At 39.6% G+C, this 144,179-nt stretch overlaps 5 protein-coding genes across 5 annotated transcripts; 1 reads left to right on the top strand and 4 right to left on the bottom strand.

Annotated features, from left to right (window-relative positions):
* Positions 1-40,589: 40,589 nt before the first annotated feature.
* Positions 40,590-46,833, bottom strand: socs9 (suppressor of cytokine signaling 9; the record flags this gene model as incomplete). The annotated part of the gene is made up of 2 exons (XM_083886735.1): positions 46,730-46,833; positions 40,590-42,452 (listed from the first exon to the last, which is right to left on the bottom strand). The coding sequence occupies exon 2, from the start codon at positions 42,321-42,323 to the stop codon at positions 40,590-40,592; it is 1,734 nt and encodes a 577-aa protein (XP_083742861.1). The 5' UTR covers positions 42,324-42,452; positions 46,730-46,833.
* A 4,141-nt stretch (positions 46,834-50,974) lies between these two features.
* Positions 50,975-73,362, bottom strand: samd4b (sterile alpha motif domain containing 4B). The gene is made up of 13 exons (XM_083886734.1): positions 73,080-73,362; positions 69,141-69,718; positions 66,929-67,399; positions 64,990-65,232; positions 64,779-64,888; positions 63,547-63,633; positions 61,246-61,513; positions 60,911-60,996; positions 59,238-59,353; positions 57,556-57,760; positions 55,545-55,671; positions 54,613-54,696; positions 50,975-53,351 (listed from the first exon to the last, which is right to left on the bottom strand). Exons 2-13 carry the CDS (start codon positions 69,334-69,336, stop codon positions 53,323-53,325), a joined length of 2,022 nt encoding a protein of 673 aa, XP_083742860.1. The 5' UTR covers positions 69,337-69,718; positions 73,080-73,362; the 3' UTR covers positions 50,975-53,322.
* Positions 73,363-74,571: 1,209 nt separating this feature from the next.
* On the bottom strand, positions 74,572-82,327 carry paf1 (PAF1 homolog, Paf1/RNA polymerase II complex component). The gene is made up of 14 exons (XM_083886736.1): positions 82,073-82,327; positions 81,433-81,465; positions 80,561-80,653; positions 80,337-80,458; positions 80,169-80,235; positions 79,510-79,611; positions 79,156-79,261; positions 78,929-78,997; positions 77,415-77,518; positions 77,196-77,312; positions 76,968-77,096; positions 76,484-76,589; positions 75,434-75,518; positions 74,572-75,342 (listed from the first exon to the last, which is right to left on the bottom strand). The coding sequence occupies exons 1-14, from the start codon at positions 82,117-82,119 to the stop codon at positions 74,798-74,800; spliced, it is 1,725 nt and encodes a 574-aa protein (XP_083742862.1). The 5' UTR covers positions 82,120-82,327; the 3' UTR covers positions 74,572-74,797.
* A 5,308-nt stretch (positions 82,328-87,635) lies between these two features.
* taok1a (TAO kinase 1a) lies at positions 87,636-112,696 on the bottom strand. The gene is made up of 20 exons (XM_083886733.1): positions 112,485-112,696; positions 103,702-103,952; positions 102,352-102,423; positions 102,131-102,232; positions 101,409-101,454; positions 100,664-100,760; positions 100,451-100,564; positions 99,761-99,852; positions 99,535-99,628; positions 98,960-99,041; positions 98,704-98,871; positions 98,417-98,617; positions 98,203-98,334; positions 97,870-98,106; positions 97,644-97,772; positions 97,360-97,563; positions 95,761-96,000; positions 94,526-94,738; positions 93,237-93,419; positions 87,636-91,143 (listed from the first exon to the last, which is right to left on the bottom strand). Exons 2-20 carry the CDS (start codon positions 103,831-103,833, stop codon positions 90,535-90,537), a joined length of 3,147 nt encoding a protein of 1,048 aa, XP_083742859.1. The 5' UTR covers positions 103,834-103,952; positions 112,485-112,696; the 3' UTR covers positions 87,636-90,534.
* Positions 112,697-116,543: 3,847 nt separating this feature from the next.
* Positions 116,544-132,241, top strand: tsr1 (TSR1 ribosome maturation factor). The gene is made up of 15 exons (XM_083885977.1): positions 116,544-116,677; positions 117,849-117,952; positions 118,034-118,262; positions 119,281-119,415; positions 121,148-121,602; positions 122,682-122,826; positions 122,974-123,155; positions 125,129-125,352; positions 126,256-126,415; positions 127,671-127,781; positions 127,931-128,063; positions 128,865-128,981; positions 129,086-129,229; positions 130,520-130,594; positions 132,039-132,241. Exons 1-15 carry the CDS (start codon positions 116,560-116,562, stop codon positions 132,218-132,220), a joined length of 2,514 nt encoding a protein of 837 aa, XP_083742103.1. The 5' UTR covers positions 116,544-116,559; the 3' UTR covers positions 132,221-132,241.
* The last annotated feature ends 11,938 nt before the right edge of the window (positions 132,242-144,179 follow it).

Raw genomic sequence — 144,179 nt, 5'->3', positions numbered from 1 at the left:
AGATAGATAGATAGATAGATAGATAGATAGATAGATAGATCATAAGCTAACTAGCAAGATAGATAGATATGTTGATAGATAGCTCGTGAGCTAGCATGATAGATAGATAGATAGATAGATAGATAGATAGATAGATAGATAGATAGATAGATAGATAGATAGATAGATAGATAGATAGATAGATAAGTTGTTAGATAGCCCGTAAGCTAGCATGATAGATAGATAGATAGATAGATAGATAGATAGATAGATAGATAGATAGATAGATAGATAGATAGATAGATAGATAGATAGATAGATAGATAGATAGATAGATAGATAAGTTGTTAGATAGCTCGTAAGCTAGCATGATAGATAGATAGATAGATAGATAGATAGATAGATAGATAGATAGATAGATAGATAGATAGATAGATAGATAGATAGATAGATAGATAGATAGATAGATAGATAGATAGATAGATAGATAGATAGATAGATAGATAGACTCCAGCATCAGAACACAATCATCACAGGAGGTGAGTTGTGATTATCTATCAGTCCGATGACTCTTGTGAGGATTTCTTTCATTGTTTCTCTCCGTCTGTCTCCATCAACCCATTTACTCCACTCCTTTTTTTTTTACATTCCTCCTCTTTGTTTCTACGCTGATAAGTAATTCTCTCCATTTCATTTAATCTCATCAACTGTTAATTTCTAAGTGATAATGGACGGTGGGTGAACATCCAACCGTTATTTCTGTAATGAATGAAGACATTTATCACGTTTTTTCCCTGTGATTTCTGATGCCGTTATTACCCCAAAGTATAATTTAGCTTTTCTAATGCACAAAAAATTAGCATAAAAACAGGCTGATGGGGAAAAAAACACCACCTCGAGGCACATGTGCACCTGCTCTGATTTCCATCTGCTTCATGAAGGAGTGAAATCGGCAAAGCACAGGTTTTCTGAGACACTTTGTTGTCGAGCCAAAAAAAAAAGGCAAACAGAAAAGCAGCATTATTATAGTCTTTAGCGTCATGATGGAGATGTCGCCTCTTCAGCGCCACAATGAAAAGCTAACCTTGTCTGTGTAAATTACAGGCCTCTGCAGCCGCGTTAGCAACCTGTTGATGTTGTTTTTATTGGTTTGTCACAAACAAAGGAGTCTGTCTCGCTTCCGAACAGCAGACATGGATTTTCAGTCGCCGCAGCGACAGACTGTGAGCTGTTAGGAAACCGTTTGCCTTCATCATCCTCAGCTCAGACACACCAACAAACAGGTGAACAACAATCTGTCTTTTTTGTCTCTGAACAGATACGGGTGCGCGGTCCAGGGCCGGAAACAAGCCTTCACGGGGGCCCGAGGTATAATTGGATTTTGGGGCCAAATAACAAACAATAATAATAAAAAAGCAGTAAATTACACGACGCTTCAGGGTGAACTCGCACAATCGTATTTGGCTTGTTCTTACTCTTAAATTGGCTTTAATCATAGTCGGCCCAAGGCAAAAGCAAAGTACTGGTGCTTTTCCATCGTACAGTTCTAGCACGACGCGGCTCGGCTGATTTCCTTTTATTTTTCGTAATCGTATATAAATAGAAAGAGAAACGTTTAAATAATACAAACAAACCCATTCGACTTTATTCTACTAAAACTAGCGCTGGGCGCGTTAATGGCGGTTAACGGTGTTAGCGGCGTCAACGCTAACGCACATTGACGCGTTTCCACGACGACTGACCGCTACAAGACGAGCGTGACGTCATATTTACGTGCCGCGGCCCCAGAGTCCAGGCACGCGTTAAAGGCGGTTAACGGTGTTAGCGGCGTCAACGCTAACGCACATTAACGCATGACGCATTTTCATGACGACTGACTGGAAAAATATGCGCGTCATGTTTACGTGCCTCGACACTGGAGTCCAGGCACGCGTTAACACGTTAACGACGGTTAGCGGTGTTAACGGGGTCAACGCTAACACACATTACCGCATGATGCATTTCCATGGCGCCTGCCTGGAAAAAGACGTCATGTTTACGTGCCGCGGCACCAGAGTCCAGACACGCGTTAATGGGTGTTAGTGGCGTCAACGCTAACGCACATTGACGCATGATGCGCTTCCACGACGACTGACTGCCAAAAGACGAGCGTGACGTCATGTTTACGTGCCGCGGCACCGGAGTCCAGGCATGCGTTAACACGTTAATGGCGGTTAACGGTGTTAGCGGCGTCAGCGATAACCCACATTGTCGCATGACCCGTTTCCACGACGACTGACCGCAAAAAGACGAGCGTGACGTCATGTTTATGTGCCGCGACCCTGGAGTCCAGGTATGCATTAACGACGGTAAGCGGTGTTAGCGGCATCAATGCTAACGCACATTAACGCATGACGCGTTTCCATGACGACTGACCGCAAAAAGACGAGCGTGACGTCATGTTTACGTAGCGCGGCACCGGAGTCCAGGCACACGATAACGCGTTAATGGCGGTTAACAGTGTTAGCGGCATCAGCGATAACGCACATTGACGCATGGCGCGTTTCACTGACGACTGACCGGAAAAAGACGAGCGTGACGTCACGTTTATGTGGCGCAACAACGGAGTCAAGGTACCTGTTAACGACGGTTAGCAGTGTTAACGGCGTCAACGCTAATGCACATTACCGCATGACGCGTTTCCATGACGACTGACTGCGAAAAGACGAGCGTGACGTCATGTTTACGTGCCGCGACACCGGAGTCCAGGCACACGCTAACGCGTTGATGGCGGTTAACGGTGTTAGCGCCGTCAACGCTACTGCACATTGACGCATGACGCATTTCCATGACGACTGACCGGAAAAAGACGAGCGTGACGTCGCGTTTATGTGCCGCAGCACCGGAGTCCAAGCACCGTTTACCAATTAGCTCCGTTAGCTCCATTAGCTCCATTAGGTCTGTTAGCTCCGTTAGCTGCATTAGTTCCTTTTAGCGCCATTAGCGCGCCTACAGCGGAACTGGAGCGGTCTGTTTATTAAAGGAAAAGAGCAAGCGCTAACAAATAACCAGCGTACCTGTGTACTGCGTATGTGTGTCTCTGTTTTTAAAGTTTAGCGTTAGCTTTAGAGACTCATTTTAACAATCCAGAGTCACGTAAACATGACGTCACGCGTGTCGTCATGGAAACGCGTTAACGTGCCCAGCACTTACTAAAACTAAATCAAAATTAACTCCGCACCTTCTCTGTGACGCCAACCTCCTCCTCGTCTCAAATATGGATTTATGATAATAATCTGTCGTGGAGGAGCAAAATCACAATTATGCACAAACGTGCACATTATCATTAAATGTCAAAAAGGCTAATTTCATGTTATTTGGGTGTAAAGAAATGTGACAGTGACCAAATTAAACGTCACATTAATAATGAGGAAATAATGAAAAGTCTCATCAACGTGAGTTATGGATGTTTTGATCGATGACAAACTGAGAGAGAGGTTTTGTTTTGTCTGCGTCTCCTCAATTTATATTATAATATAGTATAATATATATATTTAACACACTGTACTCGCTGCATAATCTTATGGGAAAGTACTTTTCCATCTGAGTGCATCCATCAATAATCAGAGGGTTCATTTTCATGGATCATGATCTGCAGATTAACTGTGGTGCCTGTAGAGATATACATATATATATATATATACATATATATATACATATTATATATAATCACATGTACTTCCTGTTACAAAGAAAAGGTGAAATAAGGACACGCAGAGTCAATAATGAAGTCAAACACACAAGTTAATGAAGTGAAACGAAGCCACAGATTCTTTGAACGTGGGCGAGGACAGAAACTCACAGATTGGTGCCAAATAACTAGCGGCGATTCTCAATACTATGAAACAAAAGGTCAGTTTAACTTCACTAAATAAAGTGGATTTGTAAGACTTTAAAGGGCGAGAGAGCTTGTGTTTGTGGGAGAAAAAGAAAATAGCAACGTGCATGTCGAGTAAAAGTTATCCTATCCTATCCTAAGACTGACTTTAAATAACGATATCTAGGACATATAACGATATCTAGGATATATAACGATATCTAGGACATATAACGATATCTAGGACATATAACGATATCTAGAACATATAACGATATCTAGGACATATAACGATATCTAGGACATATAACGATATCTAGGACATATAACGATATCTAGGAGATATAACGATATCTAGGAGATATAACGATATCTAGGATATATAACGATATCTAGGACATATAACGATATCTAGGAGATATAACGATATCTAGGACATATAACGATATCTAGGACATATAACGATATCTAGGAAATATAACGATATCTAGGACATATAACGATATCTAGGATATATAACGATATCTAGGACATATAACGATATCTAGGAAATATAACGATATCTAGGACATATAACGATATCTAGGATATATAACGATATCTAGGATATAAAACGATATCTAGAACATATAACGATATCTAGAACATATAACGATATCTAGGATATATAACGATATCTAGGACATATAACGATATCTAGGACATATAACGATATCTAGGAGATATAACGATATCTAGGACATATAACGATATCTAGGACATATAACGATATCTAGGATATATAACGATATCTAGGACATATAACGATATCTAGGAGATATAACGATATCTAGGATATATAACGATATCTAGGACATAACGATATCTAGGACATATAACGATATCTAGGACATATAACGATATCTAGGAGATATAACGATATCTAGGACATATAACGATATCTAGGATATATAACGATATCTAGGACATATAACGATATCTAGGATATATAACTATATCTAGGACATATAACGATATCTAGGACCTATAACGATATCTAGGATATATAACGATAACGATATCTAGGATATATAACGATATCTAGGATATATAACGATATCTAGGATATATAACGATATCTAGGACATATGAACAAGTGAAGAAGAAGAAGAAACCAATGAGGAACCAATGAGCACAGACATGAGACGACCGATTGAAAAAGACGAAGAAGAAAAGTTTCAGAAGTGAATTCTAATGCTCAAAAAAAACGTTGACGTCATATTTTAGCGTTGGCTCAGCTGAACGTCGTCAGAGCAGGAACTAAAAAAAAACAGCAGGTTCAGTCACTGATGGAAAAAAGCTCCATGTGAGAGTTTCTAAAGAGTAGAAAATGAAATCTCTTCAGCAGAGCAGCAGTGCAGTCAGCCTCAGCTTCCACAAGGTGAAATTACTGAGTCACAACTAACCAAACTGAATATACAGACACTAATACGGGTTATCAAGTGCCAGCATCAACTTCTCACTTGGTATTAGGTGCAATTATGCTCCGTGTGGGTGTGTGTTTAGTATTAATAGCCTCTGAATAAATAAGTAATCTGCTCGGCTCAATGCTGCAGCATCAGCAGCAGCATCAGCATCAGCATCAGCATCAGCAGCAGCACAAGCAACATTACTGGATACAGACCAATAAGTGTAAACTGTACAACTGTATTTACTATGTCATCAAATTTTAGATGACATAGTGACACAGTATAGTATGATGTTTTTGTCAAATTTTGGCATTTAAATTTTTTCACCCAAAAAAAACAAATTTTGGACGACATAGTATAGTATGACGTTTTTGTCAAATTTTGGACCGAATGTTTTTTTTTGAAAAAAATTGTCAAATTTGGGACGGCATAGTATTGTACATCCTCACACATTTAAGAAGATATCCTCAAAATGTCCTCACATTTGACAAGATGTCTTCAAAATGTCGACACATTTGACAAGATATCCTCAGAATGTCCACAGATTTGACAATATGTTCTCAGAATGTCCTCAGACTTGACAAGATGTCCTCACATTTGACAAGATGTTCTCAGAATGTCCACAGATTTGACAAGATCTTCTCAGAATGTCCTCAGACTTGACACAAATGTCCTCAAAATGTCCTCACATTTGACAAGATGTCTTCAAAATGTTGACACATTTGACAAGGTATCCTCAGAAAGTCCACAGATTTGACAATATGTTCTCAGAATGTCCTCAGACTTGACACAAATGTCCTCAAAATGTCCTCAGATTTGACAAGATGTCCTCAAAATGTCCACACATTAGAAAATATGTCCTCAAAATGTCCTCAGATTTGACAAAATGTCCTCAAATTGTCCTCACTTTTGTCAATATGTCCTCAGAATGTCCTCACATTTGACAAGATGTCCTCAAAATGTCCTCACATTTTACAAGATATCCTCAAAATGTCCTCAGACTTGACAAAAATGTCCTCAAAATGTCCACACATTAGAAAATATGTCCTCAAAATGTCCTCAGATTTAACAAAATATCCTCAAATTGTCCTCACTTTTGTCAAGATGTCTTCAGAATGTCCTCAGATTTGACAAAAATGTCCTCAAATTGTCCTCACTTTTGACAAAATGTCCTCACTTTTGACAAAATGTCCTCACTTTTGACCAAATGTCCTCACTTTTGTCAAGATGTCCTTAGAATGTCGTCACATTTGACAAGATGTCCTAAAAATGTCCTCACTTTGACAAGATATCCTCAAAATGTCCTCAGACTTGACAAAAATGTCCTCAGAATGTTCACACATTAGAAAATATGTCCTCAAAATGTCCTCAGATTTGACAAGATGTCTTCAGATTGTCCTCACATTTGACAAAAATGTCCTCAAGATGTCCCCACTTTGAGAAACATGTCCTCACTTGTATATGAGTGTGATTTTGCAGTATATTTCTCAGTATAAATACGGTTTTCTTGTACAGCTTTATTTTTCTGGTCGTATATAAACTCATATTTTCATCTTGTGTTTGACTGTTTTATGAACTCTTTCTCTGAGATTAAACACAAACTGACTCTTGAGGAGTTCGTGCTCCGGCCTCGGCGTCTCGTTGACGTCTCGTTGGCGTCTCGTTGACGTCTTGTTGACGTCTTTTTGGCGTCTCTTTTTCCCGTTACATAAGCCCAGACCTGGTCCTGTGCTGTATGTTAAACTAAATAAACAGAGTGAAGTGTTTTTCTCTGCGTCTCCTCTGAGCTGCAGCATGTCAATGATTCCTCACGACTTCCTGCCACATCAGCTGAACTCGGCCTCGTCCTCTTTGTAGATCTCATGATTCTCCTCGTTTTGAAGAGGATGGAGATCAAAGGGAGCTGGAGTTAACTCCGCCTCCTTCTTCTCTCTCATCTCTGGTTTCATCAGATCAGCATCACATTCTTCACAGTTCACCAGTGAAGCAGCGTCAGGGTCACAAATCCATTCCGGCAGAGAAGAAAACCTGGAGCAGATCGTCTCCAACGTTTGTTTATCAAACCTGATCACATTTATCTGATTCAGTGAGACAGAGACAGACGTCTTCATCAGGTGATCGTGACGCTTCAAACACATGGATTTGTTTTGGTTTGGTTTTTACTCTGAGAACTGATTCTGTGGCGACTTCACTTTGGTCTCACAGAGTAAACAGTAGAGGACGTTCACTTTGTCAAAGTGCTTATGTCCTCACATTTGTCAAAATGTCCTTGCTTTGTCAAGATGTCCTTACATTTGACAACATGTCCTCATAATGTCCTCACATTTGACAAGATGTCCTCATAATGTCCTCACATTTGACAAGATGTCCTCATAATGTCCTTACATTTGACAACATGTCCTCAGAATGTCCTCATATTTGAAAATGTGTCCTCACACGAAAAGATGTCTTCAGAATGTCCTCACATTTGTCAAAATGTCCTTGCTTTGACAAAATGTCCTCACATTTGACAAGATGTCTTCAGAATGTCCTCATATTTGACAAGATGTCCTCACATTTGACAAGATGTCCTCATAATGTCCTCACATTTGACAAGATGTCCTCATAATGTCCTCACATTTGACAAGATGTCTTCAGAATGTCCTCACATTTGACAAGATGTCCTCAGAATGTCCACACATTTGACAAGATGTCCTCAGAATGTCCACACATTTGACAAGATGTCCTCACATTTGACAATATGTCCTCATAATGTCCTCACATTTGACAATATGTCCTCAGAATGTCCTTACGTTTGACAAGATGTCCTCACATTTGACAAGATGTCTTCAAAATGTCCTCACTATGACAAAAATGTCCTCACTTTTACAAACATGTCCTCTTTTGACAAGGTGTCCTCACTTAAAATGTCCTCACTTTAACTAAATGTCCTCTCCTGAGCCTCGTTTCCACAGTTTCCGGGACAGTTTGTTTTGGTTCAGTACGTTTTTTAATTTTCTTTCCATTTCTAAATGTTAAGTTCAAAGTGTTGACGGACAAAAACGATGTCAACGTCTCATGTCTCAGTCGAGACAAACGTCACGATGACGTCGCCTCCTGATTTCCGAGGGTTTGGACGCTTTAAAGAAAGCGAAACACTGAGGAAACGCTCGGTAACGATCTAATCGTCTGGTGATGAAAGGAGAATAAAGCGTCATTATACGTCCGTATTAGCTAAACAAGGCCAAAGATGGAGAAATCACATGTTCCACGTCGGCCTAATTACACACCGAGTCGTTCTTGTGGCGACTGCAGCTGTAATTTATTTATAACTGTGGAAAAAATATGCAGATGAACGTTCGTTAAAGGCCTTTGTTGTGAAACAACGTCGTCTGTAGAGGCTTCGGATTCTAAGGAGCAGATGCTTTTAAAATAATAACGACGTTTCCTCAACAACAAAATTACAGACGTCAGAAAGAAGTAAAAACACAGACAGATGTTAGTGTTCAGCAGGAGAGCGCACACACACACACACACACACACACACACACACGTTTATTCTGCACAAAAACAGCAAACTGTACAACATTTGCATGTTTGTTGACGTGTAAACATGACGTGTAATAACACTTCATTACCAATAAAACAGAACGACTGCTCAGCTCTGACCGACTCGCTCTCACTAAACACTCGTGTTACGACCTTGTTGTTTTAAAAAGAGTATAAAGATAAAAGAATACTGAAATATTACTATGCTCAAGTAAAAGTACCACTGTTTTCAGAACATTTGACTCAAGTACAAGTTAATGTACTGGTCTAAAATGTGTACTCGAGTTGAAGTAAAATTGCAGTTTGTTTGAAAAGTGCAGTCAATATATGTAAAAAAGTCACCTGTCCTCTTAATTCATTCACCTGTCCTCATCATCATTCACCTGTCCTCATCATTCATTCACCTGTCCTCATCATTCATTCACTTGTCCTCTTAATTCATTCACCTGTCCTCATCATTCACCTGTCCTCATTCATTCACCTGTCCTCATTGTTCACCTGTCCTCATCATTCACATGTCCTCATCATTCACCTGTCCTCACCATCCTTCATGATCATTGTTCACTTGTCCTCATCATTGTTCACCTGTCCTCATCATTCACATGTCCTCATCATTCACATGTCGTCTTCATTCACATGTCCTCATCATTCACATGTCGTCATCATTCACACGTCCTCATCGTTCACATGTCCTCATCATTCGCCTGTCCTCATCGTTCACCTGTCCTCATCGTTCACCTGTCCTCATCGTTCACCTGTCCTCATCGTTCGCCTGTCCTCATCATTCACCTGTCGTCATTATTCACCTGTCACATCGTTCACATATAGTCATCATACACATGTCCTCATCATTCACCGGTCCTCATCGTTCACATGTCGTCATCGTTCACATGTTGTCATCATTCACAAGTCATCATTCACCTGTCATCATCATTCACATGTCGTCATCATTCACATGTCCTCATCATTCACATGTCGTCATTATTCACCTGTCACATCGTTCACATGTCGTCATCGTTCACATGTCGTCATCATTCACAAGTCATCATTCACCTGTCGTCATCATTCACATGTCCTCATCATTCACATGTCCTCATCATTCACCTGTCGTCATTATTCACCTGTCACATCGTTCACATATAGTCATCATACACATGTCCTCATCATTCACCGGTCCTCATCGTTCACATGTCGTCATCGTTCACATGTCGTCATCATTCACAAGTCATCATTCACCTGTCGTCATCCTTCACATGTCGTCATCATTCACATGTCGTCATCATTCACATGTCCTCATCATTCACATGTCCTCATCATTCACATGTCCACATCATTCACATGTCGTCATCATTCACACGTCGTCATCATTCACATGTCCTCATTCACCTGTCCTCATTCACCCGTCGTCATCGTTCACATGTCCTAAATATTTTGGCCTAAAAACACACAAAAAAAAGGTAATTTCCATATAATAATATATTTTTTGTGTTGCATTAAAAATCTACTACACTCTTAAGTCATTTGAGGACAAAAATGTCCCATTAAAACCATGTATTTTTATTTTAAATCTCACAACATGACAAATATAATCAAGTATTCTGTGCATCGTTTGTAATGTTTACCACAACAATCCATCACTTAAAGGCCTGTGAAATGTTTGTCATTTCATTTTTGGACAGTTTCTGAACGTAGACATTTTTTGGACGTGGACATTTTTGTCCTCGATGAACTCAAACAAGTCCACTACATTTGTCTGCTTCTCGCTGCACTATCTGTTTTATTTCTTTAGCTTCATCTCTGTGTATTTTATTGTGCCAAATAATATGAAATCAAATCAGTGACCTTCTAATTGTGATTCATCCTCGAGTCCAAGAGAACATTCGTGCCAAATTTGAAGGATTTTCCCCGAGGAGATGGAATATTCCTCAGGAAATGTGAGGTCACAGCGAGGGTTAGATTTTATTAAAAATTAAAACAAATACTCTTTCAATTGTTTAGTAGTCGAGTTTTTTATATTGTCCAAAAAATGTTATATTTCTTACAATAAGTTCTGCTTTGTATCGTTGTTTTGTTTTGTTTGACTTTTTTACTTTTGTAGCCAAATAAAATTCAGTGACCTCGACATTCAGATCATTAAGAATTCACCCCGAGTCCAAATTAATGTGATAAAACTTTTAAAATATCAGTTTATACAGCGCGTTGAGTTGGGTTAGGTCATTTGTTCGGTGTTGATCGTTCACCGTTCTTTTTTCAATTCAATTGTACGTTTATCTGTAAGTTTGTCCCATAGCAACTTCCTGTCTTCAGTTTCTGACAGATCATCACATTTATTATGATCAACCAATTCCCAAATTGGGTCAGAATTTACCCACTGATGACGTCACAAAAGATTAGAGCATTTTCAATGAATCCCGCCCTTTTATAATGGGCAAAACTTTAAAACTGGAACTCATAACTCTGTCAAAACTCATCGGATTGGAACAGAATTTGGTACGTGTATGCAGGAACAAACACTCTGCCAAGATACCAAATTCCATCTGGATCTGATCTACATTACGGATTTTGCCGTCATTTACTGTAAATGCAACATGGTTCATCATGGTCCCATTTAACAAGTTCAGCAACATCTTACCCTGCGTGAGTGTAATTACGCAACAGTTTGTGCTATCGGAAACATTCCAAATGTTTTTGAAAGCTGAGAAATTGCACGTCAAAGTCAAGGTGCGGTTATTTTGGTAATTTCACTCGCGCTGTTGCAGGAAGCCGGAGAATCAGCGTCTTCGTCACCAGAGCGAAGTGGGCCGGTCAACCCCTGTAGTACTATTTTGTGTTGCATGTTCAGTAAACGGATACAAATAGATACAAAATGTTACAAATTATTTAGCAGTTATTTGTCGAAATAGCTGCTAGTTTTGTGCAAAAAAAAGCTAAGTACCAAAACCACCAACATTCAGCTACAATACAATTTGCGTACAGTGCAAAAAGGTCACAGTTACGGTACCACCAACATTTGGGTAGAACAGTCACAATTGGCTCTTACAAAATTAGAGGTAACAATATGAATATAACGTTCAATATGAACAATGGCTCATAGTGCAAAATATTCTGGAACATACATAGGCCACCTACAATTACAGCTGTACAAGTATTTGCCAAAAAGGGACGCAAATTGTTGCAAAGTGCCAGAAATAGGCAAAGCTAGGGTTTTATTGGCTTTTCAATAATACATTCATTATTTATGGGTTAATGGGCCGCGGGCCGGTCCAAATTGCTTAAAGGGCCGGTTCTGGGCCCCAGGCCTTAAGTTGAACAGCCTTGTTTTATACTGTTCCCATTTCAAATTTAGCACGCAAAATCTGCTCAACGACAACTTTGTTTTTCTTCATTTTAAAATGTGTTTATACACTATTTTAACATGCAGCGAGTTGTAAATAACTGCCAGATATTGAAAGATATTCTGGAAAAATGGGCGAAAATCACTTAGTTACAGGACATTTTCTGGCCCTTTCATGGTTAAAAAAAACAAAGAGAAAGTCCAGACGAACATTTTGAGGCTCAGATGTTTAAACAGATCAATAAGTTCTTCTGAATCGTGAGCTCTCTGACTGCAGACGACATCAGTCCAGGAGAACATTTGCACAAACGCAGAGCAGCAAAGACACAGCAGAGCTCTAACGTGAGAGCATACGATGCCACAATGCATCGTAGTGGGTTTTTATAATATTTATAGTTTCGGAAAAGCAAAATTCTCCAGCACACAGTGTTTAATATGAGCTGATGCATGAAAAGTGTTTCGCAGCACAAAGTAATGATTCGACTCCTGCGGGAGAGTCGACACCCTCGGCTCAGTTAAATTCACACTCTGTGGTTTTTTTATGCATACAAACACATTTAAAGTGTTGCAGTGAACCGTGACAGTGACAGTGTGTTAGCGTTAGCGTTAGCGTTCGTACGGGAACGGCAGATTTCTATGTGCAAAAAAAACGCGGAATCTACAAAATTTACATTAAAGTGTGAAAGAAATTCAGCAGCAAGGTGTGATAAAGCTTCAGTTTCCACTGTTTCCACCTTTAACCCCGCCCCCTTTTTGGTGTGTTTTCACACATTATGGAAACTTGAAAACCAAAGCAACCAATAAAAGTTATTCTATTTTGTTTTTATCTGTGTTTACTCTGAGCTTTGACACAGCTCAATCTTTCCAAATGTCATTTGTCTGAAGTTAAATAAGAATTAATTTCCTCTTTCACACTGATTATTTTTATTTGAATCATCCTCTGGTTCATCTTGCAAAAATTATGTTTTTTTTTGTAATTAAAGGCTAACAAACCACAACATTTACCGTTACCCTTAACAAGCCACGATCTTTCACCGCCCCTTTCCACATTTATCTCAGTCAGGGTCTAAATTGTTCTGAACTATGATGTCGATCATGGACTGGCGAACTGTCCAGATCGTACCCCACCTATCGCCCAATGTCAGCTGAGATAGGCACAGCACCCCCCGCGGCCCTCTGGTGGAGGATAAAGCGGTAGATAATGGATGGATGGATGGCGATCATGGACCACAACCAATATCAGTGATGGTTTCCATTAATTTTCCATGAAAAACAATGAGTTATTGTAGCTGCAACTCCAATCTTATCCTTTTAGACAGTGTAAAATCTCTGGAAATCCTCTATTACTAAGGGGGGGAAAGCAAAGTTCTTTGTGCAGTCAAACGTCTGGTTGTGGTTGGACATCCAGACCCTGGGTCGTCTTTCAGTCTGTGCATAGTGCAAAACCCTTTTGAATTCACCTGCACACTACTGCAGTATTGGACCCTAACCCAGTGGATAAAGTAGGAGCATCATCCCCTTTTTTTCCCAAAGTCCTCAACCAAGAATCAAAGCAGTTTGCCTTCAGGGGTCGCCACAGCGCATCAACCTCCTCCATCTTACCCTGTTCTCTGTATCCTCCTCCTCTCTCCTCTTTCACTACATCCATAAATCTTCTATTCTCGTTGGTCTTCCTCTAAACCTCCAACCCCCAGCCTCCTTCTACCAATATATTCACTATCCCTCTATCCTCCGCCTCTCTGACCTTATCTCCAAAACATCTAGCATGTGCTGTTTCCTCTGATTAACTCGTTCCTGATCCGATCCATCTCCGTCACCTCCCAAAGAGAACATCAACATCTTCATCTCTGCTTCCTCCAGCTCTGCTTCCTGACTTTTCCCTAACCTCGAGCACTGATTTTCAAAAAGTCCTCAATAAGCAAATTACCAAAATATCACACGTGGAAGAAAACGGTGGAGTTTGTGCCTGGAAAGGTTGAATTTAAAGGTCACATAGAGTGGTCCTGTTGCACATATATGTTAGTTATGAAGGTCTACTTACATATATTAACTTGTTTTTATGCTCAAAAACCTCCTAGTTGCTGTAAACGAGCCGATAGAAATCTGTCTTTTCTGACGCTGTTCCTCAGCCGCGATATTTCAGACATAAATCTCTCACCCAGAAGACAGAGTGTGTTGTGATTGGCCAGTACCCGGAAGTGACATATTCAGCACACCCGCTCTCAGAAGCACAGCTCCCCCCTCTGGAACGGCGGATGCACTGCGACTCGTTATCAAAACGTTGTTTTAACAGTGTTTAAAAATAGCTTCTTCACGACTCCCCGCCTCAGTCCCTTTGACGACCTTTGACCCAGAGTCAGACCCAGAGTCAGAAGACACTGTCGCTCGTGAAACACCTCCACAACGGACGTTATTCTTCTTCTGCGGGTTCAACGTACGCAACCGGACGTGCCCGGACAAGTGCCCGGAGCAGGACGATCTGCTGTTCAGGAGAACCACTGTTTACGTAACCGGGACCGGGTTTTTTCAGAGATCTCGCTGAGCCTGAGATTTACAATAAAACACAGCGTTCTCAGCAGTGACTGAACTGTTTGTTTAGAACCTTCAGGGCTTCATAAACAAGGTAATGACGCAGATACACACTAAAAAAAAAACAGCGTTAATTGGAACTTCAGGTCTAGGTCCGCTTTAACGCATGCTAGGTTTTGTTGCCCTCTTCATCAGTCTGTGAACGTCTTCAGCTCAATGTCCCAATCAACAGCGCCCCTGCTGGAGGACATGGAGCAGCTGCTGAGCTGAGAGAGTAACTCACAGTAAGAGAATGAAGGTGTCGTGGGGGGGGGGGGTTGTGTTTCAGTGACCCTGGGATACATGACTCTGAACAGACGTTGTGTCTTTATCCTGTGGTGTGAGCTGTCAGTGATGTGTGGGACCAGAGTTTATCCAGGTCCACATCTGTGCAGCGACCGCTGCAGCGCGGGCCGACGCCGATCACGACGGCTTTTCATTCACTCACTCACTCACACCAGCAGCAGGACCCGGGGTCTTATCAGGCTCAGCAGACGCTGCAGCTCGACCCTCTTCCCTTTGGTAATTGTCGAGCGTCTCCTCAGCAGGTGTGAGGAGCTGATGGAGTCACGGGGAGAAGGAGAAAAAAAAAAAAAGACCTGACGCCAAACGTTTATTTTACCGTTTGGTTTCACGGCGAGAGGAGAGAGAATATCTGACTGAACACATGCTGCTCTGCTGACACGGGGAATTAGAGAGTGTTTTCTGTAAATGACCGAGTCCTTCACTGGCTTACTGTACAACTGGGTTATAGAAAAGTGACATATATGTGTATGTATATATACATATATATATATACATACACATATATATATATATGTATATATAAATATATATATACATACATATATACATGCATATACATATATATATATACATACATATATACATACATACATATACACATATATACATACATGTATACATACATATATATACATATACATATACTCATATACATATACGGATATTTATACAGAAATATACGGTATACATATATGGTATACATACAAACATATACATATATACATATTCATATATATATACACATACACATATATACATACACGTACATATATACATACATACATATATATATACACGTACATATATACATACATATATATATACACATACATATATATACATATATGCACATACATGTTTATATGTATATCCTTTATATACATATAAATACCTATAAATACATATATACCTATATATACATATGTATACATACATATACCTATATATACCTATATGTATACATATACATGCATATATATACATACACATATATATACATATATACACACATATACCTATATATACATATATGTATACATATATACACACATATATATACACATATACATACATATATATACATATACATATATATATATACACATATATTTTATGTATATAAACATATATATGTGTATATATATATATATATCATTTATATATTGTGATATTTGGATGGTACTTTTTGCATTTTTTAGAGTTTGTACAATATCTGTTTATATATAACTGTGTGAACATTCAGTTCAACTATTGAATTGAACTGAATGATCGACACCCCTGAAAGAAATCTACATAAATTAAAATAGAATGACATTAAAACTACTTGAATAAAACATGCATTTGTTTCAACATTAATAATTATTAAACGTCAACGTTTCAAATATTGCATTTCTGTTAAATAATGTATACAATCTACTGTAAAGGAAACAAACAAGCAAATAAAAGGACACAATGGTCCATAATGATGGATGTGTGTGTGTGTGTGTGTGAATGTGAGTAATAATAATAACTAATTATTCAACCAGCTACAGTGAAAGTGTGTTTAAACACAGCTCAAGTGCTAATTTATCAATGTGTACATTAGCACTTGTGTTGTGTTCTCACAGAGGATTTCATCTGAGTGCAGCGTTAATGGATATAAATACATCTACAGTGATACAAATACAACAGGAAGTGTGTACTCTGGATCAGATCCTGATAAAACTTGGTATGATGGTAGAGTGTGTGATCCTGCACACATGTACCAAATTATGTTAAAATCTGATGAGTTTTGTCAGAGATACGTTTGGTTGTTTTTACAGTTTTGCCCACAGGATGAACTAGAAGTTGATATATTTGAAGTTTTTAATACACTCTTTACTAAATACTACTAACTAACATGCTTGAAAACATGGATGTTGAGATAGACATGGTGTATCTCAAAAATCGAGATCTCGACTTTCCAAAAAAAAAATGAAAAAAAAAATGTCATCATATATATATATATATATATATATATATATATTTTTTTTTTTTTCACACGTCACTTGCTTGCTGTAGCTGCACATAACACGGGTGAATTCAAGGTGTTTTCCGAGCATAGGAATTTACATACACGCCGCGCCATGCGTTATATTTCTTCGATTATAGCGTTTTTATGATCTTGAGAAGCCAAAATCAAAATCATGAATAAAATTCAATTAATCGTCCAGCCCTAGTTTAGACCCCCCCCCCCTCAAATTTTGCCTTTGAGGCTTTCAGGGGGTCTGGAGTGTTAGGGAGGGGGTGAGCAGAGGAGCAGTTCTTTGTTGTAAATTTCAGCCTCTCCTCTAGATGGCACTATAAACTACTTACTTCACCTTTAAGCAGCAGTGAGGCGCCGTTAAATAGTTTATTCGTCCTCACGCAGACCAGCGTCTGCTCTGAGAGTTGGGATTTATCTTCATCACCAAAGGTCGTCGCCGTGTGAACGCGCTGCAGGCGCCGCGTTAAATCTGCAACAACAACGACACGGGATTTAGAAAAAAGGTTTCCACGTGTGAAGACTTTAATGAAAGTATTAAACGGGGACGACGCGAGGTTTAATGTCCAGAGGCGACGGAGCGTCTGACTCACCGTCGTCCACTTCGCCTGCAGCTGTTTTCACTTCCTCCTCACAGAGCTCAAGGGTTTAGGAATCAAACACAGTTTTGTCTTCAGGGGTTTTTTTATAAATACTTCACGGCCGTCGTTAATTTATTAAAGTCAGCGAGAAACTAAACTTTATTCTTAAAAGTTAAAGGAAACTAGATTTTAATTTAGTTTATTATGTTTCTCAGGGAAATTATACCCAGATATTTATATTCATGGACAACAATCGTGACAGATTTTTTTTATATTTTGTGAAAAAGTGTTTGTTTGGATATTGAGTTCACAATTTAAAGAAAAACAAACAGAAATAAATCTTTAGGACTTTATATTCAGGCGCGATGTGTGAAATTGATCGGAGAAACACGAGTTTGAGACCTCAGAGTTTACTTCTCAACAGTATTTGTCTTTTATTTCATGTACTAATTAATTTACAGTACTGCTAAATACAAAAGACAATGCATAATATTTGCATATTTGCATTAAGCATGTTACTTATTAGTATATGAAGAGTATTTAAAAACTTGGAATGTATCGATGTAGAAACATGTAAAGCAGAATATAACAAATATGCAATTAATAACCTATAACCTGGACATATAAAATATATGTATTATATTACAATATAATATATAAAATATTGTAAAATATATATATATATAAGCACACACATATATATACACATATATATACACACGTATACATATGTATATACATATACACTTGTATATATATACACATATGTATATATTTATACATATATACGTATACATATACATATATTTATACACTTATACGTATACATATATATATACACACATATATGTGTACACATATACATATACACATGTATGTATATACGTATACATATATGTATATATAGGTATACACATATGTACATACGTATACACATGTATATACGTATACACATATATATGTGTATACATATACACATATATATATTACGTATATACATATATACACGTGTAAACGTATACACAGACACGTATACACACAGACACATGAACACACGTATACACGCGTATACACACGTATAAACACATACACACATATACACGCATACACACATATACACGTATATACACGTAGACACATGAACACACGTATACACACCTATACACACTTATACACACGTATACACGCATACACACGTATACAGACGTATACGTAACTAATATTTAATCAACAATTGCATTTATAAAAATTTAATGTAAGTTAGTATTTAGTATACTTAATAAATATTATATTTAGTATAAGTACTTAGAGGACTATAGAAGTGTTTGCAGAAGTGTTGAAAGTTACGAGCTGTCTTGAATGCACCTTGCAGCCGCTTCTCTAAACTCAACACTTACTTAGATCTTTTATTAATTTTGCGTCGACACCAGAGGTGAGAATTGAAATTGAACTCTTGTAAACTTTGAAAATCTTGAATCTCATAAAGGGAATTGGATGAAAAAAAAAAAAACTAAATATTTATGCTTTTTATGGTGTGATTAGAGCGAACACTGAGGGGAAAGTTAATAAAGGAACAGCAGTGAATCGTCTGCATAACAAGTGAATAAAAAACATTAGACTTAAAAGTGATCAATGAGGAGAGCGAGGAGGGAAAGATCAAGGATGAACGTTGGTAACCTCGACACGTCAGAGAAGAAGAAGCTGAGAAGATTTCATGATCAACGGCCTCAGACAAACTCAGACAAAACAGCAGGGAAACAAGTCAAGGAGAATCGTTAGGTGAGAGAACATCTGTGCATTTTAAACTCTGCACATTAAAAAACTATAGAAACAGACAGAATTGTTTTCAAAAGAGATTTTAAATATGACCTGCAGGTGTAAATATCTCTAAGCTCAGACTTAAAATGTATCAAACTGATATCAGGTGTTATAGAAATGGAGGTAAAATTGTCAAAAGTTAAATATATCTATATATATAAAGTATATTAAATGTGGTCAGTTTGTCATCTTTAAAAAGTCAGTCGAATTATAAAGAGTTTGGGAAACACTGCTTAAAATAATGAAACTCAATTTCAAGGCAACTTACTGTAATCAGTTTTTGAGTTAACAGACAAAGAAAAGTTGTCTGTTGTCTGAAAAATATGATTTTTTTTTTCTTTTGTCAATTTTTTTGGGAAACTCGAGATTTCAAAAAAAAATAAGTTTCGTCATTTTTTTTTCCATTTTTTTGGAAACTCGAGATCTCGAGTTTCAAAGTCCAGATCTCGAGTTTCTAAATTTTTTTGAATTTTTTTTTTTTTTCCATTTTCTTTTTTCATATTTTTTTGGGAAACTCGAGATCTTGACTTTGAAACTCGAGATTTCAATTTGTATTTTTTTTCTCATGTCACTTCTGGGGCTCCGTAGCCAACTAATCTTGTTCAGATAATTAAAAAATCTAATTAAATTAAATGTAATTTTGAGTTGGCACAACTGTAACTTACAAGTTTGTCTAACAAAATAATAATAGTTGATGGAACTTTTTTTCTTTTTTTTACAGTGCATATTTTACACATGTGACTAAGATTAAAGGTGATGAAAACCATTTCACCCTTTTGCTATTTTTCCTTATAGTTAAAGCAATGTTAGTGTTTTCAGATTCTTAAATGTGAATATTTTTCAGATTTATTTGCTCCAAACAACAAATAAATCATTAAAACTGAATCATTTCGGTTTGTGAACGTCACTATTTTCAGGTTTGGGGAACGACGATCAACATTTTCTGGACCAAACAATTCACCGATCGATCTTTATTATGATGAAAATAATCAAATTAGTTGAAGCTCGTTAAACAGATTCAGGAATTTCAGTGCATTTGATTTTTAAAAACATTATATTTTCTGAAGCTCTTATTGTGAATTGAACTCATGCTCTTATTTTGTAGTAATACAAGTTATAAGTTTCCTTTTTTGGTCAAATTGGCAAAAAATATAGAATTTATAGCTACGTTTAAGTCTGAGTTTCAATGGTTTCTTTGACCGACAACAAAAACAGAATCTGAAAAGTGAATCGGTGACAAATTTAAAACTACGGTGATTTAACAAGTCGGGATTATTGTGACTCACAAATGTTCTCACTTCTGATTTCAACACCTGCGAAAATTTGTCAGGTGTTAATTATTCCACGAGAAAATATCCACGAATTTATCATCGGGTTCAGTGATGATGTCAGAATTAAATAAATGGCATTAAAAAAACTCACAGAGACAGAGACAGTAATCGATGACGCTGAGGGATTAACAGCGCCACCATGAGTCGTGATCCAGACACAACGGGCGCAGCAACATCAACGCAACACAAAATCATTGTGAATTATCGCTGGATGATAATCCTTGTGTAAATAATCTGAGCTCACACACACACACACACACACACACACACTGCAGTATTATTTGATATAAGATAAATTGATATATAGCTTGTAAGCTATCTAACAAGATGGATACGTTGATATATAGCTCCTAAGCTAACTAGCAAGATAGATAAATTGATATATAGCTTGTAAGCTAACTAGGAAGATAGATAAGTTGATATATAGCTTGTAAGCTAACTAGCAAGATAGATAAGTTAATAGATTGATTGATAGCTCGTAAGCTAGCATTATAGATAGACCAAGACAGATAAGTTGATATATAGCTCATAAGGTAACTCGCGAGATAGATAGATAAGTTGATAGATTGATATATAGCTCATAAGCTAACTAGCAAGATGAATAGATACATTGATAGATAGCTCGTAAGCTAGCATTTTAGATGGACGAAGATAGATAAGTTGATAAATGGCTGATAAGCTAACTAGAAAGATAGATAAGTTGATAGATAGCTCGTAAGCTAACTAGCAAGACAGACAGACAAGTTGATATAAAGCTTGTAAGCTAACTAGCAAAATAGATCAGTTGATAGAAAGCTCGTAAGCTAGCATGATAGTAAGCTAGCATGATAGATAGATAGATAGATAGATAGATAGATAGATAGATAGATAGATAGATAGATAGATAGATAGATAGATAGATAGATAGATAGATAGATAGATAGATAGATAGATAGATAGATAGATAGATAGATAGATAGTTTTAAAGTTTCAGTGTCTGAGGCTCAGTGAAAACAGTAATTCCACTTCACCTCTGCACAAACAGTGGAATGAGAACTCAGAGAAGAGGATGAACGACCTAATCTTATTTTATTCTAAAAGGTTAAGCCTCGTCTTCTTCGTCTTTTCTTTACTCCTCATCTCTCTGGACCTTCAGGTGTCTCCACTCTCCTGAGGACGGTTTTTTACGGCAGATTTTTAGAAATGCCAGAGTCATTAAGAGTCAGAAATGTTACTTAACCTTTTTCCTCCTCATGAAAGAACGTTATTACGCACACGTGACGTCGTCGTAGATTTACACAGCAAACCGCTAAGTTCGTCTGAACGCGCTCTCACAGCGACTGTCGTTAGCCACCTTCTTCTTATCAGAACCAACCGTTCGCAGGAGCCTGGATAACAATTTAATTTGGCACGAGCCAGATTTAGTTAGTGCTGTGGCAGCGAGCCAGCGTCCACATATTTCTCTTTCTGTTGGGTCCAGCTGGCTTCACGCCACGTGTTACACCGTCTGTGAATCACAAGCGTCTTCTCTCGGCTGCAGGTTTGTGCAGGAACGCGGATGTTTGGGCCGCTCCACTGCCTCCTGCTGGTGAAACACGGACCAGCAGGGAGATGATTTGGGGTTTTTGTGTAACTCTTACTACTCTAACGCTAACTATTTCACGTGAAAACAACTTTAAAAAGATGTATCCCGACAACACGGTTGCTTGTTTTGTCCATCGAGTCCGATGACGACGTCCACTTCTGTCTTTTAGCGATGAGTCGTCTGATATTTAACTTCTTTTGTATTTAACGTTGAATTTTGGATCAACGTTAACATTGCACTGGTGCACTGACCACTGCATGTTTGATTTCCTCTCAAATAGCAATAGATAGATCCTAAGCTAACTAGCAAGATAGATAGCTTGTAAGCTAACTAGCAAGATAGATAAGTTGATAGATAGCTTGTAAGCTAATGAAGGAAGATAGATAGATAGATAGATAGATAGATAGATAGATAGATAGATAGATAGATAGATAGATAGATAGATAGATAGATAGATAGATAGATAGATAGATAGATAGATAGATAGATAGATAGATAGATAGATAAGATGATATATTGATAGATAGCTTGTAAGCGACACAATAACTAAGACGCGGTGCAGCGAGGACCTGTTTTTCTTCTCGGAATTATCGCATTTTTAATGGTGAAAACGGACGCAACGGAACTGCGTCGCGAACTGATCACAACTGGCAAAAAAGTCGATAATAAGGCAAGTGCATAAAAGTGGCGCAAAACGGCTCAGTAGCGCCCCCTTTGATGAAACCCAGATGGAAAAAAATTTAAATAAGTAGCACCAAATTTCAGGAAATTTAGTAGAAACATGTCACAGCTCAAGACAAACAAAAAAGTCAATCGGGACCATGGTCTCAACTGAACAGAAAGTCGGCCATTTTGAATTTTCCGTCCACCTTGGCGATTCGCACATTTAGCACATATAGCGTGGCCACGGCAACCATCGGAATTTTTGCTAATTCCGACATTTCGCCACAAAACTGTAAGTACCCTGCAACTTTGTCGTACATTGACCGATCTGCACAAAACTTCGTACGGGGCACATAGAGACCGACCCTGAACGCGTCTACGAACGTTAACTTGACCCAACCCAAGGAAGTCGGCCATTTTGAATTTATTTGCCGTCCATCTTGGCGAGTTAATGTCTACGAACATTAACTTGACCAAACAGGAAGTCGGCCATTTTGAATTTGCCGGCCATCTGGGCGAGTCGCACATTTGGCAAATGGACAAACTGAGCGTGTTCATCTTAGTAACATTTTTAAAAATGCATTAATTTGTACTAGACGCATCAAAGATGAAAAATTTGATTCAAAAGGGGCGTGGCCACGACAACCATCGGAATTTCAGCAAATTCCGACAATTCGCCACAAAACAGGAAGTACCCTGTAAATTTTGTCTACATTGACTGATCTGTTCAAAACTTCGTACGTGACACAAAAGACTGACCCTGAACTCGTCTACGAACGTTAACTTGACCCAACAGGAAGTCGGCCATTTTGAATTTACCCACCGTTTATACACGAAACAGGAAGTGGCCTGTAACTTCGTGACACAAAACCAGAAGCGTTTGTTTCCTGTTTTGAAAGATTAAAAATTACAGCACAAGCGAAAAAGAAGAAGAAGAAGAAGAAGAAAAATGGCTCAACCCACATTATTTTAATGCAGAAACCAACAAAGACGTAGGAGGAGAGAACCTGGGAAAGTGTTTCAGTTTTTTCAGCGTTTAAACCCCAAAGTTTTCAAAGTTTTTAAAAAAACACACCACACTCACGACCTGGTTCAGTCACCTCAGCTGCAGCAAGAGAATAAAAACAAGCTTTTCCCCAAAATGGAGTCTGTGGAAAACAAAATCAGTGATAAACCAGAGCAGTGTTTGACTCAGCTTTTCTCAGAAAAATAAACTAAATAAAAAAAATCTTCATTCTAAGTGAAAAAATTACTCTTAACTCCACAAAGTGACTTTTAATCCACACCTGCAGGAAGAATCCATTTAATTTAACATAATCTGTGTCAATTTGATTGGTTTTTACAAATGTCTCCATTTTTATAACGAGCTCTCATTTTAACTATGTGTTGTTTTTCATGTGCGTGTGTGTGTGTGTGTGTGTGTGTGTGTGTGTGTGTGTGTGTGTGTGTGTGTGTGTGTGTGTGTGTGTGTGTGTTTCTCTTATATTATTTTGGTGAGTCAAAGACAAGTTTTTGAGCATTAAAATAGAAATGGATCTATATCCACAAAGAGACTGCCTGCCAAATAATGAGCTGTTCTCTACAGCCACCAACAGACTGACTGCCGAATAATGCACCGCTCCATAAATCCACTAAGAGACTACCTGCAAAATAATGAGCTGGCGAACTGCCAAATAATGAACAACTCCATACATCCAACAAGAGACCGCCTGCAAAATAATGAGCCGTTGTCCATGTCGAATAACGAGCTATTCTAAATGTCCACCATGGCGCTCCCTGCAAAATAGTGAGCTGTTCTCTATATCCACCAAGAGACTGACTGCCGAATAATGAGCTATTCTCAACATCCACCAACAGACTGCCTGCCAAATAATGAGCTATTCTCTATATCCACCAAGAGACTGACTGCCGAATAATGAGCTTTTCTAAACATCCACCAACAGACTTCCTGCAAAATAATGAGCTGGCGAACTGCCAAATAATGACCAACTCCATACATCCAACAAGAGACCGCCTGCAAAATAATGAGCCGTTGTCCATATCCACCAACAGACTGACTGTCGAATAACGAGCTATTCTAAATGTCCTCCATGGCGCTCCCTGCAAAATAGTGAGCTGTTCTCTATATTCACCAACAGACCACCTGCAAAATAATGAGCTGTTCTCCACATACACCAACAGACTGCCTGCCGAATAATGAGCTATTCTAAACATCCACCAACAGACTGCCTGCAAAATAATGAGCTGTTGTCTGTAGCCACCAACAGACTGACTGCCAAATAATGAGCCCAACACTGGCTTTATTGGCTGGGGGAATGTACATGTCTCAAGACTACCGTCACAGCTTTTGTTGGCGAATCGATTTCTGAATGATGTACGTCACGATATTCTGCCACGACATACATTTTTAATGTACTAAACCTGAAATGGATGCGAGAAAAAATTAAACCAATCACAGTCAAACGTTCACGTCTCTGTATGAGATTACAGTGCAGTTGTTTTACGCAAATAAACACAAGTGAACTCTTGTACGGCCTTTAAAAAAAAAAAAAAAATCATACAGTCTTTTTCTTTTTTTTATTTTAATTTGCAGCTGACTTTAAAATTTGCCATTTCACCTCAGGAGCTGCAGATGAATTAAACCCCCGGTGAGGTTGACGGCAGAGACGTCGGGAATCCACAGAACGATATTTGCAGCGTGAACCCGAGTTAACGTTTCACCGCCAATTAACGGAGGAGATGGGAAAAAAAAATAAAATCAGCCGACACAAGGATTTACTGCATTTAAAGTCAAAGTTAACTTAAAGTGTCAGTTGTTTTTTATTTATTTTATTTTTTTAAGCCGTCAGAGGCCAAACCGAGAGGCGTTTTTGACGAGACGCTCGCGGCGAATGCTAATGAGCGACGGTGCCTCCAAACACAAGCTGCTGTTCAAGACTATTATTACATTATCTTTTCATCACGGCAGTTTCTCGTCTCCTGAAACGTGGAGCACATTTTAAGATAATTAACTCATTTTTATGGAGTTTAGTCGACTCCATAGCGCCCCCACACTGACTGAAACATGCTAGCTTTGCATATAGTTCATACAATTTTGGTGAGATTTGGTACACGTATTGCTCTCATCATTCCAAACTAAAAGTAAATTAAAAGTTTTCCAAACTTGTACGCTAATAACAACATGAACATGTTCAGAGTCGTCGGATATGAATGATTCATTTCATATTTATTTAGTTTCATATGAAGGGGACGTATCATGGCTCAACAGCGCCCCCTATTGAAAGTCTTAATTTTACAAAGTTGCTTAAATACTTGGAGAGTTTCTTGCGCTTATTTTGAAGTGCAAACTCTACTTATAGTTCCAAAATATACGTATAATTCCAAAATACACTTATAACTCCATATTCTACTTAGAATTCCAAATTCTACTTATAATTCCAAAATATATGTATAGTTCCAAAATATACGTATAGTTCCAAAATGTACTTATAGTTCCAAAATATACGTATAGTTCCAAAATATACTTATAGTTCCAAAATATACGTATAGTTCCAAAATATACTTATAATTCCAAAATAAACGTATAGTTCCAAAATATACTTATAATTCCAAAATAAACGTATAGTTCCAAAATGTACTTATAATTCCAAAATATACGTATAGTTCCAAAATGTACTTATAATTCCAAAATATACGTATAGTTCCAAAATGTACTTATAATTCCAAAATGTACTTATAATTCCAAATTCTACATAAAGTTCCAAAATTCACTTATGGTTCAACAAGAATCAAAGCCAACAATGTCCAACTGTAGATTAAAGTAAAAAATCCTGAAAATGAACGTTCATCTCAAGGAGTTTCAAGCAGCCGTTGCTATGATGACTCCGCCCACTTTGAGGAGGAGGAGGAGCTATGAAAACATGAAAAACAGCTTGACTGAGACCAAACCGAGTCGAGCTAGAACTGTATCACGGAAAAGAGCCAGAACTTCCTCTTCCTCCTCCTACATGAACTCTCTCTGCAGTTTGGTGCCTGACGTCGTTTGCTTTTTACCTGATTTAATTTAATTAAATCACGACTACGCCGCGACGGCTGATTCTCCTCATTCACCGAGGCCTGAAGGGGCAGCGATGGTCGGGAACGAGAGTCTCCGCTGAGAAGATGGAGATAACGGGATGATTCATGGGCTTTCAGGAGGACGTTACAGCTTCCTGTGTGTGTGTGTGTGTGTGTGTGTGTGTGTGTGTGTGTGTGTGTGTGTGTGTGTGTGTGTGTGTGTGTGTGTGTGTGTGTGTGTGTGTTTACGGCAGGAATTTGGGATTCCCTGTGTGCGCACGGTGACGGGCGGCGAGCCAAGCGGAGCACAGTTGGCATAGAAATTAGCTTTGGTGTGGAGACGGACACACACACACACACACACACACATTCTTGTACTTGCTGCATACTGAGGACTGTGTTGCTGACAAAGTGAGGACCAGCATTTCCACTTTATAAATCAACACAATTACAAATATCTACTTCATGAATGACATCTATGAAGAACTACTGGTTGCAGTACCATAAAATGTCTGCAGGTGGAGCCCCAGAGCAAAAAGGGCTGGAAAACTATATAAATTTTTTGGTCCAAATTTTTACAAAAACATGTCGACCAAAATTAAAAAAATGTCCAAAATTTGACCAAAAGATTTTGGTCCAAAATTTGACAAAAACATCATACTTATACTATGTCGACCAAAATTTTAAATGTTGGTCTAAAATTTTAAATGTTGGTCCAAAATTTGACAAAAAAAAATGTTGGTCCAAAATTTGACAAAAAAAAATTTGGTCCAAAATTTGACCAAAAAAAAAATTGGTCCAAATTTGACCAATTGTCCAAAATTTGACGAAAAAAAATTGTACAAATTGAGTATAGCATGTTATAGCATCCTAAGGAAGTGATTTCAATGAAAACAAACTGAGGACCGGCCAAAAATGTCGGTTGGTTAAAAACCCTCACTGGTCCTCAGTATGCCACAAGTACAAGAACACACACACACACACACACACACACACACACACACTCGTCTGGTGTTGGTGATAAGAGGAATGCAGTAAGTGAAATGTTTTTTTTTTCCACAAACGCACAAATTCAAATCCTTTTGTTCACATTTGTGCAGCTGCTGTCTTCACTGAGACAAAGTCAAATGAAATCACAGCCTGAACGGAACACGTGTTTGGTTTGCTCCTCTGTGAAGTCAGTGGGGAAGTACCAACACAATGTAATGCCACCAGGGGGCAACTGCCAAATAATGAGCTATTCTAAATATCCACCAAGACGCTCCCTGCAAAATAGTGAGTTGTTCTCTATATCCACCAAAAGATTGGCTGTCAAATAATGAACCACTCCATACATCCACCAAGAGACTGCCTGCAAAATAATGAGCCATTCTTTTTATCCTTCAACAGACTGACTGCCGAATAATGAACCACTCCACACATCCACCAAGAGACTACCTGCAAAATACTGAGCCATTCTATTTATCCGCCAACAGACTGACTGCCCAATAATGAACCGATCAATACATCCATCAAGAGATTACCTGCAAAATAATGAGCCATTCTATTTATCCTCCAACAGGCTGATTGCCGTATATTGAGCTACTCTAAATATCCACCTAGACACTCCCTGCAAAATAGTGAGCTGTTCTCTATATCCACAATCAGACTGACTGCTGAATATTGAGCTATTCTAAACATCCATCAAGAGACTGCCTGCAAAATAATGAGCTGTTCTCTCTATCCACCAACAGACTGACTGCCGAATATTGAGCTATTCTAAACATCCATCGAGAGACCGCCTGCAAAATAATGAGCTGTTCTATATATCCACCAACAGACTGGCTGCCAAATAATGAACTGCTCCATACATCCACCAAGAGACGGCCTGCAAAATAATGAGCTGTTCTATATATCCTCCAACAGACTGACTGCTGAATAATGAACCGATCCATACATCCACCAAGAGACTGCCTGCCAAATAATGAGCTCCACACTGTCTTCATTCTGCACTTTGGAGAATTTATACATCTCAAGACTACCATCACAGCTTTGGTTGCCAAATCAATTTCCATGACTTCTGAATCAATATATACACATACATATATATACATACATGAATATTCATCAGATTTCAGCTCATAACGCGTCACAGCAGCAGCAGCAGCGTCGTCTCAACATGTCGTCGGCGCGCGAATATAAAGGTACAGAGTTTATCTTTAAATCTCTTTTATCTTCCATTACCACAAACACTCGATCTTACTGATGATGATGATGATGCTGCGTCGCCATGGTTACGGTGAGACACACAGGGTTCGCCCTGGTGGCCGTACCTTGTTACGACGTCTCCGTTTGACCTTGAACACGAATAAAACGCTGCACTTTAACGACAACAAAAACAAATTAAAAGGAGAAGAAAAACCAAGTAAACATTGAATAAATAGAGTTTAATGGATTTTATTCACTGTTCAGATTTAATTAGAACTCTTAAATTTAAGGATTTTTACATTTATGAAAATAAAACTTAGCTTCAGGTAAAAATAACGATGGAAAAAAACTTTTTTAATAATTACTTTTTGTCCATTTTTGACAGCAGTTTGAGCAGGTGAGTCTAAAAATGTCTCAGGTGACGACGGTGAAACTAAATGGAACTCAGCCATCGTTAACGTGACGTTTCCACGGTAACAGTGTGTGGGGGGGGTTCTCCATCTGTCCGTCCTGTAGCGTCTTTGACCTTTGACCTTTGAAGCACAAAACACATTTAAACAACAAAAAATTTCTAATTAATGGTTGAAAAAAATCTAAATTGGTCCAAAATGTTAATTTTAGAGCAAATAATTTAGTGTTTTATAGCTTTTCTGTTTCTTAAATGAAGGTTTGACTTCAGAAACTCTACATTTATGAATGTAAAACTAATATTAATCACAGTTAACGTATCATAATGTCAGTAACTGCTTTTAAAGGTAAACAGTGAGGACATTTTTCATTTACTTACCATCTTTTTCCTCCGATGTCCAGCTTTTCCCAAAAAGTCCCACGTCAAAAATTTGGTTATGGTACAAAAAATTAAATTGTGCAATTATTTCATTATTTGGCTGTAAATTTACACACAAATGTGCAACAAAAGCGAATTTTAGATTAATATTTGACGACATTAAAGAAAAAAAAAATCCCCCAAACACAGAAATACAGTCATATTTTTTAGATTTGGAGGGGTTTTTTTTCAAACAGAAAAAGTTTGAGAAACTTTTGATGAAATCAACTCAGACACAAATGTTTTTATATTTTGAGTTTTCAACTCAAAGTAAAACTGGATTCAACTTCAAACGGTTTTTATTTTGTTTTAAACTTTAATGGCGACGACAGACGGAGCCGAGGTTTAAACTGCACTTTTAAAAAAAAGAAATGTGCTCTCACACACTCACACACACACACACACACAGTTTACTTAATATTAATTAAGTAAATTAATATTTAATATTTAGAGGGAAATTTGGCTCCAAAACAAAAACAAACACAGGAGAATTTAAACTTCGATTAAAAGAGAAAATGTTCTGAATAAAAGAGAAAAAAAACGTCTCAACACAAACAAACAAACAGACAAACAAACATTTCAAATTCAGCGTCGACGTTTCGTTAAACATTTGCTAAAAGTGAGGACGTTGTGTGTGAAAATGTGTCCACAGTTAAGAAAACACTACGTCTCAAATATTCAAGAAAAAAAACAAACAAACATTAAATTCAAATTCAAATTTAAATCAGTGTCTCAAATCAGAGACAGAGTGAGACATCTTTACAAACAATAGACAATCTCTGTTGGAGTTCACTGTTAAAATCACATTATAAACAAAAGTCAAACAAAATCATGTGTGAACGACGTTCATGACCTTTAAATTCAGAGTCCAAATGACTGAGGACAGTTCAAACACTCACCTGTTACTGAGGAGGATATTATGGGATGTTTGGCATTTTGCAGTCGTCTTCACTGTCTTCACTGACACCTGTTTAAACTTCAAAATGGCGACTTTTCAGGATGAGAGAAGAAAGAAGAGCATGTGACTGTGGGGGCGGGGCTCTGGAAAGGAGGCGGGGCTATGGGCAGGAGGCGGGGCTCTGGGCGAGAACCAGGTGTTAATCATACACAGGTGAACGTAATCAACACACAACAGCAGGAAGTAAAGACAGACAGAAACACAACTACAAAATAAAACAGGAAGTCCACATAGTTACAGACTTCAGTAACTGAGACAAAATAAAAGTCTCTGTCCAAATCAGGACAATTTAAGATTAACATTTTTATTTTAAATTTGTCTTAAGTGAGAACATTTTATAACGATAAGGAAATTTTTGTGAAAGTTTAACATGTTTAATAAAAGATTTAATAACAGGTTTAATAACATGTTTAATAAAAGTTTTAATAACAGGTTTAATAATGCATTATTATTATTGTTATTATTATAATTATTGTTATTATTATTATTATTATTATTATTATTATTAATAACAGGTTTAATAACAGGTTTAACGGTTTTAATAACAGGTTTAACGGGTTTAATAACATGTTTAACAAGTTTAACAGGTTTAATAACAGGTTTAATAAAATGTTTAATAACTGGTTTAATCACAGGTTTAATAAAATGTTTAATAACTGGTTTAATCACAGGTTTAATAAAATGTTTAATAACTGGTTTAATCACAGGTTTAATAACATGTCTAACAGTCAGTGGTCAGAGCATCATCACAGATCATCAATCATTCAAACACCTTCACTGTTGCACTGATGCATGAGCAGCAGTCGCCGTGTGAACCATACAAACACACACACACACAAACACACACACACACACACACACACACACACACACAGTCCTTATCTGTAATTATATCCGTGTTATCTGCAGCTGCATATGTGCAAACACACTGACGACAACATTACAACCAACATACAACAAATGACAGGATACATTAATGTGTTTCATGAATAATCATCATCATCATCATCGTCATCATCATCGTTTCCTCCCTGTTGGTTAATGACTTAATGGACTTGAAAAGGACGAGTGTATGAGCTGGTTTTTGATGTGATTTAAACCACAATCCCATCATCAATAATCGAGCTGTGGCTTTATTATTATTATTTATTATTCTCTATTATTATTCCATCAGCAGCACTGACATGAGCGGAGGAGAGACGGAAAACAAGAGACGGAACAGGAACACGATCGAAACACTGTTTTACAAAGAGCTGCAGCTGAAACACTCACATTTTAACTTTACTGTCTTATATAAACATGACAACATTGATCCTGATCTGTGAGCATGAGCTGAGATACATACATCTGAGGGTAGCTCACTATTTGGCAGTCAGTATGTTGGTGGAGATAGAGAACAGCTCACTATTTGGCAGTCCATCTGTTGGAGGATATAGATAATAGCTCACTATTTAGCAGTCAGTCTATTGGTGGATATAGAGAACAGCTCACTATCTGGCAGTCAGTCTGTTGGTAGATTTTGAGAATAGCTCTCTATTTGGCAGTCATTCTGTTGGAGGATATAGATAACAGCTCACTATGTGGCAGTCAGTCTGTTGGAGGATATAGAGCACAGCTCACTATTTGGCAGTCATTCTGTTGTTGGATATAGAAAACAGCTCACTATTTGGCAGTCATTCTGTTGGAGGATATAGATAGCAGCTCACTATTTGGCAGTCATTCTGTTGTTGCATATAGATAATAGCTCACTATTTAGCAGTCAGTCTGTTGGAGGATATAGAGCACAGCTCACTATTTGGCAGTCATTCTGTTGTTGGATATAGATTACAGCTCATTATTTGGCAGTCAGTCTATTGGTGGATATAGAGAACAGCTCACTATATGGCAGTCATTCTGTTGTTGGATATAGAAAACAGCTCACTATATGGCAGTCAGTCTGTTGGTGGATATAGAAAACAGCTCACTATGTGGCAGTCAGTCTGTTGGTGGATATAGAAAACAGCTCACTATGTGGCAGTCAGTCTGTTGGTGGATGTAGAAAACAGCTCATTATTTGGCAGGCCATTTCTTGGTGGGTGAATGGAACAGTTCATAAGTTGGCAGTCAGTGTGTTGCTGAATTTATCGAATGGCTCACTATTTGGCAGTCAGTTGGTGAATGTTTCCATTAATTGTTAATTGTTAAACAGTGATTTCTTGGTTATATAGAGTTGCTCACTATTTGGCGTTCAGTTTCAGGAGACAACAGGAGACAACATGAGACAACAGGAGACAACAGGAGACACTGGGAGATGCCAAGAGACATCAGGAGACACTGGGAGACAACAGGAGACACTAGGAGACACTGGGAGACACTAGGAGACAACAGGAGACACTAGGAGACACTGGGAGACACTAGGAGACAACAGGAGACACTAGGAGACAACAGGAGACTCTAAGAGACAACATGAGACACTAGGAGACAACATGAGACACTAGGAGACAACAGGAGACACTTGGAGACAACAGGAGACACTAGGAGACAACATGAGACACTAGCGGACACCAAGAGATGTCAGGAGACAACAGGAGACACTAGGAGACACTGGGAGACACTAGGAGACAACATGAGACACTAGGAGACAACATGAGACACTAGGAGACAACATGAGACACTAGGAGACAACATGAGACACTTGGAGACAACAGGAGACACTAGGAGACAACATGAGACACTAGCGGACACCAAGAGATGTCAGGAGACAACAGGAGACACTAGGAGACACTGGGAGACACTAGGAGACAACATGAGACACTAGGAGACAACATGAGACACTAGGAGACAACATGAGACACTAGGAGACAACATGAGACACTTGGAGACAACAGGAGACACTAGGAGACAACATGAGACACTAGCGGACACCAAGAGATGTCAGGAGACAAAAGGAGACACTAGGAGACAACATGAGACACTTGGAGACAACAGGAGACACTAGGAGACAACATGAGACACTAGGAGACAACATGAGACACTTGGAGACAACAGGAGACACTAGGAGACAACATGAGACACTAGCGGACACCAAGAGATGTCAGGAGACAAAAGGAGACACTAGGAGACAACATGAGACACTTGGAGACAACAGGAGACACTAGGAGACAACATGAGACACTAGGAGACAACATGAGACACTTGGAGACAACAGGAGACACTAGGAGACAACATGAGACACTAGCGGACACCAAGAGATGTCAGGAGACAAAAGGAGACACTAGGAGACAACATGAGACACTTGGAGACAACAGGAGACACTAGGAGACAACATGAGACACTAGGAGACAACATGAGACACTTGGAGACAACAGGAGACACTAGGAGACAACATGAGACACTAGCGGACACCAAGAGATGTCAGGAGACAAAAGGAGACACTAGGAGACAACGGGAGATGTCAAGACGAGTTTGGATTTCGACGTGTGTTTTAAAATGACTGCTGATGATGAAGATGATGATGATGATGATGATGATGCTGTTTGTGCTTCTGTTTCTGGTGATGTTTCTGCTGATGCTGCTGCTGTTTCTGTTACTGCTGCTGATGATGCTGCTGTTTGTGCTGCAGCGTCTCCTCTGTCACACAGAAACATGTGTAGCTGCATATGAGCAGTGATTTATTCTAACATCAGTCATGAGCAGAATCTCCTCTGTGTCTTTACTGTACATTAATCTGAACATAAAGGCTCATAATCCTCTTTTCTAAAGAGCATTTATTAGATTATGACGCTGGATTATTGAGTAAAGTCACCGTCGTCGTCTTCGTCCTCGTGGGTTTTTCTCTCATCATCCTGAGCTCGTTCTCCGCCCACTGAGTCGCTCAAATGTTGAGATTAGGCTGCGGGCAAATAATCTACTCGTGAACGAGAGAGAGAGAGAGAGAGAGAGACATAGATACAGAGAGAGAGAGAGACAGAGTCTGTTCAGCCAATCAGCTTGCAGCATGTCTGTCCTCTGAGTCCACTCGTCCAGGCAAAGACGGAGAAGAGTCCTCGTCTTTTTCTAGTTTTATCCCCCGAGGAGCTGTAATACCTGCATGATGACACACACACACACACACACACACAGTGAAAAACACTGCAGCTCTGTAGAGCCCCCTGCTGTGCTTCATGAGTTACTGCAGTTTGCACTGATTCAAACATCCGTCCGTTCATCTTCTGACGTTTCGTCGTCCTCCTCATGGAGGCAGGAGGCGGAGTCACAGCCTTGACAGGTCCACATATATTTGTCCACAAATAAAACCTATTTATAGTTCCAACATCTACGTATATTTCCAAAATCTACTTAAAGTCCCAAAATCTACTTAAAGTTCCAAAATCTACTTAAAGTTCCAAAATCTACATAAAGTTCCAAAATCTACTTAAAGTTCCAAAATCTACTTAAAGTTCCAAAATCTACTTAAAGTTCCGAAATCTACTTAAAGTTCCAAAATCTACATAAAGTTCCAAAATCTACTTATAGTTCCAAAATCTACTTAAAGTTCCAAAATCTACTTAAAGTCCCAAAATCTACTTAAAGTTCCAAAATCTACTTAGAATTCCAAAATTTACTTAAAATTCCTAAATCTACTTAAAGTTCCAAAATCTACTTATAGTTCCAAAATCTACTTAAAGTTCTGAAATCTAATTAAAGTTAAAATATCTACTTAAAGTTCCAAAATCTACTTAAAGTTCCGAAATCTACTTAAAGTTCCAAATCTACATAAAGTTCCAAAATCTACATAAAGTTCCAAAATCTACTTAAAGTCCCAAAATCTACTTAAAGTTCCAAAATCTACTTAAAGTTCTGAAATCTAATTAAAGTTAAAAAATTTACTTAAAGTTCCGAAATCTACTTAAAGTTCCAAAATCTACTTATAGTTCCAAAATCTACTTAAAGTTCCAAAATCTACTTAAAGTCCCAAAATCTACTTAAAGTTCCAAAATCTACTTAGAATTCCAAAATTTACTTAAAATTCCTAAATCTACTTAAAGTTCCAAAATCTACTTATAGTTCCAAAATCTACTTAAAATTCCGAAATCTACTTAAAATTCCGAAATCTACTTAGAATTCTAAAATTCTACTTTGTTATATATAGTAAATCCACATATATCTGTGTGCATATATATATATATATATGACAGAGCTAATACTTTGTTGCACGTTACAGTTTATTGACAACCTTTATTGTCCCTTTGTTTTGATAAATAAATAAATGTAGTATATGTTCAGTAAACAGAGGTCAAAGGTCAAATCCTCCGTCTCTTTAAATCACCTTCATTAACGGTCGCGTCTCGTTTGTCTCTGACGTCCAATCACAGCCGCGCCGACGGAATCCATTTTCCACGCTTTCCCATTAACACGGAGACGCTTTTCTTCTCTGATGATTACTGACGCACAAACAACAATTACTCTGTGTGTGTGTGTGTTCCATTAACTCACACACACACACACACACACACACACACACAGGTGGACTCTGGCACTTCATCTCTGAATAAAGTTGCAGATAATTAAGAAAATTAAAAGTCCGTCTGCCGTGAAATGTTTTGACTCGTCTTCATTTTTATCCTCAGACGTTTGTCGTCTCCAGTTTTTCAAACGTTAACGACATTAAAATGAGCGGAAGAAAAGAAACGGGTGTTTTTGACATAATATTATTAATGTTTAAGTTGTAATTTTACAAGAAGAAAGTTGTAATATAAGATTTTGTGTCATTACAAGAATAAGGTCCTAATCCTGCAAGAATTAAGATGTAATGTAACGCAGATTAAGACAGAATAAAGTCGGAATACGGCGAGAATAAAATCCTAATAACGTTTACAAGAAAAAAGTCGGAACACTACGATAATTAAATTGTATTACAAGAATTAAGTCGTACTAACGAGATTAAATTCCTAAAAATCTGATAATTAAGTCGTAATACTACAAGAATAAACTTCCAATAATGAGAATAAAGTTGTTATTCGTAAAAAAAAACGTAATGTTACAAGAATAAAATTGTAATATTATGAGAATAAAGTCTAAATGTGGCAAGAATAAGGTATTATTTTATAAGAATAAAGTTGTAATAACGAGAATAAGGTCGTAATTCCTAAATTAAGAATAAATTACAAGATTTAAGTTGTAATACTAAGATAACTAAATTGTATTACAAGAATTAAGTAGTACTAACGAGAATACATTCATAATACTATGAAAATTAAGTTGAAATACTACAAGAATAAAGCTTCAATATTAGGACAATAAAGTTATGATACTACAAGAATAAAGTTTCAACATTAGGACAATAAAGTCTTAATAATGCAAGAATAAACTTCAAATAACGAGAATAAAGTCATAATTTGTAAATTAAGAATAAATTACAAGAATAAAGTCCTAATATTATCAGAATAAAGTCTAAATATGGCAAGAATGACGTCTTATTTTTTAGGAATAAAGTCACTGCACGCACGAACAACGCAATGCGACGAGAATGCAGTTGTACTACAAGAATAGTGTAATACTATCGTAGTATAACGAGAATAAAATCGTTATACAAGTCATTTATTTAACTTCTCGCCTTGACTGAATAAAAACAGACTAAATGAGCGTTGACTGGTGTGTGTGTGTGTGTGTGATTGTCATATATAAAGCACTAGTTTCTACTTGTATGAGAAGTGTGTTATTTTTTATTTATTTTTTTAAATAAATATACGTCTGGTTGATTGATTGCATTATTTTAAATCACAGAGGGAAACAATGAGTAATAATAATGCAGACGTCCATCATCGCCGCGCTCCAGCGCTAACGGGGAGAAAAGCTCGTCAGAACGCGATAAAAACCCTCTTTTATTACGACAACAATCGGCTTGATTTCCCGCTGCGTCGCCTCGTCTTTCCTCCCACTCGTCGTCGTCGTACAATAATAATAATAATAAAAAAACGTCCTCTGAACATCACACACGTGTCTGTTATAGAAGTTTAATTTGAGCATAAAGAACGTGTGGAGTGTTGTGCAAAGATCAGTCAGATCGCTGTCGTCTCATCAGTACAATTATTATTATTATTATTATTATAAGACGTGAACAGCAGGAATAAAATCAAATAAATAAAAAAATCATCATCATCATCATCATCATCAGTACAGTGCAGTGAAAGATCATCGTTTGGTGTCAAAAATGTACAATACTGTGCAAAAGTCTTAGTTCTGTTGTTTTAATCACGTTTTAATGACCATTTTATTTAGAATCTGTGTGTAAATTAAACCATTAAAATACAAGAACTTCACAATAAATATTTGACACTTTTATTATATTTATAAAAGTGCTTTTTCTAATTTTCTGGCTTTTTCTTAAATACTTTATTATATACATATTCCGGGGTGGGATTCGCACGATTTTATCGTCGTCGCCGCCGTACGATATTATTGCGATATCAGCTGTATCTCGTAAATGAGGGATATTTATTGCCCTCCAGGATAATCTCAGATTAAGGCCCCTGCACACGATAAATAATCTAATCTGTTAATCCGTTACACGTATAGATTAACGTTAAATAGAACGACATCTGTGACTAAACCGACGCTGGAAATCGACATTTCACACCGTGTTTACATTCATTCACTTTACCTAACTTTAAATCAATGTTTAACGCTAACATTTCATAATGTTTTTCAGTTTAATTCAGGGATTAATTCATAAATTATCCCAGGATTAATCAAGCTGCTGTTAACCGTCTGCGAGGATACCGAATAAGAAATAATTAACTATAATTAAAGCATTTATTAGTGTTAATGCTCTTCGTTATAAACCCTTATTATAGTAAGCATCACAAAGAGCATTAATAAAAAGGTAAAGTGTGATAAACTAATGCTTAATGTTTATTAATCTGTACTCTCACACAGTTTAAACTTTGAAATTCAGATTAGGAACATTTACAGAGATAAAATGTGCTTAATTCTAGTTACGTTAAGACGATTTAAGTTTCTATTTTACAGGAAGTGAAGAAACGTGAGAACTAAAGAGAGTTTATTTACAGTTAATTAATCTGAAGAACATTGAAAATGGTTTGTTACAACATGAATGAAACACTTAAAACAGCATTAACGTGTGTTTATTAACGCGTTAGCGTAGTTTCTGCTTTGTGTTGTGACTTTTTATTATTATCTGTAAAATGCTATACAAATAAAATGTTTTATTATTATCATCATTAAATATAATAATGTAAAGCTGTATTTTACTGTAAAATATTGATCTCCTATTATATCAGGTTTTTCCTCTGTGATGTGATTATTATTAAGTTATTACATAGTGGAGAATAAACTCCTGCTTCTTCCTTAAAGTTTTTGCTTTATTTTGATTGTCTTTGTTTGATCTTTTCACAACCTTTCATTTTCATGTTCACGGTTGAAATAAAGCCTTGGTTCACATTCACTGGTCGAGGTGTTAAAAATAACTTGTGCCGTTTCCTGCTTTACGTTGAGCAAAGGTTCACATTTCTTTGCTACTTCCTGTATTTTCCGGTTATATTCTAATAAAAACGGTAAAAAATAACTCTTATTTTTTGGTCATTACGGTGAGGCTAAAACAACAAAACTAACGTTGGCCAATAGGGCTGCAGAGTTTCACGGGACGGTCGTGTATGTCATACAGCGATCCGTCAAATATGATCCGTCTCTTCCTGGTTTTCGATAATCCAGTCCGACGATTTCCTGTAAGCGGTCGCTCGACGATGCAGAGATGAATCCGAAAAATCGGTGTCTGCAGAAGACAGATACGCACTGCAATTTCCCGCCCGACCAGTAGGGGTCGCCATGCAAGGTTGTTGTGCTTCTGGCTACAGTGAGCAATGGCTTTCCGAGAGAGAAAGACTGTTGCTGTTGTTGAAACGGTGGCCGTTTCTCACTTTTCTGTGTCCCGGAACGCCGTTTTAAGCTAATTTGAGGCGAGAAATTAGCCATTTAGAGTCTAAACATGTGCCGTGTGTGTTAAGATATGACGTATTTGTAGTTTAGCTATATCGGCTCCGCCTCTGTGGACGCTCGGTGAGCACTGTGAGCCGGCACAGCACAGCGCAGCGTAAGCTCGGCCATGTCCTGAGGACCAATCGCAGCCCTTGCCGTCTCCGTTGTCCTTTGACGGAGTGACGGACACTTAAAAAGACGACGCAGAGGCTAACCCACGTAGAGCACTTTACGCAGGAGTATAAATTGGGCTCAAGTAAACCAACAACTGAAGGACAAAAAAAAAAAATGTATTTATGTTTTAATCCCTAACGTTACCTTAAAAAGTCCAAGTTTCCCCTTAGTGGGAATAACGGGAAGCTAACTTGCTAACTTTAGCGGAAGTTGTAGTAGTTTTCAATTGGTAAATTCAAGTTTACCATAAACGGGACTTTAATATAAAACAGTGTCGTCAAACGTTGACGCGTCAACGGCGTTTCGTTGACATTTATTCAATTAAATGATGTGATTTTTCAGCTTCTGGAAACCATTTCATGGACCAATAGCTAATTATCTGCAGCCCTAGTGACCAAATCCCTTTGCACAGTAGTGTATTTGAATGTTCCTGTGGTTCTTCTTCTTCTTCTTCTTCATTCCCACCACGTGTCCATCCTGCGTACCCTGACCCTCTGTTTGTAGTGATACTCCTTCAGGCGCTTCTTCAGAGCGTTCGGAATGGGCAGCGCGTTGATGCCGTCGTAGGTGGTGCGGCTGCTGACCACCGCGCGGCACACGTGCTGCAGGCTGAACGGCTGCGCGCGGTGGATGGGGTTGGACAGCAGCGGCTCGAAGAACATGCACGAGTTGGGGTCCTTGTAGTGCTCGAGCAGCCCCGTCACCGTGGACGCGTGGAACACGCTGGGGTCGTGCACGTCGAAGCTGAAGTTGTGGTTCCACTGCTCGATGCGCGCGTGCAGCGAGCGGCCGTAGCGGCGGAAGCTAACGGAGAAGAGGTAGTCCTCCTGCGCCGAGTCCCTCAGGAGGAAGGTGCCCTCGGGCTTGCCCTCCAGCAGCCGCTCGGCCTCGTAGCGGTCCATGACGCCCCAGTAGCACGGCAGGTTGGTGATCTGCAGCAGGTCCGGGACCAGGCAGTGGATGTAGTCGATCTGCGTGTGCACGCGGTACCCGTCGTGGGCTTTGTGGGGCTCGGGCGCGGCGGGGAGCGCGGCTTCGGCGGGGGCGTCGGTCGGCGGAGCCGCCGCCTCCGGGGCCGCCTGCGGGTCGGGGACGGGGTCGGCGGCGTGGACGGACGCCGACGCCGAGGCCACGACCTCGTCCAGAGTGTCCAGACAGGTCTGGAGCAGGATCTGGTGCTGCTGCTGCCTCTGCAGGAGCAGCTGCTGCTGAGCCGACGCCCTCTCGGACGCCGACGCCCTCTCGGACGCCGACAGCTCGTTCATACCGTGAGCCACTTTGGGTCCGTGTTTGTACAGCGGGTTGATCTGCGCCGTCACCTCAAACGTGTGGATCTCGGCGTTGGGCGGCGGCTCCACGCCCTGCTCGATGCTGATGCGCCGGCGCTCCCGCAACTTGTCGTCCACGTCCTCCACCACGGTCGGCATGGCGACGGCGGCGGAGGTCGGGGCGCTGCACACGACCGCGACCGAGTCCAGCAGAGGGGGCTGGGTGATGGGCGCCGTGTGCTGCTTGATGAGGTTCCATTTCTGAGCCAGCTCTGACCCGACGGGGAAAGGACAGTCGTCCAACATCAGCTCGCTCAGGTGGATTTTGCGCTTCGAGGACGCGGAAGCAGAAGCACCGGCACCGGCAGCTGCTGCTGCGAGATCCTGTGGAGCCGGAACCGGAGCCGGAGCCGGAGCCGGAGCCGGAGCTACAGCTGCTGACGTCGCAGCGCTGTGAGTCTTTATCGGGAAACACTGACCCATCGCATCTTGGATCTTCTGTCGGAGAGTACGATTGCCGCTCGAGCCTCTGCCGTCGCCGTCACTCGGAGCAGACGACGACGACGACTCTCCCGCGGTTCCTGGTCCTGGTCCTGGTCCTGGTCTGGTCGTGAGCCGCTCCTGTCCCGGCAGAGATGAGGCCACCTCCACGCCCTGCCATCTCCAGCTCTCCTTCAGAGCAGCGGTAGACGATCGGTCGCTGGACTCCAGCTCATTCAACAGCTCGCCGTACTCGAAGCCGTCGCTGACGGGCCGCTCCGCCGCCGGCTCGTGGCAGGCGCCGCCTTTTTTCTTGCCCTTGGCGCCTTTGCGAGCTCCGCCCGGTTCCCGCCTCTCCTCCGAGCGGCTCTGTCTCACCTTGGGACGGGCTCCCCTCTCTCGGTCCTTGCCCCGGTTTCCCGACTCGTTCGGCAGAGACATGACGCGACGGGACGGCGGGACGTCTCACAACGGAAGCTAGCGGTTAGCAGCGGGTCTCCCGTCCACATCCCTCATCCACGACGACGCTACCGTCGTCGGTGCATTGTGGCTGTTGTGACGGTAAAGAACCTGCGAAACAAAAACGTGAGCGTTAAAGGGACAATGTGTAGTATTTATGGGTTTATATGACCCAAAATCCACTTTTTTATACATATTATGTGCTCCTGCATTGTCTAGTCGCTGTATAATAGTTTTTGTTTCATTTTCGTAGTGTTTCAAAAAGTCATGTAAAATAACATGGTCGCGGGCCGCGGTTGCATAGCCACTGTTAGCAGCGAGACACCATGTTTCTACCGGAGCCTGTAAGGACAAACGCGAGAGAACAAATCGTAGCGGAAGTCCCGCCTCCTCTCTCTCCGCTTCGTCTGCTACGGCCGCGGTAGCTCCGCCCTCTCCCACGAAACTCATCTGCTGACACGGAGAAAGACGACGAGGACGACATTTGACCGTCTGAGGACACCGTATCGCTCAGGGAAGGGAGGGGGTGAGCAGAGGAGCAGTTCTCTGTTGTAAATTTCAGCCTCTCCTCTAGATGGCACTATAAACTACTTACTTCACCTTTAAAAGGCGCCACATGTAAGAATGTGGCCAAAAACGGTTACTACGTTCAAATTCAAAACACCGAGGTCTTTCAGGTTACGTTTTCTGACGTAACTGGCAACCCGTGGTTGCTCGGCAGCTGAGACTCTATTGGTAGATGGCGGTAGGTGGCGCCACATGACGGCGAAACATAATTTCAAAACAAAAACATGATTTGCAGTCTGCAAAATATGTTTTTAAATGCAAATATTTTGTCTGTACTGTTGTTGTTGGTGAGTTCAGTTTGTTATATGAACATTATTCCTGAGTCTCTGTGACATATTAGGAGGATTTTATGGCAAAGTTGCTTTAGATTTATTACATAATGCACCTTTAATTGAGGGCGGCTTAAGACGATGCGTTCAAAGTGCGATACACCAACACTTCTGTACGAGTTCTAAGGGTTTTAGCGGATGATATTCGACGGTATCTCAGGTGCTAATTTTCCATCTCGTTTTAAATTCTGTAGCACAGTGAACGTTGCTCTAAAACTTGATTTTACAAACTACAATAACGACTCAAATTGCACCAGCAAATTTGGGTCAAACACAATATTTTCGCTAAATCAATAATCCCTAATAAGACATCTCTCCTTTTTAAAAATTCAGCACATCAAACACAAAAGCTCTGGTTAAAAATCTACCTCCAAGTTTTACTTTTTGAACAATTTTCCATTTCCCTCCACTTTTAAACGTCCATTTTTCCCTCTTTTATTAAACCAGGATGTCCTTCGAGGTCTTATTAGGAACACAGGTCTAACCTGAACAGATTTAACACCTTAATAATAAAAAAACAGTAGCTTAAAAACATCGCCCGATGCTAATTATTTATAAAAATGGCCTAAATATCCGCCTGAATGAGTATAAAGTAGCACAACAGCTCGAGTCTGGTGTGTCTCAGTGATTTAAACCTCATATTTCATCTCCACTTATAGAGTTTCCTCTTTATAAACTGTTCTGCTGTAAGGATTCAGGAAATATGACCATAATAACCTGAATAAGCTGCAGGGAGTCACACTCTGTACCAGACACACACTGCTTTTTCTAAAAAATGAATAACAACTATAATTTGCCTTACGTAACAAAAACCAGACGTTTTTGCATATTATACAAAACACGACGACCTCCAAAAAGGGAAATTACTTTTGCCTTTTTGCATCAAAATAGGAGGTGAAAATAGCCGTCATTACGACAAACACATCACATAAAAGTGTCAACATTGACCACGTTTGGGCAAAATGTGGAGAAACTGAGCTGAAAATGTGCTTTTAGTGGATTTCTGAATTAGGAGAAGAAGTGAGGAGACGCTTCAAAGGTTTTATGATGTTTTCACTCCTTTAAATAACAAATATTTTCCTACTGTAATGTTAATTGTGTGGTAATTATCAAAGTGTGTGACGTTTTAGTGTGTGCGTCCATTATCTTAGCGCTGCTTTTCACAACTTGCATTAAACAGGATTCGCAACTAACAATTATTTTCATCATCAATTGATTTGTTATAATGCATAACGTCTAAAATGTTCACATTTAAGAAGCGGAAAAACATTAGAAAAAACACACTCCATGATCAAAAGTTATTCGTTAGTAATTGATTAATTATTGTTCAATGCAAAATGCATTTGTGGAGTTTATTTGATCACATATTCATTTTATTTGTTTATTTATTTTTAAATTCATCAGTGACTAAATGAATTGCCAACAATTTCCTAAACTAATGCGTTCGAATATTATTTTCCTTTTTTCTTTAAATAATTAAAACAAGTTAACTGTGATTTTTCAGCTTCTTAAATATGAACGGACAAAACAAGACGTTTGAGAACATCATCAGTTAGAGGTTTAACATTTTCCAACACTTGGAACGGACCAAACAACTCATCAAGAACATATTTAAACAGATTAATCCATTATAAAGATATAAAGATTGTTAGTTGCAGGTAGGTTTGGGTCAAAACATCCATTTGGTGATAGATAGATAGATAGATAGATAGATAGATAGATAGATAGATAGATAGATAGATAGATAGATAGATAGATAGATAGATAGATAGATGTTTATATTGTAAAGATGAAGCCCATAGTGTATTTAATCTGGTAACTATCTATAATGTACATTTTATTTCAACGTTGTTGTGTATTGTTAATATCTTTCTATATTATAGGACCATCTTACCTTATCTTAATATTTTAATTCATACATAAACGGTCTCTGCCGGTTTCAAGCGCCGGGCGTCACTACCTCATGTCTCCTCACGGTGGCGCTGCTCAAACGATCGAAGGGGAAACTTGGGTAAAGAGTTGGGGAAACCCCTGCATTCGCCTTTATATGATTTATTTGTGTTTACACTGCTTAGTTTGGCTTTTGCAAACTTTGCACACGAGGCAGCAGTGGGCCAAGCTAAAATAAAAGAAGCCGATTATGTCTACGGACTGTTGCAGGAGAGTGAGTCTCTTCCAAAACTTTACTTTTCCACCATTAAAATGTATAAAAATGAACTCCGCAGACATTACAGACTTGAGACTTTTCGATTAGCGGCTACGATCCGTGTTTCCCTTGGACAGAAAGGCCTCGTCATCAGAGTTCTCAGTCACTCCCTGTTGATATCAGCACATATAATCATGCAGTCAGGACTGGGTGGCACCTCTTCTGCTGCCAGGGCTTTGCAAATGTTTGCTTAATGATTGTCCACCATTTTGCACCTGAAAAAGACCTTCAAGGTCAAAACGGTTCCTGTTCCATGGTGAGAAGCCATGTTTGAATAAAGGCTGTTCGAGTACACGTGTTGACTTAATGCTTCACACAATGAGAGAACTTTACATTGAATTTATTTCCTTATTTTCGACAACACCTGTGTCCATCTGCAGTCTGACAAGATAAGGACAGTCCTCGAGGACACAACTACATTTGTTTATGTGCAGTTTGCATGCGATAAAATAATAAATCCACCGTAGCGTCGAAAACCCAAAGATATTTGACATTATTTCACATTATTTCTCATGAAATACACGTTTAACGAGCAAAGAAGAGCATTTATAGTATTATTTTTTAAATGTTTAACCTAACGTCTGTTGACCTCAATGTGTCTTAAAAGTTATCTTCAACCTTTTCTTGAGGAGCCATATGATCATGATGTATACAAAAGACAACGGAACCCATTAAAACAATTCATTCTATCATAAAACAGACAAAAGGAGCATAGGCACACTTTTGACAGGTGCAGATTACAATAAAAATTACAATAATGACAACAATTCAGAGAAGCGTATATTCTGTCAATACATTAAAGTGTGATTCCTCTCATTATTATTTTAATAACACATTTGTCCATGTTATTTTATTTTACTTCCACTGTCTTTCACACTTAACAGTACACGTAGACTGGTTTAAATGCAAGTTTCATTAAATATTAACGTTTAAAAATACAAAGAGCAGTTGTTAAGAGAGCCAGAGGTTTTAGAAATGATAAAAGTATATGAAAAATCAAGGTAAGGAATCATTAAGTCCTGCTCTAACAAACCACACTATTCAAAGAAAGTGAGTTTTTTCAAAAACAACAACCATTTGAAATGTTTAAAGTAAAAAAAACAAAAACAAATAAAGTCTTTAAATTCGATTAAATACGCGATTCTATCTTCTGCTCAAGCTCCTCAGCGACAACATTAACGTTAGCTTCCAGGCTACGTTAGCTAGCTGGCTGGCTAGCTACCTAGCCGCTAACTTGGCTACTTTTCCCCGAGTGGTGGAAAGAAACGGAGCCGGGTTTTACTCACGTCTACGTGGATGTCGTCCTCCGAACAGCAGCCGCGGACATGTCTCCGCGGTTGTTGCCAAGTTTCGGGCACAAAAGAGCGTCAGTTTCCGCGTCAAATTACCAGCGAAATGCCGAGGAAACAAGGCGGCTAGCTGCCGTTAGCCTGGTCCATCATCATCATATGAAGTGGAGCTGAAACAGCGGACCGTGACCCGGATGTAAAAAAAGAGAGAAAGATAGTGAGTAATATCAAGAGTTTTAATGTTTGTTTATTTTAATCATAATCATTTATTTCAACAAAAGAGAAGAAATAATGGAGAAAAAAACTGATAAAGAACAGCATAATTATTTCAGTTTAATTTAAAAAATAATAATAACTGACACAAGTAAGTCCATAATCATTTACTTTCTCATATTAAAGATAGTCAATGTCTTTTAAAGTCATTTAAATATATATATATATATATATAAAATATAATATTATGCATAATATTTTTAGCAATCAATACCATCTGACCACTTAAATGTCTCTTTTTTGTTATTTATAGATTCCTTTTGCATCATAATTGACTTTTATTTTCAACTATATATCATTCCGTATCAAAACAAACACTTATTTAAAGTTAGATTATTTCAGTTTGAGACCTCTGCCTAAAATTATGGGCAACTCCGTTCTATTTTTGCCTCTTTATATTATTTAATATATCAATATTTAATATTTAAATGTTTTTGTTGTGTTTTATTTGTTCCTCTTGTGTATTTTTCCTCTTATGTGCAATATCAATACTATTCTATAAAACAAAATTGCCCAAATTAGCTTGTAAATTAGACTAAACAGAACGTAATTGAATGAGTGGAGAATTAAATTAGCGTACAGTGATTGTGTTGGAGTCATTTTGTGAAATTAGAAGTTGGCAATTTATAACATAATAACAGTAAAAGTAAACAAACCTATTTACGCGTACGGTCCTTTAAGTGCGACTGATATATAACGTGGAACATAAAACAGTAAAAGTAAACACATCGACACAAACCACAAGTGAAGTTGCAAAAGAACTGAACCTTTTTATTTTTGGACTCGACGATCAGACGGACGCTGAACTTCAGACCATTCACACATGAGTGACAGTAAAAAAGTAGAGTGTTAGCCTGGGATGATGCTAAACGTGGGCGGGGGGGGGGGGGGTCGTCAGAATTAAATATAAATCGTACAAGACAAATAATAATATCTGTGATGTAGCCTGCGTTTGGCTGGATTATAAAGCCTGCTGGGACACTGACATGATCAGGCTCTGTATGTACCTCCTGGCTCCTGGTGGATGTATTTTAATCAATCTTCTTTTTTTGTTGTTGTTTTCATGTAAAGAAAAAAACAAAAAAACAAAAATACACCAGGCTGAAATTAAGTGCATTTCCCAAGTCATGCGTCAAGTGGAATGTAAACATGGAGTAAACGTGTTCCTTGGCCTGTTTTTAGTGTTCAGTTTACTCATAGTCACATGGCGCGTGGCTCAGATGCTGCGTCTCCCACGACCGTAGAGCTCCGCTAGCGCACGTCGACGACGCCATTTTGGCAGGAAGTGGCTCCGTTTGTTTTACAGACAACATACATACATATATACATATATATATATATATATATATGGGGTATCTTCACAAACGTTTCGATCGTAGTTAATCACGACGCTAAAGTTAGCATCCAGATTCACAGCTTCACCGCTCGGCAGTTAAGGGGTAACTTGACTGAACGCTAACCTGCGACGACTGTAGCATAACCGATGTTAACGTGCGCGTATGTAAAGTATTACTGTATGTTAAGAGACTCCGACGTTAATGTAGCCTTAAATGTTTTATTAATTTTAAAAGCACAATCGTTAGTAAGTTTCCCTTAAGTTTCCCCTTAACTACCGGTAAGCTAACTCTAGTGTCGCTACAACGCGAGATAACTTTAGTATCTTTGTTTGTTTTTTACGCGCTTAGATTGAGCCCATGGTCGAGCGGGAAGAGAATTGGACTTGTAACTGAAGGGTTGTCAGTTTGAATCCCTGCTAGCTCACCAATCTCGATGGTTTACGATTAATTGGACACTCTAAATTGACGTTAGCCGCAAGAGGGGGTTGTGAAAAAAGCTCTACAAAATCTAGCATAAGAGAAATAGAGTTGTAACCGGAGGGTTGCCGGTTTAAAACCCCGCCAGTTTAAGGGCTAGGGTACCACAGAGCAAGGTACTTTTTCCCCATTGATCATTGAACGCTCGAAATTGACCCCAGCCGAGAAAAATGGGATGGTCATGTTTCCTTACTCATGAAAAGCACCAGGGGGCAGTAGAAGCATCAGTCTGTCGAGTTCTGTGACGTTTTTCTCTAATCTGTGGAATTAAAGCGACATCGATCTACTTTTGCTTGAATCCGACACTGGTACCGTTCATTTTTTTTCTCAGAAGCGTTTTTCCTGCCAACATGGCCGACGACGTGAACGAACGACGACGCGAGCGAACGACGACGAGTCACGCGACGAACCCGGAGCTCTAACGGTTTTAGTGATGTGTCCAAAGCTAATGATCTGAGCCACTGGTTAACATAACACACAATTGGTTTACAGTATAGTGAGTCGATTTTCTTTTTTAAAAACGAACAAAAAAACAAACCCCACGATATTTCGCCGAATTCTTTTGCAGGCGCGCGAGTGCAACGATGCTTTCCGTAAGTCGGATCGATCCAAGAGCCTGCTCTGAAGGAATTCAACGACTACTCCGGAACCGTTAAAATCCACGCATTGAGGATTCTGGCGAAAACCGCGTTGAGCGGTTTCGTCAGGACGTGACGGCTAACGGTCGGGTAAAAGTTACGCTAACATCACCGCGCGGCCAAAAAGGCCCGGGGGTTTTTTCTTGTTTTTTTTTTCGAAGGGGGGGGGCGGGGCAAAGAGACAAAGCGTCTTGTTTTCAGGCCAGCTCACGTGCGAGAAGGCTTCAGTTCTTCAAACGCAGGGCTGCGACGATTACTCGATAATGAATTGATTATTAAATTAAATCGCCGACTGTTTTTGACGATGGATCGATCCGTTTTCGAGCGACGGATTAATCCACGGTGAAAACAGCTGGTGGAGTCGCAGCTCTACTTTAAACATGTTACAACGGAGTAATGATGACATCACATAACATGAGCCGGGCCGTAAAATCCCGGCCGAGATGTAAACAGTGACATTTAGGCGACATAAACGTACAACATTAGTTGCGAGATTTCTTTCTCTCTCTCTCCGGTCGCTGGTGCGACGCCAGCAGGGGGCGCCGCCGCCAACGAACCATGTCCCTCTATCTACAACAGTGCTGTATTAGTGTGGCAAAAAAAAACAAAAAAACATGCGATTATAGAAAATAAGCATAAGTTATCGATATCAAGGGAGAGTAAAAAATACAATTGGAAAAAGATATTCTGTAAATAACCTTTTTAATTCTTTTTTTTTGTTGTTGTTGTTGTTGTTTAAACTATACCGACCTCCTATGGCTCTGCTGAAATTAAAACATGAATTTTTTTTTTTCCCTGTTTCTGCGACGCAACCGAAAGTGATCCGAAAAGTTAAGACCATATCACACACACACACACACGCGAGCACACACACACACACACACACACACACACGTACATGCACCTGCGCGCCGACTCTGCCACATCCAAAGACAGAGGCTGAAGAAGACGGGATTTTCCCGCCGCGATTCAACACTGATAACCACGCGATAATGTTCGGGGAGGGGCGGGGCCAGGGGGGGCGGGGCTTCTGGGGGCGGGGTTTCCGGAGACTGAAAACACATCCAGACACAAACAGAAAAATATGGACTTTTTTTTTTTTGTCAAAGCACCTTGAAAAAGTATGATTCATCAAATCGTCACGCTGGCCGTTTGAGGAAGGGGGCGCTGTGACGAAACGCAGCCGATTTTCAGTTTCCTCAGAGCAGGGAAGCACGATGTTGTCGGCTGCTAACTCCTCGACTTCTGCGCTAGCGCCCTCTACAGCTACTCTTTTGTTAATTCACTACTTATATCAGTTATCGGCACCAAGAACTGCCAATTTAATCGTCAAAAACAACATCTTGCTTCCCCGTCTCGGAGGCTAAACCAAAAACACCCTCGCGGTACGAACTGCACCCCCCCGATCCCCCAAAATCCCTCGGCACAGAACGCGGCGATTCATCATCATTGACGTAGTACGGCGTTAAAATGACAGAGACAAACTGCAGCTGGCGTTAATTCTTCAAACTGCTGTTCTTTCTTTTTCTTTTGCGTGTGTGTTTTTTTTTTTTTTTTCCTCTCGTGAAACAAAAAAAAACGTCTGCAGCACTTTCACGACAAATCTCCTTTTACCAAATCAAACCGCTGTACAAGCTTTTCTCTTTGGCTTTGTAGAAGTTCAGAGGAGGACAGACACTTCTACTTGGTCTACGGGGAAATAATAATTATAATAATAATAATAATATATAAAAGAAAGAAAGAATAAACACGGGTATGCCTACGGTTGAATTACAAGTCTCTTTCTTTATCGGTTTGGTCTTTTTGGAGGAGAAAAGAACCAAAGAGTGAGGCGTCCAAGAACCCCATCAGACCTGGCATCAACATCCGCCCGCAGATATACCATCGTATGTGTGTACGACGCTAAAATGCGTCTTCTCCCACTCCGAAACCTCAATATTCTAGATTTGGCCAGACTCTGTTCACATTTTTCGCAAACTAGCTAGCGGCTAGCAGGTTCCCATTGGTCGATACCATCTGCTGCATCGTCTACTTCGTCTACTAAGCGTGAACAGAAATGACAAACCCGACGTCGTGTTCTACTGAAGAAGAGCTAAATGTTTACCGACGTTATAATTCAAGAAGAATTCGGAAGAAGGCTAGTTTTCCCCTGAAAGACTCAAATGAAGCTCTTTTTTTTCGGAAAGGCTAAAGCTGGCGTTACGTTTACATCAGAAGTCGGAAACGTGAGCGACGTCACCCACGCGTCCGTCGCAATTAAATTGAGAAGTCCGAAATTGTTAGCCATTGTTGGCAAAACCAGTCGATAACAGCGCTCTACGTGGTATTTTGCGAGATATACGATCTAATTCAAGTCGGAAGAAGGCTAGTTTTCCCCTGAAAGACTTTCAAATGAGGCTCTTTTTTTCGTAAAAGGCTAAAGCTGGCGTTCCCTTTACATCCGAAGTCGTAAATGTGAGTGACGTCACCCCTCGAAATTGTTAGCCATTGTTGGCATAACCAGTCGATAACAGCGCTCTACGTGGTACTTTGCTAGATATATACGATCGCACGATATACGATCGCGCGAACGTTCGTACTTGACATTAAAACGCGCGATCAGATCTGGCTTCCTCACGCACCTTATTCAAATTAGACGCACAACCTCCCACTCTGAAGCCTCGATATTCAAGTTTTGGCCACTATGTTCACATTTTTCGCAAACAGAAATTCGCATTAGTCGCCTGCTAGCAGGTTCCTATTGGACGATACCATCGTCTACTTCGTCAACTAAGCGTGAACAGAAATGACAAACCCGACATCGTGTTCGACTGAAGAGCTGAAACTAGTGATTAAGTCAGAAAATGTTTACTGGCGTTATAATTCAAGTCGGAAGAAGGCTAGTTTTCCCCTCAAAGACTTTCAAATGAGGCTCTGGCGCTAAAGCTAGCGTTCCATTTACATCGGAAGTCGGAAATGTGAGCGACGTCACTCTTGAAGTCCGTCGCAATTAAGTTGAGAAGTTTTGCGACATAAACGGGTTAAAAAACTGCTGTACCGCGAGTACGACTAGTTTACCGTGAAACACACGTACGACAGAAGTGCTACGAAAGGTGAAAGTAGCCCGCGTTAGCGCGGAGTTACGAACCACGCGTCACACTGTTATCTCGTCGCGATATCTGCGTTGCGATGTCGGTGCCAGGTCTGTTTCGGAGAGTCTCGCGAGAACTGATTATAGAACGGCTCGCGTTTTGTTCGGACGTTTTCCCGGCGACAGTTTGCCGACGCTCGTCTAAACTAAAGTTTCCTCGCGTGGACGTTTGGGGGGGCTAACGCCACGCGTCGGAGGATAACCGAGTAAAAATAAACAAAGTGCCTTTCTTCTGGCGAGGGGGGGAGGAGGAGGGAGGAGAGGGGGACGTTTTCTGGGTGTGTTCTGGATAGAAAGACTTGTTCCATGGCGGGAGGAGAAGTAAAGTAACTCATCGGGCAGAGAAAACCCTTTAAAGACAGCACCAATCCACCATTTTTCCTCCTGGACTGTGGCGGAGCTGAGCCTCTGCAGGCCGTGTCACAGTCCTGCAGGTGACACGGAGCAGACGCCGCAGCTCGCCTTCACTGTCCTGCAATATAATAATCATCTGTATTCCATTTTTAATAAACTTAGTTGTATATAATAAAGTACAAAAATATTAGAGAACATATACACAGTTTGTTTTTGTCATTATTGTAGTGACTGACTGCTCTGCCTGGTTTTTTGCTGAAGCGTACGTTTATCTTTGTGCTGGGTGATGAGGAACTGAGCAGGCCTCCAATCGAGTGGACTTCTCCTTTTTCTTTCTTCTCCTTCTTCTTCTTCTTCGTTTCTCTCTCCTTCTCGGGGGTTTCATATCGTGGACGTCCGGTCCGTTCCGTCTGAGGGCGATAAAAAGTTATTTCAAAAGACGTCGACAATCGTGAAATATACGACACGTCGGCTCGCGTCGTCTCCTTGAAGGAGGAGGTGGCGTTCCGCCGCTGAACAAAGTTATTGATGCCTCCGTACGTGTCCATTAATCTTTATATTCAATGCCTTTCATGCTCTTTATACGGGGGAGTATATGACCTGTCAGTGAGGCTTGTATCCACAATTTATGAGATACATTCTGGATAAACGGAAGATTATTCTACAACCTGAAAAACACACCAAACTTCTGAATATAAGTTTCGGACAAACAGGATGTGAAGTCATCATCAGTCAGTGGCTAAATATCTGCATGACCGTTCAAAAGTTTGGCGTCATGTAGAAATGTCCTTATTTTTGAAGGAAAATAACGTGTTTTCAATGAATATGACACATTTTGAGAAATAAATCAAAATTTTGAGAAAAAATGACAATTTTGAGAAAAAAATGACAATTTTAAGGGAAAAAAATTTGAGAGATGAAAAAAATTGAAAAAATAAAATTTTTGATTTTTTTTTTTTTTTTAATGTCCTTATTTTTGAAGGAAAATCACTTTTTTTTTTTTAAATGTATATGACATTAAACGAATCATAAATACACACTATACATTCTTAATGTGGTAAAAACTTCTGTTTTTTAATGGAATATGTACATAGGTGTATAGAGGCCCATTTCCAGTGTTCTAATGGTACATTGTGTTTGCTAATGGTGTTAGAAGACTATTGGATGATTAGAAAACCCTTGAAAACCCTTGTGCAATGATGTTAGCACAGCTGAAAACGAATAAAAATCATTATTTCTAATCTTGTCAATGTCTTGACTATTTTTCTATTTATTTTGCAACACTTTTGATGAATAAAAGTCTTACTTTTAATGGAAAACACAACACAATTGTATATGTGTATGTAAACGTGATATATGTGAACATATATGTGATATATGTGACCCCAGACTTTTGAACGGTAGTGTACAGTTTCCACACAGTACAGTACCGTTTGTTAAATGGGAAACTAAATGGTGATTCCTTTAGAAATGGAAGGATCCTTGCAGCCCTCATTGGTGCCTTCCTAAAATATTTATGCGCTATATAAGGGAACAGAATTTTCATCCGTTTGCATAGAGGGAGGAATTTTTAACCAGTGATTGACAGCGTGTTTACAGTGTTTGTCTCATTGTTTCTGTATAATGATGGTGGTGGTGGTGTTGGTGTTGCAGGCTGCAGAGAACACTTACCCCCTAAGGCATGCTCCGTCATACTGAGGCACAGTGACTCCAGCGTGGGGTTGATCTCCAGGTCAGTGCCTGGAACTTGGCATTCTGTGGGAAAAATGACGGGGCGAAAAAAAAAGAAAGTTTAACTTTTATATCACTGCAAAAAAAATAATAATTAAAGCAACGTATGTGATTTATTTGCTCCACAGAACAAAAGAGGTCATTAAAAGTTAAGATTATTTTTAATTTAATTTAAAATTAAAAACCAAATCAACAGATTCACGGGGAAAATAACAAATTACATTTTAATTGCATCACAGCAAACGGTGACAACATCTGTGCAAACACATGAACAACACTCATTATCAAAGAACCTGTTAGTTTGTGCTTTAACCCTTTAACACCTGACTCTTTTTTGTTGCTTATTTTAACCACAAAAGTAACATAAAATTATCTTTTTGCCCCGTTATTCCAGAATAACTTTCAAAATCAGGCAGTTATTTACAATTTACCGCATGTTAAAATAGTGTTTTAACAATTTAAAATGAGGAAAAAACGAAACGCGGTGCTGCAGTTGTACGCAAACACCAGATTGTGTGTGTAAAATGTGAATAAAACATGTTTAAAATAACATTTTTGGAGTCGTCAGGCGTTTTTCACACTTTGTCGATCGCCTGCGATACATTCAGTGTTAAAGGGTTAAAATAATTCCTCCTTTAATAATTTTTAATCCAAAAAAATCTATTTAATGAAGCTGTGTTGCTCTCTGGACAAAAATAAAACAAGACTTTCTCAAAACTGGAAATGATGATGTTCGTATATGATTGAGTTTTAATGATGTCTTTGTTCTACGGAGCAAAGAAAACAGAAAATATTCACATTTAAGAAGCTGAGAAGATTCAGAGAAGTTGTTTTAATGGTTTTAAAACAAAGAAAAGAAGGTGACCGTGTACCTTGCTGCTGGAACATGAGCATGGTTTGTGGGGACGTGTGGACGGGGAGTGAGTGGGTTCTCTGCACAGTACTGCGACTCTGACTGGGCATGCTGTTACTGCCGCCGGGGTTAGCAAACCATAAGCTCTGGAGAGAGGAAAAAATACAAAAAACAAACACACAAAGGTCTCAGGAGTCGACTTCAGAGCATTCTGGAGAATTCTGCTTTGAACATGATAGTTAAAGGTGCCATATGTAAGAATGTGGCCAAAAACGGTTACTACATTCAAATTCAAAATACCGAGGCTTTTAGGTTTCGTTTTCTGACGTAACTGGCAACCCGTGGTTGCTCGGCAGCTGAGACTCTACTGACTGCAATGATTGGTAGATGGCGGTAGGTGGCGCCATATGACGCCAAAACATGATTTCAAAACATAAACATGATTTGCAGTCTGCAAAATATTTAATGCAAATATTTTGTCTGTACTGTTGTTGTTGGTGAGTTCAGTTTGTTATATGAACATTATTCCTGAGTCGCTGTGACATATTAGGAGGATTTTATGATTTATTACATAATGCACCTTTAAACTAAACATTTCATGCTATGATAATGCATGACTAAGCTTTTTCCCGCTGTCGTGTGTGTTTCTATGAATTCAACTACTTTAAATACAGGAAGTGGACTACAACGCAGGGGCATTGTGGGTAAACACAACCAAAACATACATGTGCCTTATGTTCACATAAAACAAAACAAAAAACCCCAAGACTGATCAGATTTTTTTTACAATATTAATATTAATATATACATAATAATAATAATATTATATTATTATATATATATAGGATTCTAACCCCGCAGCTCCATGTTTTGCTCTGATGTGGCAGAAACAGAACATTAACCAACAGAAGAGCGACTCTTCTTGTTCATTGTTTGTCTTTGTCTTTTCCTTCAAGTCATTCTTGCTGCAGCGCCGCCTCAGGCGAGGAGGGGAACTCGTTATACCACATTTTCAGGTTCATAATAACTCGGTAAACTCTCTTTAATAACATCAGCTCTTGTATATGTATGTAAGTGTATAAATTGCAAAAAGTGACTTTCAGGACAGTAAAATAAGTCTTATTTCTGGTGTCAGTTGAAGTTTTTGCCTAAAAAGAAAAGAAATCTCATTTTAAATGTATTTCAAAAGTCTGTGCGTCGTGAAACATGTGATACACAGGCCTTTTTCTTTTATTGTATTGAATTTTACATTTTAATCTAGGTGATTTCACCCAGTTTTGGACCGATATCGATATATGAAGTTTTGTATGGGCTCATCCTGACTTTGAACACTTTTTGAACACATGTAAAATGAAGTCACGTCACAGATCTGTGTTCAAATATAAGAAACTAAGTATTTTCTAAGTTTCACTCAAGTGTGAAGTCGAACTCAGATGTTGAATCGTACAGAGAATATTATTAGGTGTGAAAACGACCTAATTTAACTTATATAATGTAAACTGATTAAAAACATCACCACGTGAGTCTGTATCTACAGATGTGGTTAAAGACGTTGAGGTAGCTGTGTTTTTGTGGGCAAGTAAATGAGAACTGGGCTCGTAAGCGGAGGGTGCCACCTACTGCTCAACTCTGTGAACTGCCAATATTCAAAATATTCATTTTATTTGACCAAATCTCTCATAATTCAGTTAATTTCAGTGTGTGCTATTTGGGGGGAAACCAAACTACTAAATGGTGTTAAAAATGGTAGGCATGAGTCGATATCGTAAAAATACAATACAATAAAAGACACATTAAAATCAGCAACATCACTTTCGCTGAGTCATGCTGTGGACTGTTCTATTCATAGCAGAAGAATCTTAGCGACACGGTCGTCTTTGAAATAGCTTGAAATAGCACCAGCGTGTTAGGACTGGACTGATATCGGTGTCTGTTGATACTCCAGGTTGTGATATTGGTATCATCGAGCCACGCCAAGTTAAATCCCTCCAATGATCCAGCGACACACACACACACACACACAGACTTACTTGTCTCCCCTGTCCTGCCAGCACAGGATTAGTGAGAGTGTGTCGCGGTGACACTCCGCCGATGCCACCAGGACTCAGAATATTGATGCGTCCAGCTGGAAGGCCGCGGGGAGTCATCTGAAACTGCCGCTGTCCTCGCCGTGCAACGCTCCCACTCACGCTCACAGAACCTGCTGTGGGGAGGGAGTTGGACCCGTACGTCCAGCTGGGAAAAAGACAACGGACCAGATCAGAAAAACAACGAGCCAAAGCTTAAAAGGTTAATCCAGGTTCCAAGGGTTTTTCAGGACCAATTTGCACAAATTCAAGGTCCAAAGGTACTAACGATAGCTTAAGATGGGAGGACAACGTGTAAGAGCTCGTCTTCGTCCATGGTGTCTCCATCTGAGAGACAAGAGATTGTCTTCGGGAAATTGTCTTTGGTGAGACAGAGATCTGGGAATTTAAAAATCGTTGTTTTCTCTCTCTCTCGTCTTAACTTTACTCGCTCATAGTTCTGCACGGAATCTCGTGTCAACGGCGGAGACAGAGAAAGACAGTGGACAGTGTCCACTCAGGCCGATTTTGAATAAATATCTAATTGCGATTATTTTGACAGGAATTGCGATATGATTCGCAATATCTGCGGGAATTTTTAACAAATTTTCAGTCGAAAAACATATTTAGTTAGCTAGTTAGTTTATTTGTCCTTAAATAGGACATTTGTTTTCAAATTCAAATTTCCTATTTATTTAAAAGGATTATCGTCTGATATTTGTGCAGATCTGTAAGAATGTTTGTAGATCGAGACAACAATTAATCAAAAATGATATTTTCACTCGCATTTCGGATTTAACAAATGTCGCGCCTCCTGCAATTTAAAATTGGAGTAGGCCGTATTGCGATTTCAATATAATCAAACAACGCAGGGCGTGAAACAGTAGGTGGCGCCATGTGGCGCGACAAACAAGGGACCCATATCTATTTGACAAATTCACAAACTTTCAAGGATTTCAACTTCAAGGATCCTTGGAAGTATGTGATCAGAGTCACTAAACAAAATACTGATGAATTAAAGCTGTGCGGGCCCTCACAGCCAAAGGTGGCGCTATGCTCTTGACTCATGTTTTCATGTCCCGCTGTTTTCCAGATGGGTCTCCTGTGTCACATATGAAGTTATGAGCTGATTGGTCAATGTACGGCAAAGTTACACGCCACTTCCTGTTTTGTGGCGAACGGTTGAAAATCGTCATCATTCCGATGGTTGCCGTGGCCACGCCCCTTTTTTATCTGCCATGGTGCCAATTGACTTTTTTGTTCGTCTTGTGCTGCGACATGTTTCCACCAAGTTTGATGCAATTTTGCGTCTGTTGGTGGATATTTGATAACGGCTCATTATTTTGCAGGCGATCGGTTGTTGGAAATTGGGACAGTTCATTATTTGGCAGGGTAATATTTTTAGCTAAAATGTTAACTTCACTTCTTTACTGCACAAAATTCAAGCACTTTCAATGAGCCACGTTCTTTTTTAGGGTGATTTTTTTAAACAAACTTTCAAGGATTTCAAGGACCTGTGGGAACAGATCAGGATGGAGTTTGTCGCGTTAGTGTAAGACGGTAACGGATATAAGCAGATAACGTTCTTCTGGATCAAAATGCAAACATTTTCCATGTGTTTTAACTAAGTGTTTAACTGGTCTCACCCTTTCTGTCGGTACACAGGCATGTCCAGCATAGCTTTCCGAGGGAAGAGGCGGAGCAGTTTGAGCACCTGCTGCTTCCAGGAGACCAACCTTTTCTTATGAGTCTCTGAGAAAGCCTGACACACACACAGAGACAGAGTAAAAACAATGATAGATCCTTCATTTTGGAGCTGTAAGACATTCCCAGAGTTAAATTCAAGCACCTTTCAAGGTGCATTCTCAAGCGCCTTGCACACATAATTCATACAAAAACATACACACTCAAATTTCATCATACTTTATTGTCTGTTCTGTTCAATCACGTCTCGTAATTAAAACGCATTTTATTAGATACGCCTGCTCAAACTGCTCGTTAACGTTAATATTTAATCGGAACATTTAGGGATGAAGACGTGATCGATACGAGCTGCTGCAGAGCGAGAAAGAAAAGTGATTTAAGGGACTTTGATTCGATTCTTTAGACACTGTTGATCGACTGGGATCTATTTTATCCCCCACTCCATTTAACAAGTTAAAAAGTGCAATTTCAAGCACTTTATCCAACATTGAAACTAGTGGTGGGCACGTTAACGCATATTAACGCTGTTTCAATGGCGACTGACCAGAAAAAGACGCGCGTGACGTCATGTTTACGTCACTCCCGATTGTTAAAATGAGTCTCTAAAGTAACGCTAAACTTTAAAAACAGAGGCACACATATGCAGTACACAGGTATGCTAACGTTATTTGTAGCGCTGCTCTTTTCCATTAAAGCTCCCACAGAGTGGTCCTGTTGCACATATATGCGAGTTATGTCTACTTACATACGTTAACTTGTTTTTATGCTCAAAAACCTCCTAGTTGCTGTAAACGAGCCGATAGAAATCTGTCTTTTCTGACGCTGTTTCCCAGCTGCGAGATTTGAGACTCAACTCTCTCACCCAGAAGACAGAGTGTGTTGTGATTGGCCAGTATATTCAGCACACCCGCTCTCAGAAGCGCAGCGCCCCCCTCTGGAACGGTGGATGCACTGCTACTCATTATCAAAACATTGTTTTAACAGTGTTTAAAAATAGCTTCTTCACGACTCCCCGCCGCAGTCCCTTTGACGACCTTTGACCCGGAGTCAGACCCAGAGTCAGAAGACACTGTCGCTCGTGAAACACCTCCACAACGGACGTTATTCTTCTTCTGCGGTTCAATGTACGCAACCGGATGTGCCCGGACTAGTGCCTGGAGCAGGAGGATCTGCTGTTCAGGAGAACCGCTGTTTACGTAACCGGACCGGGTTTTTTCAGAGATCTCGCTGAGCCCGAGATTACAATAAAACACAGCGTTCTCAGCAGTGGCTGAACTGTTTGTTTAGAACCTTCAGGGCTTCATAAACAAGGTAATGACGCAGGTACACACCAAACAGCCTTAATTGGAACTTCCGGTCTAGGTCGCTTTAATAAAACAGACCGCTCCAGTTCCACTGTAGGCTAACGCTAACCAGCGCTAAAGGAGCTAACACAGCTAATGGCGCTAACTGCTAAACGGTGCCTGGACTCCGGTGTCACGGCACGCAAACATGAAGTCACGCGGGGTCTTTTTCCGGTCAGTCGTCATGGAAACGGCGTCATGCGTTAACCTAGCGCCCACATCTAATTGAAACACTTCAAAACGACCCTGAATGACGAAATCAAAGCTCTCACCTCATGCGCGAGACACTTCTCAATGAGTTGAAGGTAACAGCTGATGTTCTCCTCGTCTGGTCTGGAGACCAGCAGCTGGGTGCAAACTGAAGGGAAATAAACACAAAAATGCATTGATATTAGGGCTGAAATTAATTATCTTAATTTATTCACCATTTTCACTCAAGTCTGGCTCATAAAATGTCAGAAAATATTGACTAGTGTTTCCCAAAACTTCAAAATTTTAATTAAATTAGTATTATTGTGCAGTTTAAATACTTTCTTTGTAATATAGAGCATAGAAACACTTTTATTCTACAGTTTTGCTCTTGATGTTCTGGAAACTCTATTCTGACCTTTTCCCATGACGCGGGTGAACTGTCCGGGGATGTCTCCCTCAGAGATGGGCGTGGCTGACGTGTCTCCATCACATGGAGCTGGGTTGTGGGACTGGAAGCCCTCAGAATTTTTGTCTGCTCCTGTTTTGGTGACGTCTGAAGAGGAGGAGGAGGACATGGCGTCTAACTGTGCGGCGCTGGGCGGGCTGTAGGCCTTGATGGGCGTGGTGACGATCTGCTGCAGCTCCTGGAGGGCGTTACGGAGGTTTCCGCCTTCCAAGATGTCCTGACGAGAGACAATATCGCAATATATCAGCCTGACAGAAGGACTGGTTTGATTTGCAGTGTGATTTATAACGATATCAAACGATCGAACGCAGCAATAGGTTCCAAACACAGCTAAAGCCCCACCCCTTACACTAGATGATAATCTGCCAGATTTCAGTCCCAATCTGGCTCTTCTGACGACCGTGGGTGTCTTCAGATTTCCCATCGTAAGTATTAAACATGTTTGAATTTTACTCCCAGAACCCGGCATTAACCAACGAGAGCGAGTCGACCGGGAAACAGATGTTTAAGTACTTTTCTTTAGAAGCGTAACTTAAGTACGAGACAAGTTGATTCCGTCTTCTCAGCTTTGACTTCATCAAAAATATCAGCACAAAAAATAAATTGGCGCGAGTTTCTGCGAGATCCCTAATCCCTGGAATCTCCTGGTGTGTTCCTGAGTCTCGACTGGATTGTCTAGTCTGAGCTTTCTCAGGATTAAATCCTCTAGTGTGGGCCAGAAACGATCCGTCTCATTAATTAACTAGTAATAATCTGTAACAACAAATCGGCCTTAAGAACAGTATCGGTGGATTTGTCGTGTGTTCTTCTCATTACCGTAACTCCTAGACCTAGTTTGTGATATCTAGAAAATTCAAAAAACTACGGACTGGCGATCTGTCAAGGTGTGGGTGTGACTCCGCCTTTCGCCTCTATACCAGCTGAGATTGGTGCAGCAGCTCCGTGAGGAGGATAAAGCGGTAAAAGATGGATGGACGGACACCGTAAAGCAGGGAAATGGAGCTTTAATTGGGCTCATATACTTGTCATTACGGTAGAACTAGGGCTGTACATTTTTTACACCCCCCTTGTTTTCCACTATTTTGGTTTAGTCCAGCCCAGTGGGTTGTTGTCGCTCCGTGGCTCGTGAGCGACAGACAGATTAGCGTTGCCATTAATTAGCTGTGAATTTTGAGCTTTTCATGTTAGGCTACAGTCAGTCTCATCCATGTCAAGGACATCAGCAGCGTGGCAGCATTTTTCAAAAGTAGATGACGGTAAAAAAAAAAAAAAAAGTGGAACGCAAACTTTGCGAGCAACAGTTTGCTTTTCACAGCGCTACTACAAACATGGCATATTTAAAAACGCTAAGCTACGGTTGCTCCGTCCGTTTTGAGTATGAACATATCAGAATTATTAGCATATTTCAATGTTTTAGTCTAATAATCGTTGATTAGTTTTATAACTGCAGGCGCACCATTACGAGTTGACAGTACATTATTTTCGGATATCACGGGCTATGGTATTGCGCAGATGAACGTAATGCAAAACGCTGTCAGAGCCGTCAGACTCCAGACGCGGCTGCGGGTCTTTTCAAATTAAAATAGCCGATTAGTCTTTATTTATTCATTATTATTATTTCCTTTTTATATATTTGTGTGTGTATATAATTGTGCATGCACACATTATTATTATTACTACTATTTTTTTTTTCTTGCCCTTTTTTAAATTTTTTTAATTTATTTTTTTATATTACGTATCACAATAAGGGTACACTTATGGGATCAAGTTGGTATCCACCTTTGTACGTACATGCCTATAAACCATGATGAGTAACAGTCAGCTAATAGCCCAGTAATATGAACCACTAATACTTGCATATTTTGTATCACTTTAAGTACCATTTTATACTTGCCAAATTTATATTTTTATTCTAGTTGTGCCTATTGTTATGTTATGTTTAACATTTGTCTCAAAAAAAAAAAATAGCCGATTAGTCAATTTTTAGTAGAAATTTCATGGCTTTAGTCGACCAAGAGTTGTTCTTTGGTTGATTACAGCCCGTGGTAGAACCTCTTAGAACCATTATGGAACGACTGTCCAATCAAAGTCCAATCCTCAACGGTTGAATAACTGCCAGATATTGAACGTGAAAGTTATCTTGTAAAAAAAAAAGGCCAGAAGAACTCACTCATTGAGCATTTTTTGACAATTCTAGCCATAAAATCCACCTAAATAAATCCAGGCAGCCTGATCATCGGTTTGCTTTACCTTCTCTAAAGACTTGAGCACACTCTGCCTCTCTCGCAGTTTCTGGATGCTCAGCGCGATCTTGTGTCTCGCTCCTTTAGTGACGTTCTGAAAGCAAAAAAAAAAGAAAAGAAAGGAAAAGAATGAACATGAGAAAGCGGGAAACTCACTGGGCAATTTATACTTTCTACGCTTCCTAAATAACAAAGCTAATCACCATGTGTTTGATTAAAGCCAAGGGGCAGAGCGTTTATGTGTGTGTGCGAGCGAGTGCTTTGATAGAACTGTAGGCTATCGCTGCTTCATTTCACGGCTCATTGACAGTTGATGTATCATCAGGTTTGAGGACATTAATGTTCACGACTGATGAGGGGGGAGGAATCACCACAGCCCCGCCCCCCCCCCCCCCCCACACGCTATAAAACAAAGAAATCATTCAAAACGAGTCATTTTATGACATATTATGGTATACAAAAATCGCTCTGGATTCAAAAATATCACATTAAAATAGATTTGTAATCAGAGGACCTGACAGTGAATCATAAAACCCACAAATTGATCCTTTAATATATCCCATTTCCTGTTTCCTGTGTGCAAATCTCGTGAGACTTGACCGCGATCGTCCCGCGTGACTGTGATTTAACGAAGATTTGTTCATGACTTCACCGTCTATGGTGTCGATAAGAAAACGCTATTTATGTGGTCTAAAATTACTGCGCCCTCTGCTGGACAACTCGTTAATTACACTAAAATGTCTGTTAGCGATTATAGGCTGGATATTTTTAACTTGAACAGGGTTAGCGTTTGAATTAGTGTGATCGTATTTAATAAAAGGTGCGTTAATGTCACTAATTTAGGCAAATTATTTCAACGTAAATATTATTTTTAAAGAGGCACCAGGTTAGAGACCTACGTTTTAGCTAGTTCTGTAAAAATGATCTCTCATAACCAAAAGAAAAATGGTATTAAAACTGAAATATCTTCACATGAATCAACGTTAAATCTAAAAATTTAATCAAATCCACCCAGACAAAACATCAATGATACCCAATAATCTAAAAAATACACGTTTATGAATACAGTCGTTAAGTTAGTTAAGTTATGAGATATTTATAATGTTTTTTTCCCTCTCATGACCACACTAGACTAGAATTTGAGCTTGAGACCCCTTTAGTGAAACTTATTGATGTAAACTAGACCATAATATGATGCATTTCATGTATTAAACAATGCAAAAGGGAGGTTTTAAAGACCTGTGACTCGAGGTGCTGCTCCGTGAGAATCATCATCTCCTCGTAGTTCATCTGGGAGAAGAGCGATGCATATTTGTGAAGGCGGAGACTTTTCAGCCACGCGGGAACATCTACAACAACAAAAAACACAACAACGCAACGACATGTTACAGTTTAGATCACTAGAAACACAGGTGGGGTATTTTTGTTTCTTCAGGTGGTGAACTTTGACCTTTCATGCCGCTGCCGTCCTCCTGGAAAGTGTTGCGAGCCGAGCCCGGGTCGTCCGTCTGCTCGCTGCCCGAGGACGCCACGCTGCTCTGAGGCGAGAGCGGAGCATGGTCCGTCGGGATGAAGCTCTGTCGCCCTCCGATGTCGTCCTGACCGATCCACTCTGAGCCACAGGCCTGAGGGCTGGAGGGAATCGCCGACATGGACTTCTTCAGAGGACTGGGCTGCATCTGTCCACCCAGACCTGAGGAGACAAGAGGAGAGAAGGAATCCACGGGTGAGAGGAGGCATTTGTTTACCTATTTTTTTTAGTAATTACCTGTTAATAATCTGTTCTACATACAGTAGATCATATTAATGCTGGGCATGATGCGTTTCCTTGACGACTCAGCGTAAAAAGACTCGCGTGACGTCATGTTTACGTGCCTCGACACCGGAGTCCTGGTACCGTTTACCAGTTAGCTCCCTTAGCTGCATTAGCTCCTTTTAGCGCCGTTAGCGTTAGCCTACAGTGGAACTGGAGCGGTCCGTTTATTCAAGGAAAAGAGCAGCGCTAACAAATAACGTTAGCGTACCTGTGTACTGCGTATGTGTGCCACTGTTTTTAAAGTTTAGGGTCACTTTAGAGACTCATTTTAACAATCGGGAGTCACGTAAACATGACGTCACACATTTTTCCGGTCAGTCGTCATGGAAACGCATCATGCCAACGTTGACGCCGTTAGCGCGCCCAGCGCCGGATCACATATCGTACATTTCGTCAGTTTTTTTAATGTTAAACAAAGGACGCGTGAAACAATTCATCATTTTCAAATCAAACCTACAAACTGAATCAAAGCAATTAGCAAATGGCAAAGGTTGCGATTTATCCCATCGGTTTTTCATTGCTTACTCTCGTTGTGTGCAAATTATAAATGCATTAAATAAACATTAGTAACAATTCATTTCTTTAAGACCTCACTCATGCCTGAGAGTACAGTGGTTAATATGTCCGTGCTCATCTCGTACAGTAATTATTGAATTGAAGCTATAGATATGGTCAAGTTCTGCTGTAACGCAATGTGAAAACTAGTTTCCTTACAATTTTAGGTTGATTCAAACAAATGAAGTAGTTTGAATAAATTCTAACAAACACACTCCTCACCTACGACACCACAAACGTCACAGTTTACTACATTATTACCAATTTTAATAACCGTTACCTTGTTATCAGAAGTGCTAGCTTTAGCGTCTAAACTGAAATCGCTGACAACAGGAGGAAGCTCAAGCAGCTGTTCAATTCAAAGAGGTCAGAGTCTCCGTCTTACATTTCCAAAATGGTGTCGCTGCTGATACGGTAGGAAACCTCATGCGACCTCTGCTGGACACTCAGGGGTACTACTTAAATAGACACTTAAGCATGTAATTTCAGTCGAGATGTGAACTTTACATCCTACTAGAGGTGCAAATAACGATTATTTTCGTAATCGATTAATCTGTAGATTACTTTCTTGACTAATCCTTTGGTACATAAAATGTTATAAAAACGTCGATCGGTGTTGAACAGAAATCTTGTTTTAATCACGAAAAAAGCTTCAGACCAATTCACCGATTATCAAAATAGTTGACGGTTAATTTAGTGCTGTCAAAACAAGCTGTCGCGACTCGATTTGTACACCTGAAACCTGATTTATTCTGCACATGTGCAAAGTGTGACGACTTACCGTTATCGCTCACGTATTGCGACATTTGTGAAATTACAATTAACACTAAAAATAAACTTTAAAAGTGTTTTAAAAAATGAATAAAATCGATTCATCGATTATCAAAATAGCTGGCGATTAATCAATGCATTGTTTTAGCTCTATATACTACGTTTTACTATTGAATTAAATGAAGTTAAGTTTTGTGTGACTACATCAATCAGACATGAATAAATCGTCGCAGCGTAAATGCGTCACCTGTGTTATTGCTGTTGATGGGAGACGACATCCCGCCCGGGAACGCCATGTGTCCGTTCTGTCCGGCGGGCGAAGTGCTGGATGACGGCGACTTGTCGTGCCAGGCGTGTCCGGGCTCCAGCGCCTCGGCGGAGCTGGGCCACTCGTCCGAGCCCTGGCGAGGGTGGTACGGGCTGGAGGGAGGGCGCGGCGCGTAGCCGCTGGAGAGGTGCTCCTCCAGGTGGTTCAGCCACATGGCCAGGGAGGTGCGGTCGTCCAGCGTGGTGGCCGGGTGGATGAGCGCGTAGGACAGCAGCTGCCTGCTCTCCTCCACAAACAGGCTGCTCTCGATGGTGTGACTCAGCACTTTCTGCAGCAGCTTCATGTACTCGCACTTGGCCTCGCTGTTGCGCGGCTGCAGCAGAGGCAGGTGGGAGAGCAGCAAGGAAACCACTTTCTCTTTAGGCTCCTGGTGCCACTGGCTGACAATGGCTGAGGAACACAGGAGAACAGAGGACGTCAATGGCACGTTTACGATCTTATTATTATGCAGTTAAAGTCCATGTGAATCACAAGCTTTACACATGATGTACATTATAAAATAATGGCTGAGAACGCGTGGATAAAATAATTGTGGAGAAAAGACTGAAAACAGTGTCTCTCCGGTCTTAAAAAAGTTGTTTGTTACCAGAGTTTATGTTAATATTCTGTGCAAACACAGCAACTAATGATTATTTACATAATCTAGAAATCTGTCAGTTATTTTCTTGATTAATAGATTAGTTGTTTGGTCCATAATATGTTGAAAAATGCTGAAACAATTCATCGATTACACTGGTCAACACATTTATTGTTTTTTTTGGCTGATTTAGGATCATTTTGATGTGCTGAATCCAATAATCACATTGGTTTTGCTCATTCAGGTCAACTTTCTGAACAAAGCTAACGGGTATTATTATTATTTTGTTTACGGGTATTTTCACGTCATATGATGCAAAATTATTTTATATTTCTTGCAAAAAAAACAAATTCTGAAGATTTTGCACGTGCCAACTTATGACTTAATGTTTTTTTTATATATTACAAGTGAATGAAATGGCTTCGACGTGAAGATCTTGCAAAAATAATCTTTTTTGGATGAGAAATAAACGAAAATCAACTGATAATGTCAAAAAAATGTTATACATTTTGTCAGAAGATCGGACTTCTCAAAATCAAATTAGCATAAAAACCTGACCTGATTGAGAAATATGGATGTCATTTTTGGATTCAGCGGTGCAAAAATGGTCCTAATTCAGTTGAAAAGACATAAACTTAAATTTTTTTAGTAACCCAGTGTTATTAATGGATTACTAAATTAATCGTCAACTTTTTTGATCATCATTAATCCTTCTTAAATGTGAATATGTAAATATTTCTTCGTTTCTTTGCTTCACATAAAGAAATCAATAAAACTGACATTCGAGAACATCGTCATTTCCAGGTTTTGACAAACACTGATCAGCGGTTTTTAACATTTCATGGACCAAACGATTCATTGAGAAAATAATCTACAGATTAATCTATTAGGATAATAATCATTAGTTGCAGCTCTAGTGTTTCTTAAACGTGGAAATTTTGTCCGCAAACTAAAATGATTCAGTTTGAATGATTTCTTTGTAATGTGGAGCAAAAAAACAGATAATATTCACATTTAAGAAGCTGAAATCTCAGAGAAACCAGGTAAACCGGGTGTGTATATAGATATTTATATGTGTGCAGGGTCTCTGCAGGTTTCAACAAGTCAAATGTAAGACTTTTTAAGACTTTTTTAAGACCATAATGAATACAATTTAAGACCCATTTCACATCCATACTGGCAAAAAAGTACACAAGACATTGGAGCCACAAATCGTCGAACTTATGCAAGCAGTTCGGCTTAGCTGTGGGCTTTCTTTAAGTTTTCTCCACTGCTATGCTAAGCGGTAAACACACCGCGCGGCGCGGGCACAGCACACTAGCTAGTGGTGCTCGACTTTAGTTCCGCGTTGTAGTTATGTTACGTCACGATAATAGATTTTTAAGACCTTTCAAAATTGTATTTAAGACCTTTTATGAGATTTTAGGAGAATTTTAGACATTTTAAGGCCTTAAATTATTGGATTTAAGACTTTTTAAGACCCCACGGATACCGTGTGTGTGTGTGTGTATCTCAGGAGCACGGGGTAACCCTGGTGGTAAACCGCTGATGTACCTGCATTGTTGGCCTCTGCTTCCAGGATGTGGATCTCGGTGCAGTCTGCCAGCCAGTGCTCGAGGCAGATGTGCAAGAAGCGAGCCTGGGTGCGGGACGCCCTCTTCAGGAGGGACAACAGCGCCACCGTCTGCTCGCACTCGTTCCAGCCTTTGAACCAATCTGTGAGGATACCGACCTGGTCTCGGAACATCATGGCGTGTCTCCTCGGGGGGGAAGGAGAGCAGGAATGTGTCTTTGGGGAGGGGGCGAGTGAAAAGACCGCTCTCTCTCTCTCTCTCTCTCTCTCTCTCAAACACACAAACAACAGGATCAGTCGCGCTCCCCGCACAGCAGGGGGCGCACTGGCGACAGTCCTGGGATCCCCTCAGACTGGACCGAGGGGCCCTCACATGGTTCAGGCGCAGGAAGATCTAACGCGCCTGAACGTGGCGGCGTGGAGCGTCTCCGACGAAGAGAGGCCGAGGGGACGAGCGTCAGGTGTCACCGCTGATCCACAAACCGGGTTTTACTTCCTTCTTTCTTTCTTTCTTTCTTTCTTTTCACTCTTGCGTGTTCACAATCACATCATCCATGCCCTAAAAAACAAGAGAGAAAAACCTCATTAGTTCAGAATTGACTAAATGTCTTCGTCACATTAATAATTCCTCCATCTGCAGCTAAAGATTATTTCAGTTAAATGTTAATCAGTGTTTCACAAACCTGGAAATGACGCTATTCTCTAAATATCGTATATTTAATATAATATTTAACAGCAGAGAACGCAGATCTGTTCATGACTTCACCTAAAAATAACGTAACGTTACTGTCGTCTTCTTCTTACGAGCAAAGAGGGCGTGCTGCACTCACAGCGCCCTCTGCTGGACAACTTTTTAATTACTAAAAATGTCCGTTAGCGTGAACCGGGTTAGAGTTTGAATTAGCGTGATCGTATTAAATAAATAGTGCGTTAATGTAACTAATTTTGGTGAATTTTTTCAATGTAAATATTATTTTTAATGATGCACCAAGTAAGAGACCCGCGTTTTAGTGAAATCTGTAAAAAATTATCTCTCATAAGCAAAAGAAAATGGTACGAAATGATGTGATTCAATTTGCGAAATTTAATCAAATCCAAAAACCAAAATGATTCAGTTGTTTATTCAATGATTTCTTTGTTCCATGGAGCAAAGACGCCAGAGAAGCTGAAAACCAAGAAAACTTGTTTTAAATGTTTAAAAAATTACTCTTAATTATGATTAACCAGTTATCAAATTAGTTGACAATTAATTGTTGCAGCTGTTTAGTTTTCTTGCTGCCAACTAGTGGTCGGAGGCCGAAATACAACAAATAAACAATATCACGTCATGAGATATTATAATATATTTACCAATATCTTCTCACACCACTAATGGGCTGAGAAAATTCATATTACGATAACATAATTTATTATTCTTTACGACTTTTCACCGAGCAATAGTTACTTTATTTTTAAGACCAAGGTGGATTTTTTTTCCCCCAAAGTTTCACCTCTGACACATCTAACCAATCAGAACGGAGTTCTGTTAATGACATTAAAATATTAACATGAGCAGAGCCTGGTTACAAAGAAACCGGAACTTCCTGAAACCTTTGAAAACCGTTCTTACAGAATCGTGGTGAAGTTTGGCCTGAAGAGACAAAGTTTCTCCACTGGTTTCTTCTCATGATTCCGTTCCCTCGTTATTTATATGCGTGAAGATTAATTTAATGCAACATTTCTGCATTCAAAGATAGGAAAAAAAGTCATAAACTAATATGTTTCCATACATTCCAAACACTCTAAATCAATGTCAAGGTTCTGGGAAACACTGCGCGGCGTTGTTATCGACTTGTTCACTACGACGAGCCCCAGATACATTTGTGTTTCAGACTTCTTCACTGGAATGCGGTGAACTCCGCGGAGACGTCGCTCCCACTTCTGAGTTCCGACGTAAACGGAACACAGCGTCGGTTGCAGCCTCACACTCATGTTTAAGTCGTTTTACAGGTCAGAACTCCTACAGGCTGCTGACCTTTAGTTCCACCAGCACTTGTTTTAGTCATATCCTGCTGCTGCGGCTGCTTAATGTTCTGTTTCATGTCAATACCTGCTGCACATACATGCACTTACTCATATTCTAATTGCTGCTTAATGCTGTGCTGCTCCTCGTGTTGGCTAATACATGCTCTCTCAGTGTGTGACTTTCTGCCTCTGGGCTTTTACCAATATTACAAATTCTTGTGTTTTTCCTGTGTGTTTACTTCCCCAGACCTGCTGTTTGTTTTGTCGCCTTTTCTATTGTTTTGCTGAGCTAATTTAACTCCACAATCAAGTGAAACCTGATTGTGGCTGTTGGGTTCATGTTTACTAAATGTATCGCAAACTATTTTGACAGTTTTAAAACCCATTTTTACTCTTTGGCTTTCGACCCCGTATTGTTTTTATATTTTCTTTCTTTTATAGTTTAATCGTACAACCTGTTTATTTGTGTTGTTTTTATATTTGCTTCAGTTTTTTTATTGTTTCATTGTTTGTTCTTAGGTCTATGAGGTCACACGTGTGTACGTTTCATGTGTTTTATTTACTTATCTCTGATGTACATTTATATATTATGTAATATTAAGGAAAATCAACTGATAATGTCACAAAAATGTGATCAATTTTGTCAGAAGGCCGGACTTTTCAAAATCAAATTAGCATAAAAACCTGACCTGATTGAGAAACATGGATGTCATTTTTGGATTCGGTGGTGCAAAATGGTCCTAAATCAGTTGAAAAAAATTTTTTGTAACACAGTGTTATTAATCGATTACTAAATGTGATTATGTTTCATGTGTTTTATTTATTTATCTCTGATGTGCAGCACTTTGTTTCAGCAGTTGTTTTTAGTGCTTTATAAATAAAGTTGGATTGAATTGAGAATCGATTCATCGGTGACAAGATGTTAATTTCACTACAGAAAAGTCTAAATGAGCTCTGCAGTTGGGTGCATGGAAAAACTTATACATCAGTATCGGCCGAAACACTCCCTATACGCAACAGGTTACTCATCCAACATGCAATGTGTACAATATACTTCACATAAGTGCAAAATACATATACAATATCTCATGTTCAATCCTTATTTATAACGTAAATATCAAGCAAATGCTGTATATAATGTATATTCTATCTTATTTAACCTGTTATAGTCATATTGTTAATATCCTTCTATGTTGTACTTTCAAATATGTTGAAATACACATTTTTTAAATTATTATTATTACCTCTATCTTTACAGGCTTTGTATATATCGGCATATCTGTTCTTTTTAAAGTCCAATATGGTGCATGACTATCAAAAAATAGTGAAATGTCTGCCAGTCCAGTGTCACAGTATTTGAGTTTCAGGGAGGCTGCTGTGACACCAGGCCATAAATAGCACATAAAAGCCCTGCAATGTTATCAGAAATGATGAAAAGTATGTGCTGTCAATGTCAAATAAAGCCACAAATAGAGCTAAATGGGTAAATAAGCTCGCTGACAGAGCTGAAAATGGTACCACCTGTGACATAATGAGCTTTAAAACAGGGGATTCCGAGGGTCTGACTTCAGGCTGCTATCGATAAACTATTACAACTGTAACTGCGAGTATGTGTTCGTTTAAAACAAGGCAAAGATTTGTTGCAGAAGTAGCTTAGCACTAATTAGCTGTTAGCCACAGTTAGCTCCGTCGGCCTCTTTAGTGATGAGGGGATTCGGGATTTGTATTGTTTTTCGTTGACGCTGTTGCTGCTGCTCCTTTTCTCCGCCTCGTACTTCACCCACAGCGGCACAAAACACCAGCGTCACCGCGCTGTTAAACTGCTTTGTTGACAGCAGGGTGTACATCGACCGACTACGTTCACTTATTAACCCGGTTAATCACAGTAAAACACACACAAAGGCTTTGTTGTTTACCTTTTGTCAGTTGTCACTGGTTAGCGAGCTAGGCTAACGTGCTAACGCACAGCTCGACGGTGGGGCAGGGACCGCTAGCCTCTTAGCTTAGCGGGTGTTGCTAACAGATGCTAAAAAAGCGCTAGCTCAGCCGAAAGAAGCGTAGATTTGGGTCCCCGCGCGTGGCGGCGCGTGTTATTCCTTCGCAGCGACACGGTCCCGCGATGTCACGCAAACCATGGTGCGCAAAATATGCGCACAAAAATGTTTTTTACAGCACAGAAAATAAAAGAGTGTACGCCTGGAGAAATCTTCTTCGATTTTGAGGGTGACGTAAGACGTAAGCGCGACGTCATCACGTCCGGACGGTACGTCACGTCGTCTTCCGCCAACAGTGTGAACAATAAAAGAGACAGAAAACTGATGATGGAGGAATTTTGTTTTTGTGATTTTTTTATCAGGGGAGGTTATTATTGTTTTTAATTCATTAAAAACTTTATTATGTTTAAATCTTAGTTGATATGGAATTCATATTAAATCATACTTTTTTTTACACACTGTCCTCATTATGATGAATAAAAAACAACTGCACTTTAACTAATCCAGAAATAATCTGGTGCACTGATGACAGAATTAAATGGTTGTCTAGGTTTTAATTGGCTGTGTTCAGTGTCTAAAGTCTGAAAAGTAATGTAAAAAAAAGTTAATTTGTGTTGAATTATCTATAATTTATGTTCTACTCTATAGTACTATAGTACTACTGGCTGTTTGGACTGACTACAGCAATAAATCATGTATACTTTGTTTTTCTCTAATAATGTATAAGATACAAAGTTAAGATAAGATCAAATGACAAGATAAGTTAAGATAAAACAAGTTTAATTAGAAAAAATAAGTCCAGATATAACTTAAGACAAGTTAATTGAAGATAAAACATGTCAAGATAAGTTAAGATACAATAATTTAATGAAAATCAAGATACATTAATTTAAGATGAGATAAAACACATCAAGGTAAAATAAGAAATAAGTTAAAATTTGAAAAAATAAGTCAAGATATAACTTAAGACAATAAGTTAATTTAAGATCAAATATGTCAAGATGACTTAGGATACAATAAGTTAAGATAAATCAAGATACGTTAAGATAATGATGGTTCATGGTCTTTAAAAAGTGGTCTAATCTGATCTAATATAATATAATCTGGTCAACTCTAATCTAATCTGACCTTTACAAAAAGTGCAATGGCCGAAAACGTGGTGACTTTTGTAGTATCATGTTTTCCTAAGGTTTGATGACACTGCCCTGTATGATGGTGAATTTATTTTAAATTATTCCTCATAAATATTCACAAACATTAAGCGAAAGCAGATTATGTTGAATTGAAACTTAAACTAGTAGATAAATTAATTTAGAAATCAATGAATCGTTTGCAGGCCCATCAGTGTCATGATGAGATAAACTTTATTCACTTATTACAGCAGCAAAAAGAAAAAACATTTGACAACGGAGTTTCTTAAAAAAGCGCCACCTGCTGTTTATTTTCAGTTCCAAAGACACAAACGCAGACGTGAAGCAAAACAAAGACATTTTTTTTTTACATGATTCTGTTCTGACAGAGGAAAGAAAGTGAAACCAAACCTACGTCTAAAAAAAGTGGACTTCAGTCCAGATCCGCCGAGCTTCCGTCTCGCATATTCATTCACGCGGTAACCGCGGAGACGGAGAGCGCGGACGTCGTTACTCGCTGTCGCTGGCGTCGCTGGAGTCGGATGCTCGCTCGCTGCCGCTGCCGCTCTGAGCTCGAGCCTCCGAGTGCTCGCTGCTTCTGTCGCTGCGAGCCGGGGACGCGCTGCGGCTCCTGCTGCGGCTCCTGCTCCGGCTCCTGCTGCGACTCCGGCTCCGGCTCCTGCTTCTGCTGCGGCTCCGGCTCCGGCTCCTGCTCCTGCTGCGGCTCCTGCTGCGGGCTCTGTCCGCGCCTTCGTCCTCGCTGCCGCTGCCCTCGTCCGAGTTCTTGGGCTCGTTGTCGTCGCCGTCGTCGCCGTCGTTGTCGCTGTCGTCGTCGCTTCCGAAGATCTCCTCCTCGTCTCGCATCTCCCTGGTGCGATCCTCGCCGCTCTCGCTGCCGCTGCCGCTGAGCTTCCTCCTCTTCTTCGCCTTGTCCTGGTCCTCATCCTCCTCCTCTCCGCCACGCTTCTCGCGCTCCTCGCGCACCTCGTCCTCCCGCTCCGATTCGCTGCCAGAGTTCTCGGCGTCGCTGCCGCTGCCTTTTTCCTTGTCGTCGCCTGCGGGAAGAAGAAGAAGATTCGGATTCAGCAGACGATTCGCCGACGTCTGACGAGGACAAACGCACAAAGAGAAGGAAAGACGACTGACCTGAGTCCTGCAGGTCTTTGTCCAGGTCCAGGAGGTCCTCCTCGTCTTCAGGCTCGTGATTCTCCAGCTGAGCTTTACGCGCTTCCTGTTAACGACAACCAAGACAAAAACAAAACATCAACAACAAGAATCATCGCAGACGTTTCCTGACGTTCTGTCATTTAAACGTACGTCGTCTTAGTTTGAGTATATTAGTGCCAGCACGTGTGTAATGGCAGCCCAAGTGCTGCCACCTAGTGGTGTGGAAGACTGGGACTTCTGGGAGTTTTACATCCATCTATAAAGCAAGTTGTGTGTGTCTGTGACAGGCATATCTCGCTGGCCGTTAGTCAGATTGTCCTAAGACTTTGGATATGGGTTGAGCGTGGCCCGATGTGCACCCTTGATTTCACCTTTTTTTGTAATCATTTAAATTTTTCGCCGATTTATCACGCTACACCAGGCAGGCAGCGGCTCATCAGCAGCAGCTGCGCTGTCTGGAGCGGGGAGAACATGGTGTTACACTGAAACGACCAGGTGTCCGTTCACCAATACGCAAGCACATATTTATTTAGCATTAGCATGCTAACTATTTTGCAGCAAACTTGGCGAACCAGTTTCCAAAGGTAAGCTAGCGAGGCTACGATTAGCATTAGCGTAGCTAGCTGTTTTGTGACCGTCAGCCACCCTGGAATCTCTTTACAAGGCATATTTGATTTAATAAATAAATAAATAAAACGTGTACATACAAAGTAGCAGGCCACATGAAATTGATTGACAGGTCACATGAGCCTCGAGTTTGAAAACTCTGCCTCTCTTTAGAACCTTTAGACCTTTTACTCTTTTTTAAATCAGTTTGTTAAGAAGTGGAAAGCAAATCAAGAGACATTTTATTATTATGGACCTTATTTTTCCTTTCGTCAGGGAAACACAAGCGTCTACTGCTCTCAGACGAAGGATTTGTCTTATTATTACATTAATTATAAGCGTGTCAAGTGTTAATAAAGCCCAGGCGACTGATATTTTGAAAAAAAAACAAAGTGAAAACACTGCGATGCTCTCGTCACTCACCTGAGCCTCCAGCTCTTTCTCGTTCATGTCTCTGTGTTTACAAACCAACACGGCGTTCGTGGTCGACTGAGCGCCGGCTTTAGCTCGTCTCTTGCTCAGACGCACCCTGCAGGAGAGAAGAGGAACTGTCAGAACACGTCGTTTCCACGATATCGAGGGGCCGTTTCCGACCGCAAAAAAAAGCTGCAATTTGTGGCAGATTTTTGCATTTCGTCCTTCTGAGGTTAACTCCGCCCAATGTCTGATTTTATAAAATGCATAGAAGTGGGCTGAGAGCTAAGTGAGGGAGAGTGTGGAGCCGCTACACTCTTTAGTGATGAATAAAAGTGATCGACGGGTCTGAAAAGTCACTAAATAAAACAGCACAAATTAACAGAGTTGGCAAAAAACAGATTGACAATAAGAGAAAAGTAACTTGAGTAAATAAAAAACAAGTCCCTGAAATGACTTGTACAGGTGTGTGAAGGTGGTCAGGTGGTCGTACCTGGTCTCCAGCTCGTTGTAGTAAACACCATCTCCATCTCTGAAGATAAAGAAGTAGTTCTCCTCGTAGCCTTTGCTGGCTTTGTTCTTCACGTTCCAGTTGTACTCTCTGGCTATTTTGTAATCGTATCTGAAACACGGCACACGAAAACAACACACGATAAACAACGTATATCTCTCGAGTGAGTCATCGTCTGTAAAAAACGTGTGGAGCGATGTTTGTACGTACACGTCCTCGGGCATGTAATCCAAGCCCTCGTCACAGTCTCTCTTACGCTTACGCAGCGTTTCTTCGTGTGGCAGGAAGTACGCCACAAACTGATTGCCTTCTTCGTCCATCATACCTCTGCGTTCAAGACACAAGCACATACAAGTTGCCGTAAATAAAACGGGCTCCTTCGTATTTATTTATCCATAGAAGGATTTAAAAGAGGTCGTCCACGCTGACCTGATCATGGCCTGAGACATCATGTCCACTCCTGCAGGTCCTGAGAAGTCTTTAGGTGCAGGATCAGAGTCAAAGATGACCTGAGCACACGGGTTGATCCACATCTGAGGACAAAAGACAACGTACACAACGTTAACATTACATACAGATACAACCAGCCCGCCGTCCTGGAGCCCCAGAGCGGGGACAACTACCACCACCTCCAGCCCCACACCCTGGAGCGCCAGAGCAGGGACAACTACCACCACCTCCAGCCCCACACCCTGGAGCCCCAGAGCGGGGACAACTACAACCACCTCCAGTCCCACACCCTGGAGCCCCAGAGCGGGGACAACTACCACCACCTCCGGCCCCTCACCCTGGAGCCCCAGAGCAGGAACAACTACCACCACCTCCGGCCCCTCACCCTGGAGCCCCAGAGCGGGGACAACTACCACCACCTCCGGCCCCTCACCCTGGAGCCCCAGAGCAGGAACAACTACCACCACCTCCGGCCCCTCACCCTGGAGCTCCAGAGCGGGGACACCGAGCACCACCTCCGGCCCCTCACCCTGGAGCCCCAGAGCAGGAACAACTACCACCACCTCCAGCCCCACACCCTGGAGCTCCAGAGCAGGGACAACTACCACCACCCCTAGCCCCACACCCTGGAGCCCCACAGCAGGGACACCGAGCACCACCAGCCCGCCGCCCTGGAGCCCCAGAGTGGATACAACAAGCACCATGCACACACCCCCCCGCCCTGGAGCTCCACGTTTATACTTTTTTCACATTTTTACACATTAAACACTATTTAGATTAATATTGACTGTTTTCACAGCACGTCAGAATTAGTCAAAGTCATTTAAATGCATAGCTCTGCCTTCCTGGAGACTGATAATAAAAAAGACAAGGTGTGAAATAAAGCTGTGATTATTTAAAGTGTGTATTTAAACTTCAACACACACTTTTATTTCACCTCCTTTAGTTTAATTTCATCAGTTTAATCGACTCTTGTGTTTGAGTTTGTACTTTTAAATCTCTCCTCTGTAGATCTGTTCTTATACTTTAGAAGAATTTATCATGTTTTCAAGAAAGAAATTGTGCAAACTGCAATAAAAAATAAATAATTCACTCATGTTAGTTTAAAACAATCGGCAGGATGAATCGATTTCTCTCTGCGTGCATGACCCATACTTTTATGTTACCTCCTTTAGTCTACTTATAGTTTAATTCCATATTTTTTAATTTTAATCAACTCTTGTGTTTCATTTACTTGCTGCGTTATTAATAATACCCTTGAATATGTTAATTTTCTCTTTTATTCCCATAGATTTCTGTAAAATCTCTAGTATGTTTCCCTCTTCTGCGTTTCCTCATCGTTAATCCTTTAGATTCATTTGGCATTTTTTCATTTTATCCTGTGAAACTCTTTGAGTTACTTTGCATGAAAAGTGCTATAAAGTCTGATGATGAAGTCCATCTCTTGCACACACACACAGTGTGTGACCACAGCACTAATGAAACCAACTCACCTTGAAGTCGGGGAACACAGGTAGAACCTCCACAGGAGTAACTCTGGGTTTACTGTAGTGCTGAGCGATCTGAAGACAAAAACAACAGCTTAATGACTCCTTTCTCGCTGATATTACATTAAAAAACACACAGCTCGAGTGTGTGTGTGTGTGTGTGTGTGTGTGTAAAGTCCAGAGCAGTAACTGCTTCCTCATTTCTTTCTCAACATTTACACACAAACACTCACCGATTTCTGAGCGTCTTCGAACGTCTTCTCGATGGCAGAGATCTGACTGTCTCTGTCCTTGTAGATCTCCTCTTCTGTGAACTGTTGTTTGACGGAAACGCCGATCCTGCACACAAAACACGCCTGTGTTACACACACACACACACACACACACACACACACACACACACACACACAACACACACACAAACTCTGTCCTGTGAACTCTCAAAACTCTCAGACCTAAGCCTCGTGTGATTTAGGAGTGAAGTTAATTAAGTTAGGAGTCGTTTCTGTCTGGTTTTGTTATTTATGGCTTCACTTTGCGCCGTGTATTCGATTTAATTTACATGGATAAATGTGTTTGAAACTTACTTGACTTCCACTTTCTCGTTGGAAACGCCGTATCTGTTAAACTCCGTGGAGATGTATTCCGTCTTCCTCATCCACGGAACCACTTTGGCGTGTTGTTGTGACCTAAAAGAAGAAAAGAAGAGCGAGGGGAAAACACAAGAGACGAAATATAGCCATGATTTAACAGCAATCTATGGGAACAAAAGAGAAACTAAAGACTTCAATTAACATATTCATGAATAATATGAATAATACAGTGAGTAAATGACACTAATGAGGACATGAAGTAAAATGAGCATAAGAACAGATCTACAGAGGAGAGAGGATTAGTAGATTAAAATAAACAAAATGTTTAAATTAAATTATAAATAGACTAAAAGAGGTCAAATAAAAGTATGTGTCAAATAATAAAACTAATTTGAGGGTTTAAATACACACTTTAAATCACAAAAGTGTTAAGTGTTTCACGTGTGTAACATTTACGTTAAATACATTAATTTCAGTTACAATTATACAAGAAACGATGAATATTTTTACTTCTCATATGAACCCTGATAACACATGATGCTTGCTCTACAAGCCCATATGTGTATGCATTTGTAACAGTTTTTCTCTCTTAAAATGTTAAAAATGTTGAAATTATATGTAATAAATATACCATGAATATAAATTAAACGTACCTCTTTGAGCTGGAAGGAGCCTGGATGTCTTCTTCCAACAGTTTTTCATCGGCAGGATCCAACAAAACTAAACCAGACCAGTCAACGCAGATATTTGATTAAAAAAACTTTTAAAAACAACAATAAATCATCAAACACAGAGTCACGTGACCGTGGCCGCAGACTTACCGGACGGGTCGATGCGGTACGTGTCTGGGTTGATGAGGTCGATGGTGACGCCGAGGTCGGGCTCCGTCAGGAGGTCGTGTTTGTGCTGCTTCTCCAGAGACGTGGCTTTGTACTGAACAAACCTGTCACCGTCACAACACAGACCCTCAGCAAAGGCGTTCACTCGGCACATAAACGTAAACGGGTCACGTGACCGAGCGTTGTTGTTGTTGTTGTTGCCTCACCTGTGCTGATCGAACGGGTAGGTGATGAACTTGGGGTCAAAGGGGATGTCGGGTAAACTGTTGCAGTATTTGACTCGACACACGACCCCCGACCTGAACGTGGACACGGAAAAAGAGAAGAAGATTAAAAACAGCTGTACAACTGGACTATATATATATATATATATAAATATATATACATATATAAATATATATACATGTATATATATATATATATATATATATATATATGTATATATATATATATATGTATATATATATATATATAAATATATATACATATATAAATATATATACATGTATATACATATATGTATATATATATATATATATATAAATATATATACATATATAAATATATATACATGTATATACATATATGTATATGTATATATATATATATATATATATATATATATATATATATACATACATATATATATGTATATATATATATATATATATATATATATATATATATATATATATGTATATATATATATATATATATATATATATATATATATGTATATATATATATATATATATACACATACACATATATACACATAAACATATATACACATATATACATATATATACACATATATACACACACACATATATACACATATATACATATGCATATACACAAATATATATATATATATATGTATATATATACATATATATATACACATACATATACATATATATACATATATATATATACATATATGTGTGTGTGTGTGTGTGATGTGAGACAAGATTTTGATGACTTTTAAAGCTGTTGCATTAATAATCATCCTATTTATTATACTAAATACATCTGTGAAATACACTAAACTGGGTGACAGTGAAAACAGACTCACCTCTCGGGGACAGTTCTGTGAGACGACGGCCGACTGAAAAACAGAATGGAACGAGTAAAATTAAATATAGTAAGCAAGAAATACTCTAATTATCGACTCAATGCGATGTGTTTAAATCGAAAATAGAAAAGTAAACAAAACAATGAGCTTTTTTTTTTTAAAACACCTGTGGCAGCAAAGATCAGAAAAGTTTAGGTCCCATTAATTTATCTTTGTACAAATAAAACATAGTAGTGTAAATGTTCCGTGTAACTTTTTTTTAACGAGTAAAACTAGTTCATATAATTTACATTTAAAATGACTGTTGACGTTGTGAGTAGCATTGACACCGGCTAACATTTGCTAAGTCCAGCTAACACTGTCATTTAGCGAATTATTTTTCAATAAATCGACTATAATTAAGTACAACTGAGTTGGGGGGAAAACACATTAAAGAATATAATTTGTTAAAAAAAATAAATCATAATAATAGGATTAGCGGTATTTGAAGCGGGTTAGCTTGTTTAGCTAACGTGCGCTGTTAGCTAACGTCGCACACAGGGGTAAAACAAAACAATCAACAAAATAATAAACGATACGTTCACGTAGACTCACTTAAATAAAGACATTTAAGAGTGTTTTGTGTGTTTTCTTCTCTCACCTGTGACCGTCTTCTCGTTGAGCTTGTGTCTGAATCGTTGGAGCCATTTTTTTTTATTTTTTTTTTTTTTGCTACAAAACTGAAAGAGTAAACTTTTATTTTTCCACAACCGGCGAACACGAAAACTGCCGCGAACAAACAAAACGGCCCGCGCGTCTTCGTACGAAAATAAACAAACGCGTTTATCACGCTGCGTTTGTATCGAAATTAATCATTTTATTTCTTCTGTTTCCGCAGGAGGAAAAAAAGAAAAGACAGCGGGACATGAACCGGAAGTAGAACTTCTTCTTCTTCTACGACGGTTAATGTCGCACAGACACATGTGTCCGAGATTAAGACACTTTGTCGTGAGCGCCACCTGCTGTCGCGGCATGAAGATGCATGAAACATGTACAGACGAAAGGTGGAAAATGTTACTGAAATATTCTACTCAAGTATAAGTACCACCATTTACTATATGTACATACGTACAAGTGGAAGTACCACTATTTACTATTATGTACTTAAGTACAAGTAAAAGTACCACCATTAACTATTATGTACTTAAGTACAAGTAGAAGTACCACCATTTACTATTATGTACAGGCAAGAGGTGGAAAGAATTACTGAAATATTCTACTCAAGTATAAGTACCACCATTTATAATTATGTACTTAAGTACAAGTAAAACTACAACCATTTACTATTATGTACTTAAGTAAAAGTAAAAGAACAACCATTTACTATATGCACTTAAGTACAACTAAAAGTACCACTATTAACTACTATATACTCAAGTACAAGTAAAAGTACCACCATTTACTATTATGTACTTAAGTACGAGTAAAAGTACCAATATTAACTATATGTACTTAAGTACAAGTAAAAGTACCATCCTTTACTATATGTACTTAATTACAAGTAAAAGTACCACCATTTACAATATGTACTTAAGTACAAGTAAAAGTACCACTATTAACTATATGTAAAGTACAATTAAAAGTACCACTATTTACTATATGTACATAAGTACAAGTAAAAGTAGTGTAATAGATACACAGACAAATGTGCTAACCAGATTGAGACATGATATGTCCCCACAATATTAGCAATACCTGAAACACACACACACACACACACACACACACACACACACACACACACACACACACACACACACACACACATTACAATTCAACATCTCGCTCCAACTATAAACTCAATCCTAATCCTAATCCTAAAACAAGATTTCTAAACCCTGTCGTCGAAATTTGTTAAACATGTCTCTGTGGCGCAATTGGTTAGCGCGTTCGGCTGTTAACCGAAAGGTTGGTGGTTCAAGCCCACCCAGGGACGGTCATGTGCTTTTCTCACACACATTCTGATACAGCATTCACAGTGAGGACCTGAGATTGAAACCCCTGTCAGAGTCCCTCACAATAACCATCAAAAATGCCTTAACGCTGGAAAAACCCATACCAGACTCAACGTCAGATTAAATGCTAACTGAGTATCTACAATAATCTCTGAGAACACAAACCTGTTGTTTTTCTTTGTAAAAACTAACCCAAACCATATTCTAACCCTAAAACTAGGTCTAAACCCTGATCCAGATAACATGTCCCCATTAGGAAAAAGAACAAATCACTGTCCTCTTAATGTTATAATCACATGTCTAATGTCTTAATATCATGTCTTAATCTCATGTCTAATTTCTTAATCTCATGTCTAATGTCTTAATCTCATGTCTAATGTCTTAATCTCGTCTCTGTGGCACAATCTGCCTGTACTACAATATTAGTAATACCTGAAACACACACACACACATTACCACTATTAGCCTCAACCATTAACCCAAACCTAATTCTTACCCTTAATCCAGGTCCTAATCCCGTCCTCTATTCCCACAAATCATGTCTCTGTGGCGCAATTGGTTAGCGCGTTCGGCTGTTAACCGAAAGGTTGGTGGTTCAAGCCCACCCAGGGACGACCAGATGTTTTTTCTCACATATAATCTGACTCACCCCAACCCTTAATCCAGACTTGATTCTGACCCTGAAACCAGGTCTTAAACCCTGAAATGTTCTCTGCCATATTCACACCCAGGGACAATCATGCACTTTTCTCACACACATGTTGACACTACAGTCGTAGTGAGGACCTCAGTTTGAGACCCCTGTCCAAGTCCCACACACACACAGCAGTCTTAGTGGGGACCTAATTTTGAGACCCTTACACTAACCATAAAAACTAAAATGCCTAAAACCAGGTCTTAATGCTGGAAAAAGCCCTTGAAAGTCCAGAGGACCAGACTCCACGTCAGATTAAACACTGACTGAGTATCTGCAATAATCTCAATCCAACAGCACCACCGTGTGGTCACCTGACAACACAAAACTGTTTATGTTGATTCTCTTGACTTTGGAGCACCTTTCAGGGTTTAAGACCTGGTTTTAGGGTCAGAATTAAATCTGGATTAAGGATTGGGGTGAGTCAGCATGTGTGTGAGCAAAGTCACACGGTCGTCCCTGGGTGATCCGATAGACAGAAGTACAGGATTAGGACCTGGATTAAGGGTTAAGTGACCTCCACGACACTAATCCAAAAACCAGGTCTTAGTCCCGGAATAAAGACCTTTAAATTGTGGGACCCAAACAAAATGTCCCCACACCATTAAACCTAATCCCGATCCTAGAACCAGGTCCTAATCCTGTCCTCTAATGTACCAAAACATGTCTCTGTGGCGCAATTGGTTAGCGCGTTCGGCTGTTAACCGAAAGGTTGGTGGTTCAAGCCCACCCAGGGACGATCATGTGACTTTTCTCTGTTGTCAGGCTGATCACGTGACTCTGTTATTAAAGACAAAACTATGAGATAAACTACCGAGATAAAGAGTTTCAAGTTCAGACGCGTTCCTCTGCTCGTCTTCAGTGATAATCCTCTCGTCTCCACGTGTCAGGTGACCTCCACGACCCTTGTGTCAGGTGACCTCCACGACCCTCGTGTCAGGTGACCTCCACGACCTCCACGACCCTTGTGTCAGGTGACCTCAGGTGAGATTAAAGAAAATTCTGAGAAGAAACTCAAACGTCTGAGATTTAAACCAGAATTATGAAATTAAATCAAGACCTGAGATATTAGAGAATTCTGAGAAGAAAATTGGAATTCTCAGATTAAATCCAGAACTAGGAGATTAAAGAATTCTGAGAAGAAACTCAAAATTCTGATATTTAAATCAGAATTAGGAGATTAAAGCCAAAACTTGGAAATTAAAGAATTATGAGAAGAAACCCAAAATTCTGCGAATTAAATCAGAATTATGAAATTAAATCCAGAGCTAAGAGAATAAAGAATTCTGAAAAGAAAATTGGAATTTTAAAATAAATCCAGAACTAGGAGATTAAAGAATTCTGAGAAGAAACTCAAAATTCTGGGATTTAAATTGGAATTAGGAGATTAAAGCCAAAACTAGGAAATTAAAGAATAATGAGAAGAAACTCAAAACTCAGTTCCCAGTTCAGGGTTTAATCTCAGATTTTTGACCTAAATCTGAGATTAAACCCTGAACTGGGAAATTCAAGCCTGAACTCTGAGATTAAAGAATCCTGAGAAGAAACTCAAAATTCTGAGATTTAGGTCAGAAATCTGAGATTAAATCCTGACCCAGGAGATTAAATAGTTTTGAGAGAAAACGCAATAGTCTCAGATTTAAACCAGAATGAGAAGATTTTTCGAGAAGGAACTGAAAATTCTGAGATTTAAGTCACAATTCTGAGATTAAAGCCTGAACTCGGAGATTAAAGGCGTCGTTTAAACAGAGAAATCAGGTCGCGACACAGACATGTTTTTTACACAATAAATCAATGTCATCTTAAACAGCAGGGGGCAGCATTGCAAATAAAAACACAAACGAGGGAAAAATTATACTAAAATTACTTTATTACAGCTGATTTCTGTTCAATATCCCTCTGCCAACACAACGGTAAATATAATACAAACAATAATAGTAAATTTGATCCTATTTTTTTATTGTTTTGTGAATCTCTTTTTTTTTTTTACACAACTTAAATCCACTTTTAGTATTTTTCATAATCTCTGTCCGTCAACAAGCTCCGCCCCTTTTATACATTTTAATACAGGTTAATGAGTCGCAGTGGTCGTGTGTGTGTGTGTGTGTGTGCCGAAGAAGAAGAATACTGACACCATCATCATCATCATCGTCGTCGTCTGCCAGTCACCACGTCCTCTTTTTTTGACGCTTCCACTTCCTGTGTCTTTTTCCGCCCGTTGAGAAAATAAAAGCACGGAGACGACGGAGAGACTCGGCTATGGCACAGTGTTTGACCGTTCAGCAACAACCGCACGCCGTTCACGTAGTTCTCTCTCTTTTTTTTTTTGCTGATTCAGTTTCAGTCAGTAGGATAAAAAAAAAAAAAAAAAAAAAAAAAAAGTGACATCAAAGTTTAAGCAAAATTTAAAAAAAAAATTACAAAATAAAATCCAGGTTTGGCGGACAGAGAACGCAAAAGCGAACGGAAAAAACGTGCGCATACGAACTTTATTTTGGCGAGTTATGTTGGCCGGACGTAAAAAAAAAAATTGTTTTTAACTTGCGATAATGATACGAACTTTTCCCGCTTTTCTCAAACATCAATGTAACGTGCTGCGATACAGTAACTTAAAACGTCATGATATAATGTATATACTCTGTAGGACACACACACACACACACACGCGCATACACACACACACACACTCATAATGGAGACCCCAGCATTTACGAACAATGTCCTGAAATGTGACGCAAAGTTTTATCGCCGTACGACGTGCGTGGAGACGCTCGGGCGACTAAATGTGACAGGAAGTACATGCATACCAGGCTTTTATTGTCTTAATCTTAATCTCTTCTGTACATTAACCGGTAAAATCACAGTGTTCTCGCCGTTTAACGGTTTAGTTTTTAGAGATTATCTTCTTAAAATGTGAGTTTTTAATAAAAATAAACGCGTATGGTGCATAAAGTGAAGAAGTCCTGCTTTGAGATTCAGGGAAGAAATAATCTGAGTATCTGTAGAGCATCGATGGAAGAGGATTAGGGCCACATGAAAAAAAATATCTGAGATTATAAGAGAAAAGTCAGAAGTCTTCTTTATTTCCTCAGAATTCTGGCTTTAATCTCTGAAATTTGGCAGGAAAAAAAACTGAGATTAGAACCAAAATTTGGGATTAAAAAGGGTTTTAAGAAAAAACATTTTTTTAAAAACTCTGAGAAAGAATTTTAGCTTTAATTTCTTAAATTTGGTTAAAACATCAGATTACAGAGATTAAAGCCAGAATTCTGAGAGGGAAAAAAACAAACTCATAATTCTGACTTTAATCTCAGAATCCTTGCTGTTTTTTTGTCCCTATCCCCATAATTCTGATGTAAAACCTAGGATTACAGAGATTTCTGAGAGGAATCCAAACTCATTTAGATTAAATCTCAGAATTCCGAGAAAAAAAAGGCCAGAGATTTAAGAGAAGAAACTTTTTTTCTAATCCTGAATTCTGGCTTTAATCTCTGAAATTTGGAAGGGATAAAAAAAAAAAAACTCAGATTACAGAGATTAGAATCAAAATTTGGGGATTAAAAATGTTTTGTTTTTTTTTTTCTAAAAAAGAATTCCAACATTAAAGTCAGAATTTGGGAGAAAGAATTTTGGTTTTAATTTCTTAAATTTGGTTAAAACTTCACATTTCAGAGATTAAAGGCAGAATTTTGAGAGGAAAAAACAAACTCAGAATTCTGGCTTTAATCTCTGATATCTGGAACAAAAAAACAACAGATGTCAGAGATTAAAGTCAGAACTAAGAGATTATAAATAATAATAAAAAACAATTTGAGATTCAAGTAGAATTCTGAGGAAAAAATGTTTGTTTTTTTTAAATTTAGTTTCCTGAAATAATTCTACAGGTCGCTCTAATCCTCTTTGAAGAGAAAAGGCCTTAAAGGGACAGTTCAGGGATTTTTGAGTGAGATTAAAGCCAGATTAAAGAGAGAAACCTGAAGCAGATTTGCACAGCAAACAAAGGTCAAAGGTCAGCGTTCAGATTTTGTGAGATTATAGATTTGATGACCAACTTTTAAATAAATGACCGTGAACTTTCCCTTTAAAGACAAAGTAAAGATCAAAGTTCAGATCAAAGCCATCAGAGGATTAAACCCTAGTTTAGTGCTTGTTGATGATGACGTCATCGTGTCAAACTTCTTAAACTCCACTTTAATCTGTAGCGTTTTTTTTTATTTAGCCCGAGTTTCATTTTAAAACAGTGTTTTATTTCCCGCCTGCTGCATGGTCATGATGGTTAGCAACGTATGGAGTCATTTTAGTGCCACGTTGTTTTGAATTCACAAATCGTTCTTCGTTCGCTGAAAATATTCACATTTAACAAGCTGGAAATTTAGAAAACTGGTTTTAATTATTATTTAAAAAAATCAAAATAGCTGTGGATTAATTTTCTTTTCAGCTTTAGTGGCGTCACTTCAACAATAAAAACCTAAGTTTTCACCTCCTATCACAACTGTAACGCTGTTATTGTACAATTTTAATAAATATGGTATTGTTTTTGCTTTTGTGCTCTTTTTATGGTTCACATCTGTAATTAGTAATCAATATTTTAGTATTTAACGTACATTTTAAAGCCATGTTTTCATAAATAACCTCATTCAACAACAACGACGTGGCACTAAAACACCTCCGTACTTTGACGACTCGTCCGACTCTTTAACTTCGATCACAAACCGTGGCTTAAATATTTCGAGAAAGTCTGCGTTTTTTTTATCTTTAAAGAGACGATAAAACGGCCCGAGTTCTCACACACACATTTAAAATCACAGCCAGAGTCGCAGAGAGAGAGAGAGAGAAGTCGTAGAAACGCGATAAAACCGAACGACCGATGATTGAGTGAACACATACTTAAAGCCGTCTAAAGTGCTTTAATGAAAGGCAAAAAAAAGGCACTAATAAAAAAATCAACAAGGTCACTGTTGTCGGATTGTTTTCAAAAGGCAAAAAAAAGACGCGCTAATGAGTCGATCCCGATAACTGTCGGATATCGGCAAGATAAAAATGTAAAATCCTTTATATATATATCGCGCGTTTCACTATTTACAGGCTGTAAAAATGTCAATAATCAATAGCAATAGCGTTTTATGACGTGAAATTGTTTTTCGTCAGCAGCTTCATAGTTTAAATTTAAAAAAAAGGGTTTTGTCGTGTTTGTGATGCTTTAACTCCACTGCTGTAACGACAAAAAAATTAAATTATTAAAATCAAACTAAAACGCACGCGCACACGTACGAACACACGGTAAAATACAAATATCCGACTTTGCTGACGTTGTTGTTAAAAGGCACTGCAGTAGTAAAGCGTACGCCTCAAAGTGTTTGGGGGGTTTTTACGGGGGGGGAACTGAAACTGCGGGATTTAAAGAATCAGGAAATGACCGTGACAGCAGGCTGGAATCACAACAGACAAAACTAATCGATCTGAGGAAACTGCGATTGTGCAAAAAAACCAGACAAACGAAGAAAGAAAGAAAGAGCCGGAAGTGAAAAAAATAAAAGAACGGGAGTTATTGTTGTTATCGCGCATGTGTTCACACTGGGCTGACGCTGCTTTTTAATCCCATTTTCCAAATTATTTCGGACCGATTCGAGTCATAAAATCCAGCAGAGGGCGCAGGCGAGTTCACCGACCGCATCGCAAACTCGCGCCCGCCCACGCAGCTCGTTCTTATCGTACATTTGTTCGCGCTCGTTCTTTTTGGCGGAGAAAAAAAAAAGTGGCAGCCGTCTGACGTCGGGGTCTGTGTGTGTGTGTGTGTGTTTGTACTTGTGGCATACTGAGGACCAGTGAGGGTTCTTAACCAACAAAGTGAGGTCATTTTTACGAAGTCAGGACATTTTGAGCGGTCCTCACTTTATTTTCATTCAAATCACTTCCTTAGGTTGTAAACATGCTATACTCTGTTTTTAAAGGTCCTCAATTTGGTACAAAACCACCTTTTTCAGCCCAGGTGTTTCACACGCGTTTTGCTCCGGGGCTCCACCTGCAGACATTTTTATGGTACTGCACCAAGTAGTTCTTTGACGATGTCATTCATGAAGTAGATATTTGTAATTGTGTTGGTTTATAAAGTGGAAATGCTGGTCCTCACTTTGTCAGCACTTGTACCCGGTCCTCAGTATGCAGCAAGTACAAGAATGTGTGTGTGTGTGTGTGTGTGAGGACGGGCCGTGCCTTTATATTTTTCTTCCAGCCCGTTTGTTTTGACCTGAGCAACATTGATTTAACCGCACGTTTCTATCCACATCTGTACAAGGGCGAGACGACGACGGCGGCGGCGGCGGCGGCAGGAGAGCAAAAACAAACGCCTCCGTGTTCTGCCGTGTTCTGCACGGACTCTTCCACTCCGCAGCTGACGGGGGTGCGTGTGTGGGTCTATGTGTAGGAGAGGTGCGAGCCGTTGGAAATCTGCGAGGTGACACTGGTGCTCCTGCTCATGCTCTGCTCGCTGCGTCCTCCCGACGATGTCCGCCCCATCGCCTGAGGGCTGTTCTGAACGCCGCCGCCGCCGACGCCACCGATGCTGCTGATGCTGCTGCGGGACATGGGGTGACCCCACGGCGGTGGCCCCCCGCCTCCCTGCACGCCCGGCCCCCAGCTCTGCTGCATAGATGCCCCTCCCGGACTGGAGTGATAGTGGAGGTGGTGGCTGGAGCCGGAGCCGGAGCCGGAGCTGGAGCCGCTGCCGCCGCCGCCGCCGCCACCGCCGCCGCCGCTCCAGTGTGAACCCTGCGAGCTTCCAGGTGAGGCGTGTTGGTGGTGGTGGTGGTGCTGATGGTGGTGATGGTGATGACTCCAGCTCCCAGAACCCCCCGGGAAGCTGTGGCTGAGGGCCTCGGGGGACATGTTGGACAGCACCATGTTGCTGAAGCCCAGTCGCATGCTCTCCGAGTCGAACGCCTCCACCTCCCGAGCCTGGCGCTCCAGGAGACTTCGGATTCTCTCCAGGCGTTCGTTCTGCAGGGACATCATCTCCTCCTCGATCTGGTTAGGGGTAAAATTCAATCAATTACATTTTCTATAGAAGATCCTTTTTTAAAAGGGTCTCTCCATGTCCTCATCTTGCAGGTTGCAGGATCCAGATCCAGTTTTGAGGCTACAACGTTAACGCACGATACATTTCCATGACAACTGACCGGATAAGGACGTGCGCGACGTCATGTTTACGCGACTCCGATTGTTAAAATGAGTCTCTAAACTAAAGCTAAAGTTTAAAAACAGAGGCGCACATACGCAGTACACAGGTACGCTAGGTTATTTGTAGCGCTGCTCTTTTCCTTTAATAAACAGACTGCTCCAGTTACACTGTAGGCTAACGCTAACGGCTCTAAAAGGAGCTAATGCAGCTAACTGGTAAACGGTGCCTAGACTCCGGTGTTGCGGCACGTTTCACTGTTGTAAGGGTTTTTTCCCTGGTAGTCCTTAGACCCTTACCCTGGTCGAGGGTCTAAGGACAGAGGATGCTACCAACCCTGTGAAGTCCTGTGAGACCAACTGTGTTTTGTAAATTGTGGGCTATATAAATAAAGTTTAATTTGATTAGACCTGTTATTCTGGACAAACTCCAGAGGAACAATGCCAAGAAGATAACAAAAAATAATGGCATGTACCCGTCTTCGTCGTAGAAGACGATGCCAGAGCTTATGCTAGCTAGCTAAATCCAACGATACAATTGCAGCAACGTTATGGCAGAAAAAAGGTGTTGGTCGTAAACCAAAGACGGCTTTGCTGAGAAAAAGACTGATTCAGAGCTGATCCAAGACCAACTAGAACATCGGTGTCGTGTTTTAACGGTGGCGACTGAAAGGACTGGGAAAGTCATGACGATTTTTATCATCAGAAGTCTCCAAAAAAACTAGCGTCACAAAAAGTACAGAAAGTTACCGATGCTACGCAGTCGGTGCTCGTGAATCTGTGTTTGTTGCGCATTCCTGTGCTCTGGAGGCGGAGCTTCCAGGATGTCCAACGCTACCTTTCGTGACCTAATCATTTATAATGCATTTATTTCTTAGAGGTTTTCTGCACGATTGTGGCTCTAGATCAGCTCTAGAGTGGTACTGATTAGGTAAACACATTAATATCAGTATCGGCCAATACTGGCTATCAGATATCAGCAAAAACACCAAAGTCCTATTCACGCGGAAACTTAAAGTAGACATATTATAGCCCATTTCTCCAAGTGAACCTAGTTCTCTGGTGTCCTGATGAACATGTCTGTGGCATGCTTTGGTCAAAATACCTTAAGGATGAAGCGCCACAGCAGTTCAATCACGCTGACCAAAACAACTCTTGTAATGCAAATGAGACAGAGGAAACTACGTCAGCGTCACTGAGGCTCCGGCAGCTAACAGCAGTTAGCATTTGGAAAAGCCATCATTATTGCCGTCATATCTAAAATGTGAATCCCCTGAGGCTGGAAGTTTGTGTAGATCTCTGTGCTGCACTGTGGAGACAAGAATAGAACAGACTTTCGCTCTTCCGGTTACTATTGCCCTCGTCTGCACACTCGCATTTTTAAAGACAACAATTCCAGGAGTGCGGAAGTTAACATCGTGTGTTTTATCTCCTGTACTTGGACTGAGGAGGACCACAAAAACACGACTGAGTCATCTTGTTTCACACGTTGCCGACTGAACGGGCCTCCAGAGTCCCAAATATAAGGATTTAAATGTTGATTTAGCAGAATATGGGACCTTTAAAGTCGTTTTGAAAACAGTTGTACGTATGCCAGGTATCTGTATGATTACAGATGGTAAAGTGTAAGTGTAGTTTCAGTTTTCCTTCTCTCACAGACGAACAGCAGACGTCTAAACTGTCAGAGTTCACCTGGTTGTTATGTCAGTTGCGAGGTCACACCACATGTGACTGAGCTTTATTTAGGGATTTAGAACTAAGACCACCTTCTCTAAAGAAAGGTCACCGTGTGGTTGTTTTTGGTCTGTGTCCAAATGCTATTTCTGTGTCTACATCTGTTTTCTCACTGAGGTTAGAAAACAAACCAGGCTGCAGCAGGAGAAACGCTGTTCAAAACCACAATAAGTGAGAGAACACTGAGGTTTCATAGTGAGTAAAAGAACCTTCTGTTCCAGCAGGGCTCTCCTCAGCGACACCCTCTGCTCCAGGTCCTTCTTCTCGCGCTCGTGCTGGGCGTCCGTCTGCATCTTGATCTTGCTCTGGTAGGCGTTGAGAAGCTCCAGCTCCTGCTGCAGCTGCATCCTCAGAGCCTGACACTGAGCCTCCTGAGTCTCATCCAGACGGAGCTACAGCGAGGGGAAAAAACAACATCTTCAGTGTCTTTAAGGCAAACTTGTACATTTCCAGATTAAAAGAACCACTTTTTACAATGGACTTAACTGTAAAACAATAATAGTGGGAAGTAAGAGGAAGGAATTATGTCATGAGTTATTTAAGTAAGTGTGAATAAAGCTTTCAACGTTCAGGGATTTTAATAATAAAACTATTTGTATTACGTTTTAAGTAGATACATATTTCCACGTTCTTTCATTTTCATAATTAATCTTAGATAATAAAAATACATGTTTATATTACATTTAAAACACGAAGTAAAATACACTTTTAAAGCATGTTTTTAGTGTTAGTTGTAATTTCACGACTGCCGTGATACATGAGCGATAACAGGAAGTAGTCACACTTTGCATAATAATAAATAAAAAGATTTCAGGTGTACAGATGCAGTAGTGACAGCTGGAGCTGAAACAATTAACCGATTACTAAATTAATCCATTCATCAATGGATTAATTGCTTTGAAGCCCTTTAACAAGATTTCTGATTGTTTCAGCTTCTTAAATGTGAATATTTTCTTTGTTTATTTGCTCCACATAACAAAGTTAATTAAAGTTGAATAACAAAGTTATTAAAACTGAATCATTTTGGTTTGTGGACAAAAACAAAGACGTTCGAGAACATCGTCATTTCCAGGTTTGACAAACACTGATCAACGTTTTTATGGACCAAACGATTCATGGATTCATCGTGGAAATAATCTACAAATTAATCGATGATGAAAATAAACGTTATGCAGGGAACTCATTATAGTTTTCAAATGTCTCCTCCTCTGCTCGTCCACACAAAGGGTCTTATCCAAACCCAAACAGAACCTTTTCATGTACGATATTTGCCTTTTTCATACTTAAAAAAGTTTTAAGTAAACACTTAATCTCAGCAAACGTCTTCAGAGACGAGAAGAAACTCTCCAAAAAATGAAATAGTGTTTTAGCAATCCCAAAACACAGATTCCATGTGGTTAAAGATTTGTATTTAAATGTTAAAGTTGTTGTCCTGTGTAGCTGCAGCCTTTCAAAATAAAAGCACCATTGTCTGTGGTCGTGCAGTGCAGAGACTCACCGCCTGAGTGGAGAGCATCTCGTTGATGGAGTGGTCGTACTGCTCGGCCAGGATGGCCAGTTTACGATGCTGCTCCTGCTTCAGGCGTTTGAGGACGGCCTTGTGCTCCGACTTGGGCGTGGTCTCCAGCAGGTGGTTCCTCAGGGCTTTGTACTGACGGGTCTGGATCTTACACGTGTCCTGGAACTGCTTCTTGATCTGGAGCTCTTTGGACTGCAGCGCACAGACAAAGATGGGATTTTAGGTGTGTATTTGTTCTCTGTATTCATTTATTTATACACATTATTCTGTGTTAAGACAGTAATATCAAATACAAATATGTTTTTCTTTCCGATGATAGTCTTTAAAATATGAAGACAAAATACGATAAGATGCTTGTTTCGATTAAAAAATAACAAATATTATAAATTCCAAATAAATAATTGACAATAAACTACAAGCTACACTCTAGTTCAACACGTATCTTCTAAATAAATTTAATATAAATACATGAAATTAATCAGTTTGAGTGTTTTTTTAGTCATTAAAACAGGTTTTCTGGTTTTTCTGCTTCTTAAATGTGAATATATTCTGGTTTCTTTGCTCCATAAAACAAAGAAATCACTAAATATATATTCCGGAATATTTAATGAGGAAATATCTAATATCTTTTCAAATATACTGTTTTACTTTGAATACAGCAACAATATTTTGAATCTGACATTTAATGGACCAAAACTATTCATTGATTAATCGAGAAAATAATTCACAGGTTAATCAATTATGAAAATAACTGTTAATTTAATTAAAAAAAACAAGTTTCTGAGGAGTAAATCTGTTCGATTCATCGTTCTGAAGCTTTTTTTCATGATTAAAACCAGATTTCTGACTGTTTTTGTGTCTTAAATGTGAATATTTTTTTTTGTTTCTTTGCTCCACATAACAAAGAAATCATTAAAAGTGAATTATTAAGGTTTGTGGACAAAACAAAGACATTCAAGAACATCGTCATTCCTAGTTTTTTTAAAATTTTCTGACATTTTATGGACAAAACGATTAATCGAGAAAATACTCGTTTGTTGCAGCTCTAGTTTATTTTAAAAAGTAAACGCTCCTTAGTCTGTAATTAACTCCCCGAATTGGTTCATCAGATGTCAGAGTGTTAGACAGATCTACAGCAGCATTATTTGACAGTTATCATGAAACACTAAATGACCACTTTCTCTTCCATATCCATAGATCGTGGCGGCTCTGACCTTGAGGCTCTTGGGCTGCTGGCGGACCTCCATGACGTGTTTGCGCCGCAGCTCCCTCTCCCTCCTCTTGTTGTACTCCTGCTGGTTGGTGAGCTCGGTCTGGTGCTGCAGGCGGATCAGCTCGGCCCTCGTCCGTTGGATGGTGTTGAGCTGGCGGAACTCCAGCTCCTGCATGGACTCGTGGTGCCGCAGCAGCATGGCGTGTTCCAGGTCCTTCTGGGTCTGACGCTTGTTCAGCTCCTAGTTTATTTTTAAAACGTAGAGACGTAGAGAGCAAAAAGAAAGATGAGATTGTCATGAAAAGGGAGCAGTTTCAGTTTGTTTACGTAGTTTAAATAGATTTTAGGAGCGTGGGAATCATCCAATCACTTTCTTCAATTAGTAGTAATGTTTAATCTGTTTTTTTACGATACACAGACGTGTGCTTCAGTCTCAGGACACCAGCAGCTGTGACTCATATATCTCATATATTAAAGTGTAATTTAACTCAAACACAACATGTGTGTTCATGAATAAACTCGGTGTATTAGACTCTTTTCCCAGCAGATAATAATAAAAAATAATAATAATTCATTTTATTTAGAAAGCACTAAAATAAATGTAATCTCAAAGTGCTAAATGCTAATTGCTAAATGCTAATTTGACAACAAACACAGGTTTTTACGAGTAAAATTAATTGTTATGGTTCCACTCCATGTTTAAGAGAACCAGGGTTGTGCTATTGTAAGCTTTATATTCACACTAAACACTCGACACTTTTTTTACAATAAAAATGTGTTATTTTAAAACTGAATATCCGTTTCCTCTATTTTCTGGATGTGTTCAAATAAAGTGATTTTGTGTGAGAAGTGAGAAGAATTATGTATGATCATTACGACATCGCTGTAACAACTCATCCAAGTCTCTTCTGGAAAAATACTGTATTTTGCTTCAATAACGCCTTACTACTGTTGTTGTTTCTGCAGCACAAAGACAATTAAAGTCTCTTGATCTTAACCAAGATTCCTAATTTACTCCACAGTCACATGACTCTGCAGCAGAAGCGTTTTTTAATCTGCTTCTGCTTCTATCGACTTTTCTTCTTGGTCATCTTATATTTTTAACAGCTTTGACAAATTCGTGCTTCATTCCACGTTCATCTTCCAGCCGTTAGAACGTAAATACTCATGAATGTTTGTCGCATTTAACCTTTTTACTTATTTTATTCTATAACACTTTAGATTACATAATCACCTTTAACTCGATGCTTACTAACATATATAAGTAGCATATACTAGCCCTTTATTAGCAATCGTTGACACCTTATTCTACCTCTATTACGACATGAATTAAGATTTTTCCTACATAAGTTAATAAGTGCTTAATATTTACTAATAAAGGGCTAGTATGCTAATTATTTGCATCTTAGTCAGCACCTAGTTAATGGTGAGTATGTGTTTAGCAAATAGATCTTTTAGTGTCGAGTTTAAAAGGGAACAGAAGTTAAAGATATCAAAAAGTGACGACTACTCCATGATATTGATGTTTTCTTCTTCCTCTAATCAAAGCTAATTCATGTGAAAGTGATTTAAAGATGAAACCACAGCTTCGTCGACTGACCTCTCGCACCAAGTCCTGCTCAACATTGTGTCGAGACATGAGGATCCTCCGTTTGAACCTGCGACACTCCAGCTCCAGATACTGCCTCTGTCTGCGCTGCAGGTTTGCCTCCTCCTCAGCCTGGAAGTGCTGGAAGTTCTCCTTCTGCTTGGACAACCACTCCTGCTTCTCCTTCTTAGGAGTCGACTGGTTTTCATTCAGCTCCTAAGAGAAGGAAATATGACTTAGTGGCTGATTTGATCGCAGTTTGAACGCGGCTTGTTTGCTTACAGCGAGTTATTAACCTCTTTCAGCTGCTCCTTGCGAAGTTTGTACTCGCGTTTCTGTGATTCTAAGAAGCTGTTGAGCTCCTTCTTCTGTTGACTCAGGATGTGCTGCTGGAACTTCTTCTCATCGTTGCTCACAGTTTTTGCCTGACGGAGAAAAAAGAAACGCAAAATAGACGAGTTTGATCTTTGCAAAACACTCCTAATCTAAAGGAGGAGATGAATAAACAAGAGACAGTTTTACATCTTTCTCCATGGACGCCTGGTGCTTCTTGATGAGTTTCTCCATCTCCTGGGCAAAGCTGTTCCTCTGGTTCTCCAGCTCCTTGTCCAGACGCAGCCGGTGCTCGTCCATCTCGGCCTTCAGCTTGTTCTCCAGGGCCATCAGCTGCTTCTGGTGCTGCCGCCTCATGCGCTTGTAGCCCAAGATCTGCTCTCGTAACTCAGAGTCCTGCTCGTGCTCCTTGATCTGCCGAGTGAGCTGGAGACGGAAGAGAAGACGACGCGGGAGTGAGTTTGTGAGAAGATATAAGAAATGATTGTTCCCAAGTGATAAATGTTTAAAGCAAGCAGTTACCACAGAGGCCGTGCGTATCGTGGCAAAGTGTTCGCGGTTTCGTTTTGGCCGTGGCGTGTGTGCGGGTGGCGACTGTGGCTCAGTTGGCCGGTTGGCGTGAGGTTCCGTCTCCGGATTGTACGTCTCTTGATCCTGGAAATAATCACAAGGATTAGAACCTTTAATTATCTGATGTTCTGGTGTCAGCGAGTGTTAAGACTTCAGGACTTCTCACCGGTTTGAGGTGAATGACGGAGCTGTTGGACATGACCGTGTGGTCTCCCTCGATGCCCACCTCGCTCTTGTCGTCGCCTGCGTCCGTCAGGCTGTTGACGGAGCTGCTCTGGGAGCTGGCACTGATGGACATGCTGGGGATGGACTGGTTGCTGCCCACGCTGTTCACCGTACCCGTCCTGCTCACGTTGTGTTCTGGCTCCTAAAAAATAGCCCAGAGAGGAACAAGGTTACAAACTCCGAGACTCTGCAACAGCAACTCTGTAACCGACTGACCGCGCGACGCACCTCCTCTTCGTCTTGTGCTTCAGTCGTGGGACCGTTGTGGGCTTCCTGAAACAAGATCTTCTTCATTTTACGATACTGCAGGTTGTCCAGCTCCCGCACGGCGTCCTTGGTCCGGTTGATCAGGTCCATTAAAACCGATTCTGGTCGTTCACGCTGGACAAAGGCATGCTGCACGGAGGGTTGCAGGAAACAAAGACCGTTTAAAAACAAACCGTAACACGCGACCAAGTCTGTCTCGGCGGGTTCAAACGCGTACCTTTAACAGCTCTTCCGAGTTCGGTCTGTCCTGGGGAAATTTCTGGAGACAAGAATCTACAAAGTTTCGGAAATAATCCGTCCTGAAATTGAGATGCGAGACGAGAGAAGAGAATACAGATGTTACTTTATGGTTTAAATCGTCTCTTTAAAAGAGTCCAGTGTGTAAGAATTGGTGACATCTAGTGGTGAGAGTGCAGATGCAAACATGTAATAAAAGTCTGACGAGTAAGGATGAACGATATTGGGACTTTTTGCAGATACATCACGAGTGCATGTGCTGATAATCGATGTCGATATATTTGTTTTTTCCCCGTGTTCAAGTCATTAATCTCTTCTAAAGTGAAATTAACACATTTTTGATATCAATATCTATCACGATATAAATCAATTCAATGTTACTGTAAATCTGGGTGATAAATGTGATGGAATATCAACGCAAGGAAAAGAAATCACAGATACTTTTCCATGACACGACGATATCCAAAATCTAAGAATCCAGATCTCGTCTCGTGTCACCATATAGATATTATATCCATATATTGAAAGTTTAAAAACAGGTCATTGTGAACTCACCATTCACTGGACTGCAGCATGGGGCTCTCATTCTGTGCTATATGGTATAAGGCACTCATTGCATTCATGTTGAACAGTGGAGGCTTCCTCTCAGCTACAGGGCAAAGACACAGGTTACATCCAAAGATCATTATTATGAAGTAAATACATATATATGTGCATATATGTACAAACATAAATATATATGGATGTAAATGTTTACATGTTCACACAACGGTAACTTTACCTAATTCAATGCAGGTGATTCCCAAAGACCAAATGTCCACCTTTCCATCGTACTGACCCTCGTCCATTGCTAAAATCACCTCTGGGGCCATCCTGAGAACACACACACACACACACACACGGACACACACACACAGACACGGACACAGCTCCATAAAAATGTGAATGACCTTGAATTAGGACTGCAGTGATTCATTCATTATTCACTCCGTTTCTCAGCTTCTTAAATGTGACTATTTTCCTGGTTTCTTTGCTCCATAAAAACAAAGAAAACATTCAAACTGAATCATTTCTGACATTTGAGATCATCATCATTTGATTATTGACGGGATTATTCATTTGATTACAAGAAGTCGATCAGTTAAAGTAAAAATGTGCAATTGCATAAAAACATGCGGCAGCAACAAGCACGGAGCTAGTGGACTTTGTGTGTGTCTGCAGAAGTGATAACATTGTGTTTCTTGAATGCACCTTGAAGCTGCTAAACAAGCAGCAGATCCCGTAAAAGTGATGACATTTTACCAGAGTCCTTGAATGCACCTCGTGCATGGCCTGCCCCAAATACTCCAACAAATAATCCCAGAAAATATAGATGGGCCATCCTTACTCCAGATAACAAACAAATCAACATTTTCTGACGCTTTCTGCACCGAACAAGTGCAACAAATATGACACAGAGACGTTAACGTACCAATATGGAGTCCCCACAAAGGAGTTGGCAGGACAGGCAATGGAGGCAGAACCAAAGTCTGCCAGTTTGACCTGACCCGGCTCTGTCAGCAAGACGTTTCCTGCTTTGATATCTCTGTCGACGACAGGAGAAGAAGAACGATTAGCACTCCACACAGGAGATGGACCACCTGTGCGCTAGCATGTTCCTGAACTCGTTCCTGAAGACGCTCACCTATGAATCAAGTTGTGGGAGTGGAGGTAAGCCAACCCCTGCAGAGCACCGTGGGTAATTGCAGCTATTTCGACTTCTTGCAGAGGTTTCTTGTGAACTGGATGAGGGGAAAAAATGACCACACAGAGATGACGAATCAAGAGAAACAGTAACGTGGATCGGGGTTGAAAAGGGGGGGTGGAAAATGACCGGTACATTTCCAGAAATTTACTGGAAATGTATTAATAATTTAAAGAAACTATGAATATTTTTGTTTTGTCATTAGCAGATAATAATTCAGGTAGGTACTTTATTCATGACACAGATCCATTTGTTAGTAGAAATGCTTCATTATTTCACTGAACAACAAAAACATGAATGAGTTTCTGGAAATGACCAAATATGATAGTTTTAGCCTAAGATTATATATAAACATATATATATATATATATGTATATATATATATGTATATATAGATTATGTATATAATATATAATATATTGTTATGTTCCCAACCAGTTTATTACTGTTCATTCCCATGGAAAGTTTCCACTTCTGAAAGTTCACAGAATTTTGCAACCCTACTTACCAAACACAATATTACACCCAACTTTCATGACTCAATTTAAGTTGTTTATCAAAGGTTGACGATGGGGCTCAGTGATGAGGCTGTGACTTACTAACACCAAAATGTAGCACTGAATTTGAAATAAAAAAAATCTTATATTTGTCACTGAAAGCCACACATTAAACATACGTCACTCACCTTCTAACAAATCTGAAGCGGAGCCAAGACAGTACTCCATCACCAGCTGCAGTCAGACAAAGAAAGAGTTCAGTTCCGTGTTAATTTCATGTTTCTATTTTGCAACTTTTGCGCAGTCATGATCTCCGACTATCGGTGGGAATGTCCATTTACCTCATAATCCCATCAGATTATGATTCACGGGGCTACAATGTGATAATAGCGCACAGTACTCATACTTCTTCATTTCCTTCTTCCTGACTCATCTTGAAAATGTCACCATAACCTTGCTGAAATGTTTACAATGAGCATATATAATGGAACGCTGTCATAATAATGTACCAGAAATCAACATTTTAGGGCCGTTTTTATTTTATTTCAGTTCCTACTAAAGGAAATCTGAGATCACGTGTGCCACACACGTCTATCTATGTCACCTGAATATAAGAAATAAAGAAATTAAATGTGAAAAATGCAGAAGCAGAACCAGAGGGGGGTTCCATTTCGCTCTCTCCTCTCTTTTAGCTGTATATCATTCATAAATGTCCACAGTATCTACTGTTAATGTTCTTCTGTGAGTAAAACTGATGTGTATACACTCTGAAACGGTAAATCGATCAGTTTCCAGGTTTGGGAAACACTGATCAACTTTTTTAAACATTTGACAAAAGGACCAAACAACTAATTGACAGACTAATCAATGTTCTCCTCTCTGTATCGCTGACGCTGGCGTTTGTTCTCACCCAGGCCGTGTGCTCTCTCAGGTAACATCCTTTGTACTCGATGCTGTTGGGATGTTGTATCCTCTGCAGGAATTTCACCTCCTTGATTATGTCTTGCCATTTCTGTGAAAACGGCAAAAAAAAAAGAAAAGAAGACAAAGCAGAGAATTTGCATCAACACACTATAATATTAAAGAGCAGTAAAAACGTCCCATTAACATGATGTGGGGCAGTAAAAGTACCTCAGTGGACTGTTTCCCACTGTAGGACATCTTCTTGATGGCCACCACCTCGTTTGTCCGTGCATCTTGGGCCTGGATAATAAACACATTACTTTTAGGTGCTGGTCATTATATTCATGCCATAAATGTACCAATTATATTTTTCTCTGTATAAAGCTTATTAAAATGTCAGTATATTTGTTGTTTCCCTACACAAAGCAGGTCATTAGAATGAAATCATCTGGCCCAACTATGGACTATGAGAAAAAACACTATATAAGACCAAACGTTCACAACCTGGCTGCCAAATAGTGAGCTGTTCAATACATCCACCAAGAGAATGCCTGCAAAATGATGAGCAGTTCTAAACATAAACCAGACTGACTGCCAAATAGTGAGCTGTTCTAAACACCCACTGCCAAATAATCAGCTATACTATACGTCCACCAATAGTCTGCCTGCCAGATAATGAGCCATTTGATGCGTTCACAAACAAACTGACTGCTGTTCTACCAACAGAATGACTGCCACTTAATGAGCCAGACATACACCAAGGGAATGTCTGCAAAAACAACAAGCTAACAGACTGACTCCCAAATAATGAGCCATTCTATACATTCACAGACAAACTGACTGCCAAATAGTGAGCTATTCTATACACCCACCAAGAGAATGCCTACAAAATGATGAGGTGTTCTAATCATAAACCAAAGGAGACCGACTGCCGAATAGTGAGCTGTTCTAAACACCCGCCAAGACACAAACTGCCAATATATATATATATATATATAATATACATCCACCAGAAGACTGCCAAATAATGAGCTGTTTGATATGGTCACAAACAAACTGACAGACTGCCAAATAGTGAGCTGTTCTATTAATCACCAAGACAATGCCTACAAAATGATGAGCTGTTCTAAACATAAACCAAACAGACCGACTGCCGAATAGTGAGCTGTTGTAAACATCCAGCAAGATTCTGACTACCAAATGATGAACTATTCCAGATATCCACAAAGGGATTGCCTGCAAAATATTGAGCTGTTCTAAACACAATCTAACAGACTGACTGCCAAACAATGAACTGTTCAATACACCAACCAAGAAACTGACTGCCAAATAATGAGCTTCTCCATATATCCATGGACATCTAACTTTAGTGCGGTTATCATGGCATCACTTATTCAATCCTCTGTGACCGCGATGTAGAGATAACCACAGAATCTTGCCTGTATCATGTGATACAGTTTGCTGACGTGAGAACACAGTGAGCCTCACTGAACTCAACAAGGTTCACTTTTTTGACACAGTTCAGGTTTTAGAATGAACACGTCCTGAAGTTCGAATCCAACAAAGTGAAATACTCACGAAATACACAGCACCAAAGCTGCCATGTCCAATCTCACGCAGATCTGTGAAGAGCTTCTCCGGGTCCTCCTTGTAGAAGAGTTCGGCTACGTCGGGGTCCTTCAGGCTCCCCGCCCGAGCGCTGTTGGGCATAATGTGGAGTTGTGGGGGCGATGCCGCTGCCGCCAGTAACTATCTGGGTCTGCGACAGCGACTCGAAAGCCCCCACCGGTGGCTCATCTGCAGGACAGCGGTCTCATGCGTCTTCAGAGCTATGAAAAGGTACAAGGAGGGGAAAATATGAGTACGACAAACTCTATTTTCATTTTTTAAATTTTATTATGGATATACACATATATACATATATATACACATACATACATACACATTTTCCTGGTTTAAAGGCTGTTGCATTGATAATCATCACATTTATAACATATATTGATTAAAAAAAAAACATTGAATCAACAAAATTACATTCAAAAAGTTCCTTTTTTTAACACATTTAATTTCAAGCCTAATTATTTGCGTTACAGCAGACTTTGACTATATTTATAGGCAACATCGTTGTGTCTTACACACGTAAATATCCTTCATTTAACATTAAAAAAGCCAAAGAAACAAAGCAGGTATTGATTGATATGAAAGGTAATAATGAGTGTATTTTAAGATGATGTAATACAGATTATAAACAGTAGATTATATTCTATTTTAAAGTGCAAGTTATATCCATATACTATTTATAAGACATACGTTAATAAGTCTTAGAGAAATATTCATTTGATTTGATTTGATTTCATTGGAACGTTTATGTTTTTGTGTTTATTTATTTCCCCAATTGTACAAAGTGCACTGCTGTGTACTGATGGTAGTGTTTCACACTGTGTTCAGGATTCTTTGATTTGACAGGTACATGCTGCATGTGCAGGCTTTTGTGTTCATACCTCACACGTGTGGTTAATTTCCCTATGGAGACAATTAAGTCTATTCTATTCTATGCTAAATGTCTTTAATGTAAAATGTGACATCAGAGATGATGCAAAGAGCAAAAGGTCACCGTTCTATTCATTCAAGGAAGCGTCTGCTTGTCCGTCCGTCTGTCTGTTAATCACACGTGACAGGCTTCAAAACTTGGCAGGTGACATTTACTCGAGGCACCAGTCAGTGCTTTAGTGTAGACATGGAACAGATATATCACTGAACGAGCGGCTTCCTCATGCCTGAGGACATGGACGTGCCAACAGAGGGGGATTACACAAGGCTGTGATGCTGAGTCAGGTGAAGCAGGTCGAGGAAACGCAAGACACGGGTGAAGCTGCTAAATTCCTCGTCGTCGTCTGCTTTATTTTTGGCACTGTTCCGAATTCCAGCGTCATTTTTGGCACAAAGCTAAAACACACACTTCATTTATTTATTCATTAAACGATTATATTAACTATTTTGATCATCTATTACTCAATTTGAGTGTTTTTCTGAGAAGTTTTCAGATTGTTCCTGCTTCTTAAATCTCTTGTTTCTTTGCTCCATAATAACAAAGGAATCAATTCAACTGAAATGTTTTGGTTTACGGAAACAAACCAGATTTGAGTGCATCATATTTTTTCCAGGTTTGGGAAAACTTCTGAAATTTCACGGCCCAAACAGCTCATCTATTCTACAAGAAATTATGAACAGATTATGCAAAATAATCTTTCCTTGTAGCCTTATTAACTTATACTGTGTCTGTTGTCTCTTTTTGCACCGATGTGAAATGTTTCTACCTCAATTTCGTTGTACTTTGCAATGACAATTAAATATATTCTATTCTATTGATTGTAATTTTATTAGCGCCTTAAAATCGTCCACTTGCTGTTTTTTTGACTGTTGTTTTTAGTGCTGGGTGCGTTAATGGCGGTAAACGGTGTCAACGTTAACGCATGGCTCACGATTCGATTTCGATTCTTAGGGTCACGATTCAATTCAAAATTGATTCTCGATTCAACCGATTCGATTTATACAATTCACGATTCAAAAATTGATACAATGCATAGTGTGTTACGGCAAATTATGGCATCATAACAACACAGTTTGTATAAGATAATGTGACAATGTGAAAAATTTATTCATTCATAACAAATAAAAACTTACTCACTGTACAAAAAAATAACTAACTAGCTGCATTTTTCTCCCAGAAGTTACAAAAATAAACTGTACACAAATAACACACTTTTTTTTTTTTAAATCACTTTTTGAAGTTTATGAATCGATTCAGAATCGTGGATGATTAGAATCGCAATACCTATGTGAATCGATTTTTCCCCCCACCCCTAGTTATTTGTAGCGCTGCTCTTTTCCTTTAATAAACAGACCGCTACAGTTCGACTGTAGGCTAACGCTAACGACGCAAAACGAGCTAATGCAGCTAATTGAGCTAGCTGGTAAATGGTGCCTGGACTCCGGTGTCGCGGCACGTAAACATGACGTCACGTTTCCGGTCAGTCGTCATGGAAACGCGTTGTGCGTTAAGCTAGTGCCCAGCACTAGTTGTTTTCTTTTTCCACCGACCTGTAATTGAACTCTAAACTAATAGAGAATATGTTGAAAAATGTTGCTCAGTGTTTCCCAAACCTTGAACTGACGATGATCTCAAACGTCTCATTTAGTCCACAAACCAATAATCATTCAGTTTTACTGATTTCTTTGTTATATGGAGCAAAGAAACCAGAACATATTCCCATTTAGGAAGTTGAAAAATAGGTAATCGATGAATCAGCCCTGACTTGTAAGAACAACAGTGTCTCGAGTCTATAAACGTGAACAAAAGGCAGCTGGCTAAAACATGAAGTGAAGCATCATGTCAGGTGTAAATTGTGAGGAAAAAAAGCCAGCGATGGCAGTAGATAAGGTCTGGTGTTTCCATAGTTACTGTGGCGACAGTCAGAGGAACCAGTGGACTGTGTCCTAACAACCTGTCCTCACACCTTCACACACTGGTATGAGGACAGATGGAGGTAATGAGGACACAAAGACGACGATGCAGCCTGAACAAAGAAACCAAGGTAAAGACACACACACGGCGCTTCAGGGAGACAGACGCCTGAACAGGCTGAAGACATTCCAGTGACAGTGACGACTCGTTAAACCTGAAAGTTCCTGGGTAAACACGGTCCTCAAACACACCAAACATGGTCCACCACGGTTCATGTGCCCGGTGTGATTCACTCGCATCTCATGAACAAAAACACTTTTGTCATCCAAATACACACAATCACAGCATCTCAATGCACTGCAAATAATCTGTGTCAAGATTACACCTCATTTATAGAATACCCATCTAATCTCTGGTTTTTTACAGGTTTTTAACCAGTGGGAACGCGTTAAATCAGCATTAACTTGGTTAAATGACAACCAATCTATTGTTAATTGATGATTCAATTAATCATTGACCGTTTTGATAATAAATTGTTGTTTGATTAGATTTTTCAGCTTCTTAAATGTGAATATTTTCTGGTTTCTTCGCTCCATATAAGAAAGAAATCATTCAAAGTCAATCATTTGAGATCATCGTGATTTCAGGGGTTTTGGGAAACACTGATCAACATTTTCTGCATATTTTAAGGACCTAACAAGTACTCGAATAACTGGCAGATTAATCAATTATGAAATGAATCATCAGTCAGTACAATAATGTGTTTTATTGTATGGCTGCTACTTTTACCCATGTTTTATGTCTAATAATTTAGTTTATTTGTTGTTTTTATATGCGTTTTATTATCATGTGTGAGCTTTTGTGTCTTTTATTCATTCTGTATTTTATTTATTTTTATTATTCTATATAGGGCTGTAACAATTACTCGATTAACCTATTATTATTCAATGACTAAATGAATCGTCCACTATTTTTGATAATCGATACTAGCAAGACATGAGTGACCTATTGACTTATGATTTAGTTTATTTGTTGTTTTATCTGTATTTTATTGTCACCCGTGAGCTTTTGTGTCTTTTATTCATCCTGTATTTTATTTATTATTGTGTATTGGGCTCATTATTCAATGACTAAATGAATCGTCAACTGTTTTGATAATCTATTCATCATTTTTTTATCTGGTTTATTTGCTCCATGTGAGAAAGAAATCATGAAAACTAAATCATGTTTGGTTTGTGGACAAAACAAGACAATTTCAACGCTTGGGAAACACAGTACTCGATTAATATAGCGGTGAAATTAACGATTATTTTCGTAATCGATGAATCTGTCGATTATTTTCTCGATTAATAGATGAATCGGTCGGTCCATAAAATGTCAGAAAATGTTAAAAAACGTTGATCAGTGTTTGTCAAACCTGTGTTTGTCTTTGTTTTGTCCACAAACCAAAATTATTCAGTTTTAATGATTTCTTTGTTTATGTGGAGCAAAGAAACCAAGACAATATTCACATTTAAGAAGCTAAAACAATCAGAAATCTTGTTTTAATCATGAAAAAGCTTCAATCCGAATCCAAATATCGATTATCAAAATAGTTGGCCATTAATTTAGTAATCAATTAATAATCGATTCATCGTTTCAGCTCTTGATTAATCAACAAAAGAACAGCCCTTTGGTCCACTGCGGTTGTTTTAAAGTGCTTTATAAATAAAGTTGTATTGATAAACACAATAGAGTATTTATATGTTGTTTTTAAAAAAGACTCCCAGTCTTATTATCAGCATTTTCCAGAGGTCTGTGCTCTCTGAGTGACCTTGTTTTTAAATGTACCATCTTTACATTCACAAAACATAGGTTAAAGTCCGCCAATCCACAACGAGGCCGACATTTATTTTTTTAACCCCTGCTCTGTGCTGCCGTTTATGAAATGATTTGTTCTGGAGCTGCACCGCTGCTGGACACAGATTGTCGACTGTAACAGATAAGCGAGGCCTGAGTTGACTGAGTACATGCTGTGGGCTCAGATGATCTGCTGCAAACAGATGCAGGGCTGACGCTACAGTCACAAGACTTCTTTCGCCGGCCGGGAGAAACATCAACCCCCCCCCACACACACACACACACACCACCACACCACCACCACCACAACCAGTCTGAAGCTGACATCTTTTGTCTCACGACAACACTGACAACGACTGACTATTCCACACGGACGCAGCCACGGCCCTGAAATCAAACCTCATTACCATGAGGCACTGACTGTGCTCCCTTTATTGCCATTGTTCGTCACATTGTCGCTCTTGAATGAGCTTTGTTGTCGCATCTCATGATGCCATTTTCCAAACTCTGGACACGTGAGCAGTGAAGTGAGTGATGATGATAGCTGATACCTTCATAAAACACACACACACACAGACACACACACAGACACACTCGGCATCAACAAGAATGCAGCAGGACAGGACAACAAAGCTGGAGGGCTGGAATTCCCAACGTATGTCCTCACTGCGCTGCATTTCCTGTTCGCACAGCTATGAGGAGGTAGGACGGGGCCCAGTGGTGAGCACTGACTAGTGATTATCTGTCTCCCCTGACTAAACAACAATGGCACGCTTTCAGGCATGTGTGTGATGCATTTCTTTGGACGCCGTTTTTTTTAAAGATGACACAGGGACGGAAAAATGCAACCGTCTGTCGCGACTTCTAGGAATTTCAAATTTGAACTCATCGGTGATGATGACGCGCCGTTGTTCCCACGCCAAATTTCATAAAAGGAAAAAAAAAACCTGTGTTTCCATAATGATTACCAGATTCACGATCTTATTGGAAAAATATATATATGCGTTCATTTTCAAGTAACGCACGTGAAATATTTAAGTTTTTATCCATTCACGATTATTAGCGCGCCAACGTTAGCGAACGTTTCCATGACGACTGACCGGAAAAAGACACGCGTGGCGTCATGTTTACGTGACTCCCGATTGTTAAAATGAGTCTCTAAAGTTAACGCTAAACTTTAAAAACAGAGGCACACATACGCAGTACACAGGTAAGCTGCTTATTTGTAGCGCTGCTCTTTTCATTTAATAAACAGGCCGCTCGAGATCGACTACAGGCGTGCTAACGGCGCTAACGCAGCTAACGGAGCTAACTGGTAAATGGTGCCTGGACTCCGGTGTCACGGCAAGTAGACATGGCGTCAAGCGGTCAGTAGGGATGGATAATAATGGCGCGTTCCATTTTTAGTCAAGACTTGGAATTCGGGGGAACCTCACGGAAACCACACAAATCCCAACATGGAATTCAAAGATATACGTACACAGCTACTTTTACAGTTAATAGCACTTCTGTCATATCTGTGTCACAGTAAATCAGTCGTGTTCACTGTACGGTTTCCTTTTTAAGTGTGTTTCGACTTATGCAAAGTATAATCTCATAACGAGCACAACAGTAGCTTGAATCACAATTACTTTGATGACTGTAAATGTACTTGCAGGTACTCGGTGTCTAGTTGGAACAGGTAAACACAAAAAAATGCAGTGGTGTTGTTGCTCTGACAGTGTTATAAAGAGCGTCTGAAGAACCTGTTCGGCCTTACATGCTGCGTCTTATCCTGCGTTACCTGTGGCTAAATAACACCGCACTGCAGTTACGACACCAGGTGGATCACACACAGCAGCACTGTGACGGATTCAGGGAAAGTTATTACTGTGTCCGACTACAGACATAAACAGTGTTGTCGATTTCATGATAACATGATAGCGGCGTGTGGACACGGTCGTGGACATGTGACTGAATCAATGTAAAGGTTGTGTTGTTTCCTCCACAGTGAAGCAGAGTGGAGAGAAGTGGGAACTACACAGTGTATGTAGGGAATAGTCAGTTCACACTGTGTCTCTCCACCAAAGCAGGGGGCGCTAGGTGCAGACAAACGTACTGTAGACTTGCATGTCCAAGATGTCGCTACTACATCTGCAGCTGACACCGTCATATGTTGTGGTAGACGACCTTACATAAATCTTCAGCTGGATTCTACTATTTAAATAGACACTTTACGGAAACTTTACATCCCACAAAGGAAATAATATCGAATTTTGAATAAAAGTGACAGATCTGGAGTGAACAAGTACGACAATCTAGTGTGATGGATGGATGGTTTGTCACACTGGTGTTGGCTACTGGTTGGCTGTAGATTTTCCATGATAAAAGTTCTAGCACTACTCTACTCTGATTTTATTGCTTTTCCACTTGGGATCGTACCTGGTACCTTTTTGGTACCTGCTCTGGCGAGGTACTAAAATGTGATGCCGACAAACTGACGGACACTTATTGGTCAGGGAGTGACGTCACTGGAAGAGTCATGGCGGCGACGTTTGATACAAGAATCAAAGCCAACAAAGCCGAATTGTATATCGAGTTAAAAAATTTTTTTTAAATCCTACACAATCTCCAACAATTAGCAAAGGAAATGTCTAATATGTCAATATCTGGTGTATTTAAAGCCTGCGATCGTGAGCCCAATCACGACCGCGATCAGTGTGATTTCAGTTCAGTGACTGTGTCAGACGGAGTAGTCTGTGCTCCGGTCATGCAGGAAGTACTGAAATCAACTGATTCGAATGACTCAGTTACACCCAAAACAAACTGCTCTGCCGGTCACGCGTGTTTGTGTCGCACATTAAAACCACGTCACGGTGGTTTCGCAGTAAACCGAGTGCTGCTAGAACTGCTTAATGGAAAAGCGCCATTAGTTCTAGCGTTAGCCGGTCGTAACGGGAGGGAACGAATCCAGCATCGCATTAGAAACGCTGTACTAGTGCAACTATTACCAGCTCTCTACTGAGAGAATTAAACAAGAGCCTCAGGAGTCAGACGACAGTACATCTCATCAAAGACGGGTGAACAGTGATAATAAATGATAATAAATAGTGTGCCATGGCGTTGTTACCACAATGTTATCATACAAGGAGTTCCTGATATATTTATATCCCGATTTCTAAGAAATGTACCAGTTGCCACACTAGAAATTTTCCAACCAAAGCCCTAACATGACTTAAAAGGGAACGGAGTCTGTCAAGTGGGAATTCTTAATAATATGTAACTTATAAACTTAGTGTTTTTATATAACAGAGTTCGATCTATATGAGCAATGAGCTAAAACTCCAGGAAATCAATCAAACCTGTTTTAAGTCGAGAAAATCCTTAATTTACTAAAGAGGCCTGTGCAATAAACACTTATTTATTAACGTATTGACCAATAATATACCTCAATATAAGGTTGATGTTTGGCTAAAACACTCACACATAGAGAATATTTGAATGTTTCACCACAGGCGTGTGAAATGTTTCTCTGTTTGTCATGTTTGTTGTTGTTGTTTTTGTCAATAAATAAGTTTAAAATCGCATGTAATTGGTTTAAATATCGGACATTCATGTATATAGACAGCTATCCTTTTTGGCCACATAGTCAGGCCCTACCCTGTGGGTTGTTTTTCCCCAATTATTGTGAATGCTTTTATTCATGTATATAGTTTTTCCCCTACTTATTAAAACTGTCTGTTTTGTTCTTGGTTGTTTTTAATACACAAAACCAAGGCAGACAGTTTCATTTGACTTAGAAATGTGCTCGGTTTGTTTGTTATTCGAGGTTTAAATAAAGTTTATCCAAAAAAAAAAAAGACAAAGTTGACGCTAGCTAGGCTAAGTTACGTGTCATATGATGAAACAACCTCAGCCACAACATACAGTCCATTTATGACGTGAAGTCGGTGAAGAGTTGAATAAATGTGCGGGTGAAACCTTGTTTACGCCAATTGTGTGATAGCAAAGTGCTGGATTAGCAGGCTAGCCTGTGTGATGTTTGCTAAGTTAGCTTAGCCACTTAGCCGAAACTCACCCTCCTCTTGACAGGCCAGCGTTCAGCGCCGCGGATAATGTCGTTAAATTCACAACACTTCGGGGCCGTAAAAGTGTCCCTCCCGGGTCATCACAGCTCCGCCGACGGAATCCACTCGTTCCCGAGCGCTGTCACTCGACTGCGGCGCGGAGTTTGGATCAGGACTGTAGCTTAAAATCCCCACCCTTGAAGTCACTGGGGAGCCAGAAGAGTCGAATCCCACTCCCAGCAGCAGCAGCAGCTCCAAAGATGGCTGCCGAGCGCGAGCTCCGTCGCCGCCGCCTCCCTTCGTCAAAAACACCGAAGTGAGGGAAGTTCAAACCCCGAGTCCGCACACGGCCGTCAACGCGCCGCGATGTCGCTACCAACGGGGGGCTAGTTTCACCTAGCACGGCGGCATGTTGTCCACTTTATTGACTGGTAACTCCACTCGGTTCTTCCGTCGAAACAGGGAACAGCAGTTCCGCCCTGCCTGTTGCACTAAACTCTCTCTGACCCAACATCCAGAGGCGGAGACAGCGGAACAGCAGCGGCGGCATGGGACAGGAAAACTGTCCTGTCATGATGGACGTGACCGAAACGACTGTTATTCCTACGATTATTGACAAAATATGTCAAAAAAAATTTAATCGACTTTGTTTAGTTTGGTTTTTATTCGATTCTTAAACTTTAAAGGACCTTTAAAACGTGGAATGGAGGTTTAATTTTAGATTAAGTGGGATTTTGGGGACATTTACGAGGAGTGTATTGCTGCCACACATACAAAAAAGTGGGGTGGTCAGTATTACGTTATTTCGAGATAAGATGATTTCTCGTTATAACGAGAAACTATCACGTTATTTCCAGATAAGATGATTTCTCGTTATAACGAGAAACTATCACGTTATTTCTAGATAAGATGTCTTCTCGTTATAACGAGAAACTATCACGTTATTTCGAGATAAGATGTTTTCTCGTTATAACGAGAAACTATCACGTTATTTCGATTTTGAGATATGATGTTTTCTCGTTATTTCTCGTTATAACGAGAATCTATCACGTTATTTCGAGATGAGATGTTTTCACGTTATAACGAGAAACTGTCACGTTATTTTGCGATACGATGTTTTCTCGTTATAACGACGAACTATCACGTTATTTCGAGATACGATGTTTTGACGTTATAACGAGAAAACATCTTATCCCGAAATAACGTGATAGTTTCTCTATATAATGAGAAAACAATGTTATCTCAAAATAACGTGATAGTTTCTCGTTATAATGAGAAAACACCTTATCTCGAAATAACATGATAGTTTCTCTATCACGTTAATCCGAGATTAAATGTTTTCTCGTTATAACGAGAAACTGCCACGTTATTTCGAGATGTGATGTTTTCTCGTTATAACGAGAAACTATCACGTTATTTTGAGATAACATTGTTTTCTCATTATATAGAGAAACTATCATGTAATTTCCATTTCGAGATATGATGTTTTCTCGCTATAAAGAGAAACTATCGCGTTATTTCGAGATAAGATGTTTTCTTGTTATAACAAGAAACTGTCACGTTATTTCGAGATACGATGTTTTGACTTTATAACGAGAAAACATCTTATCTCGAAATAACGTGATAGTTTCTCTATATAATGAGAAAACAATGTTATCTCAAAATAACGTGATAGTTTCTCGTTATAATGAGAAAACACGTGATAGTTCCTCGTTATAACGAGAAAACACCTTATCTCGAAATAACGTGATAGTTTCTCTTTATAACGAGGAAACGATGTTATCTCGAAATAACGTGATAGTTTCTCGTTATAATGAGAAAACACGTGATGGTTTCTCTTTATAACGAGGAAACACCTTATGTTGAAATAACATGATAGTTTCTCTTTATAACGAGGAAACACCTTATCTTGAAATAACATGATAGTTTCTCGTTATAACGTAATATTGAGCACCAATTTTGATTTTCATCAACTTTGTTTATTGGCTTTTATTAGATTGTCAAACTTTAAAGGACCTTGAATACGTGGAATGGAGATTTAAATGCGATCATTCACACGCAGGAAATTGAAGGATTTCAACGGAACCCACATATTTTAGCATTAGCGACTTAGCATTTGATTTAGCATTAGAGCTGAGTGTTACATGATTCACCTTGAGGATCGTCAGCTGTAGGTTTTGTTGTTGTCGCAGCGAGAGAATTCATCTCCAGGCCTTTGGAGGAGTCAAAGTGGAGACGTTGCATCAAACCACATGGTATGAGTGATCTTTGAAAAATGTGTACTTACATCATACTTACACACTCTGTCACCAGTAGTATGATTCTTCTTTCTCCTGCAGGCAGAGCATGATAGTCCACTATTGTTCACTAATTCATTCTGTGTTGGTGGGGTCTGTGATACATGATGTAAGAGAAGAAACAAACCCCTGCAGCCACGCCGCCAACGTCAAGTTTTCTGCATCGAAACCTCACAAAAGGCCTTTTCACAGTCGGGGGGGGGGAGCACAGGTGTGACTTATGAAGTGATTTGTTTTGAGCCCTGAATCTTCATCACGACCTGACTGAAGACTCTTTAACGTTCTTCTGTTTTACGCTCTGAAAAACGACAGCGTCGCACTGATTTTAAGGCTGTTTTCCAGATTAGCGTCCACATCAGACAATGCCACATGTGACTGGTGCTTCATGTGTGTGTGTGTGTGTGTGTGTGTGTGTGTGTATGTGTGTGTGTGTGTGTGTGTGTTGCACAACTTGGGAAGTTTTTTTTTTCCAGGAAGAATGGAGTTCCCAGGAGGTGTAAGTGGAACTGCATAACAAAAAGCAGAAGAGCCTGAAACTGAGTGGTAACTTTTCATTCCAGAGTAAAACAAATGAATCAGCAAGAAATGACCTGATGTTACGGTGGCCCTGAGGTGCAAAACACAAACGCATATCACAAAATACAACACAAATCAAAAAACACAAACGCAAATCACAAAACACAAAAACATTAACTCAAAACGGAAACACAAATCACACAACGCAAAGACAAAAGCAGAAAACACAAAAACATTAACTCACAACGCAAACACAAAAGCAGAAAACACGAAAACATTAAAGATGAAGTAAGTAGTTTATAGTGCCATCTAGAGGAGAGGCTGAAATTTACAACAAAGAACCGCTCCTCTGCTCACCCCCTCCCTTCCCTGAGCGCTACGGTATCCTCAGCTGGTCAAATGTCGTCCTCGTTGTCTTTCTCCATGTCAGCAGATGATGACTTCCTGCTACAAGTAAAGAGACGCTTGATTTGTTTTCTCGCGTTTGTCCTTACAGGCTCCGGTAGAAACATGGCGTCTCTCTGCTAACAGTGGCTATGCAACCGCGGCCCGCGACCATGTTATTTTACATGACTTTTTGAAACACTACGAAAATGAAACAAAAACTATTATACAGCGACTAGACAATGCAGGAGCACATAATATGTATAAAATTGTGGATTTTGGGTCATATAAACCCATAAATATTACGCAGTGTCCCTTTAACTCACAACGCAAACAGAAATGCAGAAAACACGAAAACATTAACTCACAACGCAAACACAAAAGCAGAAAACACGAAAACATTAACTCGCGATGTTGATTTGTAATGATTTGTTCATACATCTATAATAAGTTTGAAAATAAATGCTCATGAGTGACGAATAAATAGTTAAAACCTGCTTTGTCGTAATGTTTAAAAAACTAAATTTTTTGTAAATTTTTATATATAATTTATTTTATATAATTATAATAATTTAATAAATACATAAATAAATGATTGAATTAATACATTACTGAATAAATGGCTTCTGTATTTATTTATTAATTCATTCAAAATTAAATTAAATTAAATTAAATTAAATTAAATTAAATTAAATTAAATTAAATTAAATTAAATTAAATTAAATTAAATTAAATTAAATTAAATTAAATTAAATTAAATTAAATTAAATTAAATTAAAAAGATGTCCCACACAACAACGTGTTGTACAACCTTTTATTTTGAAGGATCTACTCACCGGGGAAGGCGGAAGCCGGAAGTAAAGTGTCGGAGTCACCCACGTTTTTAAAAATGGTGGCGAACGAGGAAAAACAACAAGGCCACAGAGCCGGCGTTTACAAACAGAAGAATAAAGGACACAAACATGGCAAGCACCGGACGAAAGGCGAGATTGAGAGAGAAAACAAAGGTAAGACACGTGACACGTTATATCACAAAAGTACGAGTGCCTGTAATGGCCGGCGTTAGCCCGTTAGCTGTGTGGCGATAGCTTGTGGCGATAGCTTGTGGCTCTGCACACACACACACACACTCACACGTGTTGAAATTTGACTGCGACAAATACAGTAGCATAAGCTGTCGCAAAAAAGTAAACTGTGTAATTAGCATTTGACGCATTTAGTGTCTATTAATCTAGGAAAATTATTACAAACACGTGTGTCTCTGTTGGATTGCACTGTACTGACACTATAAAATATATATTATAATTATATAATAATAACAACAACAAAACTAGTCATAATACGTCTTTTAAAATACTATTAATTCAAATAAATGCTGTTATTACTCCTTTTACATAGGTGTTTTCGTCTTTACCTAATGTATACATATACATACATGTGTGTGTGTATGTATATATATATAGATGTATGCATATATGTATATGTGTGTATATATATATATGTGTGTATATATATATATATACATATATATATATATACATATATATATATATACACACATAGACACGTATACGTATATATATATATATATATATATATATATACACGTATATATATATATGTGTGTGTGTGTGTATATAAATATTCACATCTTAAATAATATATATTATATATATATATATATTCTGGTTTCTTTGCTCCATAAACCAAAGACGTTATTAAAACTGAATTATTTTGGTTTGTGGACAAAAAGAAGACTTTTGAGAACATCGTCCTTTCGGGGTTCGACTAACACGATCAACTTTTTTTTAAGGTTTTCTGACTAAATGGCTCAAATCAATTAATCGAGAATATAATGAACAGATTTATAGTTAGTTATTTGCAACTCTAATTATTAGGACAACCTCTGTGATTTTTCAGCCTCTTAAATGTGAATATACTCCAGTTTTAAAAGTGACATCCCTATTCTCTTTTTTTCCTTTAGGAAAACAGAGCTTTTCCTTCAGCTCATTTAACAGAGCTGAAGGAAAAGCTCTGTTAAATGACTACATATCAGTTTCACCCAATTGTTTCTCGTTCTCTGTCTAATTACGTAAAATCTGAGCCTTACTATATACATGTTTTGATTTGATTTGTATTGCAGTTTTAATTGTAAATCTATGTACAAATGTCTCGCAGGGAGAGTGTCTGTGACGACTCTCACCAAAAAACAGAGGAAAGAGCAGAGGAGAATGGACAGAAGACACAAAGCCAGCCAGCTGCGCAGGAACAAGAAAGACATGGTAACATTTCTCTTCGTCTTTATAATCACTTCTCAGTTCTCTGGTTCGCGTCTGGTTAACGCAGCGTTGTTTTTTGTCCAGGTCCTGGCAGAGAAGCGGCGTTTAGGCAGCAGGGACGGTCCTCCTCACCTGGTCGTCGTGGTGTCGCTGCACGCCGCGGTCGACGCCGCCGCCGTGACCAAGCTGCTGCGCGGCGAAGGAGCCGGAGGCGTCGTGCACCAGGAGAAGTGCGTCACGGGCGTCAGCGACAGCTTTGGCCTGATTCTGCCTCGATTCAAACAGAGGTTGACCTTCTTGAGCCAAAGCACTGGTAAGAACGGAGCGATTTTTACCGTCATTTCCAGACTGTTGCGCGCAAAACGAATGTGTACATGTATAAGCTGCACTTGCCTATAAGCCACAGGTGTCCACGTTGTTCGGACCGTCTGCTTTTATTACCTCTGAAAGCTTTTGTCGTCTTTTTGCATTCCCTCAGTTCTTCGCGCTGCCGTCTCCAACGTCTCACCATCGATTCATTGAGGCCAAGCTTACGCGCAGCATCTCTATTTCCCTCTTCGACAGTCCGATCGATTGCTTTTATTACTTAAAGGTGCATTATGTAATAAATCTAAATCAACTGGCCATAAAATCATCCTAATATGTCACAGAGACTCAGGAATAATGTTCCTATAACAAACTGAACTCACCACCAACAACAACAGTACAGACAAAATATTTGCATTAAAAAAAATATTTTGCAGACTGCAAATCACGTTTATGTTTTGAAATCATGTTTTGGCGTCATGTGGCGCCACCTACCGCCGTCTACCAATCGTTGCAGTCAGTAGAGTCTCAGCTGCCGAGCAACAACGGGTTGCCAGTTACGTCAGAAAACGAACCCTGAAAGACCTCGGTATTTTGAATTTGAATGTAGTAACTGTTTTTGGCCACATTTTTACATAGGGCGCCTTTTCAAGCTGCATCATATGCATTTCTTCGTGTGTTTTCCACGATGAGGGTGTGTGCACGATGCGCATAAATGGCTAGTCAAAAACACACTCAAACTAGCGTCTTCTTCGGCGCATTATCTCTTCCACCCGGTCAGTCTCGCTCTTGCGCTTCCTGCTAGAGCGCCCCCTGGAGGCCGTTAGCCTGTAAAAATGTATAGACTAGCCGCATCGTTATATAGGCTGCAGGGTTCAAAGTGTGTGAAAAAAAAAATAGCGTCCGGTAATTAAAGTAAATATTGTTCTGGCTTGTAAAGATTGATTTCAAAACCGTTATTTCTACTGTTGCTACTTGGTTTTTCCTCCCTGTGAAACATTTCCCTCTCACGTGTGTTTGCTCAGCTGACCTGCACGCCCTGCTGGACGTGGCAAAGATTGCAGACAGTCTGGTGTTCGTGTTGGACTCCACTGAAGGCTGGGACAGTTACGGAGACTACTGTCTGTCCTGTCTGTTCGCTCAGGGCCTCCCCAGCTACGGTGAGTGGAAACACCGATGCACAGCCACCACCAGCACAAGCACAAGCACGATTACTTCAATTTGAGTCCTCGCCGATACTGAGGACTTAATGATGCCATTACAGCCAAAAAATATGTTAGGGCTGCAACGATTACTCGAGTAATTCAAGTAACTCTTTAATTCCGATCTTGTGTGTTATGCGGCCTGTTCAGCGCAGGGATCGTTGTTCCACACGGACCGTTTTAGCAGACGCACACCCAGCTTTCAGCTGGCACGATGACGGGCAGAGAAGGCAGAGAATGTCTAAAGGGTGGGACAATTTCACGCTTAAACAAGAAGCCAACAAGGTGCAATGTAACCACTGTACACTTTTAAACTCATAATTTTGACTTTTATCTCATAATTTTGACTGTTTATCTTATAATTCTGACTTTTTATCTCATAATTTTGACTTTATATCTCACAATTTTGACTTTTTATTTTATAATGACTGTTTTTATCTCATAATTTTGACTTATCTCATAGTTATGACTTTTTATCTCATAGTTATGACTTTTTATCTTATAGTTATGACTTTTTATCTCATAATTTTGACTTTATCTCATAATTTAGACGTTTTAGCTCATAATTATGACTTTTTTATCTCATAAATATGACTTTTTTCATCTCATAATTTCGACATTTTATCTCATAATTTTTACTTAAACAAGAATCCAACACGGTGCAATGTAACCACTGTAAACTTTTAAACTCATAATTTTAACTTTTATATCTCATAATTTTGACTTTTTATCTCATAATTTCGACAGTTTATCTTATAATTCTGACTTTTTATCTCATAATTTTGACTTTATATCTCATAATTATGACTTTTTATTTTATAATGACTTTTTTTATCTCATAATTTTGACTTTATCTCATAGTTATGACTTTTTATCTCATAGTTATGACTTTTTAGCTCATAGTTATGACTTTTTATCTCATAATTTTGACTTTTTATCTCATAATTTTGACATTTTATCTCATAATTTTTACTTAAAGAAGATGTCAACAAGGTGCAGTGTAACCACTGCAAACGACAGCTGTCGTAACACAGCAACACGTCCATAATGATTCAGCCGATGGCATCGAGTTGCTAATGCTAACACTGCCGGCAAGGCTGTGTCATTTCCATTATGTATTATTTGATTTGATTACGCAAAATGATTAGTATTGATTTTGAAAACAAATTGTATTTGCCTCACTTTGGCGGTGAACGAAATACAACATTAGAGACTCTTTAAGCATTTACAGTCTCCTCGTCCTGAGGATGATTCCTTTATTTTTCTCAGACCATAAAAAAGGACTAACCCAAGTCCTTTTGAAATGGCTACATTTATATTAACAAACATATCCAATCCAACTTTAAAAACAGCTGAAACAAAGTGCTGTACATCACAGATAAATAAATAAAATGAATAAAACATACAAACGTGTGACCTAATAGACCTAAGAACAAACAATAAAAAATAATGTAGAAAATATAAAAACAACACAAATAAACAGGTCATACAATAAAACTCTAAAAAAGATCTCATTCTGGGTCGAAAGCCAAAGAGTAAAAATGGGTTTTAAGATTAAAAAAAGCGTAAATATACATGAACTGTAACTGAAAAGTCAGGACGATGATGCAGATTTGTTTTGGGGAGCCAAACCCGGTGATGAGACTCGCTCGTCCAAACCTTTGTGTTTTTATTTTGTTTTTCCTCGTAGCGCTGGTGTGTCAGGGCGTGTCCGATCTCCCCGTGAAGAAGCGCGTGGACTCGAGGCGAGCGCTGGCGAAGATCACGGAGATCCGTTTCCCCGACGCTCGCCTCTTCCCTCTGGACTCGGAGCAGGACGGCACTCTGCTGCTGAGACACCTGAGCACTCAGAGACAGAGGAAACTCGGCTTCCGCTCCAGGCGATCTCACCTCCTCGGTCAACACGTCACGTTCGCGCCCAACAGCGCCGCCGAGGGCGCGGGAGGAGGCGGAGACACCGGCTTGGGGACGCTCCGCGTCTCCGGTTACGTCCGCGGTCGTCCCCTGCGGGTGGACAGACTGGTCCACATCACGGGACACGGAGACTTTCAGCTCAGTCAGATCGACGCGCCGTCAGATCCACTTCCTGTCAACGCCACGTCCAGAGCAGGAAAACCTGGAAGAGGAGGCGAGGCCGACATGATGGTGAGAGTCTTTTTCTTATTACACGGATTTTAATCTATCCGTTATTTAATGACTATACAAGACGCTTTTATCTTCAACCTCCTGAGTTCTCTGTCCACATTTATCTGAACTCGCAGTCAAACATGGATGATGTCGTGGTCAAAACCAATCAAAGACAGAGAAGGGGGCGGGTCATCGTTTCTGATTGGCTCTAATCCAGATATTCTTTTCTCGTAAAACATAAATTAATCCTGTTGTAAAAGCCATTAATCTGTTTTATTGTAAACATGAATTAATCCTGTTTTTGTTGTAAACATAATTAAGCTGTTTTATTGTAAATATAAATTAATCCTCTTCTAAAAGCCATTAATCTGTTTTATTGTAAACATGAATTAATCTGTTTTATTGTAAATATAAATTAATCCTCTTCTAAAAGCCATTAATCCGTTTTATTGTAAACATGAATTAATCTGTTTTATTGTAAATATAAATGAATCCTCTTCTAAAAGCCATTAATCTGTTTTATTGTAAACATGAATTAATCTGTTTTATTGTAAATATAAATTAATCCTCTTCTAAAAGCCATTAATCCGTTTTATCGTAAACGCCAATTAGTCCTGTTGTAAAACCATTAATCTGTTTTATCGTAAATGTGACTTAATCTGTTGTAAAAGGCATTCATCTGTTTTATAGTAACCCTAAAATAATCTGTTGTAAAAGCTTATAATCTGTTTTATCATAACCGTAAATTAATCTGTTGTAATAAGCATTAATCCGTTTTATCGTAAAACCTAAATTAATCTGTTGTAAAAGCTAATAATCTGATTTATCGTAAACATAAATTAATCTGTTGTAAAAGGCATTAATCCGTTTTATCGTAAACGTAAATTAATCTGTTGTATAAGCCATTAATCTGTTTTATCGTAAACATAAATCTATTGTGAAAGCATTAATATATTTATTCGTAAACATAAATTAATCTGTTGTAAAAGGCATTAATCTGTTTAATCGTAAACATAAATTAATCCTGTTGTAAAAGGCATTAATCTGTTTTATGGTAAACATAAATTGGATTACCCTGTCGTGTATCTCCGTCTCAGGACTCAGGTGAGGACGAGGCTCCAGTGCGAGTGTTGATGACGGCAGATGCCTCCTGCAGAGAGAGTCTTCGGGCTGAGGCTGAGGTCGATCCCATGGACGGAGAACAGACGTGGCCCACAGAATCAGAGCTGCTGGAGGCTGAAGGTGACCTCACATTATACTCTTTTCTTCTTCTGTATGCTGGATTATAAAGTTCTCCCTCCTCCCTCAGCTGTGACTCTGTGATTCACTCAAACCTGGAACATAAAGACAGTCGTGTAAATGTCTCTCTGCTGCTTGTGTGTCCTATAGAGGCGAGGAAGACCAAACGAGTCATGAAGGTTCCTAAAGGAACCTCAGATTACCAGGCCACGTGGATCGTTGACGACGAGAACGATCAGGTCGATGAAGATAGCAGCGACGAAGACGACGACGACGATGACGACATGATGGACGAGGCAATGGAAGGGGACGATGAGGAGAATCACTCTCAGGTACAAGTTTAAGTACTTTTTAGGGTCAGTTTTAGCCTTTGTTACAGAAGGTGGAGACAGCAGGAAGTGGGAAGTTACGCATGATACACCTGAGGTCCTCGACCCAGTGTTTTACTCACTGATTTATCTATCAAAGCTCATACTTTAGTATGTCGTCCAAAATTAGACAAAAAAGTAAGATAAAGAATTTTGTCCAATATTTTACAAAAAAGTCATACTTTTGTATGTTGTCCAAAAAGTAAAAAAAAGAATTTTGTCCAAAATTTGACAAAAAAGTCATACTTTTGTATGTCGTCCAAAATTTGTCAAAAAAGTAAAATAAAGAATTTTGTCCAGAATTTGACAAAAGTCATACTATAGTATGTCATCCAAAATTTGAGAAAAAAAGTTAAAAAAATTTTTTTAGAAAAAAAAAGATTTGTCCAAAATTTGACAAAAAAGTCATACTTTTGTATGTCGTCAAAAATGTGTCGAAAAATAAAGATTGTCCAAAATTTGACAAAAAAAAGATTTGTCCAAAATTTGACAAAAAAGTCATACTTTTGTATGTCGTCCAAAATTTGTCAAAAAAGTAAAATAAAGAATTTTGTCCAGAATTTGACAAAAGTCATACTATAGTATGTCATCCAAAATTTGAGAAAAAAAGTTAAAAAAAAAAATTGAGAAAAAAAAAGATTTGTCCAAAATTTGACAAAAAAGTCATACTTTTGTATGTCGTCAAAAATGTGTCGAAAAATATAGATTGTCCAAAATTTGACAAAAAAAGATTTGTCCAAAATTTGACAAAAAAGTCATACTTTTGTATGTCGTCCAAAATTTGTCAAAAAAGTAAAATAAAGAATTTTGTCCAGAATTTGACAAAAGTCATACTATAGTATGTCATCCAAAATTTGAGAAAAAAAGTAAAAGAAAAAATTTGAGAAAAAAAAAGATTTGTCCAAAATTTGACAAAAAAGTCATACTTTTGTATGTCGTCAAAAATGTGTCAAAAAATAAAAATAAAGAATATTGTCCAAAATTTGACAAAAAAAAGATTTGTCCAAAATTTGACAAAAAAAAGATTTGTCCAAAATTTGACAAAAAAAAGATTTGTCCAAAATTTGACAAAAAAGTCATACTTTTGTATGTCGTCCAAAAATTGTCAAAAAAGTAAAATAAAGAATTTTGTCCAAAATTTGACAAAAAAAAATCTTTCAAAAATTTTTACAAAGTCATAGTTAATTATGTAACCCAAAATCTATCTTCTCTGTGGAAGAAAATGCTTGAAATGTATGAACTAAATCAGTTTATTAGATCAAATTCCCTGTATTTAGATGACTGAGTTCGTCTTTGTTTATTTAGCTGCGTCTCGTTGCCGTAGCAACAGTGTTGGACGGGACACCTACGTGACCCGCGGTGGGTTCACCTCGCTGTTTGTTTGCTCCGCAGTGCTCGGCCGCTCGCGCCAACAATAGTGTTTGGTGTTGCGAGAGTCCCGGGAGAGAGAAGCCTCCCCACTTCCTGTCCTGTGAAAAGAACTTCCTGTCTGGACGAAAGGGAGGAGGGTGTGTGTGTGTGTGTGTGGGGGGGGGGTGGTGGTGGAGAGTCATCCATTGAGGGTTTATTACGATCAGTGTTTGTTTGATGTCGGGGGAGGTTAGCGCGCAGGAGTGCGTATTTCTGAGAACGAAACAATAGAGGAACATTTGCTTCAAATGATTATTCTGATTATTATTATTGCAGCAGCAGCAGGAGCAGGAATGTTGTAAAGGTTGTGTATCAGCCTCATGCTGAGCCATTTCCCCTCCTGTGTCTGGATCCCCGTGTAATTTGTGACTCATTTCCAGATACAAACACTTTATTTTTCTCCGACCTAATTCCAAGAGTCTGGAGACGCTGGGCGTCGTTCTGTGTGGACACATTTAAATTTATGCAAAATAAAGGATTCTCAGTTTTATATGCGGCGTTTCTTGACTGGTTTTCTTGCTGCTCAGGATCCTGGTTCCTGTGGATCAGAAGGTGAAGATGATGATGAAGAGGAGGAGGAGGAGGAGGAGGTGGTTTGCTCCACGGAGCGAGTCGGAGCAGACCAGCGTTACGACGAGCACATGGACGAGGCCGCAGAGCAGGAAGGTCTGAGGCGATACCGTGAGGCTCGAGCCAATGAGATGTTCCCTGACGAGGTGGACACGCCCCTCGACGCCACCGCCAAAACTAGGTCAGTTGTGACGCACACACGATCACACGCATCTGCCGTTTTTGGGAGACCTAAATATATACAGCATTTAACTCTTAAGAGTTCCTTAAAAAAAAACTGACTAATTTGTTCCTCGGGGCAAAAAATGTGCTCGAAATTCATATCCTCTGCCAAATTGGAGCTTTATTCGCTCGACGCGGCTAAAATGGCTTAATAATAAGAAACAGAATGGCAGGAACACTACAGGGTGAAAACCAGGGAACCTCATCACAGATACTTGATGATTTCACCATTTAATCAAATAAAATGTGTATATATATACCATTGGTTCTCAAAGTGCGGCCCGCAGAAACATTTCTGGCGGCCCCGCAATGAATTTCAGTTGATAGTTTTAATCCAGGAGCTACTAAGCTTGTTAAATGTTTATTGGACGTTACTGGATACAGACCAATAAGTGTAAACACAAATACTGGGTATTTACCTGGTTTCTATATGGTGCATTTTAGTGTATTATTGTGTTATAAGCTGGTAATAAGCAGGTAGCTACAGCCCCCAATTACTAGCTATTTACCCAGTAAATATATGGTAACAGAAATGTGTTACTTGGTATTAACCTGTAATTAGAAGGTAAGAACAATGGCCAATATACTGGGTAATTACCCAGTTATTATAAAGCGTTATTATATTAATGCTTATATTACTTAACGCTAAACTGTAGAACTGCAATCTGGTCATTAAAATTATTACAAATAGGATTTATTTCTGTTTTTTTTGTCTTTTTTGTCCTTTGGCGGCCCTCAGTCCAATGTTGGGCTCCTAAATTGGCCTCAGGTATCAAGACTTCGAGAACCCCTGATATATACTGTTTAGTTCAGCCCTGAGAAAATGTGTTTTAAACGTGTTTTATTCATGGTGTGTCTCTAGGTTCCAGCGTTACAGAGGTCTTAAAAGTTTCCGCTCCTCTCCCTGGGACCCGATGGAGAACTTGCCCCTGAACTACTCGCGCATCTTCCAGTTTCAGAGCTACGAACGCACTCGCCATCGCATCCTGGCCGAGACGGCGGCAGAGGAGGAAGGAGCCATGGTATTAAAACAACAAATGTTTTCATGTATTTACTGCGCTTTGTCTTAAAGCTCCCATAGAACTGGAAGTTCCAATTAACGCTGTTTTTTTTTCCGTGTGTATCTGCGACGTTACCTCGTTTGTGAAGCCCTAAAGTTTGGAAACTGCTGAGAAGAACGCTGGGTTTTATTGTATTCTCTCCTAGTCGGGGCACTAGTCCGGGCACATCCGGTTGCGTACATTGTACCGCAGAAGAAGAACGTCCGTTGTGGAGGTGTTTCACAGTCGTGACGTAAGGATCTCGTCTAGTGAACAGCGGATCCTCCTGGTCCGGGCACTAGTACAGGCACTAGTACGGGCACTAGTCCAGGCACTAGTCCGGGCACATCCGGTTGCGTACATTGTACCGCAGAAGAAGAACGTCCGTTGTGGAGGTGTTTCACAGTCGTGACGTAAGGATCTCGTCTAGTGAACAGCGGATCCTCCTGGTCCGGGCACTAGTACGGGCACTAGTACGGGCACTAGTCCGGGCACTAGTCCAGGCACTAGTCCGGGCACTAGTCCGGGCACATCCGGTTGCGTACATTGTACCGCAGAAGAAGAACGTCCATTGTGGAGGTGTTTCACAGTCGTGACGTAAGGATCCCGTCTAGTGAACAGCGGATCCTCATGGTCCGGGCACTAGTCTGGGCACTAGTCTGGGCACTAGTACGGGCACTAGTACGGGCACTAGTACGGGCACTAGTCCGGGCACATCGGGTTGCGTACATTGTACCGCAGAAGAAGAACGTCCGTTGTCGAGGTGTTTCACGAGCGACAGTGTCTTCAGGGTCCGATTCCGGGTCAAAGATCGTAAAAGGGAATGCGGCGCGGAGTCCTGACGAAGCCATTTTTAAACATTGTTTAAACGATGTTTTGATAATGAGTAGCAGTGCATCCACCGTTCCAGAGGGGGGAGCTGCGCTTCTGAGAGATGACGTGCTAATTACGTCACTTCCAGGTATTGGCCAATCACAAGACAGTTGGGAAAGCTGTAGTTGGCTGGCCAATCACAACACAGTTCTGTCTTCTCGGGGTGAGATTTCAGTCTGAAACAGCGCGGCTGATGAGAGCTTCAGTGAGGAGAGATTTCTATCGGAGGTTTTTGACCATAAAAACAAGTTAATGTATGCAAGTGTACGTCCATAACTCACATATATGTGCGATGGGACCACTCTATGGGAGCTTTAAGAGGTTTCAAACGTGTATCTTCATCATCATCGTCATCTTGTTTCAGGTGGGCTGGTACGTGACGCTGCACATCGCCGACGTTCCTCTCTCTGTGATGGACAGCGTTGAGTCGGGCAAACCTCTGGTGGTGGTGTCGCTGCTGCCTCACGAACAGAAGGTGTGACCCACAGAAATGACGATATTCTAGATGTTCTTAAATGTCCAAATCCATTTGTCCGCCACCCTGAGGAGGAACCGTTGCTGGTCTTCTTCTCGTATCGTGACTAAAAACCTCTCTTATCTATGCTGATGATTGCTTCTTCACAGATGTCCGTGATGCACGTCCTGGTGAGGAGACATCCCAGCAACACGGAGCCCATCAAATCCAAGGAGGAGCTCATTTTCCACTGTGGATTTCGGAGATTCAGAGCCTCGCCCATCTTCTCTCAGCACACGTCAGGTACAACATATGAACCTCGACAGACACAACTTGTTTTATAGATATAGAAATTAATAGTAGTCGGCGTCGCCCTGAACGAGGATCCATTGAAAATATTTGTATATCTCTTAAGGAATAATTTTAATGAATTTTTGAAAATCAGGAAATGATCCATTTGCCCTGATGCACTGTGACAGTGAGCTGACTTTCTTCTCGAAAACAAAAAGTATCTCGGAATGACTTGAAATTTTACACAGTAACAGTCGGCATCGCCCTGAACGAGGATCCGTTGAAAATATTTGCAAATCTTTTAAGGAATAATTTTAATGAATTTTTGAAAATCAGGAAAACAAAAAGTATCTCGGAATTACTTGAAATTTACCATCATAATATTCGCCATCGCCCTAAACGATGATCCATTGGAAATATTTGCAAATCTCTTAAGGAATAATTTTAATGAATTTTTGAAAATCAGGAAATAATCCATTTGCCCTGATGCACTTTGATAGTGAGCTGACTTTCTTCTCGAAAACAAAAAGTATCTCGGAATGACTTAAATTTTACACAGTAACAGTCGTCATCGCCCTGAACGAGGATCCGTTGAAAATATCATCAAGGCAAATGGCTCATTTCCTGGATTTCAACAAATTATTTAAATTATTCCTTAAGATGTTTGCAAATATTTTCAACGCATCCTTGTTCAGGGCGATGCCGACTATTATGATGGTAAATTTCAAGTCATTCCGATATTTTCCTGATATATTAAAATTGTATGTAAACAGATAAGTGATCAACCTGTTGTGTTCTCTTCTTCTTCTTCAGCTGACAAACATAAGATGGAGCGTTTCCTCCGAGCAGACGCTCCCGCCGTGGTGTCCATTTACGCTCCTATCACATTCTGTCCTGCAGGCGTCCTGCTCTTCAAACAAAGAGCTGACGGTGAGGTCATCAGCGATTAACTTTCTCATTTACGTATTCAAATATTCTCCACTTCATGTAATCGTGCTCCTGGTTTGTTGTCCTTGTTGTCCTTGTGTCTCCAGGAGACATCCAGGACCTGGTGGCCACAGGAAGTCTGCTCAGCTGTGACCCTCAGCGCGTCGTCCTGAAGAGGATCGTCCTGAGCGGACACCCGTTCAAGATCAACCGACGCTCTGCTGTTGTTCGTTACATGTTCTTTAACAGGGGTGAGTTTTTTTTTTTTCCTCCTTAAAACTGCTCTGAACGACTTCCTTTATGATCATTTTAAACCCTTTAACAGATTTTCCAAACATAATAACACGAAATATGCAATATTTTCCATATACGATGTGTTCATAAAATGTCCTTTGGAGGGAAAACAAATTTTTTTTTTTTAATTTTGTCTAAAAAAGAAATATACACTCGGCACCTCAAGGCCAAAAGTGCTATTTTTCACTTTTAATTAATAAAATAATTTTAAACAACATCATCCATGATTATGAAAACTAAATATATTCATCCATTTATAACACATCACTGCCACATTTTAGTCCTAAATCTGCTCTGAACTACTTCACATTATTCAACTTTCAATGCATTGTTGTTTCTTTCTATCTAGTCATTATGAAGTAATTTTTAATCTTTAAATAGCATTTTTTCAAACACTATAACACACGTTTTTTATGATTAAAAAAACACAAAAAGTGCAGTATTTTCTATACAAGTAATACAGACTTTAACATGTCACCAATAACTGGCAACATCATGAATATTTTTCTTTATGTGTAGTTTCAATTTTGAAAAATAACTCAGCACCTAAAGTCCAAAAATGTCCAATCTGTATAAACTGCTATTAAACTAAAAAAAAGAAGTTATTTTTCACTTTTAATTAATACATTTTTTTAACCAACCTCATGAAAACTAAATGAATTCATACATTTATAACACATCGGTGCCATATGCATTATTTTCTATAAACTGTGTTAATAATATTTTCTTTGAAGTGTTGACGCACAAAAACCCTTTTTCTTTAACCCAAAACATTAACGTTTTTGTTTGTTGCATCACTTTTAAAAAAGAACTCCACTTTCAACATCTTAAGGCCAGTTATTTTTAACCAACGTTATGAAAACTAAACTAATTAATCAATTTATAATGGATTAATATATTTATATTGGGTTTGATGGATTACCAGGGAAATGACATCAATGCCAAACTGATTAAATTGGGTCAAAATGATGTTGAATTGTAAAATAATGTATACATTTGAGAGCAGGACCTGAAAGTGAACGCACAATAACATGGAATGCATGATTTATATTTAATGATGGGGTGAAAAATTAGTTTTTTAATGTTTCATTTTTTTATACATGTTGTATTGACACAAGTTTTACATTTTAAAGTATCACAAAAAAACAGATATACTTAGCAACAGCATGCAATTGTATATAAAACATTTTCATCATTGTTCTGAAATGTTTGACTGTTTTTGTGCGTTTTTCCCGTCTCTGTGACAGACGACATCATGTGGTTCAAACCCGTGGAGCTGAGGACAAAGTGGGGTCGTAGAGGTCACATCAAAGAGGCTCTAGGTGAGAAAACTCTAAACTAATCTGAATTATCACATAAAAACACCTGAAGTAAAAATAGTTGGAATGGTGGAAACAGTGGAGGAGTGTGTGGTTTTCATCAGAACCATTCTAGCCACTGTAGTACATATGCCAGGCCTGTAGGTGGCGATGTAACACTGCCCCAGAGAGATTTTCACACTCAGGAACTCTGTTTTTCCAAATATGGAGTTTCTTGTGCTACCAAAATGTTGATAAAAAGCCAATTAGATTAAACACAATCTTTATTATTTAATCTTTTGGTTCATAAAATGTTGAACAAACCTGGAAATGGGGTTCTCTGATGGTCAAGTTTGAATGATTTATTGTTTATGGAGCAAAGAAACCAGAAAAATATTCACATATAAGAAGCTGACAGAGCTGAGAACTTTATAAAAAAAAATGTAGTAATTGATTTATAAGTAATAGAATTTAGAGTAGAGACATAAAACTGAAGTTCACTGATCAGAAAATGATCAATAAAATGTTGATTTTCTTTGATAAAACTGTTTTCGAAGCTTAAAAATATCACAAATTGTCTTAGAAACTTTATTTTCCACCTAAAAACTCTCCTCATTGTTATATTTCTTTATCAGTGACTTCATTAGTTACTTCTTCATGAATCAATTGAGTTATTTGGTTCATAAAATGTCAGGAAATGTTGAAAAATGTTGATCGAACCTGAAAATTATATTCTCAAATATCTAACCATCCACAATTAAAGTTAAAATTCTCATTATAGCTGAAAAAAATTGAGTAATTGATTTATGAGTGATAGAATTTAGAGAAAAACTGAAGTTCACTGATCAGAAAATGATCAATAACATGTTGATTTTCTTTGATAAAACTGTTTTCGAAGCTTAAAAATATCACAAATTTATTTTAGAAACTTTATTTTCCACCTAAAAACTCTCCTCATTGTTTTTTGTCTTTATCAGTGACTTCTTTAGTTACTTCTTCATGAATCAATTGAGTTATTTGGTTCATAAAATGTCCGGAAATGTTGAAAAATGTTGATCGAACCTGAAAATTATATTCTCAAATGTCTAACAATCCAAAAAGTTAAAGTTCTCATTATAGCTGAAAAAAATGTAGTAATTGATTTATGAGTGATAGAATTTAGAGAAAACTGAAGTTCACTGATCAGAAAATGATCAATAACATGTTTATTTCTTTGATAAAACTTAAAAATATCTAAAATTCTCTAAATTTCTTCATTATTTGTCTTGATAAGTTACTGTCGACTTTTTTCTTTCAATTTAAATGAATCAATTGAGTTGTTTGGTTCATAAAATGTAGAAAAATGTTGGAAATGATGAAGAAACCAGGAAGTTTTCACGTTTTAAAAGCTGAAAAACCAGATTAAATGTGTTGTAATTCTTGTTTTTCCCCTCTGTCTAACTCATTTATTTATATTTCTCTCCCTCAGGAACTCACGGTCACATGAAGTGTGTGTTTGATAACCAGCTTCGTTCTCAGGACACAATCATGATGAATCTGTACAAGCGAGTGTTTCCTCGCTGGACGTACGACCCTTACGTGTCCTCGTCCTCTCCCTGGGAGAAGAGAGAGGACGCTGCTGTGGACATGGACGACCTGGACATGGACTAGTTACACATCAGCTTTATGCAAATAAATCTATCATTGTCATCCAAAATATCCTCTTCTTCACATATTTATTGTTATTATACTGAATTGTATTAGTTTTTCTTTTTGATCGTATGTTTTCTACAATTATCTTTTTGCAGTAATCATGGTTGATTGGATTTTTATTCATTAGTATTGAGCGAAATAACTCAACTTCACACAATTCACATATTTCACGGGTTATTGACTTGAAGAGCTCAATATCGCCCCCTAACGTTGATAAAAGCAGCTCTCGATGTTCAGCAAATTTGACTTCGTAATACACCATCAAATTTAGTAAAATGTAAAACAATGAAACAAAGACATTCAACTCTAATTTATGAAACTTTTCTTGTTGAAAGGGAAGAACTCTGCAGCTCGGGTCAACAAAATTTGCTAAATGATATATTCTGTCACTTTCAGACTGTAAAAGTAGAATAAAACTGACTCAAATGTAAGTTCTATACAAACTAGAGTTGCATTCAAACACAGAATTACAAAATACCTACTTCTACCACACTTTCAAGACGTTTTTAGCTCGTTAGCTGGTCGTAAAATGTTAAATTAAGCTTTAATGTTTTATTAAAACAAAGGTGGATATTTGCATTTTTTTTTCTTTTTTGGCCCAAAAAATACGAAAAATTTCCAAGAATTTTTTTTTTTTTTATATACATTCTTAGAAACCTATTTTTGGTTTATTTGTTAAAAACTCACAATCACAAACTCTGTACTATTACTTTGTAAATACTACTACGAGTACTGATGGACGTATTCGGAAGTAAACCTGACATTTGACCGATTCTAAATAGTTTGGAAATAAACAAAAACATCGACGTCTGCACTGGAAAAACACTAATAATAAAACATCATGTTTTATCTACGTTGTAAAGAAGGAAGCTTTGTTTTTAAATTTAGAGTTTACTGTAAATGAGAGGACGATGTAGCTGCTGAGCCTGATGTGACCACTAGAGGGCAGCATTTATTAAGAATGAAGCGTTTCCTCCGCTCAGCTGTTTGGATCAGTGTGTGTGTGTGTGTGTGTTCTTGTATTTGTTTCCTCTTTTTTCCTGTCATCATGAACAGGACCAGTAGAGTCCTCATGGAGACCAAAACCTGGTCCTAATGAGGCAGAACATCGTGAGGATGAGGTCACATGTTCCACTGAGTCTCCAGGAGATGAATGTAAGTCCATGTAATGTTTGTGTTTGTACAGGTTTTGGTTCATAAAGGGTTTTATTTAAGAGTTTAAATCAAGTTAAACTTTATTTCTATGTTGAATTTGTGCAGATGAAGACGGAAGAGACAGAAACACTGACCCTAAAGGTCTGAAATTATGATATTTTAATGACATTTTAATGAAATTAACCCTTCAATCAGGACCAGATAGTGAAAATTTAAATATTGTATTATTTAAGTAACACTAAAATGGTTTTAGTTGCAGTTCTTTTTGGAATATTTAACATTTTCTGCAACTTTTCCAGCACAGAACTGAATTTTCTGAGAAAACAAACCTGGTTTTAGTGGTTGTATAGTTTTTATTTACTTACAAACTAGTTTATTATTGTCTTATACCAGAGTTTCTGTTTCTTTATTTATTTATTTTTCTCCCTCCACAGGAGGTCAAACGCCTTTTTTTTTCTTCGTATTTACTCACGATGTTATCTGTGAAACTTTGAAAGAAAAAGTAGAAATAATAATAATATGATCATGATTTTTATAGTAAAGAAAAAACAGGAAAACGCTGACTCAGCATTCCTGAGTAATTCAAAACGGAGAAAAATGAGCTCAGGAAACTGTAATTACCTAAATAACCACTGAGGTTCTGTTATCATCAGCGTAACTTTGTTCTTTTCCGTGTTCCTCTTCGATGATGATGATGTCACATTTATGTCAAATAATGGACAAAATTGTAAAATAACAACAAATCTGTCAAAACCCGTGAGATTTCACTGAAATTAGCTATTTACGTAGCACGGAATCAGGCGCTAGTTTGTTAAGTGTTTAAGCTTCAGTTAAGGGTTGAGTTAGGTAAGATAAGGGTTGTGATCAGGGTTATATTTAAGGGTAAAAGCTTCCAGAATCTGTGTGTGTGTGTGTGTTCTTGTAGTTGTGGCATACTGAGGACCAGTGAGGGGTTTTTAACCAACAAAGTGAGGTCATTTTTACGTAGTGAGGACATTTTGGCCGGTCCTCACTTTGTTTTCATTGAAATCACTTCCTTACGTTGCTGTAACATGCTATACTCAATTTGTAAAAAAAAATAAATTCTAATTTTGGACAACATAGTCCAAAATTTTTGACGTTTTTGTCAAATTTTGGACCAAAAATTTTGGGTCGAATTGTTTTTCCACATTTTGGACGACAGTATAGTTTTTTGTCAAATTTTGGACCTAAAATAATAATTAAAAAAAAAAAGTTTTCCAGCCCTTTTTGCTCTGGGAATCCACCTGCAGACATTTTATGGTACTGCAACCAGTTGTTCTTTGTCGATGTCATTCATGATATAGATATTTGTAATTGTGTTGAGTTATAAGGTGGAAATGCTGGTCCTCAGAGTGCAGCAAGTACAAGAATGTGTGTGTGTGTGTGTGTGTGATTGACCAGATATGGACGGCTGTAACCACGGCGACGCTCGGGTCAATCACACTCTTGACATCAGTCGTATGTGGAGTCCGTTTGAAGCGGTTCTGCGTCGCTTCAGCCCGGAATGACTTTAAAACAAATCTGGAGCAAATCATTCGATAAAGTTTGCGATAATGAAACCACTTTAATCATGGAGAGAAAATAAGAGAAAAAGAAGCAGGAACTCCCAGGTCGTTTCTGCTGTTTCAGCTCAGTCTCCACATGGGGACAAATAGCAGGAAATACAACATTTATTTTTGCGTTTTAAAAAGTCCAGAGTGTAGAATTAAGCAGAAATTAAAGGTTTTTTTTTTAAAGGTAATTTTACTTATTTTATATATTTACTGAATTCCTAATGAAGGAAACTCACTGTCATCGTACAAACATGGCTACGTTCACCGTTAAATCATTCGTAAACACGTGCTATCGATTCATTTTTAATCGTAAACATGTTGGGACGCTGTTTGAGTGCACCAAAAAAGGCGGAGATCTGGTATTGCTAACAATAGCTAACCTTTGATACCGTTTTCCTCCAGTTCCGACTTCCAGGTTCCGATATAAATGGAACGCAGGAGCAGGGTCAGCGCTACAAAGGCTAGGATCTGGTATTGCTAACAATAGCTAACCCGAGATACCGTTTCCCCCCCTGACATTGACGTACTGTACGTTCATGGTCATAGTTTAACTGTCTCAGACGTTTGTTTACGTTTAATGTAAATCTAATATTTACGTTTACTTTTAGTGTATTATGTACGCCTATGTATTGTATTAAAGTATTCCTCGCTTCACGCTTAAAAGTGTGCGATATTCATCACTGTTTGCTGCCGCAAAACTAAAGGAAGTGGAATTGTTTGAGAGACACCTAGTGGCAGAACTGATGTACTGTACGTTCATGGTCATAGTTTAACTGTCACAGACGTCTGTTTACGTTTAATGTGAATATAATATTTACGTTTACTTTTAGTGTATTATGTACGCCTATGTATTGTATTAACGTATGCCTCGTCTCACGCTTTAAAGTAACACATGCGATATTCATCACTGTTTGCTGCCGCAAAACTAAAGGAAGTGGAATTGTTTTGTTTGAGAGACACCTAGTGGCAGAACTGACGTACTGTACGTTCATGGTGTTAGTTTAACTGTCTCAGACGTTTGTTTACATTTAATGTAAATATAATATTTACGTTTACTTTAAGTGTATTATGTACGCCTATGTGTTGTATTAACGTATTCCTCGCTTTAAAGTAACACATGCGATATTCATCACTGTTTGCTGCCGCAAAACTAAAGGAAGTGGAAGTGTTTTGTTTGAGAGACACCTAGTGGCCGAACTGACGTACTGTACGTTCATGGTCATAGTTTAACTGTCACAGACGTTTGTTTACGTTTAATGTGAATATAATATTTATGTTTACTTTTAGTGTATTTACGTTTATATTTAGTGTGCGATATTCATCACTGTTTGCTGCCGCAAAACAAAAGGAAGTGGAATTGTTTTGTTTGAAAGACACCTAGTGGCAGAACTGACGTACTGTACGTTCATGCACGCGCGTATTTTAAAAGCGTGGTTCTCGTCAGATCGACACATTAATTCGTAACTTTTTTTTCCAAACATAATATAAACACAGTGAGAGGTTTAACTGTCGCAGACGTTTGTTTACGCCTCGCTTCACGTTTTAAAGCGTTCAAACATGACATTTTTCTTTCCTGTGTGTGTGTGTGTGTGTGTGTGTGTGTGTGTGTGTGTGTGTGTGTGTGTGTGTGTGTGTGTGTGTGTGTGTGTGTGTGTGTGTGTGTGTGTGTGTGTGTGTGTGTGTGTGTGTGTGTGTGTGTGTGTGTGTGTGTGTTTGTCACGAGTGTACGACTACATAGACAACACTGGTGACTGTGTGAGCATCAGGAATGTTCTGTGGTTCAGTCGACTGCCACCACACTCTGCTCTGACTCCCACTGAAGAGATAAAGATAAAGATATATAATGATATAAAGATATATTATAATGATATAATGATATAAAGATATGATGGTGAGAGAGTTTTCCGTTGGATGTGGATTAAAAAAAAAATGATAGAGAGGAAGAGGAGGAGGTGAAGGAGTGAGAGATAAGGGAAGAGCCAGTGGACGATCAGCATGAATAAAAGCAGAAGTCAAAGGAATGTAAATGTGGGGATTCACAGAATTTTAGAAATTAAAATAAAAGTTAGTGGAAGAGAAAAAAAAGAGAGAGAGTGAAAATGAAGGAGTGTGAGAGTCGATGTGGGCGAGGGAGGAGGAGAGAGAGAGAGAGAGAGGCTGGCGTTTATGGATTGCAGATGTGGCGCTGTGGGGTTTTGGCAGGGTGTGTGTGTGTGTGTGTGTGTGTGTGTGTATCTGCATGTGTGTGTGTGCGCATGTGGGTGTGCATGTGTGTGTGTGTGTGTGCGCTCATGTGGGTGTGCATGTGTGTGTGTGCACCGGCTGGGTGGCACCAGGGTGAGAGGGAGGTCAGTGCACCACAGCACACAGCCAATAAAACACACACACACACACACACACACACACACACACACACACACACAGAAAAGGTCTCGGATACAAAGTAACCATGAGTGTGAGCAGATCACACTATCAGGTTCACACACACACACACACACACACACACACACACACACACACACACACACACACAGAGTCTAATGTATAAAACAGCTCACAGTGTAAAAAGGTGATGCACTTGTTTTAAATCTCATCAAACGACGACGACATTATTGAACCTGTGAACCTGTGACAAACGTGTGTTTAGTGAACATGTGTCGTCATGACGACTGTTTGATCTGTGGGAAAGATGAGGGAGGGAGAGAAGGAAGGAAGGAAAGTGGAAGGAGGGAAGGAAGGAAGGAAGGCAAGAGGAAGGAAGACAAGTGGAAAGAATGACGGGACGAAGGAAGGAAGGTAATAGGAAGGAAGGAAGAAAGCAAGGCGCAAGCAAGCGAGAGGGAGGGAGGGAGGGAAGGATGGAAGGAAAGATGGGACGAAGGAAGAAAGACAAGAGGAAGGAAAGGAAGACAAAACAAGAGGGAGGGAGGGAGGGATAAAGACGAGAGGAATGAGGGAAGGAAGGCAAGAGGAAACAAGGAAGAAAAGAGGAAGGAAGAAAGGGAGAAAGACTTGAGGGAGGAAGGAAGGAAGGAAGGAAGAAGGGAGGAAGGCAGGCAGGCGAGAGGAAGGAAGAAAGGAAGACAAGTGGAAGGAAAGACGGGACGAAGGAAGGAAGGAAGACGAGAGGAAGGAGGGAAGGATCCTTCCTAGGCAAGAGGAAGGAAGGGAGAAGGGAAGGAAGTAAGACAAGAGGAAGGAAAGATGGAAGGACGGAAGGAAGGAAGAAGGCAGGCAAGAGGAAGAAAGGAAGACGAGTGGAAGGAAAGATCGGACAAAGGAAGAAAGACAAGAGGGAGGAAGGAAGGAAAGAAGGAAGGAAGAAAGGAAGACGAAACAAGAGGGAGGGAGGGGGGAAGGAAGGAAGACTAGAGGAAGGAGTGAAGGAAGGAAGGAGGGAAGAAGAAAGGAGGGAGTGAAGGAAAGTGTCTCAGTCTCACCACTAGAGGTCACTCATCCTCACACATTTGACTTATAGAAAGTATATGTTCTGAAACTATATGACATTATTTTAACGAATGGTTTTGAGGAACATCTTCTTTTTCTCTCTGCAGATGTAGATGTTTCCTCCTCACTGAGCTCAGCCATGTTTTTCCTCCTCTCTCTCCTTTTGTCATCTCCTCCTTTTCCTTTTCCTTGTTTCTCCCCCTTTTAGCCTCCTCCTGACTCCTGGTTCTCGGCCAACACCAGCGTCCCAGGAGGAGCTGGAGGAGGAGGTGGAGGAGGAGGTGGAGGAGGAGGTGGAGGAGGACGACTCTAAAACCACAGCTGCAGCAGCACCTCCTCCTCTCCTTCCCCGTCTCCTCTCCCCTTGCCTGGCACACTCCCCAGCTCTGCCGTTAATCAGAGTGTGTGTGTGTGTGTGTGGTGTGTGTGTGTGTGTGTGTGTGTGTGTGCGTGTGTGTGTGTGTGTGGTATCGCACAACAAAGCAGGAGAGTTCACCCAGAGAACAAAAGCTGGAGAAGGTTGACAGACTCAGAGCCTGGTGAGCAGATTGAAGCTGCCAATGAAACACATGATCTGCACTGTGTGTGTGTGTGTGTGTGTGTGTGTGTGTGTGTGTGTGTGTGCGCAGACCTGGATTAATTTTGATCGTTCACGATCAATAACACGTACAATAAATGACCCATAATCCCTTAAATCTGCTCGTTCCACAATGACTCAATAATCCAGAGAGACGGGTTTTTCTTTGTCAAGAGTTTGGCTTCGTCCACCGAGAACATCAACAACAAACTTCTGAGGAACCACCGAGAGCAAATGTGATCATGAACTTTGAACTTTGAACTGTGGAGGTCAGCATTGGACATCTCAGTGTACAACCTTCTGGGATTTAGTGGAAGAAGAAGAAGAACAGGAGGAGGAGCTTGGTTGAAGGTGACATCTGTGAAACTTCTTGGTTGCGATTCTTCTCGTCATCTCCTCAATCTCGTCCTTTCTTCTGTCCTTGTCCTTGGTTCTTCTAGGTTCTTCTTCTTCTTGTCTCACGGCTGTGATGAAGAACTTTGCAGGAACCTTTTACTTAGTTGAGGATTTCATGTTCTTCCTCGGGGTTTGGGGGTTTCTCCAGGAGCGGAAAACATCTGAAACTTTCTTGGAGGAAGAACTGACTTTGAGGAACCACCAAGAGAGAATGTGGTTACCAACTCTGAACTGTGGAGGGCAGCGTTGCACATCTTGGTGAACAGCTTTCTTATTGGAAGGAGAAGAAGAAGAAGAAGAGGAGGAGCCTGGTTGCGAGTGACATCTGTGAACTTCTAGTGTGGGAAACTTCTTGGTTTCAATTCTTCTCATCCTCTCATCTCCTCAATCTTCTTCTTCTTCTCTCATGACTGTGATTAAGAACTTTGCAGGAACTTTTTTACTGCGTTGAGGTTCTTCCTCGGGGTTTGGGTGTTTCTTCAGGAGTGGAAAACATCTGAAACGTTCTCGGAGAAAGACTTGACCTGGAGGAACCACCAAGAGCAAATGTGATCATGAACTTTGAACTTTGAACTGTGGAGGTCAGCTTTGGACATCTTAGTGTACAACCTTCTGGGATTTAGTGGAAGAAGAAGAATAAAAAGAGGAGGAGCCTGGTTGCAGCTGACGTCTGTGAACTTCTGGTTTCCGAAACTTCTTGGTTGCGATTCTTCTCGTCCTCTCATCTCCTCAATCTCGTCCTTTCTTCTCTCCTCGTCCTTGGTCCTTCTAGGTCCTCCATCTCTCTCTAACGGCTGTGATGAAGAACTTTGCAAGAACTTTTTACTGCCTTGAGGTTCTTCCTTTGGGGTTTGGGGCTTTCCTCAGGAGTGGAAAACATCTGAAACTTTCTTGGAGGAAGAAGAACTTTGAGGAACCACCAAGAGAAAATGTGGTTACCAACTCTGCAGTGCACATCTTGGTGTACAGCTTTCTTATTGGAAGGAGAAGAAGAAGGAGTATGGTTGCAGGTGAATAAAACAGGAACTTGTTTGTGGTTCTTTGTTGCGGTTCTTCTCATCTCCTCAATCCTGGTTCTTCTGAGTTCTTCCCCTGTCTCTCAAAGCTTTTTACTAACTTCAGAAACTTCTTCTTGGTTTGAGGATTGTTTTTTTTGGTGTTGAGAAGAGTCGTCGCCATTGCTTATCTTGGTGGACAGCTTTCCTAATGCAAGAAGAAGAAGAAGAAGGAGGTTGTTTTACAACCTGAAGACTACCTCTATTTACATATACAGTCTTCTTCTTCTTCTGATGGTTTCTGCCCTCCACAGCTCAGGTTTTCCTTGGGTGTCCTTGTTCCTGTGATGGAGAACTTTCGAGGAACGTTTCTACTGCACTGAGGATTGAGGATGTTTTTCCTTGGGGTCAGTTTTGGTGGTTCTTCATGAAACTATGTGCAGGAGTGTAAAAGCAACGTGATCTTTGATCTGCGATGAGAGGCTTTAAACGTCTGAGGAACCACTAAGAGGAAATGTGTACGGCGTTCCTATTGGAAGAAAAAGAACGTGGAGGAGGAGGAGCCTGATTGCTACATTGGCGACATCTGTGAGATGCAAATTGCGAATATCGAGGCTTCAAAAACGGGAAGTTCTGCCTCTGCAGGGATCACCACCTGCTTTTTCACTGATCCACATATTCCAGATTTTGCGACTGCACAAAATCTGGCCTCAATTTAGAGTTTCCACTTAGCCCAATCAACGGAGAGCAGTGGGGGGTGCCTTGCTCAGCGCTACCCCAGCCCTTAACCTCAAATTGGCAACCCTCCCGAGCTCAGTCTCCACGAGGGTTCAGATCCAAACCGGAGACGTTTTGTTCGGATCTTTGATTTGCCGCATCGACACCTGCGCTCGAAACACAACCGCCGCAGAAAACACGAGTCCAGAACCTGACCTGTTTCCTTCCAGGTGTGCACTCACTCTCTCACTCTCTCTCTCACTCTCTCGCTCTCCATTTCCCTGATTATCCAGGTGGGAGTGAAACCTGACGAGGAGAAGAGGGATGAAGTTTCCTGGCTGCTCGACGCTCAGCCCTGCCGCGGCCTCCCAGAGTGCTTTTCTGCTGACATAACTGCACTGAGACCTGGCAACGAGCGGCAGCGCTCCCATCGCTCCACCGTTCCCCTTCTCCTCTGCTTCCTGCCCCGATGATGTCACTCACCATATGGTTTTCAGCAGCATCTATAAGCCGGAAAAGAGATTTGGAGAAAGAGAGGAGGAGGAGGAGGAGGAGGAGGAGGAGGAGGAGGAGGAGGAGGAGGAGGAGGAGGAGGAGGAGGAGGAGGTCGGACACAGAAAACAAAAGGTTTGTAAAGAGGAGGTGAAGAACGCTGTGTGAGGCTAATGAGCAGAGAGCAAGCATCGGACAGACATGTGCTGCACAGACACACACACACACACACACACACACACACACACACACACACACACACACACACACACACATTCTTGTACTTGCTGCATACTGAGGACCGGTATTTCCACTTCATAAATCAACACAATCACAAATATCCACTTCATGAATGACATGACATCTATATAGAACTACTGGGTGCAGTACCATAACATATCTGCAGGTGGAGCCCCAGAGCAAAAAGTGTGTGAAACCAGGGCGGTAAAAACGGTTTTTGTACAGCATAGCATAGCATATAGCATGTTTACAACCTAAAAAAGTGACTTCAATGAAAACAAAGTGAGGACCGGCCAAAATGTCCTCACTTTGTAAAAATGACCTCACTTTGTTGGTTAAAAACCCCTCACTGGTCCTCAGTATGCCACAAGTACAAGCACACAAACACACTGGACTGCTGTGTACACACAAACAAACACACACTATCCTTTTAAGGACTTTGATTGACGTCCATTTTTTTGGAAAACAAAGCAAAAACCTGATCACTAACCCGTAAACCTGTTAGCTGTTAGCCGTTAGCAGTAAGTGAAGCTCATCTTCTAAAACGTCAACAATGTTCTGTGTCATATTTACTCATTTCATAACCAAACGTGATTCGAATGCGTCAATAATTCGTTCAAAATCGACTGTTTTATCGCGGACGACGGATCGTCTTACGTGATTTTTCCTATGGGACAAATGCGTCACTTCCACAGAAGCTTGGCTTCTCTTCTTTGATTGACGTCCATTTTTTTGGACAAACAAAGCAAAAACCTGATCACTAACCCATAAACCTGGTCGCTTTTTCACCTTTTTCTCTAAATAGCTCCCCCTACAGTTTGGGAGGTACATATTTTTTACGACACCACCGTGAACATCCATCCATCGTCGACCTCCTTTATCCTTTAACATCTGTTTTTCATTGTTTACTCGTGTTTGTGTTTGTTTCCTCTTCGTCTCTTCCTCCGTCGACAGTTTTCTCTTCTTCTTTTTTCCGATGAACGTCTAAAGCTAACGAGGTTGAGGAGGACCGACGAAAGGACGAGAAGGAGAATGTGAAGAACGACGACCAAGAACCCTGAGCTGTGGACGCGCAGCACCACAGCCTCCAGACACCTGGACCTGGTTAGCCGTTAGCTGTTAGCTATTAGCAGTGAGTGAAGCTCAGCTTTTTCTGTGTCGTATTGACATTTCAAAACTAAACTTGATAAGAACGCGACACTAGTTCGTTCAAAAACGACTCTTTTATCGCGGACGACGGATCGTCTTACGTGATTTTTCGTATGAGACAAATGCGTCGCTTCCACAGAAGCTCGGCTTCTCTTCTTTGATTGCCTCAGTCCTGTGTGGATTCTGTGATTACGTCTTCTCGTTCTGGTTGAATTTATGAAGAATTTGCACCTGAAATGAGCTTCCCCTGCTTCAACGACCAGAAACCGCCACTGCTAGCTAAGTTGTTCGTGAAGCAATTCGCGTTTCTCGCAAGACCCGAGACCTTTAAGTGTTTTTGCTAGCAGTTCCCCTGATGCACGTGGTAAAGGAATCACTCCCAAAAGTCCAATATTGTTAGAGCTGCAACTAACGATTATTTTCTAGATTCATCGTTTGGTTCATAAAATGTTATAAAATGTTAAAAAACGTCGATCGGTGTTTGTCAAACCTGGAAATGACGATGTTCTCGAACGTCTTGTTTTTGTCCACAAACCAAAATGATTCAGTTTTAGTGATTTCTTTGCTTATGTGGAGCAAAGAAACCAAGAAAATATTCACATTTAAGAAGCTAAAACAATCAGAAATCTTGTTTTAATCATGAAAAAAGCTTCAAACCGATTCATCGATTGTCAAAATAGTTGACGATTCATTTAGTAATCGATTGTTTCAGCTCTAAATATTGTGCACCCCTAATTTCAATCACTAGATTCAGTTCTGTTTTTCTAAATCATGTTCACATTTACAGGAAAATAGGCGATAAATATGAGCGACGGCGATCAATTTCCCTCTTGTGAGACGGTGGTGTTGATTTTCTCATTAAACTCTTGGCAAATGAGCAAATAAGTGGATTTCCCCCCGCGTGGCAAACATCCACATCGCTAATATATTTATTGATATTTGTGTTTTTTCGTTCCTCTCGTAAATTGACACGACGACTTAATGGACATCGTGTTTGGAGACGACCGAGAAACACGGCCTATATGTGATGAGTGTTTTCACAAAACCAGAAAAATGTTTTGCATTCATGTGTTTCCATTTTAGCGAGAGGAGAGAAGAAAAAAACCCAGGATCTGGCTCTAATCATGGCATGATAATTGTCCGTCACCAGCACACGGGTGAACTAGAATAGCGAG

Source organism: Microchirus variegatus (genome assembly GCF_963457635.1).
Source record: "Microchirus variegatus genome assembly, chromosome: 3".
In the NCBI taxonomy this organism is placed as follows: domain Eukaryota; kingdom Metazoa; phylum Chordata; class Actinopteri; order Pleuronectiformes; family Soleidae; genus Microchirus; species Microchirus variegatus.
Note: the sequence above shows the minus strand (reverse complement) of the source record. Positions and strands in the feature narration are given on the sequence as shown.

What these genes read in the sequence shown, in the direction of transcription:
- samd4b (XM_083886734.1), bottom strand. Translation starts at nt 69,336, where the DNA reads ATGATGTTCCGAGACCAGGTCGGTATCCTCACAGATTGGTTCAAAGGC. An exon ending in CATCAACAGCAATAACACAG is followed by an intron (nt 65,233 to 66,928) that starts GTGACGCATTTA and finishes TTGTCTCCTCAG; the next exon opens with GTCTGGGTGGACAGATGCAG. An exon ending in TGGCAGGACAGGGGAGACAA is followed by an intron (nt 55,672 to 57,555) that starts GTAAGTCTGTGT and finishes TCCTCTCTCCAG; the next exon opens with AGCTTATGGTTTGCTAACCC.
- paf1 (XM_083886736.1), bottom strand. Translation starts at nt 82,119, where the DNA reads ATGGCTCCAACGATTCAGACACAAGCTCAACGAGAAGACGGTCACAG. An exon ending in CAACGAGAAGACGGTCACAG is followed by an intron (nt 81,466 to 82,072) that starts GTGAGAGAAGAA and finishes TCTGTTTTTCAG; the next exon opens with TCGGCCGTCGTCTCACAGAA. An exon ending in CAAAGACCTGCAGGACTCAG is followed by an intron (nt 75,343 to 75,433) that starts GTCAGTCGTCTT and finishes TTCTTCCCGCAG; the next exon opens with GCGACGACAAGGAAAAAGGC.
- taok1a (XM_083886733.1), bottom strand. Translation starts at nt 103,833, where the DNA reads ATGCCCAACAGCGCTCGGGCGGGGAGCCTGAAGGACCCCGACGTAGCC. An exon ending in TCCCACAACTTGATTCATAG is followed by an intron (nt 100,565 to 100,663) that starts GTGAGCGTCTTC and finishes TGTCGTCGACAG; the next exon opens with AGATATCAAAGCAGGAAACG. An exon ending in AGATGCTCTCCACTCAGGCG is followed by an intron (nt 93,420 to 94,525) that starts GTGAGTCTCTGC and finishes CCCTCGCTGTAG; the next exon opens with CTCCGTCTGGATGAGACTCA.
- tsr1 (XM_083885977.1), top strand. Translation starts at nt 116,560, where the DNA reads ATGGTGGCGAACGAGGAAAAACAACAAGGCCACAGAGCCGGCGTTTAC. An exon ending in GACGCCACCGCCAAAACTAG is followed by an intron (nt 125,353 to 126,255) that starts GTCAGTTGTGAC and finishes GTGTGTCTCTAG; the next exon opens with GTTCCAGCGTTACAGAGGTC. An exon ending in CTTCAAACAAAGAGCTGACG is followed by an intron (nt 128,982 to 129,085) that starts GTGAGGTCATCA and finishes TTGTGTCTCCAG; the next exon opens with GAGACATCCAGGACCTGGTG.